This window comes from Gallinula chloropus (genome assembly GCF_964237585.1).
Source record: "Gallinula chloropus genome assembly, chromosome: Z".
Classification (NCBI taxonomy): domain Eukaryota; kingdom Metazoa; phylum Chordata; class Aves; order Gruiformes; family Rallidae; genus Gallinula; species Gallinula chloropus.
The window spans coordinates 18,798,631-18,905,053 of NC_140089.1; the positions used below are offsets into that span (position 1 = coordinate 18,798,631).

A 106,423-nucleotide genomic window follows, 5' to 3' on the forward strand; every position below is an offset into this window, starting at 1 on the left:
TTGGAGAAATTTAATTTGAAGGGATCCACAGCATGTGAGCTCAAAATACTCCTCCGCCTGCTGCTTGGCTGATGCTGTAGAATGTACAGAAAGATTCTATTAATAGTGTAGAAGATGTGTCTTGACTGAAAAATGTCTTTGAAACTTAGTGTCATTCTTGGTACCGAATAGTTAGTCATTAGGAAATCAAAATCACTTACTGGTTTGTTGGGCTTTTTTACTGGAAACTACTTTCTAAAACAAGAATATGGTTTACTCAGGTTTCTGCGGTTGCTTAATGTTAGTTAGGGTAATGTTATTTTAATATGGGTTGTAACTCTTCCCCCCAGTGCTACAAATTCAGCAAGGCCTCATTGTTGGCTTGTCTACGAACCTAACAAGGGCACTGGTTCCAATAAAGCCATGGCCAGTGTTGCTTCTTACTCTCAGTATTGCAGCCATGAAATCAAAGGTTTGGCAACTGCCTTTGACCATTCCTTTCATGAAGCAAAACTTTGAAGCTTCCAAGTGACTCCTTTAGGAATCTTTCTAGGCTGGTATGTAACAGCAGATGTGTGCAGAGTCTGTACCGGAGGATGCCCATCAGCAGACACCTTCAGCAGGAGTCTAAGCAGTACCCATGGTACCCTCCCATTTTGCCAGGCAGTTAACATCTGGTTTTGAGGATGAGAATATTGTAGAAAAACATGCAAGCTCTACTTGCACTGATGGGAGTGCCTCAACTTGCATATTATTCTCTTTTCTTCAGGGGTTAGGCTAAAAAGAACAGAGTTTTATGATTCAGTCTATCAGCCAGCCTGTAACACTGTAATCTATTTGGAAGGCTGTTTCTGTATCACCAGCACAGAATGACAACTATGTTTTATATATAAACTTCTGAAACTCCTGTGATGATTGATAACCTTCAGTGCTTCCACTGCAATTCTTAGAGTACTGCACAAATCCATGTCACCTGTATGTTGGAGGTGCTGAAGCCCAGCCAGCTGTCTGCCACGTGGTAGACTTGGCTACAAGCTCCAATACTCCTGAGAGCTCCTGGCAGCTGGAGATTCTACCTCAAAGGCAGCCAGATGGAGCCATGGGGGACTCTAGTGGTCGTTGCTACACTAAGGCAAGGAAGAAGGGTTTGAGATGTGCAGATGGAGGCCCATAAAGCCAAGTTTTCCCTACTGCAGAGAGGGGATGGGGAGTAAGAGACTTTTTTAGCCTCCCTCTTGCAAGTTAGCCCATGAGCAGCTGCTGTTCCCTTGCTTCTGGATCAGTTTTGTCAGGTTAATACAAATAAGTACTTGCCACGTGAGATGCTGCGTGCTGGGATTCAAACATGTCAGTGGCTGTGCCTGAGAGACAGTGCATCAGCTCTGGCAGAGGTGAGAGGCTGGCAGGAGTGGCTGTGAAAGCCAGATGCTGCAATCAGCAGACAGCATTTCCCCTTTTCCTGGAGAGCTGCTGGGACAAACAGTGATCCCTTGGCTCCTAAATATCACCATTTGTTGCTCCATCAGTGCACAGCTTGATGCCTTTCACCACAAAGCCTGATCCCTCCTCAGCACAGCCTGCCTCTGCTGCACAGCTCTCACGTGCATCTTTCAGCAAAGCAGCTCAGTAGGGATCAGCTGAGGAATCTGGAGTGATCCTGCCAGCTGAACGGGCGCCTGGGCTGTGTGGTTAATTTGGGTGGTGCTACAGTGAAACACTGGACAAGCTTCTTGCCTTTTTTTTTTTTTAAAGGGCTTTTTGTTTTTTTCATTCAGGAAAAAAATGCTGTTGTAGTATCCATGGTAGCACTCCCTGCTCTGCAGATGCATTTCCGTGCATGTCTGGGTTTCTTAGGACCATCAGCATTTCTCAGGCTAAGATGCATTTATGTTCTTCTGAAGCCAAGGGAAGCGCTGAGCCTGTACCAAGAAACTTCATGGATGGCTTGGCTGAAATGGTATGGCTTTGTTTTGATGATTTAGTTGACTGTTCTGAAGTCTTAGTGCATGTGGAAGAAAGAGGCTGCCTGCTAGGTTCTTTTTGTTCTTTAGAAATGTTTGCAAGTACTCTCTATTGTTTGCGTTTTCTGAAACAGAACGTGTAGGTTGGGGGAAGAAGCTATAGTGAAGCATTTTATTTGACACCACTGGCAAATTTATTAGGATTTGAAGAACAACAAATACATTTCCCACACTGCTGCAAGTACAGAGCTTTTCTGCTCTGTGGGACAGAGCTAAGCCACTCGTGACACTGGTGCACAAGCTCTGAAGAAACCTGTGGGACTTTTGATGGAATTTGTGTCAAAGGCTGCAAAACCCGACTTAACAGATGTGTATGGGTACACTTCTAGCAAGTGAGAACATTTTCTAGGACACGCTGTCACCAGACCAAGAATAAGGCTTCAGTGTGGCAGTGCTGCTGCCAGGAGACTCTTCCTAATGAGCAGGATCCCGCCCAGGTTGATAAGCGGAAGTTTTGGATGGGATAGTGCTGGGTCCAATCCACTGCATGTCTGTGCCTCTGCAAACCCCTGGGGAATTCCTCCCTGGCTAGATGATGGGTGGTAGCCTGTCTGACAAAACCCTGGCAGACTGTATGCAGTGTTGCAGCATTTCGCTTCACAGCTTTTCTAGGGCACTTTCATTGTCGCATTTATGCAGACGTTAGGGAAGGGAGGAGAGACCCTGACCCTGGAGGCCGAGGGGCGACCTCATCACCACCTACAACTACCTGAAGGGAGGTTGTAGAGAGGTGGGAGATGGCCTCTTCAGCCAGGTGACAGGAGACAGGACAAGGGGAAATGGCACAAAGCTGCACCAGGGCAGAGCCAGGTTTTCAGTTTTCCATTGAAAGAGTTGTCAGGGCCTGGAACAGGCTGCCCAGGGTGGGGGTTTAAGAAAAGGGTAGATGAGGTACTTAGGGATACAGTTTAGCATAGAACAGGAAGGGTTGGACTTGATGATCTTAAAGGTCTTTCCCAACCTTGTGATTCTGAGGGCAGCAGCAGAAATTATCCCCATAAGACAATTTAATAATGGACATGGTCATCTAGACAGAACAGTGAAGAGAGAGAATTTGACTGGTTTCCAGTGCGTATCTGGACACACTCTTTTAACATCAGGAACCTGAAAGGAGCGGGCTCTGGTTTGCTGCTTGGTTTGGGGTCAAGATTTGCATCACATCTCTAAAGGTGACGGGTTTTTTCAGAAACAGGATAGAAGATATGAATAAGATAGTTTAATATTCTTCTATCCTAAACTGCTCAATTTTTGTAACTCTGTTTTATAATTGGTGGCCTTAAGTTCCATCTAATCAGGGGGTGGAGTTCAGTTTTTTCTAAGGAACAGATGCATCTGAAGCAGCGTCTCAGACTGACTCAGCAAATGCTGCTGAAAAAAATCCTAATTCACAGTTCTTGACATTAGCCATGTTTCCAGGTAGTAGAAGTGCTTGTTAAACCAGATGCTCCTCTATAGTTACTTGAGATCAATTTGGGAAAAAAAAATAAAGTATTTTTTTAATACTTGTATAATTTGTGTGGATCAGTTGTATCTTTCACTCATGCATACCACATCCTAACTGTATGGAACACTGTGCAGGAGGCTTATAGAAAAATCAGGTCCCAGGTTAATAAGAGCTGCTGTTACACTGGGATGTACTCTACACTGAGATTGCATAAAATTGGCTTGAATAGTTTTCAACTCTACAGAAAACATCAACAGTCCTACTGGATAAAATCTTCAACTATAGCCACTAGTTAATTTAAACTGTTAGTGCATAAACCAGAACTGAGGCACCACAAAGACTCTGTCAAGGCACTTGTTGCCTTTAGATTTCCACAGTGTAGCGCAGACCACCGGGGATGACCTCCAAAGCCAGGAACTACACTCCAGTTCTGCATTTGGGAAAAATAGGCCCATTCAACTCTGCAAGTCTTCTCTTCCTCACTGAAAAAGAAGAGGGAAGAGGGGTCAGTCATGGGCAGGAAGGTGTGGATGGCCTGCTTGGCTCACCTGCTGCATTAAGGAGCCGAGAGACAGATTCTGCCAGGAAATAAAGAGGACAGTGTCAGCTTCTGAACGCCTGCTCTAAGCTTTATGCAGGTTAAAATCAAGCAAGGCAAGATGAAGTTTCTGCCCCTATGAATTTTTAAGGCCTTCAGCCTCACCTCCTTTATTCTACAGTCAGTTACATTTCACATCGCTTGTGTAATCTGACTTTGCCAAAGCATCATCTGATGCTGGTTGATGTAAGGACAGCAGGAGATGGATACAGCAGTTTTTCCTTTGCTAGTTTGTCTAAATGGATGTTTCAAATTAAAAAAACCCCAAACAAACCAAAACTCTTAGTTCTTATATTAAACCCTTAGCTTCCGGCCCTCTGATCACAGTTAACTTTAAAGCAGTCTCATATCTGCTCTTAAAAATTGGTTTACAGCTTGACAGCTCCTGACTTCAAGGAATGTGTACAAGGAAAAACTGAGAGGGGGAAGGCATAAAGAGGATGCAGACATTAGCTCATGAGGATGAACGTAAAAGCCTTCATGGCTGAGTCATACAGGGCAGCTTAGAGACAGAAGTTGAAGGACCAAAATCAAGTTCTGGTAGCATCAGGTGATTGTAGGCAAGAGTGCTGGAGTGGAGCACAAGCAGAGAGCTATTGCTGACAGGGAGGAAAATAAAGTTTGTTCTATACTTATACATCATCCAGGTGTGGAGCTGAGCCACTTTTGCCAGAGACCATCACACCGATGAATAGGAGCTGCAAACAAGAACCAAGTCAGACAAAAGTGCAGATCATAATGGTCGAAGAGCACAACTGCAGTGCACAGCTGTTACACAGACAGCAGGTTGTGAACTCCTCTCCTTAAAAACAGGAACAATTAAAACACCAAATCCAAATCTTCCAGCTGATAAGTATGCCATGTGCTGCAGTCATTAAAACCCTTGCTTTGTTCCAAAGGACAGGAAACAGCAATCCTTTCCTAGTGCAGCTCTAGTAACCAGGAATGCAGCTGCAGGCAGAATAAATATGCAGTGAGCTGTAACAATGAGTATTCTGTGTGGTCACAGAAGAACTGGCGCATGCCCCTCAGCCTGGCTGTGCTTCCTAGGAGTGCAGTACTGGCTGAAGCAGGATCATTTGTTTGTTTGTGTGTTTGTTTCCAACACAACATACTCACTGTTTAAATATCACAACCACTTAAAGGTGTTTTTCTGTGGCTTTTAAACCTGAAATTGATTCATGAAGGGACAGAAGACTCTGCCTGTGGTGAACCACATGAAGATTACAGTATGTGGTTCCAGTTTTCCATAATGTCTTCATGGTTGGCATTTATATGTTAGACCCTGCCTGTTAGCCCTCACTTTACAGAGGTTTCTGGTAGAGCCCAGCAGCACTAGTGGTGGTGATGGGGTTGTCCCTGGGAGCCTCCAGCCCAGCATCCTGCTCGCAGCAGGGCTTTGCCAAGTGGTGGGTCAGGGCAGGCGCTGGCTTGGTCCCTCTGAGACTTGCAAGCCCCCACCCTCCTGGGGAAGGGGTTCCTCCAAGTGTGCAAAGAGGACAATCTGCAAACTTTGCCTCGTTCCTCCTGGATGTATTGTCTGCTGCTGCTGGGGAGTCTGGAGCTGCCGTGACTGTAACCATGCTGCCCCGGCAGCTGGGAGCCATGGAGTACAGCGTGGCTGGTACGCTGGCTGTGTGTGTGTTTGGTGCTGCAGTGCAGGGCTGGTTCCCAGTGCTCTACAGCAGCTTGCAGCCGAGTAATGGAAAGCCTCTGCCACATGTGGATCAGCTGGAGAGGCAGTCCACAGACTTACCCACATTATGTTTCACGAGCACTTCTGATCACTGCATTGAGGGTATAAAGATAACTCCAAGCCATGTGGCATCCCACCTCTCCCTAGAAACACTTTCGGGTATTTTTTTTTTGCTGAAGGGGATGGGCCAAGTCACACTGCCTTCAAAGTTCAACTCTACTACTTTTCATCTCCTTGTTAACAGGGAATGAAGCTGAGGAAGACAAGCACTTGGCAGGAATCACAAGTGCTGGCAGCTCATAACCCATGTGCCATATGCTGCATCACACGCTGTATCAAAGCATGTTAGCAGCTCTTGCTCCTTCCCAACAAGACCCACAGCTGCTGCCAAAAACACTGCCTCTTCTGAGCATTTTAGCTGCCCAGTGTCTCCAGGTCTGGAGCACAACACACTGCCTGGTCAACAGCACCTGTGCTAGGGAATGCTGGTGAAGGCTGCTTGCCTCCTTGAGGGGCAAGTCCTCATCAGGCCCATCAAGAGGTGGTTTCATCACACCCACCAAAGCCCTCCTGTGAATGTTGCTGGCCTCCTATCACTAGGAATTGCCCACAGGCAAAGGGAAGGACCTTCCCATGCTCCCTGGCTTGCAGCCAGCCCAACTCACCTAGGTCATTGTTATTCATCATGGCATTGGAGGCGCGGAGCCGGGGGCCTTGCTGAGTGAAGTGGTACCCGAACTTCAGCAGGGAGGTGTTTTTTTCCAACATGTCTGCGATTTCCATTTCGACTTTGTTGCCCAAGGGCTGGCTCTTTTGGAAACAGAAAAGCAAGCTGGTCAAGTCAGAGAACGATTCAGAGTGAGCACTCAGATCTGCCATCCCCACCCCTTCCCTCCTCCTCTGAACCTAATGATCCACTTGATATTTTTGACTTGGAGCTGGTGAAACAAACTGCTGGCCTGTTCCTGGTACAACTGAGTGGCTTTGATTCTTCCAGGAGACCCTCCCACAATCACCTTTCACAAAGACTGTATTTCTTGGACAGATTTGCAGCTAAGAGACATCTGGAGAAACCATGATTTTGAACCCCTGTTCACGTGTCCCTGAGCTCTCCGTAACAGCCTCTTCACTACCACCCCCTGGGCTTCTGAAGAAGCTAAACTTGCCACAACATCTGGAGCTCTCCTTCTCTCCCTTGCACTGTAGTAAAAATTTCAGATTTACTAAATAGACTTTATTACTTACATCCTCACAAGAGCTCGGAGCAAGGTGTGATACTGGACAGGTGCATCATCACTCTCAAGGGCACCACCAGGAATGCAGAAAGCTGTTTGCACTGCCACAGCTTTTGTTAAACACTGTGGGTAGTACCAGACCCTGCCTGGGAACCACAGCAGAAACAAGGGCCTGAAACCTCTCCAAAGCAGCCCAGCAGCAGCTGGGGGCTGCCACCCTCCGCCTTGACCAGCCACTCAGTTTCCCACAGCCAGGACACGCTCACTTGCTCAGAGCTCCCGCTCGCCCACTCTTTACCTGGTTGTCGATGCGCAGCTCAATGAGCGATGTGTTGCCCTGCAGCGCTTCGACAAGAGCCAGCACCCCTGACCCAGAAATGAAGTTGGATTCCACGTTCAGGCTCTTCAGCGTGTTGTTGACCTTCAGCATTTCTGCCAGTGCCTGTGGGCAGGGGTGGGTGGGAAGAGACGGCAGTCAGACAGGCAAGGGCAGAGCACTCCAGAGCAGCAGCTGTTCAATTCCCCTCACCTCCAGAGACACTGGGAGAACTCCACATGCCAAGTGGTTTCACTGCCACCTGATGGGACAGGTCTGTATGGGATGAAGGAGATTCCCCCCATTGCAGGAGCATTCTTTACCATAAGCATGCTGTAGGGCACAGCAAAACCTTGAATGGACAAACCCATAGGGCCACCCCAAAAGGTGACAGTCCACACCTGCAGCTGTCCTGTGACAGCTTCATCTGTCGCTCTTCTAAAGCCAGCACAGTGATGGCAGGGATGCTGGCCCTGCCTCCTGCCTAAATGGCTCCCTGCCTGCACTGCTCCTTGCGTGCAGGGCTGAGATGCTCCCCATCACAGCAGGCAGAAACAGAAGCATCTGTTTTAAAAAAGGGATTCTCCACATCCAAGATGTTTTCCCAAGTATCATCACACTCATATTAATCACTTTTGCTTCCCTCAGCGGCTAAGACCAAAAGCGGGCTAGGATGCTGCCAACCCTCACCACCCTGATTTCATGATTACATTTCATAAGCTGCACAGAAGGACTCATAGAATCATAGATTGTCTTGGATGGAAGGGACCCTCTAGATCATCAAGTCCAACCATCACCCTAACCCACCAACCACCATTAAAAACCACACCCCTCAGCACCACATCTAACTGTCTTTTAAATACCTCCAGGGATGGAGGGAGACTCCACCACCTCCCTGGGCAGCCCATTCCAGTGCCTGACAACCCTCTCTGTGAAGAAGTTTTTCCTAATATCCAAGCTAAACCTCCCCTGACTCATCTACAACATGAAACAGAAAGACCAGAAGGTGATGCCCAACTGGCAGGGCTGACCTGCACCCACTCACACTGCACTTGGCTCCACAGTTCCTTTAGCCCAGCCCAGTGCCCCACGGACCCTCAAACAGCACCAATGCTGCCTGAGCAGGCTTCTTCCCCAGTCCGGAGGGCCTGAAGTAACATGAGGGCTGTACTCACTCTCCAAAAAGAAGGGCTGTTCTAACAGGAAACTGGTGTCTCTGTGTGTGTGGAGGAGGCAGGGACAGCCTGAGTGAAACCCAGCAAAAATTGGCTGCAATAGAGTATGGGAGGAGAGGCATGCAAGAACGCAGCCTGGAAAGTAGCATGAGGGCCAGGCACCGTGCTTAGCACCTCTCTGCATCTCTGGTGATTTATAAGACAGCAGACAGAAAAGCCCTTTATCACCACAGAGGCGGTGTCCTGCTTCTGCACAAGGGAATACATGAAAGAGTTGGACCAGGCGTGTGCGAGGGGAGGGTGTGCACACAGCAGCATGCCACTTCATACCAAGAGACAAACAGAGGGGCCCTGGTGTAGGATAAGCCAAGGGGGGCAGCCTGCTTTTACAAAATGCTGCTAGGAACTAAGTTTTTGTCCCCTGGCCCTTTCCAGTGAGTTCCTTGAGGTTGAATATGAGGCCAAAGGGTGTTAGAGGATTGCATCCCAAAATCTCCACAGCTGAGAAAGGAAGTGAAGGAACCAAAGCCTGTCTGTTGCTGGCCTTCACTAGTGCTCCTGAAACCAAAGCACCTGCACCAAACCCCAGAGGTGCAGAACATGCCACACACACTGTAAGGTGCAAAAGCAGTAACTCCCAAAATGCCCAAGTGCATCTATCTCCTCAGCAGACGACAAGCTGACAGTACTTACGAAAGCAACAGGATCATTGCTGCGTGTCCCAACAATGCTGAACTTCTTCACATAGGTGTTACTCTTCAGCGCCTCTGCAAAGGCTTTTAATGTTGGTATGGGAATATTCTGTGAAAAGAAATGCAAAACACCTGTGGTGGGCCATCATCTGTACAGAGGAATATCAGTATATTTAAAGGATGCTTTAAATTTCTTACCAAGGCCAAATCACCAAATACACTCAAGTTGTATTACAAGGGGTCAATAAATGATAAATGTTTTTACAAGTTCTCTTGCCTAAGGAGCATGGCAACGTCTTCCTCCTATCTCCCACTAGGCTGGTGGCTTGCTGCCTTGATTCCAAGCTGCAACATCTCTGCTGCTTAATTTAATTGCCCAGAAACTCAGCTCATTACAAACGCAGGCGTTGTGTGGATGTATGTAACTAGGATCCACGAGCCTACAAAGCACTGCTCCTGCGCTTTTCAATACGAATGACAGCACTGAGCAACAACCATGTCATGCTCAGGAAAATTTCCACCTACCCTGATACAGAAAGGCCTGAAACCATCTCCTGGTAGTACAAACCACAGACACTTCTGACTGCTTTGCACAGCATCTTTAAGGCTAACATTTGCCATGCCAGGTCCTAGCCCAGAAAACAAGTCCATGGTGCTTACACTGAGTTCCTACAAAATCAGTGGTTTTCAACTTAATCAAGCATTTTAGACAGTCTTTTCAGATGCACAAATTTCCACCTAAGATTATAAGTGGTATCCTCAGCTTGGACTTCTTGACATATCTTTTGGATACCACCATGTGGAATCATCAATAGTCAAAGCCATCTGCAGGGCCATGAGACAGAGCACTGCAGCTTACCATCTCCACCACTGCTCTCTGGTTCTCCTAAACATGTCCTAAAGCAAAATAATGCCTGCCAGGCCCCCAGTCTGGTGTCCTCAAGGGACATGCAGGATCACTAGACAGAATCAAATACTTGAAAGTAAAACTCTCCATGTTACAGGAAAGTGCAGGTGGCAGGGCACAAGTGTTTCTCATGTGCACGCACAGGTAAACACGTTCTTGTGATCTGAGTATGTCATAATTTGACAGACCTCATGGGATGGAGGTCCTGCAGTCACAGAGGACCGATGGCAACTGTATTTTTTCAGATGTGTATGTGTTCCAGAGGCAACATAAGAAGTGCTGCTGTGTCCTGATTTGCTTTCTACAAGAAGTAAAGGAGTCCCACAGAAGGGATGGGTGGGAGATGGACCGGGCTACCTCCAAGAAGGGAATTTTCTTCCTATTTTCATGGCAACTGTCAAGATTATGAAACCATTCTCCTCCCACCATTTTATCTTACATAAACAGCCTTTTCACCAAATATGCCTGACTAAAACATAAAAGCAACCTCAAATGCATTTAAAGGTGGGAAATGGGTCTCCCTAACTGCCCTCAATACAGCTCTGCTCTTCTATTTACAAGGGCCCTGCTACCACCCCCACACCACTGTCCCACAGCTGGTAACAGCCCTAAGATGGAGATGTGAAGATTGGTGTCTCTTGTCTGGCTGCATGCAGTGTTACAGTATGGCTCTCTGCAGCAACACAGACTTGGTCTGTCTTCTTTGTATCAAACATTTGGGCTTGTCACTAAGAGAGGAGATGCCACGGTTCAGCCCCAGCCAGCAGCTGAGCACCATGCAGCTGCTCACCCGATCCCTGCAGAGTGGGAAATGGGGGGCAAAGAAAAAAAGAAGGAAGAAACAAGGCAAACCCCGTGGGCTGGGCTAAGGATGGCTTACCAGGAGAGCAGAGAGAGCAGTACACAGTGACAGGACTTTATAGCAAAACACACAGAACTGGTGACACATGGTGCAGTTTCTCACTGACCCACACAACTCAGGCTGTACAGCTCAGAACTGTCCCAAAACCAGACCACAGCCAAAACTGCGAGTCTTGGAGTCGTGTGCTTCTCCCCCACCAGCCCCACTTTATACTGAGCATGATGACATGGTATGGAATAGCCCCTTTGGTTAGTTTGGGTCACCTGTCCTGGCTGTGTCCCCTCCCAGCTTCCTGGGTGCCCCCCACCAGCATGAGAAGCTGAAAAGTCCCAGACTGCTTGGCAGTAACTAAAACACCCCTGTGTTACCAGCACTGCTCTCAGCCTGACTCCCAAACACGGCACTACACTGGCTGCTAGAAAGAAAATGAATGCTATCCTAGCTGAAACCAGGACAGTAGAAAGGAGCAAATACCATAATGTTGTTAAGGTTGACTTCCTCCAGCTCAGGATCATTGCTTTGTATTCGTTTCAGAGTTGCCTCCACATCCGTTGAGTTTGGTTCCTCATCAGGAACTGGTTTGTACTGTGTCGGCTTAATCACACCTGCAAAGCAAGACATGTGAAACCGAGAGCAGCCCGAGCAGCACCATGTTTTCTTCAGGTGCCTTACACATCCAGAGGAAGAAGCATGACCTGACAAACAGACACATGATGGGAGCCTGGACAAGGACTTGTCAGCTCCACCTACACTCCTGTGCCTCTGGAAACAGTGCCCAGCACTGGGGCCATCCAGTACAGGACAGCCAGTGCCTGCTGCTATGAGCTCTCAGTGTCCAAAACTGGATGCTGGAGGGCACAGTGATTGTGCAGGGCTGTTCCCCTGGCTGTCCTAGCTCCCAGATGGTGCTGGGGCAGCAGCTGAGACTGCAGTGTGTTGGCTCACACAGGGCAAGGGTGCACCAGAGACAGCTCCAGCAATCATCACACGCTCTGACATTCATGGCTCCAACTTTCAGCCTAAAAATAATTCCCACTTTGCCTCTGTAAGCAGCTTCAAAGCCAAACACTGCAGCCTGACACTCTAAATCACTCACTGTTGAGCCCTTCTTTGTTCACAATCGTGCTGCTCCCCAGTGCTTCGTAGTACTGCTGGTTACTCATCAAGGTGTGCATGCCAAGGATGGCTACAGGAAAAGAAAAGGAGAATACAACTTGAGTTACTGCAGGCTCCAAGACAAACAAAAGACATGTACCAGCCACACTAGCCAGGACGGGGTCTGTAGCGCATTACCTTTCCCTATGCAGGCACAGACCATACAAAGGTGGGACCAAGCCCCTCCAGCTGCCATAAATACACAACAGGGCTCAAATGTGCTCCTTTGTTTATTTCAGTGTGGCACAATTCATGGGAGAAGAGGAATATCATCTTGCAGACAACAAACACACAGACAGACATGTCTACCCAGTGAGTGACTTGATTCAGTGTCATGCAAAACACAGGGAGGGGAAGACAATAAAACACAAAAAATACCATAGGTGGGATTTAACCTTAAGGGGGTCCGGTCCAGCAGGAACCTGCACATCCTCATCACCCTTGCTCACCTGGGCACGTGTGCCAATCCTGCTCTTGAGGTGAGCTCTGCCCCACGCAGAACTGAACCCACCCCTCGGGCAGCAGCACAGGAGGTGACTCTCACCTGAAGCAGGGCTGTGCACATCACACTCTAACTCCACAAGAAGTGGGGTGGGGGGTGTGTTCTGAACTGATCTTTGTGTGCTTGAAAGTTAACATGCTGAGAAGCTGCAGCTCTGCTAGCTCGGTTGAAACGCAGAAAGCCATGGTATGAACAAAATTCAAAGACTGCAAGAGCCCAAAAGCCAAACTTCTGCCAGCTCCTCTGTCTCAGGCTCACGACTGCAAAACCAATATGCAAACGCACATTGAAGTGTGCCCAGGGGGATCTGCTGACATTCTTGCCAGCTGCAAATGAGCAGTGGGAAGCCAATGGCTTAGAAACATTTGGGCAAAGATTCTGTTTATAAAAATAACCCTGCTACTAATCACATGAAGTTCACGTTTGAAAATGAACTGGGTTTTAAATCAAGGTTTTTGGGGTTTTTTTTCCTCAGGTAACTATATGACTCTTTATAAAGAAAAATGCAGGCACATGAATACTTGTCAGACATAATACAACAGGCACAGTGGTTAAAATAAATAAAGGACAAATCTCTCTTGGGAATTCAAGCATGCCACCACAAAGGCACTTTGCTTTCCCATGAGCTGCTCCTCTTATGCTTGGCTGGCACCAGTTCATCACCATTTGCTCGGTGTTTTGGCCAAGAAGGGCTGAGAGTTTCAGAAGGTTTTCCCTACCGCCCATCACGTGAATGGCATCTGTTGCAGTGACAGCTCACCATGACACCCTGTCTGGGTTTCATGGGCAGGACAGCCTGCACCAAAGGGTGCACTTGTTTGGCTGATCAAGCCATAGTTACATCCCTCTGCAGCCCTGCTTGCAGAACAGCCCATGGGAAAGCTTTGCTTCTTGCTGAACATTGAGACAAAGTAAATCACTGATAGGGAGCTAAAGCATGAGAACAAGAAACTGTTAGAAGAGCTCTTTGTACTTAGAAATTCCACTGTGGTGATAGAAACCTGATACGGTGTAGATGGCCTTCCCCCCCCCCCCACCTTTTCCTGACCCCTAGCTATGTGTGAAGCAATTACGACATCTCCTTTGAAAGGGTACTTAAACAGCAGCCAGCTTGAATAAAGTGAACTGATTGCTTTCAACCATATTGGTGTGCAGTCTGGTCCGAGTGCCTCTCTGCACTTCCAAAGCCCTGGATATAACTTATTTTCCAAAACCTGGATTTTGGACATGGGAGCTCACAACCAAAGGGTGTCAATGAACACCATGTGCACATCCCTGCTTGGATTGCAGAGAGCCAAGCAGTCTCCATCTGAAAGTCTGAGGTGGTTCTGTGACTCTAGTCTGCCTGTTTGGATTTTGGTGAGCCTTCTGCTCCACCACGGGCTCACAGATGAAATTTTCAGGAGTGCAACGCAACTCAGAAAAATAATGTACAGACTCAGCATTTTGGGGACACAGATACACCCCAAACACAGCCTGCTCTGTCAACAAAATCTGCCCACCATCCAGGACTGTGAGTATCAGGACTGCAGACAGAGGGAAGGATCTGCTGTTATGTCCATGCAGGGTTTTTTGGTGCTAGAGTTTGTGCTGGCAGACAAGAGGGACTCACTGTTTCTACGTCTGGTGCTGAATTTGTATTATCCAAAGGAATTCAAGAGAACAAAGGCATCCCACTTCTGCCTCCCCCACCTGACCAAAAGTATGGGAGTTCTTTCAGGACTTGTTGGGAGCCACCTGCAAGAGCTATCCTGCTGGCCTTGAGAAGGAAGGGATCCTGTACACCATGGCTGAGTGCAAGCCCCGCTGAGCAGGCAGGAGCTGCTCCACAGCCATTGCAAACTTGGAAAAGCAGTGCTGTCACCGTCAATATTGAGATTTCAGCACAGCTTGTACCACATCAGTTTTCCTGCTGCCTCTTCACGTGTATTCTTCCAACAACTGCAGAACAAGCTACCCTGAACAGCATTTCTCTTTGAAAATTATTGGTGCGCTGATCTGGAGCTCAGAACAGCAGATTTTATAGGATAGAGATTTATAGGACTCTCAGAGTATAGTAAAAAAGCAAAACCCAAAGATACAATGCTTGTCTGGGGTATGTTGGAAGCCTTAATGCAGAAACATATTTGTAAAACAGAATATATCATTGTAAACCAGAATATATTATTATGTAGAAGCTGTCTAGTTGGTGTGGTTTTTCTAAAGGCTCACTTACAGACTTTTGGCAAGGAAGACACTGCTATGGAGTGTGGAAGTCTGAAGGAGACAGAACTGGAAGAAGCAGCCAGTAACACTGAAATATTCATTGACTGATAGACCAGCAGGCAACAAATGAGCTTGGTAAGGCACCAAGGGGGTGTTCATACGCACAGCTGGCCAAGGCATATCCCATCCCAGCCACACAGCTACATCCAAACTACTGGCTTTATTGAGATAATACCAGTATCATCATCTTTACAGTGTCCACCCAATGATGCTAGCAGGGGGTCGCCTCCACTCCGACAACACTGCCTGAAAAGCAGCAGGGGGACACTGCCTGGGCTTCCCTCACAGGGAGGTGTAAAAAACCCCCTCAGATTGGGACCGCACCCGCCCTTGGTTTGCAGAGGGTTTGTTTAGCCTGGTGAAGAGCACACTGTTGGGACCTGAATGGCACCTGCAATGCTTTGTCCCCTCATCCAGCTTGTTACGCATTCCAGCCTCCTCCTCAGCTGCTGTGAAGCACACCACCCTGTTAATGCATGACTCCACCACGCCCCCTGATAACGCTGACAAAACTCACTGACCATTCACATCACAAGAAATCCTTAGCTTTAAAAATGTGTTGGAAAAGCTCTTTAACAGTAGCCGTGAGCTGAGAAAGACTGTGCTACCCTGACAGCTCCTTTAATAGGTTGCACAAGAAATCCATGTTCTCACTGGGCCTCCTTGATTGTTTCCTAGAGGTTTGGCTTGAAGATAGTTGCACTCCTGGAAGTGACAGGCTGCAATTTGCAAGACTCAGTGGTAGAGACAGGAGAAGACATCAAACAGCATGCTACATTCCCTTAATAAATCCTTCATTTTGGTCCATGCTCCCGACTAAATCATGCGGACTGAGAGTAACTTTAAATATACACCTCTTTTTTAACAAAGAAATAAATCCTGTCAAACCTGACAGCATCCAGGTAAACAGCAAAGAGCTCAACAGCTCATTTCCCACAAAAGAACGAACAAAAAGAAACTAGTAGTCGAACAATATGAACCCCCAATTCACGTGAATCTCTTTTACCAGCAATATCACAGAGCTCTGCATCAGAGGCATTAGCAAGGGCTTCCTCCAGTTCCGGCTCCAGAGTCACACTTTCCAAAACAGGATCCATCGGCTTCTGCTTGGGGATCCAAGCTTTCCCTAAAAACACAAAGTGAGGTCACTCTCAGTCCAGTTATAGCACCTGTTTCACAACTAGCCATGCAGATACATTTCTGCGAGGTGAGGTCTGCACAGCAGAAAGGACAGAGAGGGCAGAAGGACCTACAGAAAAATCATAATCCATTCCCATTAGCTCAGCCCAAGTCCTGCTGTGATGTGAGCCACAAGGCACCTGCCAGACACCTCCTCCAACCATGGACCTGGACTCTTTCACCAGCTCAGAGGGATGGATGCAGAAAAGCCTAATTGTGCATTTGCGCCAGACGATGACTGCTCAAAGCACAGCACTCATACAGACACACTGGGCATGATCCTTCTTTGAAGCCTGAATAAAAGGGATGGAGATTTGTCAGCACTCACGGGGACAAAGAGAGGCCAGAGGCCCCGGTCCAGCCCTGTGCAGGATTGGTCCTGCCCCTGAGACTGCTCCTGCTGCTAACCCCAAATCCACAGTGGCAGGGCAACTGGCACATCAGTCAAAAGCAGATGGAAAGAAGGTGGTGGAGGGAGACTGACAGCAGGCAGGGATGGCAGCTGGTCAGCCAGTGAGCACATGGGATCCAAGAAGGAGACAGCTTAAGGCAGCTGGTCCGGCTCAGCATTGCTACAGAGGACAGTAGTGCAGGAAGAAAAGGCACAGAGGGTGTGCCAGATGGAGACATCCGTGCTCTATCTCCTGGGACAGAAAGAGGCCAAGGAACAGGCTTTTTCCCCACAAGTCAGAGGTGCAAAGCAACAGGTAGAGCTGATAATGAGAAGCTGCCACCTCCTCCACTTGCCTGTGGCCTTTTCCTAGTGGGTGCTGTCCACACAGACACAGCAGATGAGGCAGCTCCGGCCTAGCTCTGGATGCCATGGGCTCCCCGGCATCCTGCCGCCCCCTTGTGTGGGCTGACTGCCAGCCAAGCCATGGTCCCTTCTCTGCTGGAGCCAGCCACATCCCAGGGAGATGTGGGGCAGCGGACAGGGTTTGTGGGAGCAGCCATGCAGCTCCCAGCTCCTCACTGCCTGCACTGCCCAGGCCAGGGCAGATCTCTCTGAACGGGTCAGGCCTGAGCTTTCACAACAGTGCACCTACTTGTGGCCAGCCCAGCCTCCAAAGGAAAGAGACAGTCTGGTGGTGTTTTAACACACCATGGCTGGCAGCAGTGCTGCTGCGGGATGGGAGAAGGAGGAGGAATCTCAGAGCACTTGAGAGCAGTCCCCTCCCCTGAAATAGTCCAGGAGCACTGCAGAGAGATAGCGAGTGCAAAACTCTCAGCCTGGCATGTCAGCCAGGACTATTTTTGTCCCCCTCTGAAACCAGAGTCAGCGGCACCGAAGGGCAGAAACAAAGATCCTGCCACTCAGGGATGTGCAGAAACAGAAGCAGCTAAATTTAGCCTCAGGAAAGAAGCAACTGCGCTTCGGGCTCCCCTGGTATGAAATGGAGGTTGCTATAAACAGCCTTTTGCAAAATGGCCCGTCTCCTGCCTGCACGCTGCCTCCCTGACAAAAAGGGTAGGAATGTGCCTCCTGCGATGCAGCTGCGCTCACAAAAATAGGCAGAGTGTCATATGTGCCTGCACGGCCAAGCACCTTCTGGGTACTCTGCAGCAAAATGTTGAGTCCCCTCAGCTCTGGCTTGGTATGGAGACCCAGAACCACTGTCCCACCGGATACATGGCCTGGCAAACTGTATGCACCATCTGACCAATTCAGCAGGGAATAAGAAAAACAGGGCAAACTTAATTCTGTTGTCACTCAGTATAACTCCTTTTGACGTGTCAGTGTCATTGAAACTTCTGGGTCTTAATCTGAGACACTTTTCTAACTCAGTCACGCTTTATTAGAAACTTGAACTTAATTAAATGGTGCATGCAAACACTGCATTATGTATCCTACTACAGCAGATACGCACACACCAACTCGAACCCTGTCCAGCAGCACGTCCAGGACAGCACCTCCCATGGCAAACTAGCAAATCACCCTCTGAGCTGACAACATGGTGATTTATTTCCAGCTCTGCCACAACTGTGAATGTGTAATTTAACATCTCTGGCTCACAGTCAATGTAAGTAGTGTCTTCACTCAACAGCGCGTTACAAGTGAAAATATGTTTAATGTGTTTGAGAACACATCAGATTGAAATATGATTAGCCCAGACCAGAAGCTGAAGCCTCAAAATGCCAGAAATACCTCTGTATCCTTTAGAGCACTGCTACTACCTGCTGGGCTAGCCAGGCAGGTAGCACGCCTTGGGCTGGGGCACATTTGGAGTTGCTAGATCACTCTTCCTGAGAGCACCCAATTTACTTTTTTCTCCACTTACTTCTTTCAAGGACAACTATATATATATATATATGTATTTTTTTGGATAAAAATACTACCTCAAGTTTTATTAAACAGATAGATTTAACACAGAGGCCTGTGAATCTGTAATGAGGCAGCTTTGAGAAGGACCTCAACTGGGAGACATCTATACATGCCCACATCTTCCTGCACTTCTGTTTTGACATGGGGCAACCAGTAATGAGACCAGTGTACAACCACATATTCAGTCAGAGGGGAACCATGGTACAGAGAGAGACAAAACAGCAGAAAAAAGGTGTTGAGAAGCTCCTAGAACCCAGAGGCAAGGACTGACTGGACCTCGTCCCATGTCAGGTGATATTCAGAGTCCTAACGGGAGCAGGAAAGTCTTTTGGATAATGGGACATGTCCCAGGAGAACAGGAAAAGATGACAGAAGGAGGAAAGAGAAGAGGCAGGACAAACCCCTTGGTCACAGGCCCCAGGGTCACGCAGAGCAGGGTGCAGCAGCCGCAACAGGATATGGTGCAGGAAGGCAGAAACACGCAAGCTGCAGGAGACTGGGAAATGAGGCTGGGGGTGTCAAGAGGTGACAAAGACCTGACAGAAACTGTTGGGATCCACACAGCTGAGGGGAGCTGTGAAGCTTCTGAAGCTTCTATCAAAATGAAGTTCAGAGTGTAGGGATGGAGCACAAAAGGCAACACTGAAAGATGGAGTACAGCCTGCAGAGCTCGTATAAGGACAGAGCAGAGAACGAACAAGAGAGGACAGGTGATGATGTATTTCCTAGAGCTTGACACAGAGGAATGGGCACAGAAGGAGGCTGCATAGTGGTACAGCCTCTGCCCATCAGGTGATACCCAAATCAGCAAGCATGTGGACCTCCTTGGGGACACCCCGGTTTATTAGACAGCCTGGGCCAGAGCTAGACATCAGAAAGAGCAGATCCACTACTCTACTGGTGTCAAAATAAAGTCATGATTAAGAAACAGGGGTCAGACACATTGCTTCTGCTATGCACCCACTGTGCCTTCACTGTGACACAAAGGATGACCATACCTCTTTTTTCACCTGTGAAAGGAACCAAATCTTCTCTGTCTTTAACGTCCTTTGCCTGCTTTTCTAGGTGGGCCATGAGTTCCTCCCTTTTGAACGGCCCAGTTGGTGGCTTTTGCGTCTGATCCCGCTGCCGGAGCCCCGCTGGCAGCAACGCGTTCTAAGCATGGAGGGGAGAAACATGGGTTACCACCGTAGCCATGATGCCCAACCACCAAACCCTCTCTGCGATCCACTCCCCTCATGGCACTGTCTGTCTTCTGCACTGGTGGGCAATTTGCTTCTCCTTGTGTCAAAGGTCATCTCCATCCAACCCCACTGATTTCCACACTAAGACACGTGATGCTCCATCCCCCTCCAATTTCAATCGCTGGCTACACTACAACTTCTCTACACTACCAAGTAGATGTTACTCTTTAACAGCAGCTCCTGCCCTTTCACTGGGCCATCTTCCCACACTCTCACCATTTCTGGGGCTTCCTCACAGCAGCTGCAGCACCACAACCCAGCTGCTAAGCTCAGAACATCTTCTCCACCTTATATATGTCCCTGCAAGTACACACATGCCTCACATGCCCTAATAAGAATTAGTTTGGGGAAATCCCATGGTCTTTCACAGAGCAGGCCAGAGAGCTGTGGTCGTCTCTTCTGTCTAGTGTGATCCACCACAAAACTACAGGCAGGATCTCACAGAGAAGGTCACCCTGCTGCAGAGCAAAACCCCTGCTAACCTCAGCCCTTTTTCAAACTGCCTCCTTGTTATTCAGTCACATTAGCCACCATGGGAAGTTGGTTTGTGCCTGACACATACAGCACGTAAGCACCTGCTTATATTTAAATATAGAACAGCCTTAACACGGTAAGTAAGACTATTCCCAGATTTGACACTAAGCATGTTCTTTAAAGCTTTGCTGGATGGAAGTCAACATTTACTTTTTAAGACATCCAAAGTGATTTTGAACAACATGCTGGTTTAGCCATGGCTGCCTAAAAAAAAATAATTCATTATAATTTCAATCTGCATCAGTGAAGAGCCTGGGAAGGAAAATGACTAATAGGAAGCAGTTAGACTTGGAGGGCAACCTTGGAGGGTGACAGAGGAGAACTGTGCTAGTGCAGGAGCAGGGAGGCACAGGGAACAGCTTGCTTCCTCAGGCTTCGTGCTGTGAGAGGTGACCAGGCAATCTTCAGGCACAGTTAACTCCTGTGCTCAGGCTATGCCTGTCCTGAGGCATGTTTGTGATTATTTTACCTTTCTGCATCTTTCACAGAATGCTGCCTGGCGCTGCGTCTTCTGAGGCAGCTGTAACCATACAGCCCATACACTTAATCCCAGGAGCTAGCCTGCCACCTCTTAATTACTTTCCTGTGTTGCAATTAAAAACACTGATGATGCAATCTACACTGCCCATCATTTCCCCCAGAAATATTAACCGCACGTTACAGGAACAATGTCTCACTTGGCAGTGTCCAGCCTCACCATCTAATGTGTCTGTGACCCAGAGGCCTGCCAGTTGGCTCTGCACATCCCCTGCCAGGGCCGCAGGACAACGCTGCCTCCAGAAAGCTCTCACTGCTTGGCACCAGCAGGCCTGGCGCTGGCATACGTGCAGCCCCTGCTGATCTTGGGAGGTTGCTAAAATGCAATTGTCCCATTTTGCAAAACTCTGGGATTTGAATTTCTGTCCAAATGGAGGAAAACACAGACCATTTGAAGTTTATTATGTAAAAAAACCTTAGCGTCTCAACAAAACCCCAAACATTCCCTCCAAAGTGGCCTGACCAAAAGCAGAAATCCCATTTCCACAGGTGTACTACCCTGCACCAGCACTGGCTCACATTTGTGCTGCAAGTCACAGTGTGTTCATGCATGCCAGGGCAAGGGTAAGGGGATATCACCATGTCCCATGTGTAGCCTGTGTGTCTGAAAACTGCTTCTGCTCATCTGTGGACAGTCCCTTCCATCCTTGTACTGAGCACAGGCTCTGCAAAGGATGTCACTTATCACAGATTACTAATGCAGCCCATTCCTCCACAGTTACCGAGATTTATCATATAACAAATCTCACGTAAACATGACTTACATCTGGATCCAGCTCTTCCAGTTCATTCTCTAACTTCCTGAGCTCCTCCTCTGTCAAAGCTCCAAGGATCTTGTCTTCATCAAGGTCTCGGTATTTCTCTAGCTCTTTTCTGTAAGACATCTTAGAGGACTCTTGTGAATCTCACTCTTATGCTGAAACAGGACCTGAAATGAAAACAAGAACACTGAATACATGAAACGTGACGCTGCAGCCCGGCTGGTTGGGGACTGCTGAATGCCACAGCATTGCTGAAGGTTTATGCTGAGAGCACAGCTGACTTCCAAGCCAGGTCATACTGCTCAGGGCCCCTCCATCCATATCTTACATGCACATACTGTCCCACAGTTGTGAGAGCGGCACAACTTCCTGAGTATGTTGCCCTATCATGGACTTACAGGGCAGCACTTGGTACAGGATTCTGGCTAGACATGCCTTTCTCCAAGCATTGCCAGACGTTAACCAAGTGTCCTAGGCACTGACTTCCTTGAAGGACAATAGACCACAAAGGCTGCAGCTCTCATGTCCTTACAAGCCCCCAGTAACACCTCCATGCACATGGCACTCCAGATAACATAGTCACCAGGTGGGAAAACAGATTTGTAGCATCACTGAGTACTTCTGAGCCCTAGAAACATCCACGAGGCTGCAATGCATGGCACTCCTTCCGGTCTTTTAAAGCCACAAGGAGATCAGGAAGCATTATCTACTCATGCTCAGGAGGCTGCCAGTAAAACGTGCTGTTTAGTGACCCAACTTCCCTGAGACAACACGTGTTTGCACTGCTGCAAGCTAAGCAGCTGACCTGAGCGTTACTGCACCTCTAAACCAACCCCTCCAGAAGAGAAGTGGGAGTAATGTACTAAATGACCTATCCGGATAATCCCTGCTCACCCAGGGGTTTGTCCCATGTCTCCCAATATAAAATGCCATACAGAGTCACATGCATGTAACTGGACCTCTGCCAGCTCTGAAAGGCTGTAGCAGACCTTCTACAAAGGTCAACTTATTTAAAATATGCAGGTGGATTAAAATTATGTTTACTACAACACACAAGAGTATATCCAACTCTGCTTTTTTTGCTGACAGTTTCCTTCTGTTCCATACACTGTCTGTATATTTATATTTTTCAGGCTCAATTTTTGTGGTGAACATTGATTCTAGATAACTTTAAGTGACTTTTTCTACATTTTGAAAAATGCTTTGCTATTCTCTCTCTTTCCAGGTTCTGTGGCGCATCAAAGCCCTACCCTGAGCCACCTCTCTCCAGCTTTGCTCATCCTCTCAGCACAAGTCATGCTCTTATGATCACTCTTCATTACCAGAGAAGTCTCTTCATACAACTTAGAATGCAGCTGCTGTTCCAGATAGGAAAATTATCTTTAGCTTGGTCACAAAAGGACACATTAATGCACAAATGGCTTGACAGCAAGCCCTTAAATTTAGAGCTGTCATCTGGTCAGACATTCTGTTTCCCACTGGTGTGACGGCAATTCCTGCATCACTCGCATTCCTGCCACTCGCCACTCGGGAGGTGGAGCATCAGGAGAGAGTGCCTCCTCCATAGGAGAACAAACCCCCTGGCTCCCACAGAGGGGCTAAGAGGGTGAAAGCCCGCTGTGAGGGTCAGTGGGTTCGGCTGGGTGAGGCAGTGGAGACCCAGCACTCCTGCACTTTACCCATCACCTGCAGCAGTCATCACAAGGCACCTTGAGCTGTGAGACGGATGCTCTGCAGCCACACAGCGGTGGGTGGTCCAGCCAGCAGCCTGCTCAGCCCCAGCAAGGCTGCCCTTCTGGCCAGCATAGGAAAAATCAGAGCCTTTACCACAGTTAGCCATGAACAAACACTTCTGCATTAGAGCAATTATTAGTCTGGTGCAGGATATCCTAGAAAAGCAGCCCAGACCTGGATCTGGAGATGTGCTGTGCCACTGCAACCTTAGATTGAAGTGCTTGAACCACAAATAGTCTGTGTTTCATATGGAATTTTTAGTTTTGACTGCTGTGGAAGGAGCTGGAGCCAAGAGCAGGCAGGAAGGTAGAGGATAACCCACCCCAGGGTGCTAAATTCACTATAACAGCTTAAAATACCCACACCTGCCATGTGCATGGAAATCTCCATCTTAACTACACGGGGATGAGTGCTCACAGAGGCAGTCACAGCCCCTTCCCAGCAATCAGTGGTAGCCTGCCAGCAGAGTCTCAGCTGGGACCCAGTGCAGGCTCTGCAGGGCTGACCTTGTCACCTCCTGCCAGAAGGACAGAGACTGTCAGCGCTGAGAGGCGAAAGGCAGGACAGATGCTGGATGTCAGCGCACACAGGCAATGCTTCTGGAAAGGACTCCAGGTTTCAAAGCATCTTGCAGTGGTGTGAAGTCAGGACTGCATATAGCAAGGGCCATGAGGGTTGAGGACAGGTGCAGAGCCTGCCGAAACACAGCTGAAATCCCCGCAGGGAGAATTGTGTTTGCTACACACCCCAAGCAGAGCTGCCAGGAGGGGACAGTGGCCTCACAGCCTCGTGGTGCAGCTGGATGGTGCCAACAGCAAGTGCAGCTCCCAAGGAGAGCACATCAGGAGGCCGAACCATGCCTGTGGCAGCAGAACCCTTGGTACTGCTCCCTGGCCCGCTGAACAACCTGTGCAGGGTTAGCATCTCATCCCCCAGCACAGCCTCCAGGACAAGTACGTTCACTGGCTCTTCCTTATCTCCACATCCCAGTCCTCTTACACCCTGTCTTGCTAATGAATGTTGGAAGAAAAAGCAGATAGCCCGTGTGCTGTAGAAGGCCAGAGGGCTTTGCATTGCCAAACCCAAGAGAGCAGGTAACTTCTGCCTAAGCATAACTGCTTTAATTTTACAATGTGCTGAAACACCCACCTCCACAAACAGCTCTCCTTGACCCATGGTAGGGTCAGACCTCCACACACCTGCACTCCAAAAAAATAACAAGGTCCTCCAACACAACTGCAATTGTTACACTCAGATTTTTAAATCCACACACTCCTGGACACTCAGGAAAGAGTTAACCCTAATTCACTGCAAATCTGCTCCATCAAATCTGTTCTCAATGCCCTCCTAAGACAACAGCTTTGGTTTCCTGCTATTTTGCATTAATCTAGCAATAGACTTTTAATTCAATCAGTGAAGGAAGCACCACAACAAAATATAAATGTAAGATACAGACACTGCACAGGTCTGACACCTTATTACAACTTTAAGACCTCAAAAAAATTGAAATACACACTGACTACCAAACCAAGACAGCAAGATATGGGGTCTCATTGCTCACTGTCCTAAGTATTCATCAGACACATTAGAAGACAGCCCAAACACTTGCATTTGGTTAAGTCTCAAAAGCACACACGTTGGTATGCATCAAGATTGATAAAAAGGTTCAGAAGGGGAACAATTAAATCAGATGGGAGATGCACATACACTACAGGTCACCTACAGGGAAGGCTTACCACCAGGAATGCAGGAAAACAAAACCACAACAAAACAGGGGAACATTTGTGATTATGAGAGGGTGGAATACTTTTCCTTCTGAAAACCACGGAACAAACAAATAGATGCTGTAGAACAACTGAAAATGAGAAGCACCCTGTACGACACAGCCAATCCTCCTCTCACTGCTCCACACCAGCACTGTGCCATTTCTGGGGCACTGAAAACCAAGACCAGCACTGACCCCTGCACAGGGTACCAGCCAAGAGCTGGGGAAAGTGGCCTACCAGGGACCTCTGTGTCCTGTCCATGGTGGAAACCAGGCACAGGGATGTGGTCGTGCTGCTCAGGTGGGTGCGCAGGGAGGGCAGGAGCAGGGCAGCAACGGGCTGAGGCTGCAACAGGCTGCTTGGGAGAGGCTGTGGAGCAGCACAGGTACTGCTGAGCCACAGGATCTGCAGGACCATCCCTGAATGCTCTGACAACCCCAGGAAAAAGAAGCAGCAGAAGTGGGTGAAGTGACAGGGAGCAAGCAAGCCGAATTCCAAGAGAACACAGAAGTGTCACAGAGAAAAGAGACTGCTTTGCCCTGGGCGCCGTGCACTGCGGCGTGGCTGCAGCCTTGCGCACACCCGTGCTGGGAAGCCCAGCCTGTCACTGCACAAACTCCCATGTGCATGCGAACAGCAGGATGTTATGGGAAGCCCTTTTCTCTTCAAACACACGTGGAGAGGAATCGCAACTAACCTCAGCAAAGGCTTCTGGATGATAAAACTCTCAGTCCGATGTCACCCCGATCTCAGCACTTCACGGCGGGCTGCAGCACACGGCTGCCAATCCCACGGCCACAGGGCCTGCAGCACACCGCAGGGTTTGGTGCGTCCCAAGCCACCAGCCACACCAAACTGCCAGCAAAAGGCAGAAGCTGGTGAGAGACACTGCTGAAGAACTGAACGTCCCCTGCCCCCAGGCCACCCAAGTCTTCTGGAAAACTTTTTCAGTGCTTTGAAATAAGCAAGCAGACCAAGGGCTTGGTTTCTGGGATTAAGGAGGTGGTCAACAAACATCACCAGCATGGGTATCCATGATTCTTGGAAAAACTTTCAAGTCTGAAGGCAGACAGCTATTCAGGATGAAAGCTGTTCTGAAGCAGCAGTGGAGGCAGGAGTTAACCTGATGAAGGACAACCCAGCTCCAGAACAGTTCACACTGGACTCATGCAGGGTTTGATTTATGAGATTTTTTTTTTCATAGGTTAAGCATAAACCTGAGTCAAAGTTCAGACCTTTCTACAGTATAAAAACAATAAACTAATGTCGACCAACCCTTACGTAGTTGATAGGATTTCTTCTTTCTTTGACTTGTAGTGTAACTTTAAAGAAAAATGCTGGTGGGGTTTTTTTGAGAAACTATATATTCACCTCAAGTATGAGCTCAAGAGAAGTTAAATACTTCCTGTGCATACACTTACACCTCCATGAGCCACTCATGTGTAAATCCAAGATGCATGTCATGCAGACAGGAGGAGCAAACCTCTCAGTCTGAGAGAGCTGGGCCTGTTCAGCCTGGAGAAGGCTCAGGGGAGACCTTACAGCAGCCTTCCAGCACCTGAAGAGGCTACAGGAGGGTTGAGGAAGAACTGTTTCCAAGGGCATGGAGTGACAGGACAAGGGGTAATGGCCTTAAGCTGAAGGAGGGGAAATTTGGTTTAAGATATAAGGAAGAAATTCTTCCCTGTGAAGGGAGGTGAGGCACTAATAGAAGAGGTTGCCCAGAGAAGCCGTGGCTGCCCCCTCCCTAGCAGTGTTCCAGGCCCGGATGGATGGGGCTTTGGGCAACCTGGGCTAGTGGAGGGTGTCCCTGCCCATGACAGGGGGTTGTGACTAAATGGGCTTTGAGGTCACTTCCAACCCAAACCCTTCTGTGATTCTATGAAATCAGGTCCAATTAGTTTCCTAAATTAAGACTACTATTTTTATGTTGTTTCTCAGTCCACTAATAAAGCTTAAGGCCACTAACTAATGCAGTCTCATACAGGACTCAAACCCTAATTTCTGGTCAAGCTGCACATGCATGCAAAGGGTCCATCAGTACATGTGTAACATGGGGCCTTGGCATCTCCTTAAGCTGACTGTCAGGGACTGCAGCACAGAATGACAGGATAGGGGGTTGGAAGGGACCTCTGGAGCTCTAGTCCAACCTCCCTGCCAGAGCAGGATCACCTAGAGCAGGCTGCACAGGACAGCATCCAGGCGGGTTTTGAATATCCCACGTGAAGGAGACTCCACGACCTCTCTGGGCAGTCTGTCCCAGTGCTCTGCCACCCTCACAGTAAAGAAATTCCTGCTTATGTTTAGGTGGAACTTCTTATATTCAACTTTGTGCCCATTGCCTCTTGTCCTGTCACTGGGCACCACTGAAAAAAGACAGACCCCATCTTCCTGACACCCACCCCTCAAGTCTTTGTAAGTATTGATAAGATTCACCCCTCAGTCTTCTGCAGGCTACAAAGCCCCAAGTCCCTCAGCCTGTCTTCATGAGAGAGATGTTCTAGTCCCCTAATCATCTCTGTAGCCCTTCTTTGTACCCTACCAGTAGCTGCCTGTCCTTCTTGAACCAGGGAGCCCAGAACTGCACACAATCTTTCACGTGAGGCCTCACCAATGCAGAGTAGAGGGGAAGGAGAACCTCCCTCAGTCTGCTGGCCACACTTCTCTTGATACATCCCAGGATGCCACTGGTTTTCTTGGCCATGAGGACTCACTGAAGGAGAGAGCTAAGGCATTTTCAAGGAGGTCCAGACCAGAGGCACTTGGATAAGGGGAATCCATTACATATAGTAGACCTGATGCAGACATAGTGGGGAAGTAGGCATGAAGAACATACGCCCACTAAAAAGTGAGTCTCTGCTGGTCCTGCAGCTCATGGGACAGCCTGTGAACCCCTGGCTTGTATCCCAGCACACCTGGGTACTGGTAAGCAAGAGCCTGACTTCACAGCTGAACTGCTGTTTGAGTCACTGTTGTGGTTTTAGCCCCGGCTGAGAGCCAAGATCCACGCAGCTGCCTGTTCCTTAAAGGAAAAGAGCAGGGGAAGGGCGAAAGGTGGGGGGTGAGAGGCAAGGGAAGGGAAAAGGAAGGGGCAAATAACAACCCCAAAACCAAGAAACTAAAAGGCCTGTGGATTGGGATAAGGATAGTTTACTAAGATAACAGAAAGATAAAATATAACAATGCTGACAGGACTTTAGAGCAAAAATATATGAAGCTGTTGATACACGATGCAGTTTCTCACCAAACCACACAAACCACACAACTCAGGCCGTTGTATACCCTCGGTATACTGGGCAGGACGTAACTGGCATGGAATACTCTCTTTGGACAGTTTGGGCACCTGTCCTGGCTTTGCCCCTCCTTTCTCATGAAGAGCTGAGAAAGTCCTTGACTGTCTGACAGCAACTAAACCCATCAGGGTGTTATCAGCACTGCTTTCATTTTAACTCCCAAACACAGCATTCCATCCGCTGCTACAGATGAAGTTAACTCCATCCTGACCGAAACCAGGGCAGTCACTGAGCACCCCAGCATCATCAGTTCCCAGGAGGAGAACTTCTCTTACTATGCTTTCAAGAAGGGATGAACAAATTAGGCCCAGACCCAGTATAAACAGAGAGAAAGATGCACGTCAGCTCCTTCTGAGACAACATCTAAAAACATGAAACTACAAGAATTTTGCAAAACTCAGTAGCAAAGCAGAGCTGAGCACAGGATTGGGATCTGTCCCCAGTGCCATCACACATCCTTATGCATTCAGAGTCTTGATCACTGTCACTAGCTGCCCTGGTCAGATGCAGGTGTGCTGGAAAACCAATGCTCTCCTCCCAGCACACAGGTAAAAACATCACACCTGGCGCCAGTGGCCCCTTCCCTGGCAGACACAACCAGCAGCAGCCTTGCAGGTGACCACACGCCCTACACCTGTGGTACTCACAGTGAGATGTTCACCCCACTTCAAGTGAAGATACTTTGTTCTCACTGAGCATCAGGTCCTTGGCTTGCAGAAATGAAGGGAAGCTAAGCCCCTAAACCCAGTCCTTTTAAGGGAATCGTCTCCTGCACATTTTCGATGGATTAATTTTCAGGCTGATCTCACTTTCTCAGCCAGCTTTGTAACAATGCCTGAACACTGCAGCACCACCACGAATGTACGAGGGGTTGAGAGAGGCTTGCTATCGACAGCACACTGGACTAGCAGTTCAAGCTGCACTAGAAAACATCTAGTCAGGAGGACCACAGAGGCATGTATCCTCCTCTGCTTAGCACCACTGAGGCTGCAGCTGGATACTGCATCCAGATTGTTAAGCCTTAGCAGAAGATAAGTCTAGACAAGCTGAAGAAAGTCCAGTGTAGGGCCAACGGGATGGGCAGAGGCCAGGGACACGGAAAATGTTAGAAGAATCAGAGAGAACTGGACTTCTTCAGCCTGGAAAGGCGAAGGCTGCAGTGTGATTTAACTGCAGTCATCTGCTGCTTAAAGGGAAGGATTTCTAGAAAAGACAGAACCTCTGAGGGTTGTGCTGCAGAAGCAAGGGACTTAGCCAAGGTGACCTTCCATCCTGTCTGAGCTCATGGTGGCTTGAACAGATCACAGACCTCTGAGGAAACAGAACCTCTGAGGCAGACAGAACTCTCAGGGGTTCTGTTTCCTCAGAGGTGCACAGGGGAAGGACAAGGGGCAATGGGAACAAGTTGGGGCCAAAGAACTCGAAACTGGACAGCAGGGAAAACTTCCTTAATGGAAGAATCTTGCAGCCCTTGGACAGGGACCATAGATGAGATGGGAACTCTATCCTTAGACATTCAATGCTCAATTGCAGAACGTTCTGGGCAACCTGATGTAGCTCTGGGGCTAGGCCTGCTCAGAGAACAACACTGGACCAGGAACTTCCAGAGGTCCCTTCCTATCTAAACTTTGTGTGACTAGCTCTCAGCAGAACGGCTGCCCAGCCATCCAGGTTCCTCCTCTGAATGCCAGGAGGTTACACAGGATGGGAACTGGATTCCAAGCTGGCCCCTAAAAAAACTTCTTGTTTTCTGCACTCACTTTATAGAGCTGAAACAAGTCCTCACTGCTATGATTCAAGTTTGAATTCTGGCTCAGCACAAGGAGGTTTAGCTGCCTTCCCCATAAACAATCTGTTCAAGCCACCATGAGCTGAGACATGGTTGAAGGTCACCTTGGCTAAGTCCCTTGCTTCTGCAGCAGAACAGTGAGTCATTCAGCCTCCAGAAGACCATCACAGTATCTCTCTTTGCAGCTCTTGCCCTCTGAGCAGCTCTTGTGCAGCCTGCAGAATAGCCAAGCATCATATTAAATGATTCCAAATCATACAAGGTAGTTATGTCCCAGGCCGTGCTCAGCAAAGCATGCCCACCAGGTCTATCTTCATTCCTCAGCCTTTCCACAGCAGAGGTGGGCAGTGCTGGTACATTCATGCCCTGGATGAGAAGAGTGGACAATGAAAAGAGAGGGTATGCTCCAGAGAGTGAGAAGCTCTGTCATGTCAGATGTAGAAAGCAGAGCTCAGGATGCATCCTAATTCCTCCTAGTCAAGGCAGTCATCAACTAGACAAGTGGGTCGTGCCTAATGAAATCTGATGGGGAATCAGCTCTCCCTTCAGGAAACAGACTTCTCCAAGGAAGATCTGGATTTCCTCTGCTTTGATAAAACCTCACAGCCAGCAGCTTTTAACGTGAAACTCGCTGCAATTCACGTTCACCTTAGTAAAATATTTGAAAAGAAACATCTGGAAGGAGGCTATCCAGCACACCCTGACTTCTGCCTCTCTAAATGACATGCCAGCCATGCAAAAGAGGTAATCCTACCTGAAGTTATCATCACCACTCAGAAACCTACTGTAATGAAGTTCAATACCCTGTAGTCAACACTTACTGATGATGATGCTTCATTCCAATGGGAATCCTCATGCTGGAGATGACATTCCCACCCTTGCACTTGACAGCTCCACAGCAATTCCCTTGCTGTCCAAGGTCACGTGTGCACTAGGAAAAGCTCACTGTGATGGACCAAAGTGACCTCTCCCTTCATCCACTGAGGAAAGTCTGACATAGGTTGCAGTCTCCTGGACCTTCCCCTCTCCTTCAGCTCATCCAGATCCTAACGCAATACTCGGAAGCTGCCTGTGCCTCCTGTCCCTCCTCTTTTCCTCAAGACTCCTACAGCCTGCAAGGCAGAGACTCAGTAATTACCAAGTGCTCTTACTTATCAGGGCTACCCAGAAAACATTCCAGATGTTTAGTGAGCAGGCAGCATGTAATAGGGTCAAACTCTACCAAAGCCTAGATACAATCCAGCCCAGCTGAACCTCCCCACTGCCTATTTTTAAGGCACACACTTGTAAACACGTTATGTGTTCTCCTATTTGGGGTGAAGCTCTCTCATGCACCTGGCATGTACTTAATTGCTTAATTACCAATGCCTATGAAAAGCACATGGGCACACTTGAGTCATTAGTGACAGGAGGCACCAGTTCCTGCTCTGTAACTCGAACCCTTCCACTTGGAAACTGCTGCCAGCACCATCTCCACTGAAAAGGGACCCTGGGTTTCTTGCCTGAATTTAGGTCAGTCCTTGGATGGACTCCTGCTTCTCTGGCATACTCTAGTTGAAGGGAGCAGCTGCACCTCATGGATGCCATGTGAAAACAGGAGCAGAAAGGCTCCTGTCTTGCCCTGAGCAGTGCCTCAGACCCTTGAAGAGCAGATGGTCATGTCCTGTAAAGCAGAGGTCCTGCTAGACTATCCAGAGAAAGGCACAGAGAACTGTTAGTAACACACCACTAACGTTCCCAACTCCAACCCACTGCTAGTGTGGTTGAAACAGAAGAAACAGAAATGAAAGGTGTCATTAAGGTGTAGCTAATTAAGACCTAGACAGGTTGATTCTTAATGAACACGGTAGCAAAACCAGTGCTGCTCCAGCAGCAATGAGCTGTACGCTGTGCATGGAAACAGAATGAAATCTACCAGAGGTGTGACCTCCACAGTCCTCTGAGGCCTGAGCAAACAAAGATACCACCTCCAGCTGGGAGAGCTACTAAACTGCACCGTGCTGGCACAGGGCAGAGCTCTGGGGCACAGCTTTTGCCTTGCTTCCATGCTTCTCCCAGGGCATCCGCTACTGGTTGCTGGCAGCCAGACTGTCCTGCACTAGGCAGGCTCTGGCCTGACCCAGGATAGCCTCTTGTATGTGGTTATCTCATTCACTGTGAACAAGTAAAAAGATCTCCCTCCCAGGAGGGTGATGCAGCTCTGAGACAGGGCACCAAGGAGGTGGGGGTCTCCTTTTTGGTGGGGGCAGTTTCTAGATATAGGCTATACAAAGCCATAGCCTCCCTGGCTGAGGAGAGAGCTGCTGTGACTTGGGGATGGACTTGGGAACTGCTGAGCCACTGGCAATGCCGGTGCCCTGTGGCAACACCCGTATGATGATTTAGCAGCACGGAGCTGTGGAGCACATTTTTTATCTCCTGTCTCTTCAAAGAGTCTGATCATCTTACAAAGTAAACATTTTGTCCCTACCAAGAACACAGAAGTGAAGACAGAGTCTTTCCTAGCTCATGAGCTGCCATTTGCTATCACAGAGGAGAAAAATCAGGAATCAGACCTCAGCCTGCTCCCCTTGAGCTGTGCTGGACTTTCACAAAAACTCCATGTGCCCTGAAAACAGTGAAGCAGGAAGCTAAAAAGTAAGTCAATTCACCTGCAAACATTACACTCAAGAGCACATCACTCTATGGGACATCTAGCAACAGGGGACAGGTGCTTCTTACAAAAGGAGCATTCAGGAACTCTTGAAAAGATAAACTTTCCTTTGGGTGAATAAAAGTGGAATATGGGCAAAGGAAATCAGCAGTAACAGCCTGTCTCCACATCTGTTTGACTGTCCCAAATACACCAAGCAGGAGGGGCGGCAACAACATATTCTCAATATTATGCAAAAAACATATTATCTGGAGACAAGCCAGCAGACCATCACGGAGGAGAGATATGTGGAGAAAAGAACAAGATGAGTCAGGCAGGAAAACAAAGCAATGCTGGGCTGGGGGAGGGAAGCCCTGACAGGAGGGAAGCTGAGCCCTTGAAATGAGCAGTGGTGAGCATACGATGCAGTGTACTTGTTGGAATGCACATACTTTAGGGCAACAGGTACAGAGGCTGTCCAGAGACACCAGCGCAGACTCTTCTACACCAGTGCAAAAGGCAGTTGGCTCTGGGCAGCCCAGCTCCTTCTTCTAAGGAGACAAAAGCTGAAGGGCTCAGTCCCAGCTGAAGTTAGGCTTGCACACTCAAAGGCTTGCCCAGTATTATGGGCTTGTCTGAGAGAAGGTGCCACCTCTTGGTAGAAATCCTGTCTCTCTGATAAGAAGTGAGGAATGCATTCTTCACTCTCACATGAGCTGGCAGCTCACACACGAGGAAGGAATTTTATACACTCAAAAATAACCTCAGCCAAGGCTGAGCACCCCACCAGCTCAAGGTCCCATACTCATGTATGGGAAAGATGTAAACCAACTAGATAGAGGGCCTTTGCCTGGGGATAGGGCAGCTGGCCCAGAAACAGGGCTGCAGGCAACGGGTTCAGCTCTACAAACCATCCAGGACCATTTCAAAAGCAGACGCAGACAGATGAACACACCAGGACGGCATGTGAATGGGGGCAGAAGCTGCGGTCAGCTGAGTGAAGGGAAGTTATCTCCGAGACAGGCAGCACCTTTCAAGCAAAGCAGCGACTGACCCAATCCCGACAAAGGACAGGCATGGAGAACACACAAGGACTCAATGGGTCTCCCCCTCACCCCCTCCCCTTAATACCTACTTCTCCCTCACAAGCGCAGTGCGGGTTTCTGTCGATCCATCCCCCGGAGAAACAGTTCCCAGCAAAGCCCCCGGGATTACAAACGCAACCGCAGCGAGAAACCCCCACCCACCCACCCCCCCCCGCGCTGCTCCGCGCCCCCCTCCGCGCGGCTGCGGGGCCCTCGCACCGCCGGCAGCTCCCGGCACTGCCCCGCGGCACCGGGGCCCTCGCACCGCCGGCAGCTCCCGGCGCTGCCCCGCGGCACCGGCCTACCCGCGGGGCGCCCCTGCCCGCCGCGGACACCCGCCCCGCGCCGCCAGCCCCGCGCCTGCCCCCGGCCCTGCCCCTGCCCCGCGGGCTCCCGGCTGCGGGGCACGGCCCGAAGCACAGCGGCTGCCGCAGACCCCGCCGACAGCCCCGCGCACCCGGGCGCAGCGCTGCGATCCCCCGGGAGCGGCTCCCGGCAGGCAGGGAGAGGGTGGGGGAGAGGCGGTGCGCCCCAGCACCCGCTCCGCCGCCCCTGCGCGCTACCGGGCGCACTCTGCGCGGAGGCGGCCGCTATTTATGTCGAGCCGGTGCCGCCCGGTGCCGGCCAAACATTCTGCCCAGATAAGGGTCGGGCCGGGCCCGTCCCGCCATCCCGCCGCCCGCTTACCGCACCCGTGAGCCGAGCCGAGCCCAGCCGAGCCCAGCCCGGGCGGCGCGTCCTGCCCCCGCCGGCTCCGCCGCTGCGGGGGGCGGGGGTCCGGCCCCGGCCCCGGCCCCGGCCCGGCCGTCACTCAGCGGGGGCCGGCCCCGTTGCTTCTCCCGGCCGCGAACAGCTGTGCCGGGCTCGGCCCCCCGCCGCGGGTCTCGGGTTGGGTCCGTCCTTACCCTCCGCCCGCAGCCGGGAGGACACGAATGCACCGTCTGTGCCCAGGGCACGGCGGGCGCTGAGGAGAAGGGGCAGGCTGCGCGGCCGGCAGCCCCGGGGCAGCACGGACAGCGCTGGCCGCCCAAGGTTCTTCCCTGCTGTTAACGGTCGGTGCGCGCTGGAGCCTGCCTTTAGTCCCGGAGCAACTTCCTTCAGGGTGACAGGCTGGGTGCTTGGGCAAAACACCTTTTGGAAAGCCCCGCGAGAGGTGCACGCCTGAGTGCCTGGAGACCCTGGGCACCGTGAAGCGCTCTGTGGCCACAGCTAGAACTCCTTCCCTGGGATGAGAGGAGCAGGGGGGTGTCAAGTCTCAGCCAGGCGAAAGTCATGACAGCCTAGCCTCAGGCTGGGGGTGGCCACACTACCAGCACCGCTGGACCCCTGCATCTGCAAGTGTGGGCACTGTATAAAAGCAGTTCCTCACAAATACCATCTATTATCAGTGAACCTCTACTAATTCTGTGTCTTACTTTACTCCCTGTTCATATATTCAGTGACAGCAATCACCTAGAGTGGCTCCAAGCCTGCCATCAGCCCGGAGAGATGCCTTCCAACCTCATGTCAAGGGTTTAATGATGTTGCTGCCAAATCTCCTTTCCCCTAACTCACCTTCAAGTAAAGCCCCATGGATTTGTCCTATAATCTTTTTTAATAAATCTCCCACAAAGTATCAGTCCCAAGCTCCTCCTTATCCCCACTGTCCAGCCCCCACCAGCAGCCCCGATCCAAGAGTGCAGAGGAGGGCAGTCCATCCGAACAGCCTCTCACTTCCCCAGGCCTAGTGATGCTCTTCATCTGAAAATGTCCCCTGTCTCCCTGAGATGGTATCTAGCTTTTTTTTTTTTTGGGTGGCTTGTCATACAGCTGACCTGGCTGGTGTTGAAGTTCTGTGTCCCATGGCATTTGCAGAAAGATCTGCAGCTAGCCATGGAAGTATTACTCATGACTGGGCCACACAAAGGAAACACTCTAATTCAATGCATGCCCCAGAGGTGAGTGGGATTGGGGATCAAGCCATTGGCATCATCCCAGCTGCTGTCAGGAGTGAAAAAGGCTTTTAGAAGCATCCAGCTCACCTACTGATTGACCCAAATGTCTGAATTTCTTCAGGCTGAAGAAGCCTGATAGGTACCAGATCAGACAAAACTAGATGCCAATGTCTATGTCACCTGCTTCCCAACTGTCTTTCTGAAGAGTGTGCAAGCCACATGCAGCTCAGGAAGGGATCCACTGGCACAACCAAGCTTCCCTAAAAGCCCACACTGGTTTTGCACATGGAGATACACGAACCACTTATTTTAAACCCCATCTGGCTGCTGTTGGATTTAGCTCTGGGGGCACCAAAAGCTCATCCCATGTGAGTGCTACAGTCCCCTTAGAAAGCACCGAGCCTGTCCCCACCAGGTCAGACATTAACCCAGCCTCTCAGAAGATTTGTTTTCAGTGTATCAGTGGTGCTATCATGACATGCCACAGTAATGAATGCTGTAAGTCACACACCTTGCAGCACTGTTCACAAGACACACTGCACCACTAACTCCAACTACTCCTAAGCTGCTCTTCACAACAGCTCTCAAGGTCGTGGCTCGGTGTGCTTGAAGGATGTCAGCTCAGGTCACCAGCTCCTCGTGCCCCAGCCAAGCTTTAACCTCACAGAGCAGGGCATTCCCCTGTTCAAGACCTCCAGCCTGAAAAATACCCGCAATGAACAAAAGGACTCAGAGGGAAGCCTTCAGACACTATGAAGGTTTAAAGTGAGGGGTTCTGTCATTGCACGATTCTTCATCACTTTTCTTGTCTAACACAATCAGCGCATGAGACTCTCGGCCCTTGAAGGTTTCCTGATGTGAGGCAACTGTGGGAACAAAGGATGAGTGTGATGAAAACACAGCTGCAAAAGAGCTTTGCAAGAGAAGTCTCCCTGAATGGGGAAGAGTAGTCCAGGAGTAGAAACCTTAGAGATATGAACGTATTTTGGGATGGCAAAGAGGGCTCTCACATTTCTCTGATGGAACAGACTTCCTCAGGATGGCCTGAGGAGATGGAAGCAGGCAAATTTAACAAAATACAGTTGAGATGGAAAAACAGAAAAAGAGGTGGTTTCAAAGTGCTTACCGTTCACAGGCTTGGGAAAGTAAGAGATCTGCTTTGTTATTTAATTATTACAGTGCCATCTGTTTCCCCTAGGTAATGAATGCTCGTTTTCCAGTTTATAAAATTCACAATGATCATAAAACATGTTGAACAATGATGCATTCCATTTTACTAGATAGAAAGTTATCTTGGGTGAGGTCCCAAGAATTACACACTGCATCTCCACATCTGAAGGGTCAATCAGCTGGGTTTCTGCAGACACATCATACCAGGTCTTGGTATTTATAGTGAAACTGGAGTTCCAGAGAATTTCCAGGCTCTCCCCCTCTCTTCAGAAAGATTGCCTAACACCTAACCTAAACTTACCTTTGTGCAATCTAAGCCCTTACATGTCCTGTTTCCCCTGCATAAAAAACCAGATTCTTTTATCAGTGAAAACTTTATAAAGTTCCTTCTCCTTTCTTCTCCTTCTCCTATTCCAGACTAATGACTGTTAGAGCTTTGTGTGACCTGGTTCTGGTGGAGGAGTGGGGGCTGCAGGGTGGCTTCTGCAAGAAGCAGCCAGAAACTTCCCCAGGGCCTGACAGAGAGCTGGGCTCAAGGCTGGACCCAACGCTCATCAGTGGCAGTCGTAGTGCCCCTGGGGTAACATATTTAAGAGGGAAAAAACCCACAAGCAAGTGGATGCATTTTGCCACCAGAGAAGGGAGTGAGAAGATGTGAGAAACTGTGCAGGCACCAAGGCCAGTGAAGAAGGGGAGGAGGAAGAGGCACTGCAGGCACTTGGAGAGATTCCCCTTCAGCCTGTGGAGAAGACCATGGTGAAGCAGGTTGTCCTTTGCAGCGCATGGAAGATGATGGGGAGCTGAGACCCCACCTGCAGCTCATGCAGAGGCCCCATGCTGGAGCAGATGTAGACATACGGAAGATGTTGTGACCTGTGTTGGAGCAAGCCCCTGGCAGGACCTGCAGCCCATGGAGAGAGACACCCACACCAGAGCAGGTTTGCTGGGGGGAAGGCTTGTGACTCTGTGGGTGACCAGGTTGGAGCAGTCTGGTTCTGAGAGACTGAGACACATTTTGTGATTTGTGACTGTACCCCATAGCAGTGACCCACGCTGGGGCAGCTGGTGAAGACCTGAAGCCCTGTGGGAAAGGACTCATGTTGGAGAAGTTTGTGAAGGACTGTCTCCTGTGGGTGGGACCCCACGGTGCAGCAGGGGAGGGGTGTGTGGAATGAATGCCCTCCTCCCCTGTTGAGGAGGAAAACAACTGTAAGGAACTGACCAAAACCCCCATCCCCAGCTCCCTGACAGCTGGTGGGGAAGGGAGTTAAATCATGACTGAAGTTCAATCTACTAAGGGAGGGGTGGGGGGAGCTGCTTGAAGACCTGCTTGCACTTCTCACTATCTGACTCTGGTGTCACTGGGTGTGTGGTGTAGTGTAATAAATTAGAGTTTCTTTCCTTTCTTCTGTGTTGAGTCTGTTTTGCCCATGACACTAATTGCAGAATGCTCTCCCTGCCCTTATCCTGACTCCTAAGCCCCTCAATATATATTTTCTCCCCTGTTCAGCTGGAAAGGGGAGTGACAGAGCAGCTTTGATCAGTGTCCGACCTCCAGCCCGGGTCAAACCACCACAAATACAGATCCTTATATTTAAACCAGGTTTCCTAGACTTTCATGTTCTTGTTTTCACCTGGATTCTCTATAATCAGTCCACATCTTGTAGGACAGTACCCAGAACCAGCATGCAGGATTCCTGTGGACGTTGTCAGAATGGAAAGATCATGTGAAAAACTAACTCCGACACCTGCTCGAGTTCAGACACAGGCAGTGGAAGCCCCTCTGGCAAGGTGCCATGCGTTCCTGAAAGCAGAGAAACCATTCACAATAATCCCCAAACACAGACTGCTGAGGAGGTGAGGTTTAGATCCACGCGACGTACAGAAAGCGGCAGGTCTGACGCTGCCCAGAGAACTGCAGACTAACTACCCTGTGGATCAAACTCAAATGCTCAGTATGGCACAGCCAACACCTTCTGCCTGTTTTTCAAAGCCAGGTGTCCTGGTTTCGGTCAGGATGGAGTTAATTTCTTTTCCAGCAGCAGGTGGAGTGCCGTGTTTGGGAGTTGGGATGGGAGCAGTGCTGAGAGCACCCTGATGTTTCTAGTTGTTGCCAAGCAATCAAGGACTTTTCAGTTCTTCATATTTCCCTACTAATGAGAAAGGAGGGGATGCAGAGGTATTCCATGCCAATTATGTCATGCTCAGTATAAAGGGAGGCTGATGGAGGGAGGAGCAGGCGGCTCCAGGACGTGCGGTTTGTGGGGACAGTCGGGTTCAGGGACGGCTCTGGGCTGTGTGGCCTGAGCTGTGGGTTCAGTGAGAAACCGCATTGTGTATCAACAGCCTCATACATTTTTTTGCTCTAAAGTCCCGTTATCTTTGTTATGTTTCTCTTTCTGCTATTCTAGTAAACTATCCTTATCTCAACCCACGGGGCTTTGGTTTGTTTTGTTTTTCTTTCCCTTCCCTTCCTCCCCCTGCCAACTCCACCCCCCCCCACACACCCCTCCCCGCCTTCCTTTCAAAGAACAAGGGATTGCGTGGTGCTCGGCTCTCAGCTGGGGCAAAACCAGGACACCGGGGGACAAAAGGCACTCAATAGTGTAAGCAGCCAGGTCAGGTAATGTCTCAGAGAATCCAACAGGCTGGTCAGTGGGGTACAGAAGTTACACATGCAGGTATAAAATCACAGCTCTGCAGCTGAATCACAGGCAGCGTAAGACAAGAGTAGGTAAGTAGCAAAGCAACAGCAAAGTACCTGTAGCATAATGGAGTAGTAATCGAGCCACTTAAGATGGTTAGTTCTGTGCACTAGGTATTAAGACAGGAACACATCTCAGTGCAGCCTCTGGACTGCACACAGTGTTAGTAACTTTGGGTTGTGCATGCTCAATGCTATCCCTTATGGAGAACACCGCTCTTGGGTTTGCTGCTCTGCTTTACTAACATAGAAAGCAGCCTACATGAACTTGTCTTGAGCTGTGCAAATGCATGGAGCTATATGAATACTGTCCTTGCTTCTGGTCTGGGCTTTTTAGACTCTGAAGCAGCCACCAACCACCATGGAGAGGACGAGGCATGCTCCAGGAGCAGGCAAGCAGCTCAAAGAAGCATCCTGAGTCCCCTGAACATCTGACAGGCTCTTTGCTCCAATGCTACGAGTGCAGAGTCCCAATGCCTGCTCCATCAGTTCACAGGTGCACGTCAAGTGCTGGCTTACAGCAGATCCCCAAGCCCCAAAGGATGCAAACACAGCATGGGCAGCTCTTACGCGTCCTGGTTTTGGCTGGGATGGAGCTTAATTTTCTTCCTAGCAACTGGTTAGTGCTGTGTTTTGGATTTAGGATGAGAATCACGCTGTTAGCACAGGGATGGTTTTAGTTATGAAACTGCCAAGCAGCCAAGAACTTTTCAGCTTCTCGTACCACCTCAGCAGTGAGCAGGCTGGGGGCACCCTAGAAGCTGGGGTGTGACACGAACTGACTAACAGGACATTCGTTCTATACATGTCATGCTCCATGTATGGACCATGGGGTCTGGCACTGCAGCTTGGGAACCAGCTTGAGAAATGGTGCTCTGCATCACTTGTTCTGTATATTCTTCTATCATTATTCTTCCCCTTTTCTATTCTATTAAACTGTCTTTATCTTAACCCAGGAATTGTTTGGTGGTGGGGATTTTTGTGTGTGTTTGTTTAGTGGGTTTTTTCCTCCTTTTCAATTCTCTCCCCTATCCTACTGTTGAGAGGGGGAACAAGAAAATTCATGTGTAGTTGTTTTAGATGCAACTCTCACACGACAGAACTTCACAACAGTTCCACCACAACACCCAATGCCATTACAACGAAAAAGCCCAAGTTTGCAAGATGGTGGGTGAAGGTGGCATGTGCTCTTAAGACACAGAGGAAAACTCTCACTCTCTTCAGAGGCTCAGGAAAGTGTTTGTCTCATCCTAATGACTGCAGCACTCAGATCTGCAGGCTCAGAAGTCCTACACAGAAGGAAACATCTGCATCAAAGTTTATCCTAGTGCAATTCATCATCACACTGAATCCTTCACTCACATTCTTCTTCACCTTCTCTGCAGTGGCAGCTGAGGAAGGAGAAATTGATTAATATGGAAAAATATTAGTATCTCAGGTGTTACTGTAACTCCTCCCTCAAGTACACTTAAGACCCTCACCTCAGCATACTTAGCACGGACAGGACCGAGTTAACCAGCTATTTGCTGTTTATCACTGCCTGTGCTAGTCAAAAGGGCCCTGTTGTACCCTGTGCACAGTCTGAGCAGAGACACACACCACATTTCCAAGAGGACTCCCTGCTGCTTAGCTCAGAGCTTCTCCAGAACTAGACTTCTCCAGAATAGACTGAGAGGGTGCAAATGTTCAGTCTTACATGCTAAACCAGCTTCTTTACTCAGAACATTTTCTTTCTCCAACCCTAGTGTTACATACACACTGCACCTTTCAAGTCACGGCTCCCTTTCTGTCCAGGCTCCTTGACTGCACAGACAGCGTGCTGGCACAAGTTCTTAAGCTCAGCCTGTGTATTACTATAATGATTATATAGCAACACACAGCACAATTCCCTTCTGCTGACATTCACTGAGTAAAGCTTTAATTCTGTCTTTAACAATCTTAGGCATGCAAACCCAAACCTAGACAGCAGAAATATATGTAAGTATAACCATATCTATACCTCCTCTAAATATTTACAAGGTCAAAAATAAAGTAAGCTCTAAATTAGGCCAAAAATACTGTGTTCAGAGGACTTCAGGCAACAATCCACGTGCTTTCAGGACACTGCTTGCTCTGACTCCAGGGAGCAGCAGTCCCTGTAAGTATCCCAGAAGCAGACGTGAGCATGAGTTATCAAGGAAAAAGGGAAAGGAACGCCTTAAATTTAGCAACTGCTCAACAGGGGTGTATGAGGAGGGGAGCAGAGAATTCAGAAAAGGAGTATCATTGCTCAAGAAGAGCAAGCAGACTAGTAAGCACACAGAAGTGCACCCCATCTACAGAAGTTAAGCCCCACAAATGCTGTCTCTCAAACAAAGCACTTAAAAAGTTCACAAAGAGGAAAAAACCCACCAGTAACATGTTTCTGACACTAAGTTCAGAAATACTGGGGGCTGCATCCATGTTTCCCAAGTAATAAAAATGCTAGCTAAAGAAAAAGGGAGGAGCTTAATAGCTCTGAGGTAGAAAGCCCCCCAAAATTAGGGAAAGATCACAACAACAGAAGTAAACGTTTTTTTATTGATAAATAACTTCTTTAATACTTCCACCCACACATTCTAGCATTATAGTGGTAAACAAAGTGCAGAGTTTCAGAGTCAAGTGTAGTCAACAGAACCCAAACTTGTTAAACAAGCCATTTTCACAGAACACAGATTTTTCAGTTTTATCACCATGTCTCCAAGGCCATGCAGTAGTTATATTTTTCTTCAAAAGCCTGTTACTTATTTTATTGCTAAGAATCTGAGCTGCTACATTTCAGAAGTGGTGATTAATCATCTTTTGAAAATTCCACGAGACTCTGAGACACAAAATCGTTAATCCATATGTCAGTATCTGGAAGAGATGTGTCCACTAGCAAAGTCACTATTTTTCGGTCCCAAGGGTTAGCACTTTCATTAACTGACTGTATCTGTGCCACCAAGGGTTTCTTCTCTACAAGATTCCGAAACATTATCGATGCCTCTTCTGACCACTGCTGGCTTTTCACTCCTAGGACAAATGTAAAGCAGAACAGAAGGTCACTGATAGACTAGACCAGTCTGAATGATTACACAGAAGCAGGTAAGTTTAAATACCAGAGAAAACAGACTTCTAAGTGCTACTGAATGCACTTTAAAAAGAAAATACAGGCTCACTCATCTCCCACACAAACAAGCTTATTTATTACAGTGATTTGGACATTTATTTTTGATATATCTTGAAGCCTAAAGGTATGGGCAAGTTTGCAGAAATAACAAGGCAAATGCACCAACTCACTGAGTAATTCAAAGCGTTATCATCTGCCATGATGATCAAGGCATGTGAGGAACATAACAAAAACAAAACTAAAGATTATTTCAAAATAAACTATCTGTCTTCTGCCTGACGTTGCTGAAAGCAAGTGTCCCATTGGCCTTGCTTTAGATTAAGTATCTTCATCTCAAAGCAGCAACAGCTACTGAAACATCTGCCAAACCTTCAAGTCCCAAACTAGATCTGCAGAGAGCAGAAATGGAGAGAAATGCCACCTAAATGCCTCACAGCTGCTGCTATTTATTTAAGAACAGAATCCCACAAAGTCAAGCCTGCTAAGGGATGTGATGCTAGAATCCAAACAGGCTTTTGAACAGTTTTCAACAGTATGAAAGGGTAATTAATGCTAGGAAAGGCTGATGGGGAAGCAAATGGGATTTTACAAGGAAACAGACCAGAAACTGAGAGGTAATAAACATGGAAAAAAAATGAGGAAAAAAGTGGAAGAACAGCAAGACAATAGTTACTGGTCTTCTGGGCTCAGCTGGCCTGCTATGACAATATAAAGTGGCTCAGAGGCCAACTTAACTAGCTACTTGGGATTCTGTGAAGCAAGAAAACTGGGTGACTTGCAGGCTTGCACAGCTGGATCCTGTACTACCCCAGAAGACATAAGCAGCTAGAAATCAGCTCCATTTCAGCACTGCACTCCGAGGATCCCAGCCTGCTGGCAACACACCCACCATCACTAGTTTAAAGCAATCCCCACAGCCACACTGAGCCTATACAGGCAAGCAGATCCACACAAGGAAACCTAGGATTAGAACACTGGTGCTGACCAAACAGCAGCAGAAAGCAGCAACTGAGGATGAGATGCATACATCTGAAACCAATGCAGAAATGAAATAAAAATTTGGAAATGAAAGACAAGAAGGTGAGATCAAGTTTTGGTTTTTTAAATTCTATCAGGTGTGTCTTATATTCCTAATGAAATTAATTTTACTTAAGTCTGTTGAAAGTTTCCACCCTTTTTGTGCATTTTTTTTTTGTTGGATTGAGACCACCAATATATTCCAAGCAACTCTGGATTCCAAATATGGAAATTGGAAAAACTCTAAATTGGAGAACTCTAAATTACAATAGGGGCAAGATAGAAAACCTTCTTCAGAAACTCAGCACCTAGTCCCTAATTTTATGTAGATTAGGATAATCAGAAGTTCTTATCAACAGATACATCATAACTTTCATATTTCATAATGGGGCTGTATTTAAGGATCCAAAACCCATTTAGTTTTGATTTCCCTGTCTCCTTTACATATTCAACATCAAATACATTACATGATAAATACTTGTGACAGTGCTGGAAAAGTTTAAACATTTTTCACTTTTAACTAAAGTGCTGCAAAGTAAATAATAGAACAGAACTATCATCACTTACATTAAGAAAAGCAGAGCTGCTTTGGTATGAATATGCATGCATCAAGCATGTTTTTGCAAGCAGGCATGCGTTTGCTTTAGCAAAAAACTATTACATCACGAACCTTTGGTTTTGTTCCCTTCAAATTTCTGTTCATTTGCTATCCCCACTGATGTAAGATTTCAACAAGAAGAAACTGTAAAAGCTTACTACCTACCTGCAAGCTGAGCTGTCACAGCTTGGAAAGGCAGTTTTCTGAATGAAGCTGTGAGTGGCTGCACCTTGTCCACGTTGACAAACTCATGTTTACCATAGTCCAGCTCGTACACTGACAAAAACCCATTTGTAAGGATTCCCTTTATTACAACCCTGTACCACCTAAAAGGGGAGAAAACAAGAGTAATTTCAATTCTTATCCACATGCTGCCAAGGCACCAGAAAAATAACACATGACCAAAGCATCTTAACCAACGTGCTTCCCGAATCTGGTATTATCTGAACAGAAGTCAACACTTCCATCTGCAATCTGGAAGCACAAAGAGACTGCAACCTCATTTACTCCTTTAATCTCCCAGATATCATGGGACATCTGCCACCTCACTATCAGTGCAGACAATGCAGAGCTAGGCTTGCCCAGCTTAGCAGAACTAAGCTTGCCTTCAATGACTTTGTGTGTAATTCAAGTATCTACTTACTGGTTTTCAATTTTAGCTGCGTACAGCTTGTTTTTCTGAATGGGCACAGTTTTCCCTTCTGCACTGCTGTAGTACAGGATCATTTCTTCCATGAGGGATTCCAGATGATGGAGCTCTTTCCAAGGCTGGATAATAAAGTGACCTGGATGGCAGGCCAGAGAGACGTAAACATCCATGAGCTCACCAGCCTTTGACAAGGGTAGAGGTGGAGGCATATCATTGTCAGACTCTGCACTGCTGGGTTCTCTGGCTGATTCAGAGACACTTTTCTCTAGCTTTCCACTAGTTAACTGCAGAGCTGAAACAGCATCACTTGTCACTTTTGGGAAGCTACTCTCACTGGGTGTAGCACTCAAGAAAACATCTTTCTGATGCTTCCACAAGTCTTCATTTTTGATCTGTTGATTGATGCTATGGTCCACGTCTGGGAAATTCTCTGGAGCAAACAAGTAAACATGTGCAATCCCCTTTGAACCATCGTGTTTAACCACCTTGGAAAACAAAATGTTTTAATTTCCAGTTAATTTAGTGCACATCTGACTTACAGAAGACTAAAACCTTTAACAGAAAATCAGCAACAGCTCATTGCATTCTATATGCCCAGAAGTATTTTCAAAGTTCTCTCAAATACATTGATGAAGTTGATGGATAGTAAACAACTCACAGCATTTGCAGCCATTCCACTAATATAAAGCAAATACAAAGCTTGAATTGAGTTTTGTTCTGCCCAAAAGGTCCAACCTCAGTACTGGGTGCACGATTCTGCTTTTCAGGAGAACAATAACCAGTGTCCATAAAGAGCAAAACAGCTAAGTAATGCTATTAAATATTGACACTTAATCCTTCAAAATTATCTTCCTGTTATTATGGGAGGTGAAGTCTAGTAAATTAAGGACAGGAAAAAAATAAAGATGAAAAAAAGCATCCATGTTTGTATCATGCATACATTTCAAGCATAATGACATAAAAATATCTTCCCATTTAACATCAGATATGCTAGCATTATTGATAGTAAAGCACTGATATTTTAATTTGATAAAGTATGTAACATTACCTTACAGACTCCTCTGTTGATTTTCCTAGCCCAGAATAGAAACTTCCCACAATTAAAGCATGTATCTGTCATGTATTTAATCAATCAAAAATTGGTACCAAACTCCCACTATCTTGGAAGAGCATGCTTAGAAAAGCAAGATGCAACAGTTATACGTCCCAGTCCTGTATTTTACGGTCTCCAGTGTTAAAGCAAGCTACAAAACACTTTTTCAAAGCATTGTGGCAGTTTATGGAATCAGATTTTTAGGAGGAAATTAGCTTTGTTAAGACTATAGCTAGCAACAGATTTCCTTCTGAAGGGTGGGGGTTTTTCAGTTAGTTAAATCAGGTAGGACACATTGAAATTGGACATAATCTCATCTCAAAGAGAAGAGAAATTCTAAATTTACAATTGTGCATACTAAATCACATTGGTTTATAAAAAGAAAAAAAAAGATGCTTTCCAAGAACTGAAAGATCTATGCTCACAAGAGGCAGAAAAATAATTAACTCAACAGTTATATCTTCCTACATGGTGAAACTTTAAAACTGTTTCTTTCTTATCAGATGGTAAAATAACTCTAGTTGCATATTTATCTGACACAGAAAAATGTGAAAGACAATCAGCTGCTAAATTCATGAAGGGAAAATAGAAGCTTCTAACAGTCTCAAGCAAGTAAGTTTTATGCCAGTTGTCCTAAGATGACGACTTTGTCTAGACTTTATGTCCATGAGCTGGCTACAAACTTTTAAGCTTCTATAAGAAAATATGATTTGATGAGTGGTTAAGCTTCCAGAGTTGTTCTTTCAATGCTCTTTCCACATGCCTATGGATTTCAAGTCATGTATGGCATTTTTGACTATTTACCTTCATGCTAAATTCAGGACAAGTCATTACACTGTCTCTCAGCCACAGTACAGCATCTGGAGTCCACATGCCAGTGTTAGGAGGCAGATCTTCTAGGCAGCATTTTATAGCCTTGGAACACAATTAAATATATCAGTATAATTTAGTAACGTGGAAACAATTCCACAAGTTCTTATATATATCAGTATAATTTAGTAATGTGGAAACACAAGTTCTTACAAACTTTTTTAATGCTGATAGACTCAATAATGCACGACAAATAAAAAGAGATAGAGGAACATGCAAAACCAGTACAATTACACATCCACAACATCCTGTCTATACACAGCACCATATCATGATTTCATGCAAAGAGGCACAACAAAATCACAATGCACAATAAATCACTCCAGTGCATTAATGCTATTAAACAAAACAAAACTTCATTACATAAACCCTAATGTAGCAGCACTACAAACACTGCCAAGAGATCTCAGTATAGGTTAGCTTTAAAGCATCTTTATACCTGAGGAGGTATTGCAATTACTTCTCTCAGGAACTGAGGTGGGATTTCTTTAAGCTCTGATACTTTCACAGTTGAAACTGTTCCAGTATCCATGAACTGCACGTCAAGTGCCCGCTTAGAGTGAATAATTCTTATCTGAAAGGAAAAAAGGAAAAGCATAATTTCGAGGTTAAAAATACTACAGAAACGCATACACTATAGCAAGTTTAATGGAACCAAAGGATTCAGATCTAGCTGAACAAAAAGAGGTATTTCTATGTGTAAAAAAAACCCCAAAACTGTAGCTCTTCTGTGACTACTTCTTACCTCCACACGTGCCCATTTTCCTTTGGAAAGAAACAAGCAGATCTTGCCACAGAAAGGTAGCGTCACATTAAACTCAGATGTCTGCTGCAAAGACAAAACCAGATATTAATTATGATCTAGCACTTAATTAACCATTTCAAAGGCACACATGGCATAAACAGTTCTTAGAAGCAAAAACTCTGTTTGAAATATTGTCTCTTTCCAGCCACAGAAGCATTTTTTTCATGTTATTTTCCCAATCAGCAAGGCTTTAATCCCAAGATGTGTATCTGACGAGAAACTGAGAGACTATCAAGTGTCAGGGGAAAAAAGCCACATTTGGAAACACAGAACATGAAATCACAGACTATTACTTTAATGCTCTGGAAAGGAAAAGCAGTTTAGTGCAGCGACAGATGACTGGAGAAGCTCCTGCTTTATACTCTAGAACACATAATTTGTTGAGATTTAACAAGCCAAACTTACTCCTGACTCAAAGGGAGGTCTCCTGGGGGTGACATTCACTATGATGATCCTAAATAATGTAACAAGACAATGGCTGCACAACGAGCATGAAGAAACTCCATTTGAAGACCAATCAACACTTTAAGTTCTCAGGCAAAATAAAACCCTTCAAGGTAAGATGCAAAGTCAAGACTCTTTTACTTCCACATACAGAATGGTATTAAAAGATGCTGACGGTCGAGGGCTCTGACAGCAATGAGAGCCTAACATACGCCCTGTCCAGAAAAGCTGAACTTCTGGAACACCAGCCTGGCTGCCTGCCTCTGTGCTGCTAAACCTTTCAGGGTTCTGTACACCTTCCTTCAGCGTTTAGCTTGCTTGAAACGGAATCTTCATAACCAAGACATGTGCAATATAAAGTATTTCCAGATGGTATGTGTTCTACAACAGGCCCAAAGCTCAACTTCTGCTTTGACAGAGTAGTTTCACAAACAGCAGTTCTAGCAGGACCTTCAAGGATCTGCATTTCATGGTTTGATTGTCAAAGGCTCAGTTGAATGTTGAACAGATTAGATTCTCTTAATATTTCTTCTCTTTTGTATAAATGCTCTTGAGTCTAGTGAAGGTGGTTGTGTATTTCTCCCTATCTTAAAGCAACTTAAGACTTTTGAAACCAACTTGTATATAGCAGTTCTAGCTGAAATTAGCCCCACCATTCCATTGCAAGAGCAAGATATGCAGATCAGACCAAAGCCAAGGAAGCCTGGAAGAACAGACCTCGGTTACATCGTTTTTATTATCACTTTGCACAGTGTGCTGTGGGCCAGGCTGTTTATGCACCTAAACTCCATCAAGTAAGTAAAAGTTAAAAATAAAAAAAAAATAGTATGGCAGTCGTTCCAAGGGCTTTATACCAATATGATGCTGTTTCCACTGGAAGTGTGCAATTATGAGCCATATTGGTACTGTTACAACAATTTAAGGAAACTGAGCCTTCAAGACAGCCAAAGAAGAAGGAAGCATCAACAGACACTTTTCATGCTACATGATGCACACCAAAACACCAGGAACAGCATTTTTAGCCATTTTGAATAGTCTGTGGCTACCTTCAGAAACTTGAACTTATGTGCAAGGAAAAGGATTGGTATACTCTGGAAAAAGGCTACATGACTTTACCACTTGTCTCACCATAGAACCTACCTTGCTATGGAAGTAGTCTTCTAGTTTCTGCAAGACTTCAGAAAGTCTAGACAAGCCTTTAGATGGCACTTGGCAGTACAGGCTTCCATCAGAGAATACACTGGTTACTCTGACATTTGTATATAATGCATCTACCTGCAATGGTGAAGATATTGAAAACAGGGGTGGTAGTTAGCACATATCTGAGTACATTTTTTGTCTGTTCAAGATCCTATGAGTCAATGATTTTTGATTAATTGAAGAGGAAACAGAAAGTCAGCACCTGTAGGTGCAACTGAAGGGACTTGTCATACAATGCCTTCAGACATGTAGCATTGATGTTGATATCATCTTCTCCTGAAGTGTCATAGAGAACAAGAAGAGGAATATCACTCCTTTCCAGGATTTCCACAGCAAGTATCTTGTAGCATGTCTGTGATTCCACAGTCTTTACTAGGACAGGATCATCACAGAAGGCTTCCAGTCCTGTAAGACAGACCATACTTTTTACGTATCACTATATTTTAAGAGGAAAACAATAACCAGGTCTGTGTTTGCAAGAGGAATCCTTCCAAGAATCAGGATGCAGCAGTAAAGTTGTACTGCACCTGTACTCGCATTCTGCTGAACTTCCACCACTTTAACACAGAAAGCCATCTTCAGGGTAAGAGCAGAGCAGAGAGAAGAGAAAGATCCTCTTCAGACACAGTTGAGGCATATGTGTAGAGAAAAAAGGAATGCATACAAGTATTAAAAAAACAATCAAAATGCTAATTCATGGCAATTTTATCTCTTTTAAATATTTTTAAAAGTTAGAAGTGCCTATCAGTTTTAGGAAGGTAAATAATTTCCAGCACAGTCTAGCGAGTCTGCAAGTGTGCAAGTACTGAGAGGGAAGGATCACTTTAAAATAACTAAACAGGACTGTGACCTGGCCACAACAGATGAGCCTTACTTGTGGAAAAAAAAGTTGTGCTTAGTACATAGCTTCACACAACAGCAAATACTTCCTTTGATTTCTTTAGGCTTACATATATTAAAGGACAAAGACATACACACTAGTGCAAAAACTAGATCCATTGCAGAGGTAACAGGTATTAAGGTCTTCTAATATCAAGGTTTCTTTATAAAAGTCTCCTTCACATCCTTCCTTCCATCCTCTTCCTCCTTTCCATGCCTACCTCTGTCTGCTTTAACTAGCTGTCTAAAAATCTAACACGCCTAGAGTTGTTATAAAGAAGGGTCAAAGCTCCCACACTGCACCAGCAAGCCACACAGTCAACACTGGCCTTCTCTTACCTGCCAGTTTACATTTTGCAGCTTGAAACGGAAGCAAAGTGAACTGCTTCTGAAGTTTGTACACACTGTTGCTTTCAACAAATTCACTGAAGCCATGATCAACATAGCATACCTGATAATGGAAAAGGGAGTAAGACTGTAAGATCATGAATATAATTGTAAATATGTTTTCTTAACTTTAGGGAATGTGTATTCAGGTAAAACATTTTCTGTGCAGACACAGAAAACACACTTTTCACTAATTTAGTACTGTATAGTGGCATTAACCTCATTTTTCCTTCACTGCTTGAATGCTCAGAATGTTACGGGAAAGCCTTCTCAAGATTTCTGTAAAACCATCCTCTACAACTGTTCCACAAAACCTCAACTCTGAATAGCAATAGGGTTGGGAGGGCTAGGCACATATTATATCAAACCTCAGGAAGAATGGTAATAAAGAGACAATTGTTACTTGTAAAGTTTTGAATGTGATGAAAAATCAAATACCGTTTCAGTTCCATTCTATTCTCTTGTTTTTACAGCATTAAGAGAATAATTCTCATTTATTCTTATTGTAACTTTGATGCAAATGCCACAATAAATGCAGGGAAACTACTGACTAGCAGCAAATATTTGGAGCTAAAGTGAGAGAAAGGCTTTTTACAACTTTTTTCTAAACTCTATCATGCAAAATATCTGCACACCAAACACTGAAAAGGGAGTATGAACACTGTTATCAGAGGATAATCAGCAAATGCTGCAATAACTTTATTTGGCTGACAGTTGTAATTAGAGAGAAATTACAGGCAAGCTGGCTACCAATGTCCTTTCCACTTCTCTAAACCCAACAGTCTTCCACAAAACTCCGTTCTGACATTCCCCTCCAAGTTCCAGCTGAAGGCTACCACACTAACTTTCAGGAAAACCTCAGTTCTAATACTCCTGATAATTTACATATGAAATGGTTCAACTTTAGACTGTGTTAAGCAGACCTGGGTAAAAACTCACCTAACTGGTGGAAGAAACAAAAAATAAAAAGGCGACATTAATGTTTGCTAGGCAAGAAATAATAAGTTTGAAACTTTTATTTTACTGTTCTATCATCTGTTCTAGTTTCACTGTAGAGGGCAAGAAGGGTCTGCAAAGGTCTGCTTGACCCAGGAAAAGTGTAACAGAGGAGTTAAATAATCCAAAGGTGTTTAACTAAAATACCCACCACATAAAACTCTCAGAATACCGTATCTGCATGGAAGGGAAAACAAGTGTATCGTTCTCATTGTCTTGCTATTTAGTGCATGTTACAGACACTTCAGCACAAGACTTCCAAATAAGATCTATTGACATGCGATTTTTGTTCTTCCCTTTCCCTTCCTCTGCTCTGCTCCGAGCAGTGCTAGCACCCCCATTCTTCCCAAGACCATCAAAGGTACATTTTCAGTACAAAAGCACTATTGGGCCCAGCCCCATATAAAACCCCAAACAACCCCCCAAGCCTCAAACTGTTTATACAAAAAAGGCAACTTAATTTTGGCAATCACATAACTTCAACAAGTTTTAATTTCTCATATTGCACAAGAGGAGGTTCAGATTGGGTATTGGGAAAAATTTCCTCACTGAAAGAGCAGTGAAGCATTGGAACAGGCTGCCCAGGGAGGTGGTGGAGTCACCATCCCTGTGGGTATTTAAAAAACAGGTAGATGAGGTGCTTCAGGAGATGGTTTAGTGGTTACAGTGGGGTAGGGCTAATGGTTGGACTTGATGATCTTGAAGGTCTTCTCCAACTTTGTTTGTTCTATGATTCTATAGAACTGAAAACAGAAGTACTTCAGTGGAAGAAAGGATAGAATGGTAGTGCAACATACTTAGGAGCTGCCTGTGTATCTAAAAACGATAGTTTCAACTGTTTCTCCAAGTGCCAAAAGAAGTAATTGCTTGCCTTTATTTTGTCGTCTTCCAGAGAAATTATCCGAGCACGCAACCAGGCGTCTTCTTCAGCATGTACTGCTACAAGTTGCCCAACACCCAGAGACTGGGCTAGTAACACTGTACTATTCTGACTATAGTATGCTTTCATGTCATCTTCCATTTGTTCCTGGGCAGATGAATAATCTTTGCCCACATACCTAGAGTATTTTACAAAAAAGACCACCACGAGAGTTAGGATGCAATTCAAAAACCTGAGTGACAACCTAAGAACATTTATATGCATATACAACATGAGTAAATTATGAGCATCTGTTTTTTCTAAGAGCCTTAGTATCCGAACTCTCTTCCCATTAACAGGGCTATAGAAACGTAACTGACATAAAATCTAGTGCTTCTGGCGACAGCTCAGTGTGGTCCAGCAGTGTGTAGTCTAACAAACTCAACTACATTTTTAGTCAGAGGTCTTACTTGATTATAGAATCATGTAGAACAACTTGACCACAAGAGCTGAGTAGTACTGGGGCCATGTACAAGAGAACTAATAAGTACTCTCTGAAGTTACTCAGTCATTAACAAACAGCAGTTTAAGTAGGTTTTCACTAAGGTTAATCAAAAGCAAGGCACATAAAATAACTTTACAAATCAGCTGTCAAACCATATGCTGTTTATTCCTGACCTTCGAACAATTTTGGTATTAGGCTGCTGATATAATGGCTCATACTGAAGCAGTTTGTGTTGCACAGATCTTCTTTACTAAAGTATATAAACTTACTGAAAACTACAAAGGGGAAGTTCTGAATGTTTCAGAAACAGGTCAGATTAGAGCAGACAAAAGGAAAACTTATTCTAAATTTGTATTAATAGCTTCTGTTTTAACTTGTTTATAGAGTGACTGATAGTGCTTACTTCTACCACACAGTTTAGATGATTATTCCATAAATATCTAGGATTATTCTGAAGGCCTGCTATATGCCCAGAATTAGTGCAGATGCTGCATACTACTCTGTTAGATTAAATCTGATCAAATTCCAGGGAACCCTCATTTTTCTGAAGACAGCCTGCCACCTCCCAATCCACTTATATATTGCTTTTCAGAGTGACAGCCCTTTGGTTTCTAGGTAAGCACTCATCTCATAATGGATATGGCGGGAGGCAGCAGTCAAGTATGTGCTACTTGTAAGATTATTCATTAACATTTGTTCCATAAAGATGCTTATCAGACAGTAAGAATACCAACAGAAAGCAGAAGAATCTTTCAGAACTTCCTGCCTCAGTTGCTATTTTCTAGTAAGTATTATACTGAAAATGTTTTTGGCTGCTCAAAGCCAGTTGAAAAATTGTTTTTCAGATTCTTTAGGAAAAAATCTTGGAAAGTAACCTCAAAAAGTATGTTAGCAACTAATCGATGCACAGGTGGCCAGATACTGCAAATGTACATTCAGGACCATTCTTAGTTTCTGCTGGAACCAATTCAAATGTCAAGGAAAGCTTGCTACTTAGTTGTGAAAAGAGCAGAGGGGTATGCTTCTATAGGGGAACAACCTGTAAAATGTTGTCTGTTCAAACAATAAGAGGGAAAATAAGTATTCAAGCTGCAGCACAGACACTCAAACCTGAGAATAAAGGCTGATGAGTTAATTATTTCTTGTGAGAATTCAAATGCAGCACCTAGTGTATGCCTGCTTTCAATTACACTGTTGTGGATGTACAGAAATACTCCTAGACATTTGTTATCACCTCACTTTAATTTTACAGGCACAGGGAAGGTGAGGCCCTGGATTGTTTCTTTCCTGTATGTCTACAAAAACATTTCCTTGTTACAGCAAAAAACTATTCCCTTCAGGGCTTGTTTCATCTTGAAGACCTTGCCCACAAAGTACGGAGATAATCCTAAATTGACATTTTTGCATCTAGGGCCAAGAAACCACTCATCACTACCATGCACCTGCACAGAGCTGACACATTTCAGAAACATGAATGCTATCCAAGAATCACAGCCTGAAATTTAGCAACTGCTGCTTTAGAGAAATTCTAATATCACTACCCTCAGCACATCAGCGTCTTACAGCTGTTTGATCCATGGAATTTAAAGCATTCCCCCCAAAAAACAGCGGAAACATCCTTAAAACAACAGATTAGAAAGCTAAGATTTCTTGCTCCACATATACAGCAAGTTACCAGTGCTGCCAGAATTAAAAGGTGTACAGTGAGAAAGAAAAGGTTTTGCAGAGTTAAGTCCCACCCCCACAGCAAGCTTGAAGAAAGAGACAAACATTTGTTCCTGTTTTCTTCCTAGTACAGAACATGCAACATGCATCACATCTAATCGCTTCGGTATCTCTCTGTGCAGATGATTTCATGCCTGCCTTTAAACTGGCTGCCTTTCCTGGAACTATTCACCTTCGTCATGCTTCATGTCTTAGGCTAAATTCAAACAGACCCCTCACAGGAACAACCCAAACTTCTATTTTCTTTGATGCAGTTTTTCCTCCTGTGATTTCCCTTTTTAAGCTTAGGCTCACTCACAAACTCTAGCGGTGCCTTCTTTGCTAACATCATCCAGCTGCAGACAGTACAAATGTTAATGATGGATGAAGATGCTCACCTGAAATTATGCTTTCTGGTAAGATCAGCATACAAAATAAACATATAAACAACGTAAAAAAAAAAGCTTACCAGAGAAAAAGCACAATATAAGAATGGTGCTAGCAGACAGAACGAAGATGACAACATTCTCAAATGAGAATTTCTCTCGTTACCCCTTCTAAGCACGGGGATTTGCACAACAGATTATCAGCCTTTAAGGCTCAGTAACTTTAGGCAACTGAAAGAGCAGACTGACACATAACGAGTTCAAGGCTGAATATTCCAGTACATTACTGGGAAAAAGGCTACCTAAATCTCAGCCTGAAGGCTAGTGTGTTGATTACTACCTACCATGAATGAGGAAGAGTATTTGTTTCATAGTGAAAGGATCTGTAAGTAAAGTGCACACATACTTCTTTTGATCCTAATCAGGACCTCTGAGAATGACTGAAACTATATAATGAAAGCTGAAACTGCAGAAGCTAGTGGGAAAAAACAGAGACCTGTCAATATGCTACAACACAGCTGCTCAATTCATCCATTAACAAAACTTGTTAGGCTCAATTTGAAACAATTTTCAGAATTATATATCCTTTAGGAAAATTTTTTAGGTTTTTTCTGTTGCTCACTTGTTTTTAAGTTTTTAAAGAACTGCTAGGGTTTGTGTGCTTTATCCCACTAATTTATGGTATTTCCTGAAGCAGTACAGTAACATACATAAGACAGTCACTACAGCTCACTTCTTACATCGACCTCTTAGGCTGATTAGCAATCAATCCAAGAAGCACTAGGAGTTTCTTGTTGGATGAAGTTCATCCGTCCCCAAAAGTGAAAACTCCAGTGTAATCAGAGCACACTTGAGTCATACCTAGTTAGCAGTAAATCAGTTATAGAAGTAAAAAAGTATTTTAGTAAGTATTGCAGCAGGATCTGAACGTGACTATGTGGTTGAGTAGGGTTATTTTAAGAAGTTTTCCAAAGGCAAGTAAAATCTGCTTTGTTTCTCAGGCAAGCTAATGATAGAACTTATCAACTCAAAGGATTCTTAAGTTTCATTAATAAAATAAGTAAACGATAAAGTCCTGCAACCTGCATCTCTTCTCTTATGGCTGCCCTGAACAATATGAACATGTGGATTTATAAATAAAGCAAAAATAGAAAGCATAAACTTGCCTAATTAGGGCCTCATTAGTGTTCTTCAGTTCTAACACCATGACGGACACAGATCCTTCCGATGGAATGGTTAGAGTAGGAACAGTTATGTTCTCTGCACACTGGTCCTTGGATTCTTCATGCAGTTGTTCAGCTGTGGCCTTCACACCATCACGCTTCTGGACTTTCTCAGTGACATTCAGATTTTCATCAATGCCTCTTTGGGGGTGAGCATAGAGAATGGCCTTTTTGGGGGTTTCAGACACATACTCCACTGTACACACATCTGAGAGCAACTCTAGGTTATTTAGAACGTGTTCTGGGAATTTTACATGGTAAGTGTCTTGGTACAATTTAGGAAGCGCGTTAGCCCAAAGACCATTGGAATACTTCAGCAGGATGTTAACAACTTTCTGGTTGAAGTCACTACTAAGTGATGTAGGGGTGGTCTCCATATTTTGTTTTAACAAAGGGTCTACTTTTGGAGAAGAAACATTCTGAGATGCCTTTTCTTGGTGTGTAGTGGTCTTTGTTATTGGTGGTGTTCTATCAGCAGGATAAAGAAGCCCGTCGATCTGCTCACCTCTGTGTATTTTCTCCACCTTGGAAAACAAGAAGTAGAGTCAATAATCAGTCACATCTCTGTGTCTATATCATTTTGCCAATTCCAAGACAGGGGAGTAATACATAATGAGACAAACGACCAATTAAGAGACAGAGTAGATCTTGTTTTCAGCTAAAAGGGCTACTAGTTTGTGCAGGACTGTGTTTTTGAGCTCAGGAATGTGTTTTAGAAACTATGGAGAAAACCATGAAGCGCATGAGCTGAGAGAGGTGGACATCCAGCCTTCATCCCTGAAGACCAACAGAAGACCACGAGTGTCACTGAGCATGCTCTACCTGGGTCAATGTAAATGACTTTCTAGAAGTAGTTTGTATAAGGCTGCCTTTTCTTAGAAGTTGTCATGAATATGTTAGTTAATCTGTATAAAAAGTAGAAACGGTGCAGATGTTAGGAGGAGCCATCCCCTGTGTGCCCAGCGCTTCACAGTCTCCGAAGCTAGTGAGTTTTGATTCTGGCTTTCCGAGGCTTCAGTTTGGCATCCCAGATGGGACCCTCTCTGCTCAGCTGCAGGATCCAGTAAGGAACAGGACTCCCCAGATGTGCCCTGGGATTCCCTGGAGAGACTCCTCACCCTGCTCGGTTCACTGCAGGAGCAGACAAGGACCAGCCTCCGATTATTACGGTATTCTTTTAAACTTATCTGAGCTCTTGGTTTGGTGGATACCCAGTTGTATCTGGTATACTTGGGTATCCTGGTATTTGGCTTCTGGAGACCGGTCATTTGGGGATACTGTAAGCTGTTGGGAGACGTCCCATGCGAGTGTCATACACCAGGTTACTAGTGCCTGATTGTCTACACTCGGTTAGTAGCATGTAAATGCTGCTAATGATTTGAAATCTCAATAAATTACACTGAGTATTATTCTGGTTTGGATCTATTGTATAAAGAACCTGTGCAGGTGTGACTGAGACGTTTAAGTAAGCACAGAGTGTGGAGTCGTGCTGGGCACTTCTGTAACAGTGTGCTGCTCCGTGGGTCAGTGGGAGAGCTCCTGCCTGTCACACAGGAAAGCGGAGCTCGGTTCCCCAATGGGGAGTCACTGCTCTGGTGGCACTGGCTGATTGGTATTGACATTGGGTATTGCTACAAGGAGCTGAGAATTGAAAACTGTTTTAGATGTGATGAACTCTTTGCATGAGTGAAATGAGCTAACTCTGGTGTGAGTGGTGAGTGACTGAGTCACGGCGTATCTGTGAGAGAGAAAAACCCACTCGCTCGAAATTTATGGCTCGTTTTTCTATATTTGGTGTAATCAGTGTGGAACTGATAATGTCTTAGAGAAACTGTATTGCTCTCGTTAGTATTGCTGGAGAGATAGAGGGGAGTTGAGCTATAAACAAGAACAGAAATCAAGAGGTAAATCTGACTAACAATGGGAGGGAAACAAAGTAGCAAAATCTCTTAAAAAGCCCTCTGGGTTGTGTGATTCTGCATTGGGAAGATATCGGAGGAATACCCGGTGGGAGTGTAAGTAAAAAGAATTTGATCAAGTATTGCAAGCAATGCTTTTTAAAGAGAAAAGGGAAATGGGATGAAATTAGCTATGCTTTTCATCCTCTGAGATCATCCGGAATGGCAGAGGCAGGGTGGGCTTACAACACCACAGGATCCCTCAGTATTGGCTTTAGAAAAAGATAAAGAAACAGCTGAAGAGATGCTGCTCTGCTTGTACTATAGGGGAGTATTGTACATAGAAAGGGGCTTCTAGAAGCAAAGGAGGGGATGAAATACTAGAACCCGATGAACTAGGATCTCCTCCCTTTTTCTGGAGAGAGGGAAAGTGAATCAGATGAAGAAACATCCAACCACTCCAGCTCTGGTCGTCAGGAGTTGAACCAGAAGTAAAACTAACAAAGGGGCACAATTACTAGCCCCATTATGAGAAACTGTGGGACAGGTAGGGGAAATACTTAAAAGTAAAGACCCCCTTTATGATCAGTGATGTTGCCAATTGAAAGGAAACTGCTAAAGAATATAGGAATGACCTCTCTGAGGTTACAAAAGATTTTAATTGATTGTTAAGAATTTGGATCCAGACTGTAAGGATATCGATTGAATGTGAACTGAAATGATAGAGACTGAAAAGCAGTTAATATTGCAAGCTGCCTGGACTCATGTGCATGCACAGGTAAATTGAAACTTTATATAATATGGAGCGTTAGTGGAATATGAATCAGAATAGAACACACTTGTTTTACCAATTACAAAACCCGATGGAATGTATCAAGTAGTACAGGACCTCAGAGCAATAAATACTGTTAAAAAACTCCACCCAGTGGTAGCTAATACCTATGCACTGCTGACAAAGCTTAAGAACACAAAGATTTGGTTTACAGTCCTAGACTTGAAAGATGCTTTCTTCTGCCTGCCATTAGCCAAAGAAAAGCAAAAGTTATTTGCATGTGAGGAGAAGGTCCTACCACTGCTAGGAAAAACTAGCTCACCTGGACAGTGTTACATCAAGGTTTTTAAAAGAAAAAAAAATTAAAAATCCAACAATCTTTGGGAATCAGTTTGCAGGAGAACTTGAAACGTGGGACACTCCCTCTGGGGACAGAATCCTTCTGCAGCATGTGAATGACCTGTTAATAGTAACTGAAACAAACCTGACTGTATCCAATGCACAAGCTTGTTGAATTTTTTTGGGGCCTAAGCGGATATTGAATCTCTCAACAGAAAGCTGAAATAGTACACTGACCAGAATCATACCTGGGGTATGACATTTCTGGAGGACAAGGAGAATTGGATACTGAGCAAAAAGAAGCTGCTTGCAAGACCTCTCTTCCTCAGATAGTAAGAGAACTGAGAACCTTTTTGGGAATGTCAAGCTAGTGTCGGTTGTGGATTTACTATTATGGAATTATAGTGAAACCTCTTTATGAACTCTTGAAAATTAAACCTGCCCAACTGGTGTGGACAAAAGAGGCACAGAAAACTTTTAATACACTTAAAAAGGAACTGATGAGAGCTCCAGCCTTGGGGCTGATGGATGTGACTCAACACTTCGTGCTCTATTTACATGAAAAAACAGGAATAAACCTGGGAGTCTTGGCTCAACATTTAGGAACTCATAAAACATCAGTGGCATACTTCTCTAAACAGCTGGAGGATAACAGTGAGCAGAGGATGGCCAGGGTGTTTACGAGCAGTAGCTGTTGTAATACTTAACACTGAAGAAGCCAGGAAATTCACTTTAGGCCAGAAGATGACAGGAATGATCTCTCATACTGTGTCTGCTGTTCTGGAACAAAAGGCAAATCATTTGCCTTTCCCACCCAGACTTCTGAAATACTTGTGGAGTCTGATGATGTTGTGACTGAAGTAACTAACACTGTGAATCTAGCTGCCTTCCTCGGTCAAACTACAGCTGAACCACTGAGACAGTGTAGCTTGGTGACAACAGAAGCTGTGTGTTCTAGCAGACTCAATTCGAAAGAGCCTTTGGAAGATGCTCAAGATTCCTGGTTCACAGATGGTAGTACTTTCATACAGCAAGGTTATCTGTAAGGCTGGGTATGCAGTGACCACTACTGACCAGGTAATAGAATCAAATCCTTTTTCTATTGGAACTTCAGTCCAAAAGGCAGAAATTATTGCCTGGACCAGAGCATTAGAACTAGCAGCAGGAAAAAAGATAAATGTATGGACAGATTCTAAGTACATCTCAGAGTTGTGCATGCCCATTGAGCAATCTGGAAAGAAGATGGGACTGTTAACAAGTCAAGGGAAACACATTAAGCACGCAGGAGAATTACTTCACTTATTAGAAACAGTTCAACTGCCAACCAAGATCACCATTATGCTCTACCGAGGACGCCTGATGGCTAACACTGACCAGAAGCTAACAGATTGGCTGATCATGAGGCTAAACTGGCAGCAGAAAGAATGCAAGAGATTCTAACATGAATTCCGGAAAACAGAAATAGTTTTGAATGAGCAGGAAAATATCAAATACTTCAGGGCTGCTAAAGAATTACCAGAGTAACGGGTAAAGGGAATTGTCAAACACCACCACAATAGGACACACTGGGAAGCTGACTCCCTGTATAAATTTTAAATTAAAAATTAACAAGGAAAAAATTACGATTTGACAGTGACTCAGTAATGTACAATATGTTTGAAAAATAACCCCAGCACAGGTAACTGGGTGCAATTAGGGAATACTGGAAAAGGAAACATACTGGGCAACTACTGGCAAATTGATTTCTCTGAGCTCACAAGAAAAAGGGGGTACAGATACTCATTGGTACTTACCAACACCTTTTCTGGATGGCCAGATGCATTTCCTTGCAGAACTAACTTGCCAGAGAGGTAACTAAGGTACTACTAAATGACACAATACCTCAATTTGGGGTACCTATGGTCATTTCAGCAGATAGGGGATCACATTTGCATGCACAAGTAGTACAAGTGAGCAAGCTACTGGGAAATGATTGGCATCTACACACGCCTTACAGGCCACAAACAAGTGAACAGGTAGAGAAGATGAAGCATTTGATAAAACAACAAATAGCTAATATTTGACAAGAAGCAAAGTTGTATTGGTATCAAGCACTACCTATTGCAGCTATAGGATATGTGTAAAGCCTAGGTCTAACGAAAATCTCAGTCCTTTTGAAATATTATATGAAGAGCATACCATGCTGAATATAAAGGAGAGGACCTGAATCAGTTAGGAACTCTTACTTGCAGAGTTATGTGGTATCTCCAGGAAAACAATTGAAACAAATTAAGAAAAGTGTATTAGGGACCAGGAATAAAGATTTAAACTACCCTATACACCCTTTTAATCCTGGAGATTGGGTCTTAGTAAAACTTTTGCTGATGACCCACTTTGGGAAAGGTGGAACAGACCATACCAGGTGCTATTAACAACTTTCACAGTCATCAAGGTATGAGAGCGACCCACCTTGATACATTATGCCCGAGTAAAAAGAGCCCCAGGAGAGCAAGGGATCTCTGAACCCCAAGGATCTTTAAAGCTGAAACTGCAGAGGTGGTAATATGAAAAATTACTATGTCTGTGTAATTATATGGTTGAGACCACTTCTACCTGGAAGGACAATGACTGCTGGATATGTATTGCACTTCTCAAGGAAAACATAGATCTGCCCCTCTTTCGAAGAGCATATGCTAATTGGAGTAGGCCTTACAGCTCTTTAAAAGATTCTCTGGCTCCACACGGTGGAGAGACTACACTGACCTTCTCAAGAAATTGAAGGAACTGTCTGCCTGGTCAAAAATTAGTGCATGTCCCTAGCAGAAAAACGTGACACTGGGGGACAGCTACAATGATGTCAAGTATCCTGACATCATATTGTTGTAAGAATAGCAAACTAAAGAATAAGACCAATCCCAAGTTTCAGCTTCAAAGTTTGGGAAAGGGTTTGCAGAACTGCCCACCCACCCACCCGAAAACCTACTGAGAGAGAAACTGCCTATATGAAGAATCATCACCTAAGGCACAGAGCAATGTTGCCCCCATGGACAAGGAACCTAAGCAGTGGGACAAGAATCCTACAGAGATGGACACGTATCAGCTTCGACAACCATCAGATCAGGAACACATTTCATTTCAATATCCACCGCTCCCACCCACACCTCATCAATCCCCAGCGAACTCATCAATACATCACTGTCTCCTGACACCCAAGCGACTCTGCAGAGGCTGCTCATCCCAGCCTGGGCATGTAAGATGGCATCAGAACGGGAAAAACGGTTACATCGGGTATTTTGATTCCTACTCACTTGTGGAACCTACTGGGGAAAAGTTTATGTGGGAATGAGAGGGTGGTGGAGAGAGTTAATAGTGGGCTGGTGGGAGGTGGGCGGAACACGGAGACTGTGCGGCGGGTCCTTGCGCTCCACCTAGTGCTCACTCAGGGCTCGGCCCCGGTGACCGTCGGGGTCGCGCTGTGGTTCGCAGCACGGGGAGAAGGGCGCTGCGGGCAGCAGCCGACACCACTGACACCCGGCTGCGCAGCGAGTGCTTTGGCAGAATTGCCATATAAGTGGGAGAACTGCCCCACACACACCCCCCACCCACCCACCCATACGGACTGGATGTGACAACTCGCGTCTTGCAATGTGGTTTGTTGGATGACTTGCTTTGCAGCGTTTGTTTGTATGTGCTGCGGGTTCAGGGATGCGTTTCTCCACTGAGAGCAAGGCTGCCTACTTAGCAAAGGGATTTTTGATAGCAATCATTGAAACTGGGCAGCTTACTTTAAAAATTTAACCTGGAAAACAGAAAATCCCCATTTGGGCTGATTACTAGCTACTTACTTAGAAAAAAAATGCCCATTTGCAATGTTTAATACAGGAGTAACTGACTAAGAGGCATATAAAGCCTTCCGCAAGTTTGTGGACCATGCAAAAATTTTAAGAAATTGTGTTTGTTTTTTTTTCAAAAGGTGTTATTGGGGCTTGCTTCCACAAGGCATAAAAATTCACCAACTATGTTCCACGCTTATGTAGCCTAGACACTTGCTCCAGTATGAAAAATGCATCCTGATCTAATCTTTCATCATTACATGGATGAGAATTTGATTACAGAAAAAATTTGGACATTGAAAGTTTGATTCATGAGTTACCAGTGCAAAGGATTAGAGATTATTGTGTTTTATGGCAGTGTGAGCTACTGCACAAATGGGAGAATCCAGTAAATGTGCTCTGCTTTAGCAGCACTTGACTACCCCGTGAAATCAGACTGGACAACAGCTCAGAATATACAGCATGAACATTGCCTGTTACAGGGACACCACATTTGCCTACAGGCAAAGCCAGGGTCGAACATCAAACTCTCACAAAGCTCTTCATGTTTTGAACTAGTTATGTCTCTCTCAGAACAGTTTGGTACCTCCAATGGTGACCCATGCAGTAGGTCTGAAAGAAGGTTTGAGAAAAAAAAAGAAAAAAAAGCGGGGGAAAAAGGGAGAGAAAAGTCGATGTCAAGTGTTATTAAGAACGAAGTTACAGGTATTAACTTGGGAAGGGGATCTGCCTGTGTCATTACAGATACGGGAGCCAAGCGGATAAAGCTGTGGATCCAGAAGAACTCCAGCTTGCATGACCCAGGACGAGATCCTGATCTCAGTAACTGAAGTCAAGTGTTCCAACTGCAGCCACAGTGGACTATGAACTTTGCAGGGGGATATTTTGAATGATCTGAAAGTCTTTGAAAAATGCATGTGTTTGTGATAAATGAAAATTAGGGAAATGGTGATTTCTGCACAGCCTACGGTCACAGACTGCGATCAGTACCTGCAGGAAAACCTGGGGCTGATGTTATCTGGACTTCTGACACTCCTGATGGGCAAAACAAACAAATGCAACAGCAAAGGTATCAAGGGGAATGACTGGGGAATTTCAGGATGGATATTGTCGATGGTCAAATTTGGATTATTTGATTTGGTAATTATGGTACTTGTCTTACATTTACTGTCATGTTTATTGAGCTTTCTGCAAAGGGCCCTTGCAGAGACCTCAAAAAGCAGTTTTTGTAACACAGATACTAAAAGGAAAACATTGGCAAGGAGGACAGTGGGCGGCCTGGTTCTCCTCACAGAAGACAATATCCTTGAATTCCCACAAGACAGGAAAATTACTCATGCTGAGAGGTATTTGGTAATTACATTCTCAAACATAGTGACCTTGAAGACAGAGGTACAGACTGCCTCAACCCAAGAAGGAGTTGTAGGAAAGTATTTGGAAGTAAGTGAACATGTCATTAACCAGCCATAATAAGATGGCCAAAACACAGCAGGTGTGCAGATAACTTTTAGAGATCAAAGGTAAACTAATTACGATTAGCTATAAGATATGCTTCTCAAAACTTGTTATAAGTACTAATTAATCACTTTGGTGTGAGCAGTATGTGTAGCCAATTAGCAGTTTTTAGCTTGCCACGCTTTACACTATGGCTTTCTGTTGATGGGATGGTTTTCAGATTCAGTTAAATAAGGGCTTATGTTTTTGTCAGTTATTTTTGCCTTAGTGTTATTTTTGCCATGTATGTCACAGTATTTGCCTGGCAGAATGGATAATGCTCTTTGCAAAAATCTGGCTAGTCCATAAACAAGAAGGGGGAATTGTAGTAATGCAGTTTGAGAGGAATGGTGGTTTTGGCCCATCCACATTTATTTCTCACCCCCATATAATCAGACCTGGGGAAGCAACAGAGACAGGTCAACAGGAGAGCAGATGTCTGAGAACAGGAGCTTGTCAGAAACTCCATGAGGTAACAAACTGCAGGAACGTTAGCAACTGCCTTAAAGAGGAACAAAGTGACTGTGTAGCCTCAACCAGTTGTTAGCAATAGTGGGATACATGAACAGAGCATCTAACCAATAGCAATGTAATGTAACTCTCATACTGATATAGAAACTTCTATAAGCTCTGTCTGTGTTTCAATGAAGGGGCTCACTTGACCATATTGAACCGAGTTGAGTCCACAAAACTTCGACTCCGGCAAATCAGCACTAGCCCCTGGGGGAGCAGCTGCTGCTGCCTTAAAGAAACTAACAAACTTAGTGGCTTAGTGAACAAACCAATGCTCCATCTCTTGCTCTTAGTGGCCTGCTTGCTGATGTAGATAGTGAGAGACATGCTACTTTGCAAAACAGAGCTGCTGTTGACTTTTTGTTGCTCACTCACAGCCACGGTTGTGAAGATTTTGAAGGCATGAATGACCATCCCCAGTCCATTCACAAAGAGATTCATACTGTTACTTATTGCTATTGTAGTAAGGCTTTGTTGCTTAAGCTGTATATTATCTTTGGCTTTTAACATTATAATTGTAATTATAATAGTACACATAGCATATAGATGTATTATAAGAGGAACTGAAAAGGCAACTGACCAGGCGCTGCTTGTACAAAAAGAAAAAGGGGGAATTGTTGCAGAATGGCTTGAGAAGCAAGGCCATGAGCCTATGGAGCAGGTGTCCAAGCACTCGCCTGTGTAGTTCAGTAAGACTGGGCCCCACGCTGTCCTGGTGAGAACAGAAGGGTCAAGGATCGGTCAGTGTATTTTTGTGTGTCATACAGCATGGCCACAAGATGTGGGAGCAGGAGGTGTGATAAGGATTCAGTGTTCCTGGGGCTGAGAAAGAGACATGATTCCCAGGCTGCAAGATGGGTGGAGTATTGTAAATGTCACTTTCAGTTAAGAGCCAATTAGAATATGACAGGTATAACACGGGGTAGGAACAGTATAAAAGGAAGCGTGTGCTTGCAATAAAGTTGAAGTGCTTTATCAATCACATTGATTGGCAGCATTCTTCCCTCTCGTTGTGGCAGTTTAATGTAAATTATACAGCCCTAAATTGGAGTTTGTGGTTTGATCCATGGAAAGGAGAAGTTTCTTGTCAAAACATTTCCATATCTAGTGGGTGTCCACTCCCTGTAATTCAGGTAGTAAGAGAAAATTTTTCATTTGACTGTATTCCTAAAGGATTATGATAGCTCTGTGGAGACGGAAGGGCCCGAGAAGTATTACCACATAAATGGAGTGGAACATGTACTTTAGGATACCTAATTCCTGGAGACCAAATATTTAATCACTTGCACCCTCCACCAGGAATTCTATGAACCCCTTGGAGGACAGTACATAAAAAGGGACTAAACCCTCTAGTAATTTGACCAACTGCTTCTCACAATTTTGTTTTTCAAGGCTTCATTACTACAGGCTAGTATTTCACATAATGATTCCTCCTCCTTTTGGAAGGATACTAAACACATATGAGTATATCAGTGTAGCAATGTATCTTGAGAAGAACAGACATGTGGCCCATCCAGGCTCACTAGGCTTGCCCTAATATAATCAGGCCTGAGTAGAGACATGTCCAGGCAGAACTGGTAAGCAGTGACAGAATGTGCTGAAGCCTGTAAGAACAAGAAAATGAAACTGGAAACAGCACTGTGAAGCAACAGAGAAATGAAAATAGAAACAAGAACTGCGCAGGGAGGGGGAAAACGAAACTATCCGGGGAACAAGAAACGAAACTGCAAGGATGCCAACAACTGCCTGATAAAGACTAACGTGACTGTGTAGCCTTAACCAATCATTAACAAGAGTAAGATGCATGAACAGAGCATGTAGCCAATAGCAGTGTAACGTAGCTGGTATACCGGTATAGAAAATATATATAAGCTCTTTGTGTGTTTGAATAAATTAAGCTCAGCACTGATCACACTGATCAGAGTTGAGTCCATCCTTCGGCTCTCACATATCAGTATAGAGCAAGTATCTCAAGACTCAGGTCCCCAACTTCAGGCTATTGTCCACAAGCTTTAAGTTTTTAACTAAGGAGCTGTTTCCTCTCAACTGTGGGGAGGGCAGAGATAGTATTCTACAGACAACCACTTATTAAAGAATATGTGTCTACGTTAGAATGAAATATAAACAAATCATATAAAGGACTTCAATTGCAGAAGGTGCATTCAACAGTTCCACTGTTATATTCACCAAGTTCTTAAGCATCTCTGCTACTCGGCTTGATAGAAGGGATGACAAATCATGTGTGGCTGTGTGACCTAAAACAACCAAAGATGTCTTCAATAATTCATGAAAGGAAGAACCTACCTATCTCTGTACTCTCTGGTATTAGGTAACTTACTACTAAACTTACTGTTAATAAAACCCAACCAAGCAAAAACTTATCAAAGCCATGCAAAGGTAGTATTCAATCCACACTCTGCCTTTAAAATATAGTTAAGTAACCAAAGTGTATCAAGTGGCCCAGAGAGAAAAATGAGGGCACAACACTTTGGCAGATTATGACATCCTGGATACAGAGGAATTGATAAGAATGTCCCAAATGCCCATGCATAAGATTAAGGAATTTGCTTAAATGACTAGCCAAGGAAACTTTTAACTCCAGAAAATACTTGGCATTATGAGGCCATTATCAAGACAACAATCTTTATGAGAAGATTGTGTTGGAATGTGTGAAAGAAGCTGGATGCAGAAGTCTACCTTTATGCACCCTGTCTCTTAGCTAATTCTTTATAACTAGTGCAGCAACAGAGATTAATAATTTTAAGCTGACAGACTATTAAACCTTCACACTGAAGACTGGCAGCAGACTACCAAGAGAAGATCCTCAGAGACCTTTAAGCCTCTTAGCTCCAATAATAGCTCTGAGGTTTTCTAGTCCTTGAAGCTGTGTTTTGAAGAGACTGTAGATTCTGAGCCAATTATTTAGACAGAAAAATGCCATTTCAGTAAGTTGTTTCAGCTCACTTCAGTATTAATAAACTCAGATGAACATCATTAGGCTCCTTCTTGCACAGTGTTAACGTTCAAGATGTAACAGACTCCTTCAGACCAGTGCTATGGCCAAAATACCTTCAAGGATGCACAACAGTTCAAAAGCTTCTAATTATAAGCAAACAGCTTCACTTGTGAATGACACTTCAAAACAGACACCCTTTCCTTAGCACATATATCCCAACTCAGTTTGCAGTTCAGTTTACAGATTCGCTTGTAAGGTACTTCCCATTCCTATGGCTGGGTCTAGTCTGCCTGCATGACATGCCTGCTGTCACCTCTCCCTTACAGAGCACAAAGCAGAGTCAACAGCTGTCAGAACATATTATCAGGGCAGTGGAGACTGAAAGCATTTTATGCAGAAGAAAAACATACTTTTTCCTGGGCCTGAATAACAGAGACAGCTTTTAAAAATGAAAATCTGGAGCCCAAATTAATAAGGCTTCAAAAAAACAACCCCAACACATTCCCAACATAAATACTAACACTGCAACTAAGTCAAGTGAAATGCAAAAGAAGAGGTAGTCTACTCCTTTTTGACATGCACATAGAGAGGGGATGAAGGCAGACATGTTCCTGTATGTGCTGCTAGGACAAAAGCTTTGTGTAAGTATGCTTGGCAACGTGCAAGTAAACCACTGTAATAATATGCATAATCAAAAGAAAGGATCCACTTTGTGATGCCCAGAATGATGAAGGTAACACTGAGTCTTGTTTACCAGTGATGACTGGAGAGTAGATACACTGGCAAACTCCCAGAGTGTCAAAACCTTGCAGGAACCTGAGAAAACACATCCTTGAAATGAGAATTTTTATTTAAGAGGTAGCACCCTTCACTTTCAGGGCTACATTCACAAATAGCATAAGCAGCTATTTTCTCCCATTGTTATGCATGGTAGGAAAAGGAAACAGACAGTTGGCTTTTAACGTCTCATCATGTGTGGCCAACAGGAAAAGTCTGGCTCCGTGATTCCTGGTATCAGACAGGTCCTCAAAGACTGCTCTAAAATGCACCAATCACAACTATGTCTCTATTTCTGTGAGAATAATTCATCAGAAATATGAGGCACAAATTGTTTCATATCTGATTTAAATATGCAACAAAGCCAGTTAGCTAACGTGGCATACACACCACAGGCTGCATACAGACACATTTTGCCCATGAGCACCTCAAACAATTCGGCTTGCAGGCAGCTCCCATCTACCTGACTATGCTCAGGACGTGAAGCTCAACTCCCAGCCAGGTGGCGCTCAAAGCACCAAGGGCGGTGCTGCGGACCTCGCACCGCAGAACCTTACAGACATACGGCTGACAACATCTTTGTCCGATGTGGGTATTACGACTCCAGGTCCCACTGTCTCTGCAGTTTGCTCTACAGTACAGCTCTCCCTAGGCAAGTGGTTAAACGTTGCTTCAACGTTAACTCTGCTCCCTGCTCTCCCATGTAGCTGTCTCTCACAGCAACAGTTTCAGGCTATCAAGCAGTTGACTATGCATAGAAAGTCATCAATTCTGGGGGAAAAAAACCCAACCAAAACACAGACTTGTGCAATGTTCTTGAATAGCCGAAGATCCCCACTGCACAAGGTGGCATGAAACAGTAATGAGCTGTTCCTTACAAGGCTGTGGGAGCTGGAGAAGGACTGGAATATGTTGCCCAGAGGGTTGCGCAGTGTCTGCTGTTAAAATGTGACTGGATAGAGCCCTGGGCATACTGCTCATGGTGACCCTGCTTAAACAGGGGTGATGCACTGGGTAATCTCAAGAGGCCCCTTCCAACCCCAGTGATTCCATGATTCTGTGACATGCTTGTGCAATAACTAGAAGAACTGGCTCAGTTCTGATTTTCCATTAAATTTCTGTTATCAGGATGTAAGACCTACTTTAAAAAACCATAGGCATCTTAAAATACTAGGGAAGGCAAGGTAATTTTGAAAGTCTTTTGATTTAACAGCCTTTTCAGCCACTAACCCTGACAGGTTATGTCAGTTTCTGTAAGAGGGCCCAGGAAAGATCAATTACCATATTCAGACTGGCAATGACAACAGTGAACTTTGGTGGACTCTTCATGGCAAATATAGAAGATACTTTTCACTTGAGTGAAAATTTTCAGATGCTACAGTAAATGGCTTTCTATTTCCAATAGTCATTACTTCTGACCTTAACTGACATGTTAATGTACAAGTCATACTGGGAATATTTTTGTATTTTCTTTGTTTGCTAGATTAAAGGATCCTTATTGTCATATCCCTTGTACAGGTTCAGCTCATGCTCAGGACTGGTGTGGTACAGTCTGCAAAGTTCACAGTATCTTTAGGTTACCCCCTTTTCCTGATCCTCCTTGAACTCCCAACAACATAAACTTGCACATGATGGTGAAGATAATTATTCTTCACAGTTCCTTGTGCTTTTGAGACTTTTGAAAATATACAGTTACAAGGAAACTCTGTGATGCAATAGGCCAGCTGAGCTAATCTAACAATTTCATCCTCTCGAGGGCTGCCCTTATTACTTACATCTTAATGCCAGCACTAAAGATCTGAGACGCTTTTGTCAGCAGCCCTTTTTGCCTGCATTCATCTTGAGCTCTGTTTTGGGTTGGCACAGCAAGGTTTGGTAGCAGGGTAGGGGGTGGGGCTGTAGGAGTGGCTTATGCAAAAAGCTGCTAGAAGCTTCGCTAGGCCTGACAGAGCCAGTATGAGCTGGCTCCAAGATGGACCTGCTGTGACTGAGGCCAAGCCAATCAGTGATGGTGGTAGTACCCTGGGATAACATATTTAAAGATGGAAAAAGACCCTCAAGCATCCACTTTTTGCCTCCAGAGAGAAGAGTAAGAAGATGTAAGAAACTTGGCAGACACCAACGTCAATGAAGGAGGAGGGTGTGCCCCAGGCACCAGAGGAGAGATTCCCCTGCAGCCCCTTGAGAAGACCATGGTGGAGCAGGTTGTCCCTCTGCAACCCATGAAAGATGACAGGAAGTAGAGATTCCACCTGCAGCCTGTGGAGGACCCCACAGCAGGTGAAGACAGCGTCAACCCAACACAAGCTCACAACGCAGTGAAGCCTTCCTAAGGGGTCAGAGAAGCGCAAGATTAAACACAGGAGGAGTTGCAAGGGTATGTGAAGCACAAGGAAAGATACTGGCAAATGTAGTCTGACTTCCTTTGGTGGCTCATCACCTTGTCTAACCACTTATCAGTACGACTGAGGTTCAAGAACACTGACGTTCAGCCTGTTCTAGCACTGTGTTTGGGCAGCAAAATTATTATGGATCTTGCATCCTCAACTGGCTGATTTCCACATGTACTATGACATTGTGTTCTTAGTGAGGCAGCTAGAAACTGTAGCTGTACTATATACAACACATCTAATTACACTTTAGGCACTGATCTCCATTCTAAATGGCTAGTGGCTCTGTGTCTAGTTCTCAGATACCCACTGAAACAGTCAGACCCAACACTGATTTCTTCAACAAGCACTGCAAAAGAAAGCCAATTATCGTAACACCAGAACTCATCTGCAGGAGATGGTTTGTAAGGCTTGTGTAAAACAGTGCAAGCTTTCAGGTCCTGGAACAGGCTGCCCAGAGATGTGGTTGAGTCACCTTCCCTGGATGTATTCCAAAAAAAAGGTAGATGAGGTACTTAGGGATATGGTTTAGCTTAGGATGGCAATGGTTGGACTTGATGATCTTCAAAGGTCTTTTCCAACCTTATGATTCTGTGATTCAGTCATACATAGTACAACCCACGATAGCCCACTCCATCATCTTCTCCACGTGCAAAGTACATTCCAGCTCTATCTATTGTATATAATTAGAGCTGAACTTTTTATTCTCTCAAGCCCATTTTTGTTTGGAATGATGACTTCTGCTTCAACAGCTTAATCATGGAATCGAAAGTTCTTGGGAGTTAAAGCCTACCAGAACCAAGTTGCTCAAGGAATGTAACTGGTCACTATAGCAATCCTCTTCTCTGTGTGGACCTTTTTAATTCATTCATTTTAAGGAGAGGATACCAGTTAGGAACAGAGATTCGGAAAACGACAGCTTTACCCTTGTTTCTGTCAGTCTGTTTCCCAGCTAATCCTGCAATCTTTCTGAGCCTTTAGTTTCACTTTTCACAAACACAGCCTTTATAAACTGTAAAAGAATATTATAAGAACTACATGCTGTTAAAATCAAGTCAACGAAATATCCTACCTGTTAACTAGGCAACATATGCAAGTCCTGTTCTTGCCTAAAATTATCTTACACCTTCCTGTTTGCAATGACAAACTTCAGCTTGTAATGACTACTTTAAAAAAACACAAACTCACAAAACCCACCAAACTAAATGCATGCCAATTTTCCCCTCTTTGTTCTGATTTTTTCTAATTATGTGTCTTTAGGAAGATACCCTTTGGGATCTGCCCAGCACTATCTCAGACATGTAAGAGATGAACCGAGGAACACCAAGCTTTCCTTTACTGGAAATTCCTCCTCACAATAAACAGCCAGGTAGATGTTCTGCAGTCTGAGCAGCATTTTCAAACAACATCAATCAATAAAGTACCAAAGTGTTTAAGTGCAGTAAAAAGCATGCTCAGGTATTGCATATTCTTTAGCTATATGCTTACTAAAAAGCAGTCAGGTGACCGAGGAATGGTAGATTACTGGAGATTAAACTGGCTTCTGGTGACAACAAATTCATGGTTGAACTGCTAAGCAGACAGAGCCAGGAGGGTCCTTTACAAAAATGAACCTTTGTTCTAGAGCTGCTGAAAAGCAAACATATCTCTTCCAGCACAACTGGAATTTCCAAATTCAAAATGGTAGTGTTATTTTTAGACTAGCTCCTCAAGGAACCAGACAGAAAGGCTCAGGCAGCCATTACTACAAGAAACTCTAGAAGTATGCATCCCCAAGAAACTCCAGAAATAGGCATCCCTGATTTATACCACTTAGAATGTGGTGGACTACTACTCACTCTTTCTTCTCTTCTATCCACAAGAATGTATTTGGAAGATATGATTTGCCTCTTCCAGTAGAGCTAACCAAAGCCTTGATGCAAAGTTGCACCATACCCTAAATGAACAACAAGTGCCGAAGAGATGAAAGCATAGCAGGTAAAGACCCTCAGAATCACAGAACAGTTTGAGTCGGAAGGGATCTCAAAACTCATCTATTCCCAACCCCCTGACATGGGCAGGGACACCCTCCACCAGCCCAGGTTGCCCAGAGCCCTGTCCAGCCTGGTCTTGAACACTGCCAGGGAGAGGGCAGCCACAGCTTCTCTGGGCAGCCTGTGCCAGGGACTCACCACCCTCACAGGGAAGAATTTCTTCCTTATATCTAAACAAAATCTCCTGATCAAGCCCAACTCTCTCTCAGCCTCCTTTCATAGGAGCCCTCTTGTCATATTCGTGGCACATGAACACTCAGAAATCCATAGCATACTTGCATCTTCCATGTTTGATACTTACTGTGCACACATGAGGCCAGTTCTCCAGCTGGTGGAGCACTGCTGTGTTAAGTTCCTCCCAGTACATTTCCCGGTAGATCTGTGGCATCTTGGACACCCAGATACCGCTGCTACACTTGCTCAGCATCTCTTTGATGCGAATTTGAATTTCATTGACAGGAGAAGTAGAAGGGCCAGTGGCAGTAGTATGTGTCTCTGCAGCAGATGTGTTCGAGTTATCTGGTAGAACAAAAGCACAGCCTTGAAATAAGCATGGCTTTATAAGCGGAGAAAGGCATATGATTACCTACTTAGTTAAAAAATGACACATGGGAATTTCTGGCATAACACCAACTCTAAAATTAATGCACAGCACATCTGTTTTAGTCCCTTTCTATTGGAAAGAGCCATGGAAACCTCATACATTTAGTAATTGTCTTGAAACTGAATTTTCTATCACTGTAGTTATTTTCGTAAGAAGTTCCTAAACATTTTTTCTGAAGGGATCCTGGAAGAAGTTACAGAACCTTCAGCCATCCTGTTCCTGAGAGGCTGCACTGAGACAGTGTCCCAAGAAGGATCCAAGAGAATTTACTTACAAATTTAATTTAATAAACACCATAAAAAAGGTACAGGAAAACATACAAGGATGTCCTTCCAAATTCACACTTACATACAAAAGACCAATGATTTGCCAAACCTAACACCCAGCCCTTCTCTGCTACTGCATCCAAGGAAGCCCTCCAAGTAGAGCAGAGAGAGACAGGAACTGTCCAACTACTTTGGACAATTTCATACATTTTGTGTATGAAAAAGACAGTCATTATCCCAGCTGGGGGTTTACATCACTAGCTTGTATACTCCCTCATCTATATTAATCTCCTTCCTTTGGAGGAGTGTATCTGCTACCAAACCTGCAGCTTCACAAATCAGCCTGAGAGGTCTCAAAGAAAGCAACAATCATTTGACAAGCCCATTAACTGCACAACTGCTGGGAGCCAGGCACACAGAAAAGTATCTTCTGGACAGCTAGGTTAGCATGCTGCTTACTCTTGAAAGCCAGCATTCCACCCTGCTGGCAGTGAAGTTAAGCATGCTCCTCCCGTTTCCAAGCTACTCACACTAGCTTTGTGACTGGCTTTGACACTTAATACACAAGGATTTTCCTAGAAGGCAGAAAGGCAGACAAATAAACACATTTGCCCAGAACCATGAAATCAGAGTAAGGAGGTTTACTAATAAAACATGGTTTCTCATCCAAACCTGTCTTCTCTAACAAGTACTAAGATAGGTTTTTATTATGACACCCAATTTAACATGTGCAGTCAAAAAAATATTGCTAATGAGCAATAAAAATACCATTTGAATCTGTGGAAGAGGTTCTAGACAGGTGAACTTGCAAGTCCTTCTGAAACCTTGGTGGGGCGGTTTGTCTCTTCTCAGACCTAAAATTAAAAAAAAAAAAAGAAAAAAGAAGAGAGAGCTTTGAATCAATCTCCTGGTTCTGAATAACATTAGATTTGTTTACAAGACCTATATGTAAAATAAAATGTACTTCATATAGTTCTCACAGGCCCCTGCACAAGATAGTACCTGCAGTGTCCTGGCTTGGAAAGCAATGGGATTAGCAGTACCAAGACAGATCAACAAGGGATTTCTATTTTTTTCTTACTATCCAAATTATTGAGAGAAACAAAACACACAGTAAAAAGACATTAGCAAAAGGAAAGCATGTAGACCTAACAGTACAGTTGACAGCCTTACGTATGATACATGCCACCTCCCATTCAACCTATTTGTTCTTTTACCTGTATGACATCTCAATCTTGCTGTTGAATATGATTATGTTCACCTTCTAGGTGAGTCTCCTGAAAGCATTTGGCTCCAGAAATCAGCGGAACACCTAAACTACACAGGAACTCAGGGTCTTTTTGTGGACGCTGTTAACAGACTCCTCTCTGAAGAGCTGTCCTACAGGACACAAATGTCATGCTTGCAGATGTTTTCTCTGAGGTCCTTCAGAGAGCACCAACTGCGAGCACATGCACAATGTGCTCCTGACAGCAAAGAAGTCACAGCAGTTGTTGCACAGTAAGACTGTTGTGGAAATAATTAGCTGTGGAATAATTATACACACTGCAAGCAAAAGGGAACAGCAGTTGGAGGGAAAAAAAAATAGCTAAGAGTTCAAAGACTAGAATCAAGCACCAAAAAGACACATACCCAAAGGAAGAAATGCAGTGGAGAAGTCAGGGTGACAAATGCACCAAAACAACTCTCCACAGGAGTGCAGCAGGATACTGTGAACACCAGGCATCGCCAGACTGCAGCAGCCACTGCACATGCACTGAGCAGGCTCTGTAAATGGCCAGTGCCCAAGGGGTCAGTGAGAAGATTGGCCACCTCTGGAGTTCAGGAACAACTCCAGAGGAAACCACAAATTTCACTACCCACGAGGATTTTCCCACGGGTCAAGTATGATACTGAGGCTAGCAGCAACAGGAAGATGACAGTAGCACAGCATTAAGGTAGCCCTATGTATCTTGCACTGACCTCCAATCAGAGAAGATCCACAAATCAGAAAGAGGCCTCCACATTCACACCTCTTCTATGCAGCATTTTACAAGATATAACAGGAACTTGTCTCTCTCATTCTTTTGCTTCCTCCTTAAGATGAAACTACCGCTCCTCCACCAGCTATGGGGTGTCACTTGTACCAAAAATAGTACTTCTGTTCTGGGTCATGTCCCTCAGCATTACCAGTGAAGACAGCTACTGCCCAGCACAGCATTTTCCAAAGCAGGAGAGGCATGCCCAGAAGGGCTGAGCCGCAGATCAACTACAATCACATTTGTGAAACATAAGCCAGACAAGACTCAAGTAGTACAAAGGCAAAGTCACCCACACAAAACCCAAGCACAGATTCATACCTTGCACTTCTTGGGTATCTGAAAAGACTCCAACAACCCAGCCGCATCACATCAACATCCCCTCTGCCTTCTGGGAAAAGCTCAGATGTCCACACAAAACAGCAGTACAGTCCCTTCTTGAAAGGTCTGCTGTGACTGGTCACGCACACCCCACAGGAATCCCAGGATCCCACCTCACTATACATGTCTTTACCACTATGAACAACTCCAAGTTGAACACATACCCGAGGAGAAAGAGTCCCTTTAACATGCAGACTTGAAAGAGACTACCGCCATTGTAGACAGCAAGCAAAACAATCCCATGAACAAGCCACAGGAGTAATGGAGATTGTCCTGCTACTGCTGCCTCTAAGTAGGAATCCACAGCTGTGTTCTAGTCCTCAGTGCCACACACCATTGCGACCACCTTAAGCCACACATCAGGCAACACAGATGATATGAATGTAGGAAAAGCAGCAGGAACTGCAGCTAGGTATCAGTGAGAAAGGCGTCAGATGTTCCCCTTTTGAGCCATGCCATCTTAAACACCTTTAGAAAGAAAACTGGAACAGAGGGCTGATTACTCCCTTATGGTGCTTGTGAAAGCAAATTGGATTTGCTATCCTCTCAGCATTAAGACTTCATGTGGTATTTTCCAGTGCTTCCTGCTGTGCTTCAGTGGCTTCTCATGGAAGAAAAAAACAGGTGCTACCATCAGCTTTCAGACCAGTTTTCGTGAGTTTCAAGCCCTGCAACCAGACAAGGATCCTGTGATGCGTGACTTGCTCACATAGATCACTGTGGTCTTATCTTTCCAAAGATGGGATGGAACACAGCCAGACAACAGCAGGATCAACATACTTTTCCCCCTCAAGCAAGTATCGACAACTCAGCTGCCTGCAAGGCCTCATGTTTCTCAGCTGCTATAAAGTTCTGGCACAAGGCAACCTAGCCATACCAGCAGTAAGTAAAGGAACACATTAGCCCTTCACAAATGCCTGACCAGCCATGCAGCCAAGCTGTGGTGGTTTAGCTCTGGCTGGAGGCCAGATGCCCACCAAAGTCAGTCTATTATTCCCCTTCTTAGTTGGACAGGGGATAAAATATATATTAAGAGGCTCAGGAGTCAAAACAAGGACAGGGAGACATCATTCTGTCAGCAAGGACATGGGCAAAACAGACCCAACACAAAGTGAAGAAGAGAGAAACTACCTAATTTATTACACTACAAAGAACAGTGAAACTGGAGTCAGGAGCATGACCAGATCTTAAAACAAATGCAACCAGATCTTAAAACACTTTCCCCCCACCACTCCCTTCTTAGCAGGCTTTAGTCAGGATTTTGCTCCCTTCTTCCCCCCGCTTGCAGTACAGGGGGAGGGACTGGGGAAAATGGGGTTCTCGGTAGCACCTTCTCCCCACCCCTCCATTCTAAGCAGACTTCCCTTCAGCCATGATTTCACTCCCTTCTTTCCCCCAGTCGCAGCACAGGGGGATAGGGACTGGGAGATGGGGGCTTTCGTCAGTCCCTTGCAAGTTGGATTCCTTCTCGGCCGGAGAGGGCTGGGGGGGGGGGGGGGGGGAGGAATTCATTCCACACCCTCCCCCTGCTGCACCGTGGGGTCTCACCCACGGGAGAGAGTCCTCCACGAACTTCTCCAACGTGAGTCCTTTCCCACACGACTTTACCTCTCTATCACAGTGTCTTTCAGTCCCAGTCCTCCATGGGATTCCAAGCCTCCCCCAGCAAACCTGTTCTGACGCAAAACTCTCGCTCATCTCTGTGTCTCTGATTCTCCTCATGGCTGCAAGTGCTGGCAGGGGCTTGTTCCAACGTAGCGTCACAGCATCTTCTCTATGTCTCCACCTGCTCCATCCAGCATGGAGCCCCTCCACGGGCTGCAGGTGGGGTCTTGGCCTTTTCCATGGGTTTCTCCATGGGCTGCAGGGGCATCTTTCTCTCCAGCACCTGGGGCACCTCCTCCCCCACCCTTTTCTGGCCCTGGTGCCTGCACAGCTTGTTACATCTTCTCACTCCCTTCTCCGGTGGCAAAATGCAGCTGCTTCCAGGTTGTTTTCTCCTGTATGTGATTCTCAGAGGCGCTGTGACCATCTCTCGGGCCGTGACTCTGGCTTTGAATTGCTCGTTGTTTATAGTTTGGGCTGTCAGAAAACTCTAACTGCTGCTTAAAGAAACCGTCTCAGCAGCACAGCCTCACAAAACTGAAACACCTGCCAAGTGCCCATGCAGAGTTGTACATAAGCAGCTGGTTACATTTCACTCCCACAGACCCCTGTTTCAGAGTGAAGAGGAGGTGTGCCCTTCTCTGCCTATTGCCTTTCCAGGGTAAGGCCCATGCCACCCAACTCTGCTCTTCAGCTTTTGGACAGTGTTATCTCAGCAATGAAGCCAGGTAGTGGACAACAGTCAATGCTGTCTGCTGGTGCAAGCAAGGGAATCACGGAGAAGCGCAACATGTTCTCACCTATGCTGTTGCTTCACAGATTAAGGGTCTCTGCAAGCAGCTTTATAAGCAAGGCCTCTCCCACCTTCTGTGTTTGCAGGTCTGCCGCAACATGCTTGTGACATGAACTTACCAAGTAACTGCTGCTATACAGACAACCTCTCAGAGCCTTGCAACAGCGACTGCAAGAAGGCCCAAGGGGGGCAGCAGGAAACAACCTAGCACAATTGCAGCTACCTCCAGCATGTCCCCTTGTCACCTAGGTGTAATAAAGTGGGGAGGAGAAAAGCCTGTTGCCCCTCCATCTGACACTACTCAGCGCAGCAGCAAGCTCTGGAAGCTGTAGTCAGGAGTACCTCTCAGTAAAAGACAGCAGAGCATTAGAGAGGTGAGATGCAGACTTTGGCAGCCACGAGGGAACTGCCATTTGCAGCTTCACTGTGGTGCTTCACTACACAATGCAGGGTGGAGCACCAAGACACAGCCTGCCAGTGGGAGGGCATCCTGCCAAGGCAAGTAACAGATCTGCCGTAGCAGGACACGTGCTGCAGAGAGAAGGAGAAATCAAAGACCCTTAAGTGCAATCCCGAGAGCATGGGTGTTCTTTGCTACGATTTTGGTAAATAGGTGTCAGAAAACACACACAGAGGAAATGCACATAGAAAGCACCTCACCCCAGACTTAGGGCACAGACAAGCTCTGTCACCTTCAGTACTTCTCTCAGTCAGTCTGTGCTGTGAACGCTCAGCTGCTTTCATGAACAAAGGCTGGCACCACTGCTTGAACAGCGCCTGGAATCTGTGCCAGCTACCTATGAGGCTGGTGTGAGCTCAGGATTTCTGGGAATGCTGCTCACATTTCTGTTCACTTGCATCCAGTTTTGAGGTCAGGACCTCCTAGAACAAAGCAGCTTTCCCCTGCAATTCCCAAAGTAGAAACAGCTACAGCAGCTCCGGGCTGCACAAAAAAATGCCCAGCAGCAATGATCAGTCATGGATCTTGCCAGTCCTACTTCAAACTGGACAAGTTGAAACCAGCTAATCCAGTTACACAGGCCACTACACAACCTTGCATTACAACACAGTATGATCCTCTTCCCCATGAATACTCCCTCTCATGTCCTCAAGCATTTGGACCTTTTGAAACAGCTTAAGATGTCATCTTCTCCAAAACTACCTGGTCCAAAGCACACTTTGCCTGTAGTTTCTCCTCACCAGTAGGGCAAGAACAGACATAAAAAATAAAGCCAGGAGAACACTTTTACCTGAAAGGAGCTCAGGGGAAGCTGCCAGAGAGTAACAAAGATGACAACACATGATGGAACACACTCTATTACAAAAGCCAGAATAGGACTGTATTCTACCTAATTTATTTTCAAGGATTACTGTCATGGTTTAATCCCAGATGGCAGCTGCTCACACACTTCCCACGCTGGTAGTATGGAGAGGATCTGAAGAGTAAAAGTGAAAAAACTCACGGGTTGCAATAGAGACAGTTTAGCAAGTAAACCAAGAGACATGTGCAAAAGAATCAAAACAAGGAATTATTTCCCCACTGCCCATAGGCAGGCAGGTGTTCAGACATCTCTAGGAAAGGGAGGGCTCCATCATGCCTAACAGTGATTTAGGAATACAAACACCACCACCTTAATGTCTCTCCCCTTCCTATTTCCCACTGCCTTTTATAAGCTAACATAAGAATGGTATAGAATATCCCTTTGATCAGCTCGAGTCAGCTGTCCTGCCTGTATGCTCTCCCAACTCCTTGTGCACCCCCAGCCCACTTGCTGGTGGGGTGCTGTTAGAAACAGAAACAGCCTTTAATTTCTGTAAGCACTAACAAAAACATCTCTATATTATTAACTCTGCTTCCAGCACAAATCCAAACCACAGCCTCATACTAGCTGCTGCAAAGAAAATTAACTCTACTGCAGACAAAGCCAGCACAATTACAAATCTTCAAGTACTACAAACCAAGTCATATTCTTCTGAGCTGTTGGGCAGTGAGAGGCCCATCCTGAGTCACCTCACTACTATTACAGCCACAGTCTCACTCCCTCACCTGCCACATGCAGCATGTCTCTCTTCCATGGCCTCTACTTCCAAATCCTCCACTCCTCACATGGACACTCCCAGCTTGTGTGGCTCACTCACAGTTATTGCCACTGCTCTCTTCTCGTCAACTTCAGCTCCACAGTCTCAGGTTCCTGACACCATCACCACCTGGCTTCTCTCTAAATTTCTGCTGGGAAACATCTAAAAAGCTACTGCTATGGCCACAGCCCAAGTTCCCAAAGACACATGGAGAGTCTCAGGGCCCTCACGAGGTGCCCTGCCCCAGAGCAAAGCCCCAGCTGAGCCACCCAGCAGCCCCAAAGCCGCCTCGTCCTCCACAGGGCACCTGCCCACTCCTGCAGCACCAGCACGCTGGGGAATTTCCTGAAAGGCACGACCAGCACAGCACGGCCACAGCCAAGGGCCCTTTGCAAGGCAGCCCCACGGTCAGGAGGCAGTGCTGTCACACACCAGAAAAACACCACGTCCTCAGGCACCTCAGCTCCCAGCTGAAGCGGCTGCTGCTCCCACGACTGCTCTGGGCGCATCCTCGTGTGTCCTCGGGCACCCAGACCCCTGACAAACACGGGACTCACCGGGGCAGGCGCCAGGGACGGGATGCATCTCCCCTTTCCCAGCTCTTCCAGAAAGAGCAGACCCCGTGGCAGGAAGGATTAAGCTGGCGCTCGGCTCCGTGCCCCTTCACACACCGCTGCCGTTCCCATTCAATGCGGGGCCGACTGCTAACCCGTCCCAGGACCCGCAGGGGATTACCACCACAATCACAGCTCCAGCGGAATTACTGCAGCCACAATGCGGCACAGCAAACCCTTCTCGCCACCGTCAGCTGGTGGCCCAGGGCGGCCCAGAACAGCCCAGAAAGAGACCTGATGGGGCAGCAGTTGGGTAAGCCACCTGGATTACAGAGGCTCAAAGCGGGCTCAAACCCAGCACGTACCGCTAGCCCAGCAAAACCGCAGCTCCAGCCCGCAGCTCAGCTCACCCAAACACAGGCAGGCAGCTGCTGCGGCCCAGCATGCCCAGAAGGGCCACGGACACCAACGCTGCCACCGACAACTCAGGCACGAGGTGAAGAGCAGCCACCTGCAGACAGCTGTGACGCGGATCACACAGCACTTGCCTGTCACCTACACACACCTCTTTCCACTTGCTTTTGTGCCGGGCACAGCGGCTCCCTCCTGCGCCTGGGAAACGGCCACATCCCCACACACCCTGGGTGTGACACTGGAATCGGATGCATTTCTCCCCAGAAGACACAGGAGCAGGCCAAGAGCACGGGGTAGCCACGGCAGCATCCAAAGGGGCAAAGGGTCACCGTCTCCCTCCCGAGTACTGACCCACGTTGCAACTTCACCCGCTGCAGCAGCGCGAGCCTCGATTCCCACATCTCATAACAAACTGGCACTCCTGCAGCCTCCGAGGGTCCACCACCTGTCACCTCGCCTCACTCACACAGGCACAGGCAGGCACTGACCTGTTGACCACAGTGACGTGCCTCTGCATGGGCGTTTCTGGAGAGGTTCCACTCCCAGCAGCTGGAGGCAAGGCAGACCGCGCACTCTCCACAGTGGGTCTCACCCCTCCACATGTTCCTCTGCCTTGTGGTGGGCGAGGAACAGGCCTCTTGCTGCCGCCTTCTGCACCGCTCAAAGACCTGGGCTGTCGCAAAGTTCCTTTCGGCTTCCCTAAAGAGTTTGCACATGCAGCTGTAAGTCGCACCCTCTTCCACCCAACCCAAACAGCCTTTAAGCACAGCAAACAACTCCTGTCAGGGAGCCCATACTTCTCCAAAACAGAGAAGTCACAGAGGATGCCTCCCACCAGTCATGGGTGTCTGCTATGCTATGGTTCACACGCAACATCTCACAAATCACACTCTCCACCGCTGCGCTCCAGTGGGTAAAGAGACACAGGGGACCCATCTCCCCTCATACGCTCAGAAAAGCCACGCGCCTCGGAGGTGCCACAACAGGTCACCTTGCCACTGGAACCCACGGTCAGGCTGCCCTGACAAACAACGTGGCACCGACTTACGCAAAAGGCCCAGAGCTCCAAAAGCCAGGCCTGGCTGGACATCAGCACTGTCATGGCACGAGGGCGCTCACGGCGGCGGCAGCCACAGGCCGTGTTACAAGGCCTCCGTCTCACCGCAAGAGCACTGTGCGTCCCTGCCACTCAGCAAGGGCCAAGCTGGAGCTCAAGCCAGGAGCAGGCTCATTGCCACACCTCTCACTCACATCCCAACCACCTTTCTCACACGAGCACTCTCATGGCCAAGAGAGTTTTGGTCTTCCAGCACCCGCACAGTTCCTTCAAACAGGCAGGCCACCCACGGCTGCCCGGGGCTTACCCACTAATGTCACTGGAGACGTGTTCTTCAGCCTCATCTGGCAGTTCACTTGCCGTCCCACCTTCTTCTTGGAACTCCTCTGACGGGCCACCAGTTGAGCAAGTGGCATAGTCTCTCTGCAAATGACAGCACGGCACATGACCTTGTCGGAGTTGGAAGGGGACAGGAGGAACAACAGTCAGTGAAGCACAAGGACGTGCAACCGTTCTCTCGCCCATAACCCCTGGTGCCTGCAGGCCTGCATGCAGTTCAGCAAAGGCTCCAGCAGCAGACACGGACCTTGGAGACCTCCCTCTGCTCCCACAGTGCACCTCAGAAACCAGCAAAGCGCACAGAATGACAGAATCACAGGGTTGGAAAAGACTTTTAAGATCATCAAGCCCAACCGTTCCCATCCTATGCTAAACCATATCCCTAAGTACCTGATTTACCCTTTTTTAAAACACGTCCAGGGAAGGTGACTTGTTCCAGCTTTTAGCCAACTTTACTGCAAAAAGGTGGAGTTTCAATGTTTAAATGGAATTACCTATATTTCACTTTTCTCCTGTCGCCTCTTGTCTGTTCACTGGGTACCACTAACTGGATATAGAGTCTAGCTCCATGTTTTTTATCTCCCTCCATTAATACTCATGAATGAGATTTTCCTGAGCTTTATCTTCTCCAGAATTAATAGTCTCAGCTCCTCGACCCCTCCATCATCTTTATGGTCATTCACTGAACATGCTTCGGTGTGTCCATATCTGGGTAGCACTGCTTCCCAGATGTTATCTCACTAGGGCTGAGAGGAGTTATTACCTCTGTTGGGGTGGGGTCAACACTCTTCCTAATGCAACCCAGTCTATTGTTGGTCTCCTTTGCTGCAGTGGTTACACTGCTGCCCACTGTGAACTTTGTGTCTACCAGAAGCTCCAGAAATTGCTCTGCCAGGCTTCAGCTGGTCAGTACCCAGACTGTGCAGGTGCTTGTTGTGGTTTTGTATGGGGGTGGGTGCAGGGGTGGCTGCTGCAAGGTGCTCTAGAAGCTTCCCCTAGGCCTGACAGAATAAATAGCAGCTGGGCTCAAGGCTGGAATCAACGCTGACCAAGGCAGAGCTAACCAATGATGGTCATAATGCCTCTGTGGTAACATATTTAAGAAGAAAAAAAACCAACCTGCAAGTATCTGTTATTTTGCTGCCAGACAAGGGAGTAAGAAGATCTAAGAAACTCTGCAGACACCTGATTCAGTGATGTGGCTTAAGAGACAATTCATAAATATAGCTTTAATATAAAAAGCATTTGCATGTTTTGGATTTTAGCAGAATACAGCTGCAGCTGTGTGAGCTGTTTAATCGTTAGAGCAGCTACAAAATTTAACCCGAACAGTGGAAAGAAAGCGAAGGCAGGGAAGTGATCAAGAATCAGGCCAATAACCAGTTACAAGACAGAGTAGATCTTGTTTTCAGCTAAAAGGGGTTCCTAACTACTTTCTGTAGGAACGCGTTTCTGAGCTCAGGAATATGTTTTTGAGACTGGTAAAACCCGTAAAGAGTATGTGCTGAGAGAGAGGAAGACATCCAGCCTTCATCCCTGAAGACCAACAGAAGACCCCCTGAGTGTCACTAAGCATGCTCTACATGGGAGGAGTTAATGCAAATTACTTCCTGGAAATAGTTTGCATAAAGCTGCCTTTTCTAAGAAATTGTCATGAATATGTCTAGTTAATCTGTATAAAAAGTAGAAATTTTGCTTGAAATGGCACAGACGTTAGGAGGAGCCATCCCCTGTGTGCCCAGCGCTGCAACAAAGGATACCTGCTTCACAGTCACCAAGGCTACTGAGTTTTGATTCCGGCTTTCCGAGGCATCACACCAAGGTTAATTAAGAAGGAGGGGGAATAGGAGGTGCTCCAGGCACTGGAGGAGAGATTCTCCTGCAGCCCATGGAGAAGACCACAGTGAAGCAGGTTGCTCCTCTGCAGCTGTAGAAAATGATAGGGAGCAGAGATCCCACTTGCACCCATGAAGGACCCCATGGTGGAAACACACGAAGGATGCTGTGAGCCAGTAGGAACCCCACATTGGAGCATGTGTTTTCAAAACAGTCGCTTAAATAGGAAACTTTGTGATACAGTGGACTGCAGAAGACTAACTGTTGACTCATCTTTCTGAAAGGATAACCTGAAAACCTTAATAACTCTTCACCCTTTCAGATGTCTGTGCAACCACCTGTCCTCCATGTTTTGAGCGTGGATTTGGTAAGGCTTTAGTGCAATGAAACACAGCAACAGGTTGTAGTTCTTCATCTACGTCCCTTCTTCTCTTTTCTGTTGTTGGTACAGTCAAACCAAGTGCTTTAAAGACTTTGTTTGGAAGGATGCTTTCAGGACTGGCAGTGCTTTGGGAGCTGTTCTGGAGGTGATGGCACTCTGTCTTGCTTTTCACATGGTTGAATTTGCCAATAATGAATGCAGTCCTTCTTAAGCCTATGCATCATCTTTTTGGGCAGTGTCTCTATATTGCTCCCATCTCATGCACACTTCCTTTTTATGATTGAGTTTTGTCAGAAGCAACTTGTTCATCCATGCAGTGCTCCTGCCACCTTGCTTTTTCCCCTCTGCTGATTGTTGTGATACACCATTCTTGGAATTGGAGAAGGCAATCCTTGAAAATTCACTACCTCTTCTGGACCACTCTTCTCTTCAGGACTGTATCCCATGTGAGTCTAAGTAGATTCCAGAACAGGCCAAAGTCTGCTCTCCTGGAGTTGGGCTTGTTAACACTGCTTTACGCCACTCCAGTCAGGCTCCCAAGCACCGCCAGCTTGTTGTCACTACAGTCAGAGTTGTCTCCAGCCTTTACATACACAACCAGTCCTTCCTTGTTTATAATACTCAGGTTCAGCAGAGCATATCCCCTTATCAAGTAACCACTTGTGTCAAGAAGATGTCATCAGCTGACCCCAGGAATATCCTAGATAGCTCATGCTCCAGAAACATCCTAGATAGCTCATGCTTGGTTGTCTTGTCCCTTCAGCAGGTACAGCAGTGGCTCACATCCTCCTTAAGGACCAGGGGCTGCTAATGTGAGGCTTCTTGCAGCTGTCAGAAAGTGAATCATCTGCTTTATCTACTATTTCTTCCTGATTAGGGTAACTGGAACAGATAGCCACCGGTGTCACCACACACGTCATGTGTCCACTACCCACAAGCTTGCTGGCTTATCATGTGCCTCAAGGCAGAGCTCCAAGCATCCCCACAGCACTCACACTTGGAGTGGCTCACAGAAACTCCCTGTCCTCATTCCAACCCATCATTCCTCAGCAGCCTGCAATCCTCAGTGGCATGCAGACCTCCAATTTATTCTGACTGTGCCTCCTGCTGTGGGCAGTTCACACACAGGCACTTCTGAGAGGTGCCCATTTCTAGAAAAGGGTATAGGAGCATTCCTCACACTCCTGGCTAACAGACATTTATTTCCCTGTTTGTGTGTGTGGATGCTCATGGGATGGACAGCCTTAAGGTCTACTCTGTTCTCAAGGTCTCAACATAAAAGATGGCTTTGTTCACACACAGTTTATTGTTGTATCATAAAGACATGTATTCACATCTTTGGTAAATTTCAGGTTTTTCCTGTTACTAATGTCAGAAGTTATTTTCAGCATTTTTTCCCCTTGTTTTCACATCATGGGAACTCCAAGTTTAGCACTGTAGCAGTTTTGCAAGGCTGGGTTTTTTTTAATGGAGAACGGGGCTCCTGCCAAGATGGCTTCTGCAAGCAGCAGCCAGCTCTCTACAGGCCCCAGACAGTAAACATCAGTTGATTCAAGGCCAGAGCTGCTGCTGACCAAGGCCGAACCAATCAGCGATGGTCACAGCACCTCTGGGAATTGCATTTAGGCAAAAAAAAACACAGGCAGGTGCATTTTGCCCCCAGAGAAGGGAGTGAGAAGATGTAACAAGCCGTGCGGACACCAAGGCCTGGCTCGATGGAGTGGCGTGGCAGGGGGGGAAGAATGAGGCACTCTGGGTACTGGAGAGAGAGATTCCCCTGCAGCCTGTGGAGAAGACCATGGTGGAACGGGTCCCCCCTCGCAGCCCATGGATAGGAACAGAGAGCAGAGACATCTATGGCCTGTGAAGATATTGACCCATGCCGCAGCAGGTTTGCTGGCAGACTTGTGACTCTGTGGGGGTCCAGGCTGGAGTAGAGTGGGCCTGAAGCTCAGAACTCCATGGAAGGGAGCTGTGCTGAGCCAAGTGGTGAGGAGAAGTTTGTGGAGGACTGTCTTGTGTGGGTGGAATGCCCCCCCCCCCACAGCTAAGAAGGAAACCAACTCAGGAGGAACAGACTGAAAACCCCCATTCCCTGTCCCTCCCTGCACTGCGATGCCAGGGGAAGGAGGGAGTGAATCTATGACTAAAGTCTGCAAAGAAGGGAGGGGTGGGGGGGAAGTAGAAGTGTTAAGATCCAGGAAAGGAAAGCAGCTTGTAAGGAACCAGCCAGAACCCTGCTCCCCATTCCCTGCCCCTCCCTGTGCCATGTTTGGGGGGAAGAAAGGAGTAAAATCATGAATGAAGTTTAAGTCAGCTAAGAAGGGAGGGGTGGGGAGAAGGTGCTTTTAAGACCTGGCTGCGTGTCTCATTACCTGACTCTGGTTCACTGGGTGTGTAGCTGCAGTATAATACATTACTTTTCTTTCCTTTATTCTGTGCCGAGTCTGTTTTGCCCATGACACTAATTGGAGAGTGATCCTTCTGTCCTTATCTTGCCTCACGATATATATTTTCTCTGCTTTCAGCTGAAAATGGGAGTGAGAGAGCGGCTTTGGTGGATATTTGGCCTCTAGCCAGGGCCAAACCACCACAAGCATAAATGACTGTTTTGAGTTAGAATTAGTTCAGATGTAAAAAGAGATGATGTAGATTAATTAATTTGCAATAGAGCAAAGCAGTCTTCAGATTCCTCTTTTTGGAGGGGCTATGTATTTAAGTAGAACTCAAAGGTTTTCTTAGAGGCAGGCACAACCATATGCTACTTGTGATTGAACGTGAAGCAAAGCAAAGCAGGGTTCCTTGAAATGACCCAACTGCCTGTTGCAAGCACACAGTATTTCAATTTGAGATCCCTTGCAGTGTTTTTGCATACTGCATACTGAATGTAATCTTCATCCTGTGTGAAAACTGGGGAACATACTTCTTGAATGAAGGAATAGTTGTCAGTGTTCATCTTTCCTGTATTCAAGAAGGCTAAAGCAGTAAGAGGATCAGGGGACAATTTATACGATTGCCTTTCCAACACAGTCAGTCTGTTAAGCCTAAGTTACCCAGGCAATATCCACCTCACACAAGTCCTTTTATTTAAGAAACATATAACGTGTAGCACTCTGAGACCAATTTGTATTATTATATAGGATTGCTTATTTAATGCATTTCTTGTGGTATGTCTCAAACAGCTGCTGTAGTGCCAAGGAAAGTCCTTTTAGGACTACCTAGCCTGCAATTAGGATCATCAGCTGCTAGCACATTTCCATGTGCATAAGTCTTGCTTTCCTGCCCCACTGTCCCCAAAGAGACTAAAGGAAGAGGCAAGTACTTTTGCAGTCTTTTTGGTGGTTAGAGTACTCCCAGAGCCACAAAGACAGACCACCTGACTGCACATTCTTGCAGTCTTGATTGGACTCTGAGTTATCATCTTACCTTATAACGGAGCTCAAACATTCTGAAGATGTGAATGTAGATCAAAGCTTTATACTGAAGTACTGCCCAGATCCTGTGTCAAGACAGCACGTGGGAGCAGTGCCAGGTAGTTCAGTGCTTAACCACACTTGTCACCTTCTGCTCAGTATCTACCCTGGGGCCATTCTGGAGAGCAGCAACAGGGCAGGGCATGAACAGCAATGTGGGCTTTGCCTTTGCCCATCTCTTGCCTCCCAGGTGTTTGCAGGGTGCTTCCTCTCAGTTGCATTAATCATGCAGAACACAGTTGCACTCCTAAACTAAAGCAAGTCTGACTCAACAACCTCCAGACTCCTGTTCAGAAGCTTTCTCCTTTTCTACCTCATAAAGCTGTATTTCACTCACTCTCTACAGCTGCCCCAGAGGAGGTATCACCTTTAGCACTATCCAAGAGTCCATAAGGCTCTCAGCACACACTGTATTAGAGGATAAGCAAGGCTCTCAGGGGAATGGGAGGATACCAGATTACACCCTGCAAAGCCCTAGTTAGAAACAGATGGCTATATGCCAAAGCCATCATGAGGAAGCATTAAATTGCAGCATCACAAATGTTCCCAGAGGTACCTGCATTCAAGTACCTGATGAAACTGCACCTGATGCAGGCATGGAGCAAGCAAAAAAGAACCACAACCTTGGATACCTGCCGCAAAAAGGCAAATTCTGACATCTGTAAAAATGCAGCAAGGAAACTCTTGCTTAAACCCAGCAAGATTTGCAGGCATCAGCAGTCAGAACACCTTTTGTCATACTCTTCACAGCTAACTAGGAAGTTCTGAGTTCCCAGATGTCAACTCAATCCAGCTGAGCCAACAAGACAGGTCAGCCTTAAAAGCTGTCTGTCCGGAGCTGCTGTGACAACCATACATCACGCCAAGCATCTGCTAGTTTTCTCCTCTCCCACAGTCTATACAGACTTCAGGATCCCAGACACGGCTCCAACAAGGGACAGGCTTCAAGCTCTCCACTCAAACACGTCATCTATAAGTCATGCAGCTATGCCAACCATCAAGAGAATGCCTGCTGACTCAAAACCAGAAACTCCATACTACTGGACAAAGAGGCTTTGCTCCTGCCAAGCTGTTTCCAAGCTGGCTGCAACCAGGAGACAGACTAGTGCAGCACGGCCAAGGAATAAGGGAAAACTCCCCTACCACACTAATATTCTCTGGTGAGCTCTGTTCCATGTTCTCCTTAACCTCTGCACTTTGTCCCTTGCATGCTTGTTAAGCTGAGGTGTTGCAACTCCTGCACCAAGGAACCTGACTTGTATGGGCTCTTCCTCATGTTGGCAAGTGCTAAAAGTCCTGCAGCTCTACAACTCATGACAAACAAGATTGCTAAACCTAAAGCAAGCACTGTCAATGCTTGTAAGCAACAGCACACACAACAGTTTGGCTGTATGAGAAATATGAGGCTAAACCCCATCCTGAAGAGAGGATCAAGACGTACACAAGTTAACTTTCTTTAAGTTTGCAGGAGAGCTCACCAATACCTCCCAAGATTTCAAAAACTGAGACAGGGACAAGGGATCTACTGCCACACAAATCATCTTTCCAGTCAGAACTCCTGAGACAAGAAAATAAAAGACATTTTGGTCTATGCATCAGCTTCCAGTTCTCCCAGTATTAGTGTACCACACACATTCTACATTACTTTTCTCAGAAATCCATGGCACAAGCAGAGGTGAAGTTATGAACCATGCACATTTTACAAACAGAAGAGCCATTTCTGAACCGTGACTGATACTTACCTCTCCCCTTTTGTTCCCTTCCATTTGGACCACTTCTGGGATGCTTGCCAAATAGGCTTCCAAGCTGTCATGTCCTAGATGCTTGAAAGGAATCCACTCGCCAGTCAGGGATTTGTATTCACGCTGAAGTGCTGACAAAGGTATGCCATTTTTAAAGGGAAGGAGCACAGCTCGCAGTGTTTTGGCAGCAAGTTCAGGCTCTTGCATCTTCACCTATATCCCCTCCACCACAGAAGGAAAAAGAAAAAAAAGCATTTTTACATATACAGGCTAAAAATACCAGCTTTTACTATTCAACATCCCTCCCCAAACAAGCAAGGATTCAGTGGCTTATCTCTGGAGACGTAGATACTTCTGGGTACACTTGTAAGGGGTCTGGTCCTTCCAGCCAAGCATAGGGTGGTACAAAACACAGAGGGCACGACATTGGCAAAAAAAACAGAAAGAGCACACCAATCCCTGTGCCCAGACTGGCCCTGATGCCAATCGTCACAGACCACATGGCCAGCTGAAGGTTTGAGCTGTCAGGCAACAAGTGCCTGCAGGCCCAGGACTTCCACTGTAAGCAGGGCATGGACCCCCTGCCCCCCACGCTGGCACACAGTGCACCCTCCCCTCAGGCCCCACTCTGACACTGGTTAGTTAGCTGATGGCCGCTCCTCCCTCATGCGAGCCCACATCCCCACTCCAGTGCCATGGGGTGCGTGTCTGCTCCGCCATGGAAACCACATGCACCCAGGCCATGCCACGTCTTACCCACAGGTGCAGGACGCCTCAACTCCACAGATGCCTCTTCAGAGAGAAAACTCAACAGCAGTGAAACCTGCTCCCTGCAAGTCGGGGCTGCAAACAGCATGAGCAGCACAGAGCCAGCACCAACACCTCCCCTTCTCATCGCCAGGTGACTGACTGCCCCATCTGCAGAAGCATGTGCCTGACACTGTGGTTGTGGTAAAGGTGTGAGAAGTCCACAGCTTCATCTCCAACAGCACCTCCCGTGGTGCCATGGACTGCTAGAGAGCTAGCAGGAATCTTGAGGAGATGACCTACTTGCCAGCAAGTGTTCCCACCCAGGAAGGCTGGGCAGCACAGGAGGTAGTTTCACAGCAGGCTTAAGTGCAACATGAAGCCCTCCCATCCCCCTCAGCTCACAGATGCGTGCACCCTGGCATCTCCAGGGCCAGCCAGCTCATGGAACAATGGGGAGATCCGGGCAGAATTGCTGCCAGGCAGACTCCGCGCTTCTGGGCAGATGCTCTTCTCTCAGATGCTCACTCAGCATGGGCAGTCAAAGAAACTCCTCTGCCATGACTGTGGACCGAAGTCAGACAGGAGCTCTTGGACAACCCAGAACCCTGCTGTCAAAGCCGGTACTCCATGAAGAGTCCAGCCCAAACACAACAGGCCTCCTCTTCCCCCAGAAACTAATGGGCAACATGAATGGTCAGTACTTTGGGAGAAGACGACCTCACTCTCCTTGAGCCTCTTTAGCCCAGGACACAACAGCAGACTTCTTCACCTCCAAGCACACAGAGGTGAGCTTATGCCACTCACCTACCTGCATGGTGCTCTTTCCACATGGCAGCAGCACCATGCCGCTGCCTCCAAGCCCAGCACTGCTATGCAGCACAGCACATTAAATTGATGCTGCTCCCTGCAGACACAGCACCTCTCCCTTCACCATTTCCCTTTTACAGGGGAAATCACCCTGGGCAACACACCAAGTCGAATAGGAAGAGAAACACCAATTCTCAGCACATTGCAGATCCCACGCTACACATCTCTGTCCACACACAGACACTAACGCTCCCTCCACCTTCTTTAACCAAGTTCACATTGGCCCAACTCCAGTGCCAAGCAAGGAAGCACAGCACTCAGTCCTATTCTTCACTGTTCCTTGAACCATTTTACTTTCTGCACGCACAGCACTTTAACCTGACTAAATCTCTGTGCATGCAGACAGAGGCATGCACACATACAGACACCACCACATATAGAGCTGCTTACCCATGCATGGTTCCTTAATCCAGCAATTCCTGCCCTTGCTAGTCCTGTGTGTTTCACCCACTGATCCCAGAACAATCTCTGTCACAGCTGCCTTCACAGCACCAGCTCTTCAGCTATGAGCCCCAGCTCGACTGCGTCCCCGAGGCAGAGCACACATTGAACACACCCACTTGCACACCTCCAACAGCAAAGGGCAGCAGCCACACTGGGCATTTGCAGCCTTCCCTTCTCCTGCTACAGACTTAGCAGCTGCTGAACAGAGCTTCACAACGTGAAGCCCCGCAAAGACTGACTGCAGAGGATAGTCACCTGCCAGGAAGAGATGAGCCGGGAAACCCCTATCTCCTTTGGACCCACTCAGTGTCATGATGCCATCTTGTGTCAGACAAATGTCTCTGTCTCTATTTGGTAGTATAGTTTCAATCACATAAAGAAACTCAAACCCTCAAACATTGAGAAGTACACAAAAAATGCAGTTTTGTCTGCAACTGTGTTCCAAGTCACATACATGCATGTGACATACAGAAGATGATGAGAAGCACTTTGGGGCCTTTTTCTCTACTCTCTCTTTTAAATAATGTACCCAAATTCTGACATCATTAATATGGTTCTTTATATTCGGGTAAGTGGGACTTCCACCTACTACTCAGGAAAAATTAACGAATATCCATTACGGCTGGGCAGAGCAACAAGGAAGAAAACTGCTTTCCAGTTTATTTTAAGATTCAACCGTTGATTCCAAAAAAGTAAACTTCAATAAGAAAGGGGGCAAGGGTATGGGGGGGTGGGGTGGGTGTGACATTATGCCACCATCAGATAGCTCTGTATTAGATCAATACTAAAGAACTGAGTTGGACCAGATAGCAAACACAATAAATCCTTCTGAATTATACGAGGAGCAGTTGTGAGAACAACTGACTTAATTCAACGAGATGACAGATACTAAGGTACAAAGGTTATACTGAACACAGCCTTCAGCTTAAACCTGAACAGCGTTCCCATTCCTACAGCGAGCACTAAGGCAGAAGACTTGCAGTAACGGTGACAGTAAGTAATACACTGATACGTCAGCAGAAAGCTACATAGCTCAGAGTGACTTCTGAAGCTTTTTACAAATTCTTCTTGGGGTTAGCTGCTGTAAGGTTCGGTCATTCAGCTGTTGCGACATTCACCCGGCCTCTGGCTACATCCAGGTGGGAGGACGCCTCATTAGAGACGCAGCCCGAGGAGTCTCTCGGCTCAACCGGGGCACATCATTCAAGTACATCTTCTCTGGTATCCTAACACAAACTTTTTTCGATCTGCTTAAAACAGCCTACCAGCCTCCCGCTGCAAAACTCCCCAGGCTAAAGATTACTGCTCAGGCTAGCAAAAAAAAAAAAAAAAAAACAAAAAGAAAAAGGAAAAGAAAGGAAAGGAGGAAGTGAAGATCGTTTTCCTGCTTAGAAGGATTAGCTCCCTAACCGAGACACTTCTGTAAGGCTACAAACACGACCCCGTGGAAGTCACGTCTGCTGGGCAGACGCGAAGCTACCACTAACCCGCTGGAGCCGGGACACCTCCTCTGCCACTCCCGAGCGACAGCAGCCTCTCGCTGACAGGCAGAGCCTAGTCCTCCACACTGCCTCTCCCCGCAGCCCGGGAGGGCTCCGCCGCTTCCTTACCAACACCTCAACCCCGGGGCTTTCAGACACCAGCCAAAGTCGCTTCCCTGTGGCTGCTGCTGCTGCTGCTGCCACCGCCGCTTCCGCCGCGGGACGGGCTGGGGCCGCGGCCGGGACGGGCTGGGGCCGGGGCCGGGGCGGGGCAGAGCCGAGCCGGGACGGGCCGGGCGCTGCCGCCCTCCTCTGAGGGGACGGCGCAACAACGATACCCGCTGCCCTCACGCCCAGCAAGCGGCCCCGCAACGCCACCCTCTCGCGCCCAACCGCCACCCCCACCACAGCTGTACCCGCCCGGGAGGCTCGGCGCGCATGCGCCGGCCGGCCCGACACGCCTTTGGGCCAGACGGCGCCAGTCCGCGGCGCATGCGCGGCACCTGCCCCCTCCCGCCGCCTCGCGAAGAGATCACGTGGCGCGCCAGGGCGGCGCCCCGCTGAGGCTATGGGAGGCTTGTTGGGCTGAGCCCGGCGCCTTGCAGGGTGGGGGGTCGCTCGCCCCTCCCAGCTGTCCTCCAGGGGGGACGTTGGTCTCGTTGTAAGGCACCTGGCCCAGCACTGTGGTCTGCGTGGGCTCCTTCAGCAAGGCTGCACATCTGGCGCCTACAGATCCCACAGGTTCGGCTATCATTGTGCCCTCCAGCGTTCCCAAGATGCGGCCCCTGCTTAGTCCCTAGCTGTATGCCGTCGGGCCTTGGGAAGTTGGCTATGTTTCCCAGTGCCAGTGATGGGGTGGCTTGCCACCCTGTAGCGTGCCTGCAGCAGCATTTCATTCTTTGCAGGTGTCACCTACTTCTGAGAGCCAGGTTGCAAGCAACATCAGGTCAAGCTGCTTTGTGATAAATGACTTGGTCCCGAACAGGATTATAACCAGAATTAGCAATTTATTAAATGAATAAAGGCAAGCAAACAGCGCTGGGGTGCACAGACAGCCCTGGGTGCGCCGGGAGTCTCCGCTCCACCAAGACGCACACTGTAGAGTTCCAGTCCCTGGCTTTTATGTTCCAGGGATAGGCACTTCTTTCTCCGCATGCCCTCTTCCTCCATCTGGTGAATGTTTTGGCTTACACTGATACACTGGAGTGCCCGCCAGGCCACCCACCCTCCCACACACCCCCCTCCACCCCCCCACAAGACGCAACAACCATACACATCTTAAACTGCCCCTCCCAGGCCCATGGCTGTACCAGGGTATGTCATTATATGGCCCCAACATTATTCCATATTAACACGAATCAGATGGACATACTTCACAATCCCCCATTTTGGTTTTTTTTTTTTTATAGTACTGATTTGTGTTTTCATTTCTAATTGATTCAACACTTGCTGAAGTGATATTAATTTTGGATCTTCTTCTGTTTTTATTATCATCAGGGAATGGGTTTTCTCTTTCCCTGGTTCTGGGTCAACAGGTACTGCAGATATTTACATCCCTTGTATAATCGAGTGTATTAATCTGGTAAAACAAGGTATTAAACATGGAATTATTAACAATCCTCCACATGCACAATTTTCTCCATTTCTTTTACAAGCTCATTTACAGCTTTTCCTTCATCATCAATTTCCAAACAACTATGAAGGTTGAATTTTCCACAGACTCCTCTTGTGCTAGCAAATAATCCAAAGCTAAGTGATTTTGACACAAGGCAGTTCTTGGTATTTTGCTTTGCAATTCATCCAAGTGCATCTCCAGTTTTATTTACAGCTATTTCTACTACAGTTTGTAACCTAATTATTCTATTAAGTGTATGTATATTGGAGTCCTATAGCCCCAGGAATGGTCTTCTGCCCATGTAGCTGGATTATAATAGGCAATGGTTCTCTCAGCGGACCATTTGTTATCTTTCCACTGCCTGATTTGTAAGCTCAGTTTATGGCATCTCTCTTTTAGCTCATCAGCTTCAGCATACACTGGGATTCCTAGCCACTCTCCCTGATATATGGGTAACAGGAAAAAACTGGGTCTTACAGTTCCTAATACACAGATCCTGCCCAATTCTCTGGCAAGTATGCATAAGCTAGTTTGCCAGAAAACCAATAATGTCCTTCAGGAGTTGGCCAACCATTTGGTATGTTTGTTCCATTGGTCCAATTTTTAAATCAATTATTCATTTCCAGTGGGCTTCCCCACTTATCCCAGCTATTCTGAGTTTCATTCCATAGGTAATCTCCTTCACACTCCAGGTTACTTACTTGTCTTCCTTTGTTTTTTAGGTTTTGCCAACAACTCCTTCCAATTATACTTGTTTGGAGTACCCATTGCTGTTTCCTATTATCCTTTCCCATTGTTTTCCATACGTGGGATAGCTTATGTTGCTCTCCATAGCCTCCCATGGCCACTGTTCACCTTGATTTGTTCCCCCGCAAACATAACAGTTCCTTATATTCAATGACTTGGCAATGTTTTCAGCAAGATTTACAAATAGATTTTTAGCAACTGTGAGAATTTCATACTTTCCTCCTGTTTCAATTTCAGGATAAAATTAATTAAACAACAGCCTGTGTTGCACAGATTCTTTTGTCCTATCTCTGATTTCAACATTAATAACTACACCTGGGTCTCCTCCAGGTCCATACTTCTTAAGTCCAATTTTTACATCTTTGTGTTTCCATTGTTCTGGATTCCAAATAGTTATGATAAATCGTGTGATACTCCAAAGTTTCAGAGCTTACCCTTGCCCTCCTGGTAGTCACCACACATTGGCTGCAGTTGTTCGCTGTAGCCTGGGTTAAGGAACTCACCCCAAGCAGGACTAGAAGAGGTCCGGTAAGGGCCATAGTGTGCAGCGGTCACAGCCTGAAAGGGCTGCAGCCCTCAGCAGACCTTCCAAGCCGCAACACTGCTTCCCTATCCGGTCTTGCCTTCTTCCTTCATCTTAAGGGTTATCCTTTTCTGAGTACCCAAATGAATTTATAAGTTGTCCTTTTTTAATTTGTATGTTATGTCCCCAAAATCCCGTGTATTTCCCCTAATAGGTATCCTACAGGAGTAATCACAATAAAATTCCCACAGCAACTTAGCTTATACTCTTTGATATAAGCTTGCACTAACTCGCTCTGCCTTCTGGAACGACTGCTAAATGACACAAAGCTCTAGTTTCCCAGGCTGCTGTAGCAGCTTTTGAAGTTGAATCTTTGCAGCCCATAAACAAATACCAGCAAGGTATTTGTTGCCCAAAACTAACTTGTCCCAACAGCTTAAGTTACAGGAAAATCCTAAATTAAAACCCATTAGGCTGAGATGCATTGTATACTCTCCTGTAGTGCTTTAGACAATAGAACATTAGATACAAGGCAGTATCCACACAGCTATATAAGGGCAGGTGCTACAGCGACAAAGCAGCAACCTTACTAATACAATAAAATAAAGGAAAATAAAATGTTTTTCTAGAAACGTGTAACTGCAAACCTGAAGAACGTTTTGAAAAATATTAAACATTATATACACGAGGTATATGTACCTTGGTCTTTTAAGAGGTAATTTGAGTTTAAAGCAACTGATATTGTGACCTGTTTTTTAGTTTTTAAACACAAGTTGCTTAACACCTTGCAATCCTTTCAATGGCATAATATAAACAAAGAACAAAAAGGTGAAATTTATTGCAATCACACTCAAAACCACTACTGAAAATAAGAAAAATAGCCTCTTATTTCATTTGACACCTTCATCAACATTTTCTGTATGAGGCACACAACAAAATGTATGCACACAAATTATAAGCAGCTTCGAACTTTCTAGTACAAAGCCCAGGTAACCTCTCCCTAGTTAGATGCACGCACTCCTTAAATTGCAAATATGGTTCTTTGAGCCTGAAGAGACTGCAGAACTGCACAGAAAACAGGCTTTTCGTATTGGATTTTGTGAGCAAAATCCCCCTTACTATTTTACTCCTCTCGCTACCTTTTTGAAGCATAGGTACATCAAACACTTTAGAGGTACTACTTAATAAAAAGATCTTATGTATAATCGTGATTTTTGACTCAACGATTACAAAATATGACCGTGAATTAACTAGTTTATACTATACAATTAAAAGGTATTCCCCAAATTATGTACTCATTAAAATGAGTGTAAACTAAACCTTAGCTAGGCAAAGGAACAGTTGATTTTTAACTTTTTTTTAAAAAAACCCAAAAGGACCATAGGCTTTGTATGCTCCTACTGTTTTGCATTTAAAAGTCTCAAAAAAAACCCAAACCCACCCCGTCACTTACTGGTATAATACAATCTATTTTGAAGGCAATGTAATGTTCTGAAAAAGTGGAAAACCCCCAGTTATCACATATAAAATATAGTTGCATTTATGTTCCCACAAGTGAATGAGGTCTATTTGTAAATCAAGGTTAAAGTCCCAAAAATATATTACCTTAATAGCTAGCGAAGTGTATATCTATAGTACATTCACAGTCTGAAAAACCACAACAGTGGTTCTGAATAGTCAATGTACCAGCCAGGAATAAAAGTTTCTTGTAGAGCCAACAATACACTTAAGAACAATATAGGGAGCCAGTGCCATTTTAAGTGATAGCCAATTTTTAGCACAGTTAACTAGAAGTTAAGACCAGCTATCGACTTTCTGAATAAAAAATTATATAGCTTAATAAGAAAATCAAACTAGACTACACAATGTTTTTTAAGTAACCTAGGAAAGAGGTTCATAGTGCACAGAAAAGTTCCAACACATCTGGTTACCACATCCCAAAAAATCGTAAGTGACATTCCTATGAAGTTATTTCCCAAAACACTAATCCCATGGCATAAATGTCTGCTGTCTTGAATGACTCAAAGTGTTTCATATTTATGGCTTAAATACACTAAGACAGGTAAGTGCAGTATTATTTTCTATGCATGAAGGTATTTATTTTCATTATCCGTTGTCTCTTTTACGTGTAAATTAGTTTATGGGTTGTTCCTGACAGAGCTTGAGCACCCTCCCATAAGGGCATTGCTGATGAATTTATTACCTTTGAAAGAGAGTCACAATTTATTTATTCATGAAAATGGGAAAGGAGAAAAAAAGCAGCTTGACAATTCGGAGGCTCTAGCCCTGCTACCGACACCTCTTTGGAAGCTGATGAATAGTGGATTTTCCAGCCCCTGTGTTTACTGAAAATAAAACTCCCTCCTTATGGGGACCAGTTAATAATCTTATCAAGGGCCCCACTGACGTTGAAATTGTTATAAACATGGGGTGACAAATCGTTCACTCCATTTAGAATATCCAAATAGAATTTATTTGAGCAAGCAGTAAGCAGGCAAAAGCAGCGCCAGCCCGCCTCACAGCTCCTTGCTCTACCGACTGCACGCACCCCCCGCTTCCGTTTTCACGCTTATATAGTGCTGCGGAGCAGACGCGTCTCATGATTGGTCGGTGTTCTTTCGGCGCCAGAAGCTGCTCAGCTAGTAACGGTGACTGCGCATGCGCCCCTCACAGGAGGCTTTGCTGCTCGGCCAGTAACCGTGAGTGCGCATGCGCCTGCCTGCCGCAGGTGTTTCAATGTCACACTAGGTAACGGGAGGGCAGCTGCAGGACAGCTCGACCCCGCGCTCAGACCGCTTTTCCCCGCCAGAAACTATTTACCTTGCCCCTGGCCATACAGGGATGCAAAAAATGTTACATCCCACTATGTGGCCCCGACGTTGTTTCATATCCATTTTGGATCTTCTTCTGGTTTTATTCTCATCAGGGAATGGGTTTTCTCTTCCCTGGTTCTGGGTCCACAGGTACCGCAGCTGTTTGCATTCCTTGTACAACTGAGTGTATTAATCCCCACCCCATCTGCCAGTTTGAGAACAAATTCCTTATCTTCTTATTTATTACGAAATCCCTGGAAGGTATAGCCTGGCACCCCTATTCTTCTTTGCATCTTGTTCCCGCTTACGACAGTTCCTCTGAATATGTCCCTTCTTGTGGCAATAGTGACAAACGGGAATGTGAATCTCTCTCCAGTGGGCTGTTCCCTAGGTGCTTTTCTCACTCCCTCTTCCCCTATTTCCCTTCTGACGGAGTTTCACCCTTTTAACCTTCTCCCAGTGCTGCCTTGAAGACCCTGGCCCTTGCCTAATCATACCAACCTGTTGTGCTAGGATTCTTGTCCTGCCCCTCCTCATACCTCCCAATATACACCTTCGGTGCTTCCAACTCTTCTAATCCCTTTTCTTGCCAGTCCTCCAGCTGTTCTTTTTTTTTTATGTCATGTCCCGTTCCTGCCCTCCCCCCCTCCCCCCCCCCCCCCCCCAGGATTTAGCTACAAATTGTGTTCTAAGGAGCCTGGTTCTGGCCACGGTATTTGGGTTGATTCCAGAATGCATTTATGGGCTTTTCCTTAATTTCTTCAACCATTCTGTTGGAGACCCATCTTTCCCTTGTTGTTCATTAAATGCTTTATTAATGTTTTGCCCACAGGGAACCACTTCCCTTATTCCCTGTATGATTAATGTTCTCAAATCCCTCATATTTTGTCTCCCTTGGGGTTGTCGATGATCCCATTGGGGATCCACATTTGGCCATTTTTGGTCTCCTGGGGGTCCTGCCTGATTCTGTCTTTCCCAAATTCTCATTCCAGCTTGCCTAATCATTCCTTTCTTGGAATTCCTTACATTTGTGGTGTTTAATGGGACTGTCACAAACCCAGTGCCTCCCTGATTACCTCCAAGGGGTACCTCTCGTAAGGGATATAGAGAAGCTCTCTCAGATACTGCAGTCCTACTTCTCGTACATGCAGCCGGAGGTTGGTCTAATTCCAGTGCTGTTGATGGTGGAGGCAGGGGCAGTGGTGGTACTGGTGGAAATACCACGGCCACCAGAGGTTATCCCATGGCTGCCATTTGTCATCTGTTTCATTTTCCTGTCTCTCTCCTTCTTCTTCTAGTCCTTCTCCTGCTTTTTGAGCAAACATTGAAGCTGGAAAAGGATGTGAAGTCCTGATTGCACAATCACTCTCCTCCTGACTAAAAGGCCTTTTTGAATTTACATGCATGTCTGAGACCTGGCAAACCCAGTCAATGGATTCAAAAACAGACCAAAAGACATGTGGTCTTAACAACTCCTCTGGCCATTCTACCATATAGCATTGAACTAATTTTAATTTACTTTTTCCTTTTCTGGGGCCCCTATCATTCCAATTTGTGATCATTATTCCTAATAGATTCTCTGGAGGTATATCTGGTAATTTGCTCTCTTTTCTTTGTTCCTGGGTCTTCGATTTCGTCTGACCCATCCAGGAATTTTACTGTGGCAATTCCTCAGCCCTTGCTTACCAGTAAGAGTGTCTTGCAGGGGGTTTAGGACCTATCACCCACCCACAATTCCTATAGGACTCGCTTTGGTCCTTCACCGGCCAAGTCCCTTGCAGGAGATTGGAACCACGGTTAGAAGACCTCTGCACTCACTTCAGAGCTATGTTCTGCCTCAGTCACAGTCCTACACACACAGGCAACTGATTCCCACCCAACTGAACAGTACAGGCCTATGCATTAAATACTTATGACTCCATCATCTTCATTTGGGATCTAACCGAACAGGGTGTCGTCTGCATTTGGGATTGAACCGAGTGGTGTATCTTCGTTCAGATCTTTGCACGCAGAATTACAGGCAAAATAAACTGCTGCAGCAAGGGAGCTTATATAAAAATATCAAATTCTTTGCTTGCCTTTATTCAGGTTCAGGATGGCGTTAGTCCCCACCCAACCTGATCAGGAGCCACCAAATGGTGGGGCACCCCTCCTAGATCAAGTCAGAATTCAGGAACCAGAGCCATGCCGGACGAGCCCCCAATTGTGATAAATGACTCGGTCCCAAACAGGATTATAACCAGAATTAGCAATTTATTAAATGAATAAAGGCAAGCAAACAGCGCTGGGGTGCACAGACAGCCCTGGGTGTGCCGGGAGTCTCCGCTCCACCAAGACGCACGCTGTAGAGTTCCAGTCCCTGGCTTGTATGTTCCAGGGATAGGTACATCTTTCTCCGCATGCCCTCTTCCTCCATCTGGTGAATGTTTTGGCTAGTTTCACCACCCACTGGCTTAAACTGACACACTGGAGTGCCTGCCAGGCAACGCCCCTGCAAGACACAGCAACCATATACATGTTAAACTGCCCCTCCCAGGCCCATGGCCATACGAGGGTATGTCATTATGCAGCCCCAACATTATTCCATATTAACACGGATCAGATGGACATATTTCACATGCATGATGGCAGATCAGTGGAGGACTGCCAAAGCCAAGGAGGGGACATGCCAGGGCAGAGGGGAAGATGCTGAACCTCACCTGGGGTGTCCCTGCAAAGGGACAGGGCTGACTACCACCAAACCTTGATGACAGCCACAACCATGACAGCTTCTAGAGGCTATTTCCTGTCAGAGTCCGGTATTCGCTGACCAGGGTTTTTTAGATACTCCCCACATGGACAGTTTGATGTTTAATACAAAGTTTACTCATTTGAGGCTATTTGCATTTCCATTTACGAGGGTAATACAGCAATCAGAATAAACGCACATACATTTCACAGGCTATTGCATTTCCAATATATTGTGGAATCATAATATAGCTGTGAATCTCATTACTGGTCTCTAGAATATGCTTATTGTCACATCACTGGCTGCCCTTAATTGCCAGGAAGCAGTATGTGAATTGCAGGCAGTTCAAGCCTGAAGCTCTTTAGAGGGCCTTTGTTCATTGTTTTGGACATTTTTGTACTAATTGTTGGGATGAGTCTATGCTGGTCTGTTTGAGTTTATTGCCATGGAGTCTGCAATGTGAAGTCTATGTCCAGTCCCTTCCCACTTAATGCCTGTGCTCCTCGATGCTTCTTGCTGCAACTTCTTAAAGTCTTCAGTATCACGCCAGGCCAGTATTTCTCACTACATCATTGTGCTATTGTTGCAAATATCTCATTCAACATAGGAAAAAAAACCCCAACTTTCCAACTATTTGCTTTACAAAAGTGTTGTTACACTAGACAAAGACCAGGAAAATAAAACAATCATATCAACCTTATAAATCCAGTTGTCTGTCACAGCTAAAACAAGTAAACAAAAAAAAGTTCATGCAGAGCAAGCTTCACAGCCCCCAGCCTGGTGCCTTCAGAACTGCGAAGAGAGCTGAGCCATTACTTGTTTTGTTAAGTGTTTCACATAACTCATGCAAAAGACAAAAGTGTTCTATTGCTCAACTGCTACAACAAGGTGTAGAGCCAAGCTCAGAACTCGTGCAGCTAAAAAGAACCATACAGGAGACATGGGGAGCGTGTTTTTTTCCTTCCTCACCCTCTGAGTCTGGTGGAGTGAGTCATACTCATACGGAACTTGAAGCTACAACCGTTGTGAAGTTCTCCTGGCAGGAGGTGTAGCTCACCTCCTTGGGCTTGCCTCAGGCTTTGTGGTGGTCACACTGCTCCAGCTCTTCTTAGGCATAGGTGGAGCCACAGCAGACAAAGTCCCATGCTGAGAGAATGACAGGGCTCTACAGAAAAGAGTACACCAATAAGCTAAATACCTGTTGTAGTTTCTTGCGTATCAAAAAAACCCCCAACATAGCAGTCTGTTGGGGGTCATAATATTAAACACATCTCATGGGTACACAAGTTGTACTACTTTAACAGTAAGTGTGAACAAAACTAGGGGTATACTCTTCTGCCTAAAGTCTGCGTTTCTTTAAGCGAGGGACAGACTTACCACTGTTATTTATGCTTAACCGATTCAGCCATCTCTGAAACAAAAGGCATCCTCTGCTTCCCTCTGGTATTGACATGAGTTTGACTTCTTTTGCAACAGTTGTGGTCAATCACTCCATTATTGTTCCCTAAGCCTCAAGGACACGGAGCCTCCCCTTAACCCCTCATTGCATGCCCCCCCAAACTGTCACTGGGGTCTCTGAACCGGTCACAGCCCCGTGCCTGCAGCGGGAGCTGAGAACCTCTTTAGAGCCCACCAGATAGGAGCAACTCTCCTGAACAGCCAAGAGGAGGTTTCAGAGGCTGCTTGGTAAGCAAGCCACAGAGCCGGGCAGATTTGGCTTCAGCCTGGTCTGAACCAGTCTGGCGGCTGGGGCATGGAGTGGGCAGGGACAGCTCTGTGAGCTGACTTGCTCTGGGAACACATCTGTTTGTTCAAGCCCCTGGGTTATGCAGAATGGTTTGTTTGGTTGGTTTTTTTTTCTGCCAACCAAGCATAACTCAAGGAACAATTACAGACAGTTACTTGCCTGGGATCGTTCGGTTACACTCAGTATGTTCCTTAGCCCTGTGCAGGCAACAGTGGAAACCTGGGGGACATCTCACCATTGGATAATACTGAGAGCCTATTACACAGGAGGCTCCGTATTTGCCCACAACTTTAAAAGGCTCGCACATTTTTGATAAACACACACAAATAATCAATAAATGCGCAAAGGTTAAAGTCAGGTTTGGTTTGCAAATGCTGTGCTGGCCCTCTGCCAGCCTGAGCACGTCAAGGGACACGTCCACCCAGGGCATAGTCTCTTGCAGTTTTGCATATCCGGCACTCTGAGACAAAGAGCAGGACCAAACTAGTTTCACAACGCTCGGGTACAGTACTGGGTCTGGTAGGAAGTTTCTGCTGTGGGAAAGCTGCTTCACCCAGCCCACTAAGTCCACCATGGCTGTGGTTCATTGGTGTTCACAGGGCTAAAGCCTGCACCTACAACTGCTGCCAGTGAGAGTGCGGTGTAATACGCCTCCTGCCCCTTCATGCTGTGGTGTTCACAATGTTAGAAATGCCAGAGGGCCTAAAAACAGGACTCGTGGGAGACATGTTAGTGAAGCAGTAATTTATTATATGTTCTTGCAAGAGTGGGTGACCCAAAAAGTAAGCACACTTTTGGTCAGAGCCTGCAGCCTTTTTATACCATATCCCTGTCATACATCTGTACATATTCGTCGCCTGTCCCGCTTCGGGATGATGTTCCCGAATGATGAGTTCTAAGAAGAGGTTTCCATAAACTCCTCCCAACTGCGCCTGCACATTGTGCCGTGGTAGTGGTCGTCGGGGGTCTCAGTGATGAAGGCTCGAAGTCTTCCTCAGGTTGAACTTTTCACCTCCTTCCCCTGTTTAACTATGGATTTTACAGGCTCAACCCAGGCGCCTTATTCACAGTATTACATGATGTAATACACATTGCACGTCTGGCAGGTTCCTGTTTCCCCGTTGGTGAAGAAAATTGAAATGTATGAGTCCTTTTGTCTGGGACAACTGCTTACTGGCAAGTACTTGCCTTTATCTTAACTTTCCCAGCAGGTGACCTGGGCCTAGGTCTGAAGGAAGTCACAGCTCGATTCAGGTTTCAGACTGCCCATGTTAATTTTGTAGCCTCTGAAAAGGTTTGTTATCTTTACTAATGGGCAATTCCACCCCTGGTGAAAATGATTAGATTTCTTAGATAGCATTGAGACCCCACATCGTCTTCCCTGTTTGCCTTGATGTGGCAATTTGTGCGCCAGTATGATGAACTTTATTTCCTTCAGTCACATTTTAACCCTTATTTGAGAGAGGGATTTTGACATAACACAACCAACAGCAAAACTATATTAACAGTGCTCCCTTTTATTTTATGTGCTCAGCCTGAGTCCTCCACTTCACAAGTCAGCATAAAAAAATATGACAACCCAATTCAGTTTACAAAAGCAACATTTCTCAGCATTTTCTAAAAGAAGATGCCTCAGTTGTCTCAGCATGGGGCAGCAGGAGAAGAACACTTGCAATGCTTTTACGTGTTTTATGTTAATACCGAGTTAAGAGACCTTTGTCCTACACAAGAGCTCCCTATAGCAAGTGGGTCCAAAGGAGACAGGGGTTTCCTGTCTCTTCCTGGCAGGTGACTATCCTCTGCAGTCAGTCTTTGCGGGGCTTCACGTTGTGAAGCTCTGTTCAGCAGCTGCTAAGTCTGTAGCAGGTGAAGGGAAGGCTGCAAATGCCCAGCGTGGCTGCTGCCCT

At 46.1% G+C, this 106,423-nt stretch overlaps 2 protein-coding genes across 4 annotated transcripts; both read right to left on the reverse strand.

Annotated features, from left to right (window-relative positions):
* Window positions 1-1,632: 1,632 nt before the first annotated feature.
* TMOD1 (tropomodulin 1) lies at window positions 1,633-34,544 on the reverse strand. Of its 3 annotated transcripts, none has more exons than XM_084278173.1 (10): window positions 34,412-34,544; window positions 21,429-21,592; window positions 19,348-19,504; window positions 15,854-15,973; window positions 12,022-12,111; window positions 11,400-11,530; window positions 9,158-9,265; window positions 7,272-7,415; window positions 6,404-6,548; window positions 1,633-3,926 (listed from the first exon to the last, which is right to left on the reverse strand). In XM_084278173.1, the coding sequence occupies exons 2-10, from the start codon at window positions 21,546-21,548 to the stop codon at window positions 3,862-3,864; spliced, it is 1,080 nt and encodes a 359-aa protein (XP_084134299.1). In that variant the 5' UTR covers window positions 21,549-21,592; window positions 34,412-34,544; the 3' UTR covers window positions 1,633-3,861. The 3 variants fall into 3 exon arrangements, with proteins under 3 accessions (XP_084134299.1, XP_084134301.1, XP_084134300.1); XM_084278175.1 differs by lacking the exon at window positions 34,412-34,544 and adding an exon at window positions 33,775-33,827; XM_084278174.1 differs by lacking the exon at window positions 34,412-34,544 and adding an exon at window positions 33,771-33,798.
* Window positions 34,545-42,079: 7,535 nt separating this feature from the next.
* Window positions 42,080-91,575, reverse strand: TDRD7 (tudor domain containing 7). The gene is made up of 17 exons (XM_084277883.1): window positions 91,558-91,575; window positions 90,802-91,023; window positions 83,337-83,478; window positions 82,461-82,671; window positions 74,897-74,982; window positions 73,560-73,777; window positions 56,218-56,798; window positions 52,469-52,655; window positions 50,554-50,665; window positions 49,538-49,740; window positions 49,276-49,410; window positions 47,632-47,715; window positions 47,326-47,460; window positions 46,821-46,931; window positions 44,918-45,408; window positions 44,440-44,600; window positions 42,080-42,562 (listed from the first exon to the last, which is right to left on the reverse strand). Exons 2-17 carry the CDS (start codon window positions 91,006-91,008, stop codon window positions 42,342-42,344), a joined length of 3,285 nt encoding a protein of 1,094 aa, XP_084134009.1. The 5' UTR covers window positions 91,009-91,023; window positions 91,558-91,575; the 3' UTR covers window positions 42,080-42,341.
* Between the last annotated feature and the right edge of the window lie 14,848 nt (window positions 91,576-106,423).

Bases quoted from the DNA above. Each gene is read 5' to 3' on its own strand.
- TDRD7 (XM_084277883.1), bottom strand. From the start codon at position 91,008: ATGCAAGAGCCTGAACTTGCTGCCAAAACACTGCGAGCTGTGCTCCTT. The intron at 49,741-50,553 runs GTAAGAGAAGGC...TCTGTCTTACAG, and splicing joins TGCAAAATGTAAACTGGCAG to GACTGGAAGCCTTCTGTGAT. The intron at 42,563-44,439 runs GTAGGTAGTAAG...CATTTGTCCTAG, and splicing joins TGTGACAGCTCAGCTTGCAG to GAGTGAAAAGCCAGCAGTGG.
- TMOD1 (XM_084278173.1), bottom strand. From the start codon at position 21,548: ATGTCTTACAGAAAAGAGCTAGAGAAATACCGAGACCTTGATGAAGAC. The intron at 9,266-11,399 runs GTATTTGCTCCT...TTCTTTTCACAG, and splicing joins TCAACCTTAACAACATTATG to AATATTCCCATACCAACATT. The intron at 3,927-6,403 runs GTGAGTTGGGCT...CTTCTTTTTCAG, and splicing joins GATGAATAACAATGACCTAG to TGAGGAAGAGAAGACTTGCA.